The sequence below is a fragment of the Achroia grisella genome, unplaced genomic scaffold, assembly GCF_030625045.1.
Source record: "Achroia grisella isolate CSIRO2021 unplaced genomic scaffold, CSIRO_AGI_Agris_v1 utg1360, whole genome shotgun sequence".
In the NCBI taxonomy this organism is placed as follows: Eukaryota; Metazoa; Arthropoda; class Insecta; order Lepidoptera; family Pyralidae; genus Achroia; species Achroia grisella.
The window spans coordinates 1,421,909-1,540,810 of NW_026712626.1; the positions used below are offsets into that span (position 1 = coordinate 1,421,909).

General features: G+C 36.2%; 6 protein-coding genes across 7 annotated transcripts; 2 read left to right on the forward strand and 4 right to left on the reverse strand.

Annotated features, from left to right (window-relative positions):
• Positions 1–27,182: 27,182 nt before the first annotated feature.
• LOC131855267 (uncharacterized) lies at positions 27,183–28,723 on the reverse strand. The gene has a single exon (XM_059206511.1). It carries the CDS (start codon positions 28,720–28,722, stop codon positions 27,799–27,801), a length of 924 nt encoding a protein of 307 aa, XP_059062494.1. The 5' UTR covers position 28,723; the 3' UTR covers positions 27,183–27,798.
• Positions 28,724–51,542: 22,819 nt separating this feature from the next.
• On the reverse strand, positions 51,543–68,500 carry LOC131855282 (probable serine/threonine-protein kinase DDB_G0278901). The gene is made up of 12 exons (XM_059206532.1): positions 67,355–68,500; positions 66,140–66,274; positions 64,682–64,804; positions 63,920–64,120; positions 63,100–63,180; positions 62,573–62,722; positions 60,306–60,461; positions 57,496–57,644; positions 57,156–57,377; positions 55,071–55,192; positions 54,512–54,612; positions 51,543–54,400 (listed from the first exon to the last, which is right to left on the reverse strand). Exons 1-12 carry the CDS (start codon positions 68,142–68,144, stop codon positions 52,773–52,775), a joined length of 3,858 nt encoding a protein of 1,285 aa, XP_059062515.1. The 5' UTR covers positions 68,145–68,500; the 3' UTR covers positions 51,543–52,772.
• Positions 68,501–74,378: 5,878 nt separating this feature from the next.
• LOC131855262 (carnosine N-methyltransferase) lies at positions 74,379–87,279 on the forward strand. Its single transcript, XM_059206505.1, has 8 exons — positions 74,379–74,598; positions 80,978–81,266; positions 81,641–81,762; positions 82,492–82,642; positions 83,542–83,694; positions 84,590–84,741; positions 86,002–86,083; positions 86,849–87,279. The coding sequence occupies exons 1-8, from the start codon at positions 74,510–74,512 to the stop codon at positions 86,948–86,950; spliced, it is 1,140 nt and encodes a 379-aa protein (XP_059062488.1). The 5' UTR covers positions 74,379–74,509; the 3' UTR covers positions 86,951–87,279.
• Positions 87,280–93,291: 6,012 nt separating this feature from the next.
• Positions 93,292–95,675, reverse strand: LOC131855263 (protein KTI12 homolog). The gene is made up of 4 exons (XM_059206506.1): positions 95,352–95,675; positions 94,678–94,873; positions 94,153–94,291; positions 93,292–93,591 (listed from the first exon to the last, which is right to left on the reverse strand). The coding sequence occupies exons 1-4, from the start codon at positions 95,617–95,619 to the stop codon at positions 93,307–93,309; spliced, it is 888 nt and encodes a 295-aa protein (XP_059062489.1). The 5' UTR covers positions 95,620–95,675; the 3' UTR covers positions 93,292–93,306.
• A 4,683-nt stretch (positions 95,676–100,358) lies between these two features.
• Positions 100,359–106,415, forward strand: LOC131855292 (U-scoloptoxin(01)-Er1a-like). 2 transcript variants are annotated; one of them, XM_059206545.1, is made up of 5 exons: positions 100,359–101,141; positions 101,349–101,426; positions 102,802–102,965; positions 104,248–104,328; positions 105,252–106,415. In XM_059206545.1, exons 1-5 carry the CDS (start codon positions 101,135–101,137, stop codon positions 105,303–105,305), a joined length of 384 nt encoding a protein of 127 aa, XP_059062528.1. In that variant the 5' UTR covers positions 100,359–101,134; the 3' UTR covers positions 105,306–106,415. The 2 variants fall into 2 exon arrangements, with proteins under 2 accessions (XP_059062528.1, XP_059062529.1); XM_059206546.1 differs by lacking the exons at positions 100,359–101,141; positions 101,349–101,426 and adding an exon at positions 101,658–102,012.
• Positions 105,636–118,288, reverse strand: LOC131855291 (probable chitinase 2). Its single transcript, XM_059206544.1, has 9 exons — positions 118,107–118,288; positions 112,613–112,777; positions 112,006–112,195; positions 111,158–111,254; positions 110,173–110,388; positions 109,547–109,741; positions 108,736–108,869; positions 107,821–107,996; positions 105,636–106,661 (listed from the first exon to the last, which is right to left on the reverse strand). The coding sequence occupies exons 1-9, from the start codon at positions 118,177–118,179 to the stop codon at positions 106,390–106,392; spliced, it is 1,518 nt and encodes a 505-aa protein (XP_059062527.1). The 5' UTR covers positions 118,180–118,288; the 3' UTR covers positions 105,636–106,389.
• Between the last annotated feature and the right edge of the window lie 614 nt (positions 118,289–118,902).

The following is a 118,902-nucleotide window of genomic DNA, read 5'->3' on the forward strand; positions in this document are numbered from 1 at the left end:
GGAAATTGGTTTAATTTCATTAGTTATTAGTTTCGACTAGGTGTACTCTATACGACTGACTTTGTGTATAAAAGTAATGATTTATTCTTTTACTCTTCTTCTTTTTATCCCCATTGTTTTCTTTCTCACTCTCGACTCTATTTCTAACATATATGTGAGTGTTGGAGGCACACAGTTTAAAAACGGGACTGTCCCTCTCATAGCGGAATATATGGTTACGTTACTAATGAAGTGAAATGTGTATATGTCCACTAGTGCGCAGTCGGTTAGTTAAATTAAATACAATTTAAAGTCCTAAGTGTACTTTAGTTGACATTCAAAATTGAACCATTATTCCAATGCAGTAGAATTTAATGTGGAATGAATTTATATTGTAAATAGTCCGTTTTGTGTTAATAAATAAAAAATATGCAGTGCGTATCAGAGATGCCAACCGTACAAAAAGTCTTGTACAGGATTTGTGGTTTTAGATTAAAGTAAATATACCAATGACTCTGTAACTGTAATTTTGTATGAGATTTCGATATTTTTCAGCGCAGTCAGAATTTTTTATCTAGTGTCAATTATTTTTGTTGATTGTTTTCGTTAATAAAAGAAATCTTAGTGAACGCAAACATTTTTACGGTTGGCAAACCTGCTATAGATTGGGACAATAGCACATACTTATAATATCTCGCAGTGATTGCTCAAAGCCAGTGCTCACACTTGTAAGACCCTAAAGATCGTGAATTGTAATCTGGGTGTAATTTAATAACTGTATGTGAATTTATATTACTGACAGGCTCTCCGGTTTTGGAAATACGATAACAAAACCAAATTAATCCGAGAGACGCGATAGTTCCGCCCTCTGCTATGTTGATTTCAAATAAGGGCATCCGTACATTACGTCACATATTCATTCATGATCTTTTAACCCATCTCCTTGTCACATTATGTGACTCTCCCTTCCCTAGTGTAACGTCTCAATTTCATGATCTTTTGTCCCCTGCCGCCCCGTCCTCATCCCGGCTGGTCACATTGTGTGAATCTCCCTTCTCTAGTGTGATGTCAAATATTTAGTCCCTCACCCTCGTCCTTGTCACAGCTGATCACATTGTGTGACACTCCCTACCCTAGTGTGACGTCAAATATTTCTTGATATTTTGTCCCCCCGCCTACGTCCTTATCTCGGCTGGTCACATTGTGACTCTAGGGCCACCCCTAGTGTGACGTCACGTATTCTTGACCTTTTACCTACGTCCCCACCTACGTCTTTGTGACGGCTCCTCACATTGTGTGACTCTCGCCTCCTAGTGTGACGTCATATATTTATACTATTCCACAACAATACTTCATAATCAATATATACAGCATTTTCGTTGTAATTTTAAATATCGTGTTTTAATACTCGATATGTTAGATTTTGAAATGTGATATAACAAATTTAGGACATTCTTTGCCAATATTTCCCTCTCGTGTGACGTAATTTGTGGATGGCCCCTTTTAACCTGCGTAATGTGGCCATATCGTGCCTCTGACTACCACATCTGGGATTGTAGTCGTAATGGTAATTTTTTTCGTATGTATAAACGATATATTCCATTATAGCGATTTATAATGGCGATTCCATATCACAAACACCATTTCATTGTTACCTAATTTGATAATTTTAATATTTTTATACACATATTTAGATGAAATAAGTGGCAAACTATGTTATTATGTATGTTATTTTGTGATATATAGTTAATAAACAGTTACCTATATATTTGTTTTATTCTTACCTCTTTTTTGAACTGAAACTTCTACAAGGATAGGGTTCCAGTTCAAGTGGTTCGCAGACCTTTACGGGCCGTTATTCGGTACGGCATAAGCTCTTTACACGGGTATACTACTGGGGTGAAGCACGGCGGCGTCGCACAGTGGGAACTCGCCTAAGAAAGCCATCTCATAAATACTTTTTCTAAAACTCCGTGGATATGCATGTATAATACCTCAAATTGTAGCCAAAGAGTTACTCTATCATTATAAATATGATTCAAATCTCTGACTATTCTTACTTCATAGAATAGAGCCTCTAAAGTCAAGGAATGAAAAAATTACAAAAATAATTTTGTAACTTAAATTTGTTTGGTATAAGTTTATAGTATCAAAACAATATCAAGTCATATAGTGTGATACCATTTTAGAATGCTTAGAATGTGTACTTTACTATAAAATAAAAATGTATTTAGTTTAGTCGAATATTATTTAACTAAAAATCCATATATTGCTATATGTACTATTTTCTTTTCTCAGACTTTCGCTTGGAGATTTGACAGTTGCCGAAGCTTGCCGAAGTTCTAAATTTGGTTTTATTTATTAGGAAATATAATATAATTAAGTCCGCCATATGTACTTTTACCTTGGTATTTTGTGCATTGAACTTACATAAATATAAATAAATAAATAATTTGATGGCATAACATTTTTTTTGCAGTTACACTGCGTAAAATATTTAAATCGAGTATAATAATCATGGTGAGGTTTGTTTTTTCTAAGTACGTATATTAAGATTTTCTTCTTTATTTGAGATTCTCTGTCTGAATATTCAAAAAAATACTTTTTGCTCAATTATTACTATATATTTTATCTTTTGCCTTACTTTTATCACAGATAACATAATATTACATACAGATACCCCATCCCATACAAGAAAATGGTTCCTTCCTAACTCGGGCTATTTTATTTCGCCGCCGTAGCCGCTAGATGTCTCTAGATCTGAAGCAGTTCGCATTACTAGTATACTAGACAAAGCACGAAAATAGATGGCAGTCAATTCAGTCTACATGACATCTGTTTTGCAAAGATAGGTATATAATAGATATGCAGGTAACTGTATCGTGTACCTCATTAGGGACGATTCAAGATTCAATGTAAATGAGTAGGTATAATATCGTTAGTCGACACTCTGCAGATATGGCTTATGTGCCAATGTATATATTATGTTATAGTTTATTCTACATTCCATGCCTATTTTTTTCTCTCGACGAAGATATGTTGTAACGCGTCTGCGCTATACGTATAGCCCGATTTTGATACGTTTATACTCGTACGTATCAAAATCGGGCTATATGATTTTTTATTTCAATCGTTATGTGTAAGAGACTGATTTTAGCTATAATTAATTTACTGGTATATACCTCATGTATTCTACGATGTACCCATCTTTTCCCTAATGAGAATTCCGCTATATCTTATATATAAATTTCGTATCACAGTGTTAGTTGCCATATTTCTCCCACATTTTGATGAAATTTGATATGTATACTTGCTAGGTTTGAGGTAGGGTTGTTATCTATTTTTTATACCCCTAAGTCATAGCGGTGGCCTACCCTGAATTTTTTTTTTGTATAATGGACAATTTTTTGTTTATTTATAATGTTACATTAAAAATACATAATGTAACTCGAAATTCTTTGGATTTTTCGAGTTACATTATTAAATATTTATTATTTATTTGGTAAAGGTCACTATTCTACACGGACGAAGTCGCGGGTACAGCTAGATAATTTATAAGACAAAACAAGGTTTGCCGGGTCAGTTAATTTATATCTATAATGAAATGAAATTCGGTTTCAAAAGAAGGACTATTAATTAAGCTTAATAGCTTAAAACTTCAATCCTAGATGAAGTGAACAGGGTCGGTCTAGGTTTTTCATTACTATTATAGAAATGTGTAACGGGGGAACACGTTACTTAGTACGAAATTGTGTATATTACAATAAAACTTAACGAGAAAATATTATAATGTCACTGGAACACTCATTGCCTTACTACTATACCGTCCATTAGTCGCGAACTTTCTGGAAGCGCGAGAGGCGCGCTCCTATTGGTCGGTCGGTGCGGTTACCGCACAACGCACATGCGCTGTACGCTTAGATGAGTCTCACAGCGCAGGCGTAAGTACTTACTATGTAATATGTATACATATGGGTGTCACAAATGTTTTTATTACAAGTAATATTACTCTATTATCTAAGCCAGTAATGTGTGATTATTTTGAACTTGATAACATTCAGAATTACTTATATAACTTTCGATAATAATATCTTTCTATATCTTTAGCGGTGCTAAATTACCAGATTATGTACTACTACTAGTATTGTTAGTGAGTGATAAAGTTGATGAACAAAAATAAAACAATATTTGTATTAAAAATATATTTCTCTAATATTTTTGGCATTACTTATAAGTTTATTCCAAATACAAGGGGTCTGACATGGGGTGTTATGTACCTACATCAAAATATAATTTTTGAAATGTATGAAATGTATGAAAGTAATGTATGTACCTACATTAAAAGATAATTTTTGAAATGTATGAGATGTATGAAAGAAATGTATGTACGTACTTAAAAAGTTCATTTTTGACATGTATGAAATGTATGAAAGAAATGTATGTACCTACATTAAAAGATAATTTTTGAAATGTATGCACCGTACAATACATACCACAGAGTCACACGCAAGTTAAAAACAAACTGCTATGATATTAATGAGAAAGGAAAATCAACTTTATGGTGTTCTGGTTAGGGTCGATTTCTACTACTACTTCCGTTCTACTACTATATTCCGTTCTTTGAAACGGAACACTGCTATAATACAAAATAATGAAATTTTACTGTTCACAAAGACTCATTAAAAGCATTATCGAATAATGCGCTGTAATAAAATCCTGTTATCGATTATTCGAAAAAATCGATAATACATGTATGTATTTATTTTTAATATGGCAACACTTCATACATAGGTATTATTGGAAATAGTATTACTTGCTTGTTCGGCTATTTTTAATTTAATTAAACTTTTTTTATATGTTTAATTTACAATAATAATATATTAAGTGCTTATTATTGGAAAATATAAAAAAGACATTTAATTAGGCCGATTCAAATGACAAAAATGCCATCTATGAAAGCTTTTTGAAAATATTGAGCCCCGTATTAGCAATGATTAAAGTGTAACTAAATACTGGAATAAACAAAATGAGTAAATATATGAAAATTTAATATATTCCATATTATACAGCAGGATAGAAGCACAGTAATGCGTTTATTTACTTTTAGTAAATAACTTCATTAATGCATAAGCGCCTATACCGAGAATAAGAACTTTAGCAATTGTTCCTGTAATACTGCTACCACTTTCTTCACTTGGATAAGGTTTATATGTGTTGTGAAAGACGTTATTGTTCAAAAAATAGTAATGCTCGTATTCATCATCATAATAATATATTGTAGAGCTATCGGATTGGTCATCAAGGAAAGCTTGCTCATATTCATCATAATGACTATCGTGAGATTTAGTAATATTTCTCTCATTGCACGAAGCTGTTGTAGAATCAGACTGCTTCATCTGTAAGTTATACACATGAACTTTATTATTTAAATGGTTGAATATATTTTTTTCTAGCATATATTCAGTGCATAGTCTACAATACATTCTTCGTCGTCCGACTTTCGTTATATAATTTTCTACAAGTAGTTTTCCATGATTTTTATTATGTGTCTTTCCTTTAATATGTCCAATTACAATTTCTTTGTTTTTATTCATTGTTACATTACAGACACGACATTTTAATGAACATGAACTTGTTGCCTCCGTAAAATAATACTCGAAATCTTTTATTTTCGTCATGGTTCTATATACCTAATATAATCACTTTACCCTTAAATTAATTAACACATTTGTATATTATATTGTGCAATATCTACCATCATACAATTTTAAGAGTTCCCGATATTGTAACGCTGCTGCCGCTGCACTGGTCACGTGTCGACTGGAGATGACGAAAGTAAATAATTATTATTTACATTAATTACTTTCTATTCAATTTCTTCTGTTATTTCCTCCGTTTTTTTTATTAATAATGGGATTGCGCTTGGTCTTACTTCATTGGTAATTGCAGACGATGTTAAATTACTAATTTAATAATTAAAACATTTTATAATACAATTAATTAACCAGAATGGACACTGCTTTAAACGGCTACAAGTATAATATAGTTAAACTTACCTCATTCTGGTTGTATCTAAAATATATATCTAAGTAGATAGATATGTAGATAGTATATCTATAAATGCATAAAATTTTTTTGCGATAAACATATTTATCATTTATTGAGCCATACGGATAAGATACTCAGAAAAACAATCATAACTTTTTTGTTTCTAAACCGATTGGAGTAAAACAATCAGGAAATTTTTTATGAAGCTTAATATATAAGTTTCAAATTTGGAACTTGTTTTCTTAAGAATTTATGTGTATAAATTATGACGTAAAGTTACCACATAAGAAAACTATAATGCGTCGCTTACCAACTTCTCAGTTTGCGTTATGGTTGACTGGTAGAGAACCTCCTTAGGTGTCAAGTTCGCCATATGTACCTACATTTATATATTATAACTAGCTGTACCCGCGACTTCGTCCGCGTAAAATAGTGACCGTTGACCATATAATGAAAAAAATATTTAATGGCCTAACGCAATAAAATCCAAATGAAAAAGTTTCATCGTTTTAGCTTCATAAATGATGACACTGCCATACAATCTTTCATAACTCTTTCAACCCCTTATAACTGTCTTTATACGACACGTCAACAGCTGTCTTTATACCACACGCCAATAGCTGTCTTTATACGACACGTCAATAGCTGTCTTTATACGACACGTCAATAGCTGTCTTTATACGACACGTCAATAGCTGCCTTTATACGACACGTCAACAGCTACCTATATACGACACGTCAATAGCTACCTATATACGACACGTCAATAGCTACCTATATACGACACGTCAACAGCTACCTATATACGACACGTCAACAGCTACCTATATACGACACGTCAACAGCTACCTATATACGACACGTCAATAGCTACCTATATACGACACGTCAATAGCTGCCTATATACGACACGTCAATAGCTACCTATATACGACACGTCAATAGCTACCTATATACGACACGTCAATAGCTACCTATATACGACACGTCAATAGCTACCTATATACGACACGTCAATAGCTACCTATATACGACACGTCAATAGCTACCTATATACGACAACTCAATAGCTGTCTTTATACGACACGTCAATAGCTACATTTATACAACACTTCAATAGTTGCCTTTATACAACCTTGCATCTACCATTTCAACCTCCTTACAACCCTTTTTCCGCATTTAAAAGTATCCTATGTGTTTTCTCAGGGTCTAGACTAATTGTGTACCAAATTTCACTTAAATTTGTTCAGTAGTTGTGGCCTGTAAGTGAGACAGATTTACTTTCACAGTTAGAATATTAGTAAGTTAATTAATAAACTAACTCAAATAGCCAATGAAAATAGTTTTATCGTTCTAACTTCAATAATGATGAATTTTACATACAAACAAACTACAAACTTTCATCCCCTATTTTATTTAACCCCCTTAAGGGTAACTTTTTACAAAAATTCGACTGTCATATTCATTTATATTTAATCAACAGTCTCAAAAATAAGTTTCAAGCTTCTAGCTTCAAAAATGACGAATTTACATAAAACCTTTCATCCCCTATTTTATTTTACACCCTTAAGGGTAACATTTTTACAAACTTTGATGGCCTATTTATTTATATTTAATCAACAGCCTCAAAAATCAGTTTTTAGCTTCAAAAAAGACGAATTTACATAAAAACTTTCATCCCCTAATTTATTTTACCCCCTAAGGGTAAAATTTTTAAAAACTTTGTATGTCATATCTATTTATATTTAATTAGCAGCCTCACAAATAAGTTTCAAGCTTCTAGCTTCAAAAATGACGATTCTTCCATACAATATTTCATCCCCAATTTCAACCCCTTGCAACCCTTTTTCGCATTAAAAAGTAGCCTATGTCCTTTCTCAGGGTCTAGACTATATGTGTACCAAATTTCATTTAAATCGGTTTAGTCGTTTTGGCGTGAAAGCGAGACAGACAGACAGGGTTACTTTCGCATTTATAATATTAGTAAGAATGTAGTAAGGATATTGTAATTGAAATATATAAATAAATATAAGCTTAATTACATTTATGTACAATAATACATCAATTTGCATGTCACCCACCACATCCTACATAAAACTGTATCCACCTGTATACCCTATGGTTGCATTGAAAAAATTACTTTCATCAATAAGTTAAATTAATAAGTTGTATTTATATACATTTGTTTACTCATTAATTGTATCTATCTTCTATCATTTTATAATGCAAAGAGAGTATATTTTATTTGTCTATCTATATATAATATACTAGTGAAAAGTGCATCAAAATCGGTTAATCGATGTTTGAGATCAAAGCAATACAAAACACAGACAGAAATTGAAAATTAATCATCGTTTTGATTCCTTAATAAGTTGTTAATAATATGTTACGATATAAATGAGTTATGATGGTTATAACACATGAGACGGAATTTTAACTCGAACCGAAAGCCCGAACTTGGTCTTTACAGCTTTACCGGGCGATAGGGGGCGAGTACCACCTGTACTCCAAACCCGCGGAAGGACTTATGGAGCGGCTGAAGGCTAACTCCCGCCTGACGGATACAACTTTGGTCCGAGGGCACCGCTAGGGGCTCGAACCTCTGCTCAGGCCGTCGTAATTTCGATCCCCGTTTGAATTCGACGGGGGATCGATCGGAGGGCCCATTCGTATATCGATGGAAGAAAGCGAAATTGTCATAGCTTTAATTTCAATATTACAGGACAACCAAAACACTGTTTCAAAAATTCATATACTCAGCGGCCCCCTAGGGGCCCGCGTGCGGGTGTGGCTGTACCCCTTCATTTCCCGGGTAAAGATGGCCTATATTCCGTCGATATATATAACGTTATGTAGATGAATCTACTCAAATATATAAAAATACAGTAGTACTACCTGTTTTCCATCTCTGATAAAGCAATTTCATTTCATTGTATTCATATTTCCACTGAGTATTGAAGCAAAGCAGGAGTTAGTTACATGAATGAGTCATATTTAAAAATAAATAACTTACGAAATTATAATAAAATTGACTAAAGTAATAAATATTTGAAGTGTTATTAGATAAGGTGAACAAAAATGTCGACTATTAATTTATCTATATCTTGAATTATATTGATAGAGATAAAATAATTAAAAAGGTAATTCACCGTGTCATAGACAATTTACGGTGTCTGGCCTTATCTGTACACAGACTACTTATTTCTTCTTCCGACTCTTTTTATATATTCGTTTTACGGCTCTAGATACATGTCCTTGGCGACTTGTGTTAACATTAGCCATTTTCAATTGTTTTCTAAAACGGCTAAAAGAACTTGTATAAAAAAAAATTGCGATTGTAGGTTGATTGTTAGAAATGTTTGGGAAGGATACATATACAGAACTACGTGGATCTGCCAGATGTATTTAGTATTACCAACTAATTATCTATATAAAGTGTATAAGCTGCTACCAAAGTATGAAATCATTTAATGGTCACCAAGTGTATATCTACAGGCTGCTACCAAAACATACCGGCATTATAAATTTTAATGGTCATAAAGGCAATAGAGGCTGCTACCAAAGCATACCAGCATTATAATCTTTAATGGTCACCAAGGGTTTACAAGTTGCTTCTGAAATATCTAATCACTAGCATAGAAACTTTAATAGTCACCAAGGCTATACAGGTTGCTAACAAAATATCAAAATAATAGAATTATAAACTTTTAATCATCTCCACGTTATACACTTGGAGACGATTAAAGGTGTATACATGCTAAATATCCAATTAACAGTATTATAAATTTTAATAATCACCAAGGGTATACAAGTTGCTTCTAAAATATCAAATCACTAGTATTATAAACTTTAATAGTCACTAAGGGTATACAGGTTGCTAATAAAATATTTTATTAATAAAATTATAAACTTTAATAGTCACCAAGGGTATACAGGTTGCTAATAAAATATTTTATTAATAAAATTATAAACTTTAATAGTCACCAAGGGTATACAGGTTGCTAATAAAACATTTTATTAATAAAATTATAAACTTTAATAGTCACCAATGGTATACAGGTCGCTAACAAAATTTCTAATCAATAGTATTATAAACTATAATAGTCACCAAGGGTAGGTATACAATCTTCTAAAATTTCTAATCAATAATATTATAAACTTTAATAATCACCAAGGTCATACACGTTGCTAACAAAATATGTAATTATTAGAATTATAAACTTTAATAATCACTAAGGTTATACAGGTTGCTAACAAAATATCTAATTAATAGAATTATAAACTTTAATATACACTAAGGGATTACAGGTTGCTAACAAAATATGTAATTAATAGAATTATAAACTTTAATAATCACTAAGGGATTACAGGTTGTTTCTAAAATATCTAATCGCTAATATGTAGTAACTTTACTGATCACCAAATGTATACAGGTAGCTAACAAAATATCTAATCAATAGTATTATAATCTTTAATGGTCACCAAAGGTATACAGGTTGCTACCAAAACACATTAACATTATAAACTTGCATAGGATGCTAACAAAATAATATAATAATATTGTATGTGTGGTAACCACACATGCTTCGGCAATATGCCACGATAGCCCCGGACACCACTCCCTTCGACAAGTACCTTCCATCATGATGGTGGACAACATGTTGGTGGGGATCCGGATCACAAACGCTTTGAAGCTCGTGTTGTGACTCGATACCAGCTGTGTCACCCTCAGGTTTAGGTTATTCCTGGTCCGGATGTAGTCGACGATATCCTGTTCCTTACTAAGACTATACAGTAACAGAGATGAAGATAACTTGGTAGCAGCCTACATATAAATATATAAATAAATTATCATTGATCAAATTTTACATAATACTTAAACGGTACTTCATACGAACTTATACTCAAACGGAACATAAATTTAATAATCGTAAATCAGGGGCCAAACTTTAATTAAATCACAAGTTAAGGAAGGGGATCGGAAATGTGTAACATTATGTGACAATAAAACAAAATTTTTGTGACATCGTCTGAGTACAATAAACGTAAAGTTTGACCTATTAATGAAAATTTCCATCTTTACCAAGTCGCCATCGCTGTCTGTTCGCTTATATCTTAAATTACGCAACAGATTACAATGGAGTTTTCAGCAATAGATAGAATCATTCAAGAGGAAGGTATAATATATACGTGTTTTAGACTAGAACATGGCGAGAAATTCAAAGATTTTTAATTAATATGACGGCCACAGTGGCCTAGCGGTTTAGCAGACCGCCTTACTTCCGATGATCGCGGGTTCGATTCCTCGCACGGCACAAACATTTGTATTCATGAGTATGATTGTTTGTATCGTTCTGGGTATCTTCTATGTATAATATGTACGTATATACGAAAAAAAAAAATTACCTATAACACAAGCCATAGCAGCTTAATTTGGGTCTAGATGGCACTGTGTGAATTGTCCTAAGATTATTATTATTAATCAGTGCGAAGTCGGGACGTGTCGCTAGTACATAATGAAATTGAAAAATGTGACAGCACACTCTCAGGGGAAGGGGTCTCACAAATGTGATGTGACGAGGGCGGGGGAGGGGGTAAAAATCATTCAATTTGTGTAAGGTAATTTATGGTTCTACAATAGTCAAGATAACGTAAACCTAGTTTTATAATTTGTGTTCTTTGATTATTATCCAGATTAGAGAATGTGATAGTTTACTACTCGGTTTTAGACCGAAAGGTCATGAGTTCGAATCTAGTAAGCACCAAAAGATTTTACAATTTTTATATACCTAAGTTAAAATATTTATTACGAAGAAGACGGTAGATTCACTTATGCACACACATTGGAATTAAATATACTGAGCGAAATATATTGTCAATAATCGCGACTATAAACAGTATCATCACTATATTCACTGTCATCACTGTATTCACTGTCATCATTATATTCATTATCATCACTGCCACTATAATCCTCATCATCGCTATAATCATCATGGTCGTTATCATCATGATCATTATTAAATTTAAGTGCGGCAATCATAGATTTCAATGTCATATCCTGAATATTGTCTATATGTTTCTTGCCATTAATATGTTCTAGTTCGTTCTTACTAGATATAGTAGCGTGACAAACATCACAGAAGAATCTATTTTTATTTTTTCTTACTTTATTAAATGCAAGGTTGGTCTTATATATTTGCAGATGCTTCTTCTCTCTAATATGTGTATTAATCGCATTATAGGAAATGATTACATCACAAACTTTACAAACAACGTTCCTTGGGTTTCCATAGTCGCTCATTTGGTAATGAAGAGGTTCTGCATCTTTTTCCAAATTAGATTTATGGACTTCTTCGTTTATATGGTTGATAACGTTCTTTTCTTTTATAAATTTACGGCAAAGTTCGCAAAATATACGATTATTGTCTTTTATAATCATGTTATTTTTGCACAGATTGGTATAATTCTGCGTGTGGTTGTAACCATTAATATGTTCCATTACACAATGATTCTTGGCAGAAATTACTACATTGCACACGAGGCATTTAACTCTGGAGCCCATTTGCTTCATATGATGATGAACTTTACTGTTTTCTATTTGATTAAGATGGTTGGCATCATTTATATGAGTCAAATCGTCACTATCATGCATAGTAATATCACATACACTGCAATATATACCATTTTTCATGACTCTAATATGATTTTCAGATAGAAGCTTCCTGTAGTCTTCAGTGTGGAAATAACCATTGTCATGTTCCTCTATATTATATGCCGTGTTAGGCACTTGTACATTGCATACTTTACAAATTACAAGATTTTTGTTGTCATCACATAACACGTAGTGCCTGTACATTGTTAGATTTTTTTTCAAATTAAAATTTACATTTGGCTAAATAGAAAGATTTTTCTTTCACCGCTCTTTCTTTATTCTATAGTTTTACATGCATAGACTTATCTACTTTTATATATGTTTCTATATTATTACAATCGTTCACTGTATTATATAGCCAGTGTGGTTTCTTGGTTTCTGATCTGCAATAGAAAAAACAAATAAAATTAAAATATGTACTGCTGTCAGTGCAAACGCATAGAAACTAGGAACAAAAGTAAGTTGGACCAAGTCAATATCTAGACACGCGGTAGCGTGTCAAGCCGAGTTTCAAGTAAACTGGCAAGCAGCACCGTGTGTATATTTACACGAACCATTTGGACCACCACTTTTGACCCCTACATAACTCAAAAACTCTTTCACACAAACCTGTCAAATTTGGTTCATATATTGAGACTTGCGAGATAAATATGTGTTCCAAATTTCATAAACATATCTCAAACGGTTATTTAGATATTAATGTCCAAAAATCATCATTTTTATCACTGATCAACTATATATCAAAATTATAACCCACTTCCAGATGACCTACGAAGTTCAAATTTAGCATGCAGATAGGTAATTAGGAATATAAAGGAAAAAATTGGTAACTTGTTATCATTTTACTACAATTTTTCACTTTAATTGATTCTATCTCAACTTATACTGGACGAATACTAAAATTCTATGAAAACGTCGATAGCCACCAATTGACATTGATCCCTGGCGAAATATCTCATCTTGTACTGGACGGAAACTAATATTGTACGAAAACGTAGATCATTACCAATTTACGTTGACCCCTTCACATCAGTGTCGATAACTAGCAAACTTCAAATATTGCATTGAGCGGTAAACACTAGTTGCTATAATTTAGATTCTGTCTAAAATATACTCGTACTTATAACTAGGAGTATAGTCGAATTTTGTATTTATTATGTTATTAACTGAGATTTGGTATTAATTATTGTTTCAATATTTAGCGCACATCGATAGTGTAAAATCATTGTTTTTATAAATAATTATTAAATAATAGGCATTTCGGTATAGGGCGCCGCGGCGGCGCCGTGTGGGAGCGGTGCGATAAAACGTTGACGCGAACCTGTCCGAGCGAATGGCAGCCGCCCTCATATGTCTCAATGTTTTGTTTCTCGATATCTAACCTATAAGGTTGCGATTTATGCTACGAAATTCATAGTTTTCTTAAATTATACTTATATATTTGTGGTTATATTATTATTACATTATTTTAGTAAATACGTATGGTATAGACAATAGTTTAAACCAAAAATTAATAACAATTTTAGTATAGTTATAAGTAGGAATGTATAGTTAACTCATTGGTAACAAATTGTTTTCTTGAGAATTCAATAGATAACAGTCAATTTGTTACATAATCGTCTTTACGAACTATAACGTGTCAATACGAAGTTTCAGATATTAAATAATGTATATGTTGAAAGAGAACAATTCCGTATTTGCTTAACATATGCTATTACTATCCACAAATCACAAGGCCTTAGTTTTGGCAGTCCTCTTCTCAACATAGGCTCCTCTATATTTAATAAAGGGCAGGTTTACGTTAGACTCTCCAGAGTTAAAACCTTAAATGGAGTACGTCTTAACAATTTAGATCCAAGTCACGAGAGCTCTATTGTAGAGTACAACCATCTGTGGACGTTATACCGCCTCGATTTGCCCAAAAATTCCTGATACTGAATCGGCATTGCACTTGAACATTTAAAAGTTACAAGAAAATATAGAAAATAACGCAAAAAAAAAGACAATTATACCCCGTAAATATACGAAAATACAGTAATTTATGAAAAATAATTTGGTATTAATTTAGTTATAAATAAGTACCTCGTATAATTTATGTACAAAAAGTAATGATATCCCATCAAAAACATAAATGTGAAATGATAGCCGAGTTTAATATTATGATATATACCTTGATTGTTGACTTCTACGACAAAAGAGATGAGATCTAAATGGGTGCCAAGTTCAATGGTCTGTCCTGAAATGTATTTATAACAATTTAACATATCATTTCTTCTTATAACTTAGGATAATATACTGTAGCCTAAGTTCTACCTTGGCCAGTTCTCATATACCAATTATTACTTTCGATTGCTAGTTACTACTAATATTAAAATAGGAACCGACAAGTAACATGTTTAGAACTTGCGAAGGCTACAGTATATTTCGTATATGAAAATTAGCGAAAACATCATTCATTTTGGGGACACCGAGATTCGTAATTATAAAAAGGTACAGCGTTTAAAACGGGATGTCTGGTCATGTTAGGCATAAATTACATAATTTTTCTCATAGTCGCAAATTTACCAGAAATTAACGACAACGGCTTCCAAGATCACATAAGGTAGGTCGTTTATTTGCTTGTTATCAGTTGTACACAATTACACTTTTATATAAACACAGTTGCATGTTGTTGTATATTTATTTTATGTGTGTGTATGTGTGTTTATATTATGTGTACATATATGATATATTGTGATGACAGGATCGGTGGTGAGAGTAAATATACAGTAGGGTTGGAACTTGCGTATTAGCTGTTAAATCTTGAATTACTCTACCTTGCACTAGTTAGTAAGACAATTTATAGTAAAGACTACGTGACTTACGTGACGTTAGATAAAGTGACTTATCTAATGTACACTAGCACACTCTATTTCCCTACGTGCTGAATTGCAATTATTATATCACAATATTACTATTATTATTAATTACCTCGTGCCCCATCCACCACCCTCTGTATTGTCTCCTCTACCAAAAGGTAGTCTGGAAGACATCGCCTAAGCGATAAGACCTTCTGTACCTACATACTATGTATATTCTGTTTTATTTAGTTTTTTTAAAAGGTGCAAGAAAGAGTAATAAATAAATAGTTTGAATATCATAATATTAACACGTTTGTGTCATTAATTATGTGTGATCTGAATGAATACAAAAATCTCAGTGTGGAAGATTGTTCAGAGAACAAAACACTGATGTTCATCTTCAACCTATTTGAGAGTAAGAAAAATAACTATTTAAAAAAAACAGCAAAAAATGGCGATATTATATTTAATATAAATCGGAGTATAATTTAATATAACGAACTGTGTCCTGAGGAATTGTTCGACATGATGCCTACGGCTACCTTTTTCTATCGCACACCTCGCCATCGACAAGGAATTCATCCGCACATGCTAGAAGCTAAATGGTCTTGGACAATGCGAACCTAAGTGGTCTCAGACAGTGCGGTTTCAGAGGAGCTTCCTTCCGCATTCACTTAGATTGTGCAATGAATTTCCTGCCGAGGTTCTTTCACGAGACTACAGCTGGGGTTTTTCAAGAAGTTAGGGTTTCTTAACAGTGGACAACGTACGCGTGTTACCCCTGGTGTCTAAGATCTCTATAGGCTACGGTAACAATTTACCATTCTTGTAGTATTAAATTAAATAAAAAAAATATAACTTCAAATGTGCAGTAAAGATTAATCAAGTAAAAGAAAAAAAATGTGTGTATGACCAAAACAAAATTATCATTTTGCCATATTACAACCGCTACCTAACAAAAAAAACTGTGGAATACTATTATTTATTACTATTTGTAGTAAGAGTTCTTTTCCGATCGATCCCCCGTCCAATTTAAACGGGGATCAGAATTACGACGGCCTGAACCGAGTTTCGAACCCTTAGCGGTGACTTTAGACTAAAGTCGTGTCCGTCAGGCGGGAGTTGCCCTTCAGCGTGTTTGGAGTGTCATCTGCACTCGCATTCTATCGTTTGGTGAAGCTGTAAAGGTCAGCTGCGGCCAACAGCATTAGAATCACATATCAAAAGCGTGTTCTGTGATTAAAATAGTTCGGAAAAAGTGGTCTTTTTTGATATTTTTTTATAATTGTGGATATAGTTTGCACTAACTTCCATTAACAATCCCTTTCTGGGTGGAAAGGGGATCCCATGATGATCCCATTGCTAGCAATGTACCATGTCAGGTTGACCTCCACGCGGTTCCCCCTGGAAACCATCGTGACAAATTCTTGGTGAATTTGTTACGATGGGCTAACTGACCTGATCTCATACTCATTTTATCCTCCACTGGTGCCCCGCCAGCGTGCACCATTCCATTATCGAATATAAAAAAAAATCCCTTTCTCAAACAGTATTTGTTTATCGCTTGAGCGGTGTGGTCCATTGTTAATTACAAATCACACTTGGAGCACGTGTTCGATAAGAGTAGGACGGCTTGAGCCGACGACGTGCGACTGACTCTCTTATCGGCAAAGGGTCTAACAGTTGCACACAATATTAGGTTGCAACTGAAAATGTACATAATATTTCACACTAGTCAAATTTTCCTCACACAAGTCTGTATTTAGAATTAAGCGTAGTGCGAAAGGACCTACCTATACTTAGGTCAATCGTATGAATATGAACAATTCAAGATAGTATAAAAGTATGAAAAAATGTGCACAAAATTATTAATTATACATAAATATCATTTATTAAGCTATTATTTTATAAATATATAACAATAGCTTAGAGCTGAACATTAACCCATAATCTTTATATGGCATAAAAGTGGCTTCCTCTGTCTGTTTGCTTAGATCTTTTGAACTACGCATTAATCAAATAGGCATTCAGACTAATTCAAAGCAACCTGAAATGGAACGACAGAGACCAGAGCCTAAATAACCTTTGTGACATTGAAAAATAGATGGATTACTTATGTAGCGAGTGTTTGGAGTTTTTTTTTATGGATGATAATAGAATGGCGCACCCGCCTGCGCTAACGGTTTACGCTGGCGGGGCACCAGTGGAGGATGATAAGATGAGTATGAGGTCAGATCAGTTAGCCCACCGTGACAAATTCAACAGGAATTTATCACGATTGATTCGAGGGGGAACCGCGTGGAGGTCAACCTGATATGGTACATTGCTAGCAATGGGGGTTCCCCCTAGCTTGTAGCTAGTAATATTTATTTATTTATTTATTCATCCAAAACAATACAAATTGTGTAGGATAACATAATTGCAACATTACAGTAATTTTTTGTCAACAACCTAATAGCAACTTAAATATTAAATCTAGGTATGTCAGCCAGCATAGTGCAGTAGGTCCTCATAAGTCTTTATGTCCATCATTATAATAGTCATCTACGGAATAGTAACACTTATTCAATAAATATGACCTCAATCTGGACTCAAACAATGTGTAACTATAAACAGTTTTTAGATGTATTGGTAAATTATTAAACAATTTTACATATTGATATTTCATACTGTGTGTAACTATTGTGAATTTAGGAATCATTTGGGATTGCAGATCTTTTCTCCTAGTACTTTCACGAATAATTCTTTCTTCGTTAGTTTCTATCTGGGTTAAGTTTTTCATCAAATTACAAACAGTCGCGAAAATGTACAAACAAGGCACTGGCAAAATTCTTAATTCTTTGAAATAATTCTTACATGAATCCCTTTGTGGAACGCGCATTATTGTCCTAATTGCCCTTTTTGGTATCACAAAAGCAGAATTTACATTATAATAGAAACTATTACCCCATAATTGGATACTATATCGCAATTTGGACTCAACTAATGCGTAGTACATAGACTTCAGATGATTTATATTTAGTTCATCACGCAGAGTTCTAATTGCATAACAAGCGGAACTTACAGAGTTAACTATTTCTGCTAGTTCGGGTTTCCAATTTAAATGTGAGTCTATAAGTACTCCTAAGAACTTAACTGTTTCTACTAACTCTATTGGTGCACCTTCCAGTTTTATGTCCATCGTGTCTTTTTGTTTTGTTGTTGACTTAAACAAAATTACATTTGTCTTTTTAGCATTCACTTTTAGGTTGTTGGCTTTAAACCACATATTAAACAATTTTAGTGCCTGATTTGTTTTATATTCCAAGATTTGCAATGTATCTGCAGAGATTACGGCATTTGTGTTATCTGCAAATACTATTAAACTTAAATCAGACATTGAATTCTGCATGAATGTAATCAAATCATTAGTGAAAAGAAGAAACAATAATGGCCCCAATATAGAACCTTGCGGCACACCATGCTCAATTAATGTCAAATTTGATCTATACGTCATTTCGTGCACATCATCGATATACGATGAACTTATTTCAACGTATTGTGTTCTATTTTTAAAATATGATTTTAATAATTTTAATTCATTGTTACGTATACCATAATATTCTAATTTTGTAAACAATATTTGATGATCCACCAAGTCAAATGCGGAGCTTAAATCAAGAAACAGTCCACTTATTTTTTGTTTTTGATTAAGTTTTACGATTATATCATCAATTAGTTGTACGATAGCATCCGATGTACCAACATGTCTTTTGTATCCAAATTGTCTGTTATGTCACAGATAACATAATATTACATACAGATACCCCATCCCATACAAGAAAATGGTTCCTTCCTAACTCGGGCTATTCTTCGGGCTATTTTATTTCGCCGCCGTAGCCGCTAGATGTCTCTAGATCTGAAGCAGTTCGGATTACTAGTGGGTGCTTAGTAACAAAGCACGAAAATAGATGGCAGTCAATTCAGTCTACATGACATCTGTTTTGCAAAGATAGGTATATACAAGATATGTAGGTAACTGTATCGTGTACCTCATTAGGGACGATTCAAGATTCAATGTAAATGTGTAGGTATAATATCGTTAGCCGATACCCTGCAGATATGGCTTATGTGCCAATGTATATATTATGTTATAGTTTATTCTACATTCCATGCCTATTTTTTTCTCTCGACGAAGATATGTTGTAACGCGTCTGCGCTATACGTATAGCCCGATTTTGATACGTTTATACTCGTACGTATCAACATCGGGCTATATGATTTTTTATTTCAATCGTTATGTGTAAGAGACTGGTTTTAGCTACAATGAATTTACTGGTATATACCTCATGTATTCTACGATGTACCCCTCTTTTCCCTAATGAGAATTCCGCTATACCTTATATATAAACTTCGTATCACAGTGTTAGTTGCCATATTTCTCCCACATTTTGATGAAATTTGATATGTATACTTGCTAGGTCTGAGGTAGGGTTGTTATCTATTTTTTATACCCCTAAGTCATAGGGGTGGCCTGAATTTTTTTTTTTTGTATTATGGACAATTTTTTATTTATTTATAATGTTACATACACGTCTAAATTTTGGCCCGTCTTTCACCAACCCCTATTTTTAATAGCGATATTCTTACAAATATTGTAAATGCTAAAGTAACTCTGTCTGTTTGTCTCGCTTTCACGCCCGTTACACGTTAGAAATGTGTAACGGGGGAACACGTTACTTAGTACGAAATTATGTATATTACAATAAAACTTAACGAGAAAATATTATAATGATGTCACTGGAACACTCATTGCTTTACTACTATACCGTCCATTAGTCGCGAACTTTCTGGATGCGCGAGAGGCGCGCTCCTATTGGTCCGTCGGTGCGGTTACCGCACGACGCGCATGCGCTGTACGCTTAGATGAGTCTCACGGCGCCGCGGGCTTAAGTACTTACTATGTAATATGTATACATATGGGTGTCACAAATGTTTTTATTACAAGTAATATTACTCTATTATCTAAGCCAGTAATGTGTGCTTATTTTGAACTTGATAATATTCAGAATTACTTGTATACATAACTTTCGATATCTACAATAATAATATCTTTGATGTATGAAAGAAATGTATGTACCTACATTAAAATATAATTTTTGAAATGTATGCACCGTACAATAACAATACACGTAAACATCATACCACAGAGTCATACGCAAGTTAAAAACAAACTGCTATGATATTAATGAGAAAGGAAAATCAACTTTATGGTATTCGAGTTAGGGTCGATTTCTCTCTTTTTTTTAATACTATTTTAATCTTACCAGTTGCCAGTATTCGAAGACAGCTACGATTCGTACTCGATATTTTAAATTATTATGTAATCGATTTTTCAGTACAAATGTAAATAACCAACGACACTAATAATGTACTACTATATTCCGTTCTTTGAAACGGAACACTGCTATAATACAAAATAATGAGAATTTACTGTTCACAACGACTCATTAAAAGCATTATCGAATAATGCGCTGTAATAAAATCCTGTTATCGATTATTCAAAAAGATCGATAATACATGTATTTATTTTTAATATGACAACACTTCATACATAAGTATTATTGGAAATAGTATTACTTGCTTGTTCGGCTATTTTTAATTTACTTAAAAATTTTTTATATGTTTAATTTACAATAATAATATATTAAGTGCTTATTATTGGAAAATATAAAAAAGACATTTAATCAGGCCGATACAAATGACGACAATGCCATCTATGAAAGCATTTTGAAAACATTGAGCCCCGTATTAGCACTGATTAAATTAATTAAGTACTGGAAAATAACAAAATGAGTAAATATATGAAAATTACTTTTCTAAACGCATTATTTCATTTTAACATGTATATATAACTTTTTAAAAATTGATTAAACATTTTTGTAAACACAGTTTTGTTTTTTAAAACGTTTGCAAAACTATGAAGAATTCCATCGATACCAATCACGCCATCTATATGCAACTTTTAGCAATAATAATGGCTAGTTCCTCACGGATTGCCACTGGTTATGTAATACTTCGTATTTATCAAGATGTTTGTCAATCCTTTTTTTAATTAACTTCTCTAAAATTTTTGATATAGTTGTAAGTATAGATATCGGTCTGTAATTTTTTGGATCAGTATTTGTGCCTTTTTTAAATATGGGTACTATTTTTGCAGCGTTTGTTATTATCAAACAAATAAGAATGTAATTGTGAATATTGTAGCCATTGGGTCTTTGTAATACGAAAAGGGTTGTATTGAAACGGGAACCGAAAGGTTGTATGGCAGTATCGTCATTTTAAATTGTAAACCGTTAGCGCAGGTGGGTGCAACATACCACTATTATCCTCTAAAAAAAAAAATAAACAAAACACTTACCTTAATATGGTTGTAGTACTGCGAACTAATTATGTATCAATCATATCGGAATTCACAATACTAGCGTAGATTTCATATGAGCTCATATGTAACACTGAACGATAACAACAAGCATGTGTTATCGTCCGATATTATCTGAATTACGTATACTAACATATCGAATACCTACACTCAAAATAATAACCAAACAGAAAGCACACCTATTATTTATATACGTAGTATGTATAGGTTAAAATATATGTATAACATAACACATCACATCATTTTCAATCTATTTATATATTGTATAATGTTTTGTAATTGTATAATTGTTTAAGAGCTCGAAGTTTAATATATAAACATTCACGTATATATGTATGTAAGTATGTATTTAATTATAGGAGCCAACAGAATATCAGCGCTGCAGACTTATCTGTAGCTTCATGCTGAGTTGGTTGCCTCTTCATCATTGCGACATATAAAGCCACCTCCATTTTTATTTTATTTTGTAATATTATACTTCTGTATTATTTCATTTGTAAACTTTATTTCTATTTATAAAATGTATCTCATGTATGCTATGTGTTTGTAATTGTTGAATAAAGTTAAACTTATCTATCTATCACTGAATCACTGCCAGAATAAACCAGGATTAGTATCAAAAACCCCAGTAACGGGCTACTCGAATCAATATCCAAGAGACTATTGCTATTGAGTAAAAACCAGGGATGTTATGGATATGAAATTTCGGATACGGACAGGTTTCGGACATAGGAATGATTGTTATATCGGATACAGATGCGGATATGAAATTGTTTCGTATTATCCGTTAGTTTCGGATATTATTTTTTTAATAAATTTTAAAAGTAAAATACAAATAGCTAATAAAATGGTTACATAACGTGTCTCAATTAGACTCCGCCCGTATCCAATATTATAGATAGATAAACCATCGCTCCTATGAATATCCTTCAATTCTTGTCCATGACTGGCCTAGGAAGCGAGCTTTGAATAAAAGTGCGAGCGTAATATATCTAAGTAGGTCGCAGCGCTACAGATAACACCATACAATAGCCCAAAACCTTTGATAACAAATAATCTCCTCTGCCCGTACCGGCGCAGGATGGAAGCTGAGTTCGGCCCGTCGCTAGTTCGACCCAGAGCCTCTCCTTCTCGGCGGCAGACGTGGGGACCGTCACCTAAGGAGGGTGAGGCCAGGTATAGACGGATGCCACTCACGAAGGATGCTGTAAAGCCTGCATTGCTAGGTGGACGGTGGACTGCGACGTTGATCCTGTGAACCTGGCGCTAGTAGGAGTCCGGCAGTATTCGTGCGTGTCCCCCGGGGTAAGCAGATGCGGATAAAAAATAGGTCAGCTTTTGGTAACATGGTCTATCGCAGTTCGCCGCCGGGTGCTCCCCACCACAGCGAATGCATTTAACATGCCGGTGACAATTGGCCGAAGCATGGCCGAATGCCTGACGTCTGTGACACTGAGGCAACGCCGATACCGGCTTTTTTTATATACTACAATGGTGGCAAACAAGTAGACGGATACGGCCTGTCTGATGTCCGTAGCCTAAGGAAGTCTGAAACACCAGGGGTGTCACGTGCGCGTTGCTGACCCTTAAAAAAACCTTAATATACTCTTCTTGAAAAACCCCAGGCTGTTGTTTCCTGAGAAACCCTCGAAAGGAAATCCATTCCACAATCTAAATATATGCAGGAGGACGCTCCTCTGAGACTGCACTGTCCGAGACCACTTAGGTTAGGTGACCGTAGGCATCATGTTAAACAATTCCTCAGAAAACAGTCCATTGTATAATTGGTAGAACACACAAAGCGAAGCGAAGTCCCGCCTCAAGCTAAGTGGCTCGATAACGCCAGAGAGATTGGGATCATCGACAATTCTCAAAAGGACCGAGCTGGTATCCACGTGCTCCTGCCCAAAGATGAGAGCAATACTCCATGTGTAGCCGAACCTGAGACTTATATAAGAGGAGTCTCTGGTCCGCAGAGAAGTACCGCTTCGCTCTATTGAGCACATCGAGCTTTTTGGACGCCAGCTTCACCTTTTCTTCGAGGTAACTACGGAACTCAACTGTGCTAGAGATGGCGATACCGAGAATCCCAATACTCTTAGAGATGGCAGTAGACGTGTTCTGGAATTACGAAGCCACAGCACAGCAAAAGGGGTTTTCTTAGCGGTGAACATACAGGCTTGTGTCTTGGTAGGGTTGAATTGAACTTAGTTCAGTCGTCCCCAATCGGAGACTCTGGTAAGAGTACTCTGGATTTCAGACACAAGCCGTTCGCGGTTGGCTACCACATCGGAAAGAAGGATATTAGCACGGCCCGTGTATAATGCGTCCCCAGTACTGTCATCTGCATAACAATGAATGTCAAAAGTTATTAAGACATCATTAATATAAGCAGAAACAGTGTCGGGGAGAGAACAGGGCCTTGCGGGACGCCAGCGTTAATGTCCACGCTATCGGAGCAACTACCGTCAGTCAAATGCATCAAAACCGTGATGGTTTTGATGCATCTGCCAGGCAAAAAAACTAGCGACCCATTTGCATAAACTCTCTGGTATACCGTACGAGGGCAATTTCGATAGAAGACCTTGATGCCAAACCCGATCGAATGCCTTCGCCATGTCAAGGTTGACTGCCATTGCCAAAACCTTTACTCTCGATGGCAAGCGGTGTGTGAGATACACTAAAAGATCACTAGTTGAGCGATTATGGCAAAAACCATATTGACGATCGCTCAATAAATCGTGTTCCTCTAGGTATCCAAGGGGCTGTGTATTAATTACACGCTCCTTCACCTTGGAGAGTAGAGATGCGATAGCGATAGCCCTATAGTTCGATGGGTTTCACCTGTCTTGCTTTTTTGGCATGGGGTGCACAAGGGTTTCCATGAAGACGGATATTGCCCAGAGGAGTACTAAAGCGCGAAGAGGCGCGCGAGTGTTGGACACAACTCTGGAGCACACCTTCTTTAACTCCAATGCCGGTATGCCGTCTGGCCCATTCAACTTGTGGACGTCAAGAGACGGTAACTGTCGCCGGATTCGTCTTTGTGTTACAGATATTTCCGGCATAGAATTATTACACCATGGGATGGTAGTAGGTATGGTGTCCCCGGCGTCCAAAGTCGAATTTGGGGCAAAAAGAGCGTACAACAAATCGGCCTTCTCTTTTGCGCTAAGTGCCATGTTACCATCCGGCTTCCATAGCGGTGGTAAGGACGACTGACTAAAGTTACCTTCGGCTGCTTTGGCAAGCGACCAAAAGGCACGACTTCTAGAAGGATATCGTGCTAATTGCTCTCCAATTTTGCTGACGACGTCGAATTTGGCTGTAGCAATAACCTCAGTAAGAGAGTAGAGAGAAGCTGGATGCATCATTTAAATTCCGCCTCAGATCAGATATGCCAATATCACTGTTGGAAAGAGCCGTGTTCCAAGCCTGATAAGCAGTTTCTTTAGTCTGTCTGGCTTCTCTGCATGACCTTTTGTACCAAGGTCGCTTTTTCGCCCCTGATCTGCAACAAGCAGATTTGGAATAAAACATTCCATACCTGTAAGTATGACTTCAGTAAACGCGGCTGTACAGGTTTCGACGTCTTCTGATGCAAAGCAGTGCTGCTTCCATGGGTAAAATTCTCGCAATCTGTCCCAATCTGCTCCACAGTCACAGAATATGCGTCCGGACGTGTAGTCAGCATAAGGTCAAGAAAGAAGCTCGTGTGGGTCTCGATATCTGGTATTCTCGTTGGAGAATGAAACAGTTGAGAGAATCCATAGGCCAGAACAAAGCAGCACTCCACGCGTGGTCAGAGACTGGTCACGTGGTCACTCGGTGAGATGGGCATTGAAGTCTCCAAGTATCACTAACTAGAGTTGGGCGTAGAAGATATAGCTGAGAAGACCGCGATGCGCAGTGGATACCCCAGGTTGGGTCTTTCTCACTGGTATCTGGACGGCACGGAATTCGTCGTTCGTCCTAGGCCCTACTGTCGAAGGGTCTTGCGTTTGGAGTACCCCCAGGATACGCCTGAGCTGCTCAAAGTGGCGTGTCCAGTTGAAAGCATGCCGCCGCTATGGGCAAGTATTTACTCTCTTACGTCTCTCCGTTTGTCGTCGCTTGTGGGCGAGGTCGGCGAAAGCAGTGCTCACATTTTAGAGGGGCCGGGTTGTGCGAGCCTTTCCCTGGTTCCCGATTGGCGCCATCATTGCCGCTTCCCGTGAGGGCACAGGGAGAGCCCTTGGATACCGTACGAGCATGAAAGCCTTAGCTCGGTGACAGTGTGGCCTACTAATACACATATTAATAATATAGTATTAAACATACATACAAATATACATAAAGATACCATACATACACTACATAAATACATACATAAAGATACCATACACATAAAATACTTTTAATAGCAATAATATATTTTATAGTATAGCTTTCTAGCGCATTGCATTGCGGTGGAGTTCCGTCGGCCTAGACAAATTAATGTAAACAATTCAAATTTCAAATATAAACGATACGACCGCAGCAACAAGCAAGTTAGTCGGTTACGCGAAGCTCACGTCTGTGTATTGTGCCTAAACACCAGGCGCATTCCACAACAGGGACCAGTTTTGTCGGGTTCCTGAGGAACCCTATCAGAGGGTTCCCTGGGGGCTTCCTCCCATTGAAACATTACTGCGGAGTGGGAGAGCTAGTGTGGGGGCTTGAACCCCACAACGAACCTACCGAAGGGTAGGAAATACCGTCCTGAAAAAGGGTAGGTGATCGTACTGTATGAGTCGCAAGTGGATTGCAGCGAAGAACTTGCGACACCAGTTGCGCGGCTCACTCTGGAGACTCGACTGCGCGGCGGACCGGAATCTCACAGAGGATCACAGGACCAACGGTAGACTAAGCATGCAACTAATTGGAAAGCTATATTTTTTTTTGTTTTTATTTTTTCTTGTTTTTTATTTAATTTTTTTTGTTTTTTGTTAATTTTACTTCATACTTTTATTTTTGTTACTATTAATTTTTTCATTTTTATTTTTTTATTTTTTAATATTTTATTTTATTTTAGATTGATTTTCTTATTTAAACATTTTTTTTATACTTACAAAATTCTTATGTCTAATATGATCTTTACATTATTTTCTTTAAAGTCATAACAATATCCACTTAAAAATAAGTAAAAATATAGTCAACATACATGTGTTTTCATAGTTTGTGTATCAAATTTATTTGATTTGGTAATAAAAAACATATACTTACTACATATACCTACTTATATCTAATCTTATTTATTAATAACATATAATTATCTATCTATTAATCGATGTCCTTCACAATTATCAAATATGATTTTTACGAAGAGCTAATGAACTAATGGTTTACAGCTGGGTTGAACTACATTTTTAATCAACGGGCCAATTTAAATATTAATATTTTTTCGCGGGCCGCACATGAAGCCTGTTAATAATATACAAAACTTTACTCATATTATAATAATACTTATTAATAATATACAAAATTTTATTTATAGGTAATAAAGATAGAATAAAGAAATAAAAACTTAAAAAAATGAAGACTTCCTACACGAGCTTTAATCTCAAGGTTCGTATTATATATTTGAACAAGACTGATAAGTAAGTAACTCGGCATAAAAACTTGTTTAAGTTTAGTATGTACTACATTTTATTTTACAGTAAACTGGTGTCTAACACATGTCTAATCTGTTAACATATACAAAACTCACAATATTATGAGCATCCCAGCGAAATGAAGCAGATGCACCATTAAACTTTTGTTGTTTAGTCAATATTACGAAATTATTTTTTTTTACATGTGCATCTACTCATTTTCGAAAAAGGGCTTGATTTTAATCACATATTTCTATTGGTCATAGATTCGAAAATCACATTCTCAATGTTCTCTTTATGTTTTCTACCATTGATATGTGAAAATTCATTTTTATTTGACACAGAGACTTTACAGATATCACAAAAGAATCCATTATCCAAGCTTTTTAACTCGTTGAATGATAAAGTGGCCGCATATATATGCTTATGCTTATTTCCACTTATATGTGTAGTAATGTCTTCATCATCAATGGTTATATTACAAACAATACAAAGAACACTATTAGTGATATCACATTCCTTCATTTGATAATTAAGAGGTTCACCAATTGAATCATCTTCTGAACTGGTATCGCTTAAGTTTGTTTCATTATCTGTATCCTCATAATCCAGATTCAATCTATGGCAATGGTAGTCGTCGTTTATATGGTCAATTACTTTTCGGTCATTTACAAATACAAGACAAAGTTCGCAAAATTTACGGTTATTGACTTCTGTAATATTGTTGTTTTCGCATAGTTGGGAGTACTTGTCTCTATGTTGGTTACCATTAACATGTTCTGTTACACAATTATTGCTAGTAATTGTTACATCACAAACGTAACATTCCAATGTGGAACCCTCTTTTTTTAGCATATGAGGGTGGAGTTTGACACATTCCTTTTCATTTACATGGTTTTCGTCATTCATATGATCAAGATCATCTTGATTACTCAGGATGATGTCGCAGATACCGCAATATAATCCTTCATTGATTACCAAATAATTATTTAATAAAAGCTGCTTGTAGTGTTTAGTATGGACATAATCAACTTCATGATTGCATATACTCTGCTGCGTATTGAGTACTTCTACATTACAAACTTTACAGATTACTACATTTGTATCAGTGTCACTGAGTTTGTAATGGTGGAATGTTCTTGGGAGGGTTTGCTGCAGTGAATTCATTATAAGTGCATGCAGGATAAAATGTGGACACGAAGAAACTCTGAAAGGCAAACACCAAGGTCAAATTATTAGGAGCTATAATTTAAGTTATAATTAGGTCCTTACATATGAAATTGGCGTTTTGTCGTACTGACCACTTTGATCTCAAATATCTCCTCTTTGGTTAGGAATTTCAATTTCAAATTTATACAACTATTTACTAACTCATGCATTTGTTTTTCGAACACAGTAAACCATATCTTTTTAAATCCATTCATTTTTGGTTTTATTGCGTCACTCAGTTTACAAAATACAAAACTTAAAATATCGCGTTATTTACGAGTACGAGTTCCGCCGTGGTACCAGCGCTGCAGAAACGGCTCGAAGGATTAATGATGTGTGTGGCGGTGGTGTAATAAAAGAAAACACAGTGCGTTTTTGGTTCCAAAGTTTTCGTTCTAGTTCGGCAGTAACTTTCGTGGTAGACACTATATACATACACTGGATATTTCGACCTATACTGGCGGCCGTAGTTCAAGGTTGATAATAAAGAATTGAAGGCTATTGTGGAAGCGGATCCATTGCAAACCACGTCCGAGATAGCTGCAGGCTAAGGTGTTAGTGACAAAACTGTTTTAATTCACTTGAAGCAAATTGGGAAGGTGAAAAAACTTGAAAGGTGGGTCTTGATGAATTCACTGGAGCAAATCGACAAACTCGCGTAGACTGCTGCGTTACATTAGTCAACCGGCATAATAATAAAGGGATTTTAAATCGAATCATTACCTGTGATGAAAAATGGACCTTGTACGATAATCGGAAATGCTCATCGCAATGGCTGAATCCTGACGAACTAGCCAAATCCTGCCCCAAGCGAAAATTCACTTGAAAAAATTACTTATAAGCGTTTGGTGGACTAGTGCCTGTGTTGTTCACTTCAGCTATCTTAAATTTGGCCAGATGATTACGGCAGTTGTATAATGTTAGCAATTGCAAACCATGCTGGAAAAGTTAGCTGCTTAACAACCGAGGCTGGTCAATCGTCGTAAGCCACTGCTGCTTTAGGACAATGCTAGACCACACATTGCACAACAGACACTTACCAAATTAGAAGAGCTTCAATTGGAATGCCTAGGATATCCTCCGTACTCCCCGGACCTTGCTCCAACAGATCACCATTTTTTTCGAAATTTAGATAACTTCTTGCAAGGGAAAAAATTCAACTACGATGGACCTGTCCAAAGCGCCTTCAAAGATTTTATTGATTCCCGTCCGAATGGTTTTTTTAGTAAAGGAATCAATGAACTACCTATGAGATGGCAAAAGTGCATAAATAGCAATGGTACATCCATCTCATAGGTAGTTCATTGACTTTGATTAAATAAATCTATATCGACCTAAGAAAAGAGTGCTTCTCTCATGGGCAATTATATGTTGCCCTTTCTCGAGTAGGATGTCCCAAAAATCAATATATACTGTTATCATCTAATACACTGCCAGAGTAGTGTACAGTGAGGCTTTAAGATAAAAAAGGTAAGGTTGAATATATCTACCTAAAACTTTGAGGTTTTAGGTGGATATATTCAAAAGGAAAAATATAAAAAAAAAAAATTAAATAAAAAAATATAAAAAAAACTTAGTCCATTTAATTAGGTAGGATCAGATAAAAATGTAAAGTGTAGTAAAGATGTCCACCCGTGCGAAACCCGGACGCGCAGCTAGTATATTATATTTTGAAAAAAAAAAAGACTATAAAAACGCCAATTTCATATGTTAGGACCTAATATCAGTTAAGCCAAACTAGCGTAAGTCCCACATTGTGTTCATGTTTAGAGAAATAAAATATATTTCTTATATATTTTATTCATAAAATGACCCACCTGTGGTAACGGTATACCCTGGCTCAGTTATGACTTGTTTGTATTTTTTTTTGTATTAATAATTTTTCCGTACCGTTCAGTTTAGTATACAGATTCAATTGAGAAGAACTGGCAAGATACTGAACTGATTTTTTTAATAGCCATTTTTTTAACATTGTGCACTTAGGTAGGTGTTTATATTTAATATTAAGTGAAAATCCCATGCATAAAGTATTATTGCAATGAACGTTCGTCATTCAAGGAATCGTTTAGTGTCTAATAAATAGGTTTTGCTCAATAAACATAATTTAACAGATGTTTTGAATGTATTTAAAGGTAATTCCGGTATCTAATTGTAAATTTTTATACCCATTCCCATAAAAGACCCATTGACTTTTTCTAAACTATATTCAGTAACAGCAAGTTCGTCTTTAAATCTAGCATTCATGTTCTGAATATGGCTGTTTCTTGAAAGTAAGTGAAGAATATTTAAGAGGCCTATTACAAAATGATGCCGCTCAACTTTAGGTTTAATCGCATGGATTTACGCACACACACAGTAATACACGCACACAGACGCAAATAACCGTGTAGCTCAATCGGTGTGGATTTAGTATGAACCATTTTGATCCTTGTAATATTTTAATTAATAATGTGATATGTTTCTACTTAACTGAGTAACATAAACTACTTATTGGATTTTTTAAAATAACGTGATTTATCTTAATTGTCAAAGTGCTAATAATGACCATATTTTTTTATTATATTATTCCTAGAGGGTTGATGTCAGGATGCTGGCCGATTGTACAACTAAAAGCCAAAACCTTAAGTAATATGAGTAACAAATAATTGGGATAAGGACAAGAAGATGAAATTACTATAACATAAATTTACTAATTAATTCTTTTTACATATTAATTCAGTTTATTTATTAATAGATACAATATAATTTATTATAAGAGTTGGATACATTATTGCCATATTCACTTGTTCTAAATATTATACTTAGCAAATAATTATTTTATTTATATATAATAGTTGTGTTTTCAAGGCTTTGTTTTGATTTAAAGGTCCAATCCTTATATGTATATTAGGTGTATCCGCGACTTCGTCAGCGTGGTATAATGAAATTGACCAAATATAGGAAATATATTTAGATTATAACCTAAAAAAGTTTCATTGTTTCACTTAAACAATGACGATACTTTTATACAACCTTTCATCTCCGCTTTTAATCCCTTACAATACTTTTTTCGCACTATAAAGTAGTCTATGACCTTTCTCAGGGTATACTATCTGTGTATATATATATCTATCTATATAGACTACATGTGTATATATATGGTAGTGAATTTACAGGGTACAGGGGAATAACACCCGAGTTTTCAGGAATGGCAACGCAAGAGGGAAACAATATGCTGATATGAACATGTCAGGTACTGCTCATGTATATAGGCGACGGTTACCCATTCCATCAGGAGAGCCGTCAGCTTGTTTGCCATTCTAAGTTGTAAAAAAAAAGCTTTAACTGCTATCATTGCTGTCCCTGCATAATTGACGTCGCCGCATGATATTGGCTGATATTGCAGCTTCTCGTTCTTGGTTGGCCAATTCTTGATTCTTGATAAATAATTACTTGTTAATATCAAACCTATTTATAAATTATTACAAGACGCCTCATTGATTATATGTAATGAAATCACCATGAGCTATAGAGATTTTGGATAGAACCTTAAAAGACCTTAGAAACACCTCTGCTCTCATTGGCGGGATTACTTTTATACTTTTGCTGGAGATTTCTGAAAGACTCTCTGTGTCATTACCATCGTCTCCCTTATGTACTTTAATTGAAAGTTTAAAACTACTGACAAATTTGAGAGCTCATTTTTATGGAAGCACAGATAGTGATTTCCCACACTAACTGCTCAAACTTGAGGAAGGAATTTCTCAAAAGCATGATCCAATCATGAAATTTAAGCCCGCCGAACATGTGCAATGGCATCCCATTGGATATGTTGCTTACTAAAGAATTGAAAGACAATTTAATTGTAGACCATTATAACCGGTACGTTAGCTGGGCAACCAGCTTATATACCAAGAATACCGATGATTCCAACTGATCTGCCAATACCATTTTAACGGCTTCAATTTCCGGTTAAAATATCATCTACACATGTAATAGATCTATGTATGTTTTGATCTTAAAATTCTACGCAGATTTTGATTCGTTGTTATTTAATAGATAGAATAGATAGACTCAAGAGGAAGGTTTATATATAACGTCCCAATACTGTACACGGATCTTTAAACGCGCGATAACCTATATATCCCATATTCACGCGGGCGAAGCCGCGAGCTAAAAGCTAGTCACTAAATAAAAACATTTATAATGTTGTTGACTTTTCATCCAAACACGCATAATTATTTGACATAACTGTACAGTAATGAAAGTCCAACGAGTATAATAACAGAATGGCTGCAATTTAGAAATATCTGTATTGTGTAAAATAAAATAAAGTAAATTGGATAAAGTATCTCTAAACATTAAGGAATATAATTTATATATAATTTGGTAATTTATTTACAATCCACATTGCATACTAGATGATATAACACAAGACAAATGTACGTAAAAATAATAATGGTATTTTTATAAACAATAACCCTATTTTAATTTAGAAAAAAACTACAAAATAAACATAAAGTAAAATTGGTTTACATTTTCTTACATTTTTCTCTCAGATAAGCGTTATTTTAAAAAATACTAAAACGTTCTCTATTTTAATTTTAACAATTAATTGCCATTAGTGTGACGAAATACCATGCTCTTGTGCTTTTCATAGTCCAGCAGGGTAGGTAGGTTTTACTTGTAGCATAACTGTACTTTTGTTTTGGCATGCTAAAATAAATTTTATATATATATATTTAACAACAACTTTAAATTAATATTCGTAGAAATAAGTATGTATTAGCAAAATTAATTAAATATTACTTAAATTATCAAAATTGTTTAGTCGCACTATACTAATGTTCACTGACAAATGTTTACGAATGTCTTATCGTAGCGGTGTCGTAAAAAATAGCATAGGTACTACCTCGACGAGCGCTAGCGCAGCACTGAGAATTTACTTTTGGCGCAACGGAATTTATACAACTTTCAATTATTATTATTGTTTATTTTTTTCTTAGAAACTTATATATTTTTTTTATATTTCTAATTTACAAGTATATTAACTTTATTATTATGTTTTTTTTATGCAAAAATTTCGTTGTATTTATGAGAAAATTAGAAATGATTATGGCAAAGTTTTGTTGAAATTTCGGGTTTCATTATGATCAATTTTTTAGATATTTAAGTTGAAAATGAAAAAAAGGACGATGCTGTCTCAATTTATGAAGTAATTATCAAGTTTTAGTACAGATATCATATCAATTTATGTTTGTTTATTAATGAACGACGACCCCAAACTTCTGTCTCTTAGCGTTTTTGAATAAACTATTTTAGAAATTAGGAAGTCTAACAAAAAGAAAATTAACATTTCAAAGATGTAGTTTTTAAGATTAGATATCTATCTATATAATTCAGGAATCAAAATGTATATCCGACTCTTAATTTCTTAGAACCAGAACCCCAAAGACCCTGCTTTTAGGCCAAAAAATGTGAAAGGCCTCTTAAGTACAATAATAATAATAATCTCAGGACAATTAACACAGTGTCATCTAGTCCCAAGGTAAGCAGTGCTTGTGTTATGGGTACTAAATAACTGATATAAATAATAAATTCATCGATTTTTTTTGTAAATACATACATATTACACATAGAAAACAACCAGACCGATACAAACAATCATACTCATGAATACAAATGTGCGTACCATACGAGGAATCGAACCCACGACCATCAGAAGTAAGGCCGTGTGCTAAACCGCTAGACCACCGAGGCTATCGTGTATATAACAACACTACACTCACCTTAATATGGTTGTAGTACTGCGAACTAATTATGTATGAATCATATCGGAATTCACAATACTAGCGTAGATTTCATATGAGCTCATATGTAACACTGGACGATAACAACAAGCATGTGTTATCGTCCAGTGTATTTATTATCTGAATTACGTATACTAACATATCGAATACCTACACTCAAAATAATAACCAAACAGAAAGCACAGAATCACTGCCAGAATATGCCAGGATTAGTATCAAAAACCCCAGTAACGGGCTACTCGAATCAATATCCAACAGACTATTGCTATTGAGTAAAAACCAGGGATGTTATGGATATGAAATTTCGGATACCGGACAGGTTTCGGACATAGGAATGATTGTTATATCGGATACAGATGCGGATATGAAATTGTTTCGTATTATCCGTTACTTTCGGATATTATTTTTTTAAGAAATTTCAAAAGTAAAATACGAATAGCTAATAAAATGGTTACATAACGTGTCTCAATTAGGATCTGCTCCTATCCGATATTATCCGAAACTTTTAATTTGCGTTCGGTAACCGAATTTTTACCGTTTACGAATATTTTTTTTATATTGGATATCCGATAGTTTAGTTACGGTTACGGAGCTCCCTAATATTCCTGAAAGCAACATATGTGTAGCAGAACAAGTCATTTGCGCAAAGCAGCTGTGCGCCAGCTGCCGGACCAACGTGATCGTCTCAGTTATATTTTGACCTCGGTGCAAGCAGGAGAGCACTCGTATTGTCGTCTCACGCACTATGCATCATGACTAGGGCCATCAGCTCCTCACTGGACACTGCAATTTGAATAATCACATAGCGAAATTAGGCCTCAGCTTAACAATCTGCAGTTTCTGCCAAACAGAAGAGGAAACGCTACTACACATCCTATGTGGTTGTAGTCCACTTCTGCATAAGCGAAATATCTCCTTTAGAATATTATTTAGTATACTACACCCTAAGGAGATAAAACCGTCGCTCTTATGACTATCCTTCAATTCTTGTACTTGACGGGTAGCAAACTTTGAATAAAAGTGCGAGCACAATAGTATGTCGCATTACAGGTATTAACACCACGCATAACTTATTAATTAAAGTTCAACTATACATGGAACTTTAATTAATAAGTTATGCGGACGATATGGTGGTTTTGAGTTCGTCGTGCACTTCGACGGCAGCTGAAGATGTTTGAGGAATACGCAGTCTCACAGACTCCGATACAATGTGAAAGAGAGCGAAGTCATGACGTTTCATGTCAGTAACACCAAACTAAGATATATGCCAGCGGTGTCTTTGAATGGTGCACCATTGAATTGGGTGTCACGTTTTAAATACCTCCATCATGTTATCTGAGAGAAAAATGTAAGAAAATGTAAACCAATTTTACTTTATGTTTATTTTGTAGTTTTTTCTAAATTAAAATAGGGTTATTGTTTATAAAAATACCATTATTATTTTTACGTACATTTGTCTTGTGTTATATCATCTAGTATGCATTGTGGATTGTAAATAAATTACCAAATTATATATAAATTATATTCCTTAATGTTTAGAGATACTTTATCCAATTTACTTTATTTTATTTTACACAATACAGATATTTCTAAATTGCAGCCATTCTGTTATTATACTCGTTGGACTTTCATTACTGTACAGTTATATCAAATAATTATGCGTGTTTGGGTGAAATGTTTTTATTTAGAGACTAGCTTTTAGCTCGCGGCTTCGCGCGTTTAAAGATCCGTGTACAGTATTGGGTCGTTATATATAAACCTTCCTCTTGAGTCTATTTATTCTGTCTATTAAATAACAACGAATCAAAATCTGCGTAGTTTTTTAAGATCAAAAAATCGGTATTCTTGGTATATAAGCTGGTTGCCCAGCTAACGTACCGGTTATAATGGTCTACAATTAAATTGTCTTTCAATTCTTTAGTAAGCAACATATCCAATGGGACGCCATTGCACATGTTCGGCGGGCTTAAATTTCATGATTGGATCATGCTTTTGAGAAATTCCTTCCTCAAGTTTGAGCAGTTAGTGTGGGAAATCACTATCTGTGCTTCCATAAAAATGAGCTCTCAAATTTGTCAGTAGTTGTAAACTTTCAATTAAAGTACATAAGGGAGACGATGTTAATGACACAGAGAGTCTTTCAGAAATTTCCAGCAAAAGTATAAAAGTAATCCCGCCAATGAGAGCAGAGGTGTTTCTAAGGTCTTTTAAGGTTCTGTCCAAAATCTCTATAGCTCATGGTGATTTCATTACATATAATCAATGAGGCGTCTTGTAATAATTTATAAAAAGGTTTGATATTAACAAGTAATTATTTGTCAAGAATCAAGAATTGGCCAACCAAGAACGAGAAGCTGCAATATCAGCCAATATCATGCGGCGACGTCAATGATGCAGGAACAGCAATGATAGCAGTTGAAGCTTTTTTTTTACAACTTAGAATGGCAAACAAGCTGACGGCTCTCCTGATAACCGTATGGGGTAACCGTCGCCTATATACATGAGCAGTACCTGACATGTTCATATCAGCGTATTGTTTCCCTCATGCGTTGCCATTCCTGAAAACTCGGGTGTTATTCCCCTGTACCCTGTAAATTCACTACCATATATATACACAGGTAGTCTATATAGATAGTTATACATATACACAGATAGTATACCCTGAGAAAGGTCATAGACTACTTTATAGTGCGAAAAAAGTATTGTAAGGGATTAAAAGCGGAGATGAAAGGTTGTATAAAAGTATCGTCATTGTTTAAGTGAAACAATGAAACTTTTTTAGGTTATAATCTAAATATATTTCCTTTATTTGGTCAATTTCATTATACCACGCTGACGAAGTCGCGGATACACCTAATATACATATAAGGATGGGACCTTTAAATCAAAACAAAGTTTTGAAAACACAACTATTATATATAAATAAAATAATTATTTGCTAAGTATAATATTTAGAACAAGTGAATATGGCAATAATGTATCCGACTCTTATAATAAATTATATTGTATCTATTAATAAATAAACTGAATTAATATGTAAGAAGAATTAATTAGTAAATTTATGTTATAGTAATTTCATCTTCTTGTCCTTATCCCAATTATTTGTTACTCATATTACTTAAGGTTTTGGCTTTTAGTTGTACAATCGGCCAGCACCCTGACATCAACCCTCTAGGAATAATATAATAAAAAAATATGGTCATTATTAGCACTTTGACAATTAAGATAAATCACGTTATTTAAAAAAATCCAATAAGTAGTTTATGTTACTCAGTTAAGTAGAAACATATCACATTATTAATTAAAATATTACAAGGATCAAAATGGTTCATACTAAATCCACACCGATTGAGCTACACGGTTATTTGCGTCTGTTTGCGTGTATTACTGTATGTGTGCGTAAATCCATGCGATTAAACCTAAAGTTGAGCGGCATCATTTTGTAATAGGCCTCTTAATAAAAGAGGGGATAAAAATATTTTAATGTATTCACTATGAAGTTTAAATTTCCAGTCCTTTATATTTTAATGTTCAAAGATGACAAGGAATGTACAATTTTCAAATTTATATATATTATTGTACGGTTTTCCGTACACAATAAATTAGTATAAAACAAAGTCGCAGCCGTTGTCTGTTCCCTTAATTGTTTAAAAATATCCAATCCAAGACGAAGGTTTACATGTATAATACTTGCGTGGTATAGTATAGGAGGACAAGCCGAGAAATTCAAAGATTTGGAATGCATCCTGTAGGCTATAATTTAAAAAGATATTATGTAAATAAGGCAAAATATAAATGTCAAGTAAGTGTGATGCGACTAAGTTGAGCGGGTCAGCAAGCATTATTATAAATAGCAATTATTATAATAGCAATATTATAAAAAATAAAAGTCTATTATCATCCGTAATATACATCGTCTCGACCAACAACATAGTATTCATTTACCCGCAACCACTGCAAAAAAAACCATGTAGGATTATATTATATTAATTTTATTGATTAGCTGAATCAATATATATTTAAAATAATATTAATAATAAGCATTGACATCAACTAATTGTGTTTGAATATTATAGATTAATTAATAGATAGGATAATTACATGTCTGTATACTTTCCACTACAATTTAATTATTTCGCATTGTATATTTAAATATAATTATGTTCTATTCTTACTTAATTTTAAGAAGGGAGATGTCAGATATTATGAACTAATTGTAGGTAGATAAATAATAAATACAAAAGAATAAAGTATCATTCACAGCCTACACTTGTTGTTTGAATAACGTGACAAGGCATTAAACTATTGTTGTCTAGTAAAGTCAATATTACAATTTTTTTTTACATGTGCATCTACTCATTTTCGTCAGAGCTTAATTTTAATTATTTTTATTGTACATTAATTTAAAAAAATTCGAAACATGCACTCCTTATGTGCATTACCTTTGATATGTGTAAATTCATTCTTATAAGGCACAGGGGCTTGACAGATATCACAGTGAAATCTATTATCCCAGCTTTTTATTTTGTTGAATGATAAAGTATCCGCATATATTTGCTTATGTTTATTTCCACTTAAATGTGTAGCAATGTTGAAGACATTGCTACACATTTAAGTGGAAATAAACATCGCGGGCCGCACATGAAGCCTGTTAATAATATACAAAACTTTACTCATATTATAATAATACTTATTAATAATATACAAAATTTTATTTATAGGTAATAAAGATAGAATAAAGAAATAAAAACTTAAAAAAATGAAGACTTCCTACACGAGCTTTAATCTCAAGGTTCGTATTATATATTTGAACAAGACTGATAAGTAAGTAACTCGGCATAAAAACTTGTTTAAGTTTAGTATGTACTACATTTTATTTTACAGTAAACTGGTGTCTAACACATGTCTAATCTGTTAACATATACAAAACTCACAATATTATGAGCATCCCAGCGAAATGAAGCAGATGCACCATTAAACTTTTGTTGTTTAGTCAATATTACGAAATTATTTTTTTTACATGTGCATCTACTCATTTTCGAAAAAGGGCTTGATTTTAATCACATATTTCTATGGTCATAGATTCGAAAATCACATTCTCAATGTTCTCTTTATGTTTTCTACCATTGATATGTGAAAATTCATTTTTATTTGACACAGAGACTTTACAGATATCACAAAAGAATCCATTATCCAAGCTTTTTAACTCGTTGAATGATAAAGTGGCCGCATATATATGCTTATGCTTATTTCCACTTATATGTGTAGTAATGTCTTCATCATCAATGTTTATATTACAAACAATACAAAAATATCTTCCAGCGCTCCACTCCATTTGATAATTAAGAGGTTCTGTCACCTTTGAACTGGCACTGCTTAAGTTTGTTTCATTATCTGTATCCTCATAATCCAGATTCAATCTATGGCAATGGTAGTCGTCGTTTATATGGTCAATTACTTTTCGGTCATTTACAAATACAAGGCAAAGTTTGCAAAATTTACGGTTATTGACTTCTGTAATATTGTTGTTTTCGCATAGTTGGGAGTACTTGTCTCTATGTTGGTTACCATTAACATGTTCTGTTACACAATTATTGCTAGTAATTGTTACATCACAAACGTAACATTCCAATGTGGAACCCTCTTTTTTTTGCATATGAGGGTGGAGTTCAGCACATTCCTTTTCATTTACATGGTTTCCATCATTTATATGATCAAGATCGCCTTGATTACTAACTGTGATGTCGCAGATACCGCAATGTAATCCTTCATTGATTACCATATCATTATTTAATAAAAGCTGCTTGTAGTTTTTAGTATGGACATAAACAATGTCATGATCCTTTATATTCTGCTTCTTATTGAGTACTTCTACATTACAAACTTTACAGATTACTAAATTTGTATCAGTATCACTGAGTTTGTAATGGTGGTATGTCTTTGGAAGAGTTTTCTTCAGTGAATGCATTGTAAGTAGAGTATAATGAATTGCAGTGTGACAGGGTGAAATGTGAACTCTGAAAGGCAAACAAAATGGTAAAATTATTAGGAGCTATTATAGTTCGGCATAATATTATCTTAATGCGACGCCGTGATAAACTATTATTTTAAAATCGGGCACCGCACTCCGCACTCTTCATTCACCCCGGAAATTTTACGTAACCGACCACTAGCGCTCGCTAGCTCTATTTTTTAAATTTTTTTTGGTCTGCTCTAATGCTGTTGGCTGCAGCTGGACTTTACAGCTTCTTTTACAGACTTTACAGTGCAGATAGCACTCCAAACCCATGGAAGGACTTATGGAGCGGCTGAAAGCCGACTCCCGCCTGCCGGATACGACTTTAGTCTGAGAGCACCGCTAGGGGTTCGAGCCTCGGCTCAGACCGTTGTAATTTCGATCCCATATTTGTATATAATTGCACATAACTATTACGGAGTCTTCCTGTTTTTTTTTATAATTCATATTTTTTTCTCTGCTACAAAACTTAATCAATTATGTAACGAGAATAATATATGATGTCCAAGATGTGAAAAATGAAATAGGTTAAATATCAGCCCCGAATGATTTGTAATTGCTGAGAAGAATTGAGATTACTAACGTCAATATTTGCGATACGTCGTCTTAACTGAGGTTGGGTTAAACATCCACATTGTATTCCCAATTTTTGTTTAGATATTTTTTGTGCATGTCAATAAAAGAAAGACGCTATTGGGAGTGTTTGAATACATTATTAGAAGTGTGAACTCAAAGACAAAAATTGATAGTATTCTTGTCTTGTTGCTTCGTAATTAGAATAATAAGTTACTTATCGTTTTTGAATAAAAATATAAGCTAGACATATAAATCATTTACTTGCACTTTCAGCACTTAAACAATAAAATATTTATACTCATAAACATAAACAATAACTGTTATAAGTAACGGGTAACAAAATTACAACATAAATTACACTACTTACACGCCAAAACTACTAAACCGATTTAAATGAAATTTGGTACACACATAGTGTAGACTCTGCGAAAGGACATAATTTACTTTTTATATAAAAAAGGTTGTAAGGGATTGAAAGGGGAGATGCAAGATTGTATGGAAGTATTGTCCATCTTTAAAGCTAGAAACTTGAAATTTATTTTTTAGCCAATTGATTACATATAAATAAAGAAAAAGGGTTGTAAGGGGTTGAAAGGGGAGATGCAAGATTGTATGGAATTATCATTATATATATATTTTAATTATTTGGTCAAGGTCACTATTTTACGCGGACGAAGTCGTGGGTACAGCTACTTTACCATAAAATTATTCGCGTTAAAACCCGGTTAACAATATAAATAATGTAAACTAAACACGAAAGCTTAAAAAAATATTCTGTTCTTTGGTCACAGTTTGGTTTGCTATTTTACTTAAATAAAAAATAAAGGATACTTACATATTTGATGGAGCTGGTTCTGTTGTTATAAACGTTATTGCGTAATAATTATTTTAAAATTATTAGCGTACAGTGATATAGATGATTTAGAAATGAATACAAAATATACGACGACGAAATCTTATAAAGGAAACATAAATTGCGCATTTACATTTATTATCTGTATTATTAATTTAAAAAAAACTTTACGTCTTTTTATATAGTGTTGCCAGGTTTTTTCATTATTAATGTTTTTTTAAGCGAATGGTAACCAAACAGACGGTCCACCTGGTGGTAAGTCGTCTATATAGATCAGCACCATGGACATCACGTGACATCCACTCACGCATTGCCTTTCAGAAGGACTAAGATCTCATCTCTTTTTTATTTTGATATTTTTTTAAGCGAATGGTATGGTAACCAAGCTGACGGTCCACCTGGTGGTAAGTCGTCTATATAGATAAGCAACATAGGCATCACATCACTCACGCTTTGCGATTCAGAAGGACTAAGGTCTCTCTTATCCTGCAATGTTAGACCCTACAAATTATATTTATATTTTTTTTATATTATCAAAATTGGTAGGAGAGAGTACGGTTGAAATCCAGCGCCGCACAGAAGTATCCTGTCGGCATATGCTCTACCGGGTTCTTTAGCCGCCTTTAATTAAATATCCTTTAATAAATTTGAACCCGTTCCGAGGATTGTCACTTATACGCTTATAAGTGACAATCCTCGGAACGGGCAGGTACTAGAGGAACGAGATCTAGTACCTGCCCCGCTCATAATGTGATAATATAATATATAATGTCGTTGGATAATTCACACAGCGTCATTTAGTTCCAAGTAAAGCAGAGCTTGTGTTATGGGTACTAGACAACTGATATATATACACAGATACTTTTTTATAAATACATTAATGTAGTTTAATTGGCAGCCATAAATTACTCTTGTTCTTCAATTAACAGAATGACATCTTACAAAGCACAGCTTGCTTTGTATTGCTCGGCGGCAGAAATAGGTGAGATTTAGGTACACACGGAGACGATTTTTATACAATACTTTAATCGTACATTATGTATGTATGTACGTACGTAATGTAATCGTATTTATTCCAATATGGGGCGTAAATTTAAGTTAGCTGTTTACTGAAATAATGATAATAATCGCAGGACAATTCACAGAGCGTCATCTAGACCCAAGTTAAGCAACCTAAAGCTTGTGTTATGGGTACTAGACAACTAATATAAATATATAGATTTTTTTTGTAAATACATATTACATAGAAAACATCCAGACTGATACAAACAATTATACTTTTTTTTCTATTTGATTATTTAATTGAATTAGTGATAATCGGTAGTTTGTAAGAATAAAATTATTTAAAAAAGCAACACACAAGTTTCTTGCTCGTTCTTCTTGTGATGAGACAGATTTCCGAATGAGCAGTAGATTAAAAAAAAAATGTGACGAATATTCAAAAGTGCTTCAATGTAAGTTTATTTGAATAAATGATTTTCTATTCTATTCTATATTTCATCGGGGAAGGGGATGGTTTTCAGGGGTACCGCGTGGAGGTCCACCTGACTGGTACATTGTTGGGAATGGGGTATATAATCTACATTACTAACAATGCCCTCTCTCTATGCGGTATGGTAACTAGTATAACAGACCAGGCAAACCTGATTTGCTCTCCTCGTGTCAAAAACTGGATACACCCATGCCCAATAATAATGTTCTACTAAATAATTATTACTCCAAATGTAGGGTAACATATTTTAAACTGACAATACTAAAAATATGATGAATTCCCCAAAAAAGAAAATCCTTTGTTAAATAAAATATCAATCATTGCGATATTATCATATACTATATTATATAGATATGATAATTATTAATCCTTTGTCATTTTCCGGACATGTGTTAACAGGTTTAGGTAGAAACCATAGATAAGACAATATTACATAATGCAAAAGTGTCTGCTAGTTAAAAGAAAGGCTGGAGAAAATCGGATGAAAGTGTTATTAAATTATTGAACAAACTGACTGAAACTGACAGGTATTTTATGGCTTTTTAATGGATGATAATTGAATGGTGCACCCGCCTGCACTAACGGCTTACGCTGGCGGGGCACCAGTGGAGGATGATAGGATGAGTTTAGGGGCAGGTTTTATCAGGAATTTATTATGATGATTCTCCCTTCATCTGAAGGTTTTTTTATGGATGACAGAACGGTACTTCCGCTTGCGCTAACGAGTGGGCACCACGGGAGAATGATAAGATGAGCATGAGGTCAGATTTGTTAGCCCATAGCCAAATTCATCAGGAACTTATTATGATGGTTTTCAGGGGGGATGAACATGAGGTTCAGGTCGCTTCTAAACCGAAAAGCTTCAGCGTGTAGTGCGAATTTGACTTTTGTAGAATAAAATTAGGTCCAAAATTTAGATTTTTAATTTATGGCGGTGGGGTTTTGGGATTAGTCTTTATGGGGAAGAAATGGTCAGGTAGGCGTATGTCGGTCGCCGCCCGCTAGAGTTCAATTGCCAAGAGATGGATCAGCAGAATAAAATCGTTCTTAATATTATAAATGTGTAGTAACTCTGTCTGTCGCATATTCACGCATAAATTATTGCAACAATATTATGAAACTTTTTAATGCGAAAAAAGATAAGGAGCTGAAAGAGGATATGAAAGATTATATGGAAGTATCGTCATTTTTAATGCTTGAGACTTATTTTTTAGGCTGTTGATTAAATATAAATAAATATGACTTTTAAAGTTTGTACAAACTTTACCCTTAAGGGGGTAAAATAAATTAGGGGACTTTAGTTTGTATGGAATTTCATCATTTTTGAAGCTAGAACGATGAAACTTTTTTTGCATTTGATGGATACGCTTTAATTTCTATTGTACTGTATATTGTATAACTAACTGTGTCTAGCGGTTTCTCCAGCGTTACATTTCAATATAAAATATAGGCTATGTTATTCTAGTGCATAAACTATATTACTGTAAAGTTTCATAAAAATTCGTTCAGTAATTTTAGCGTGAAAGAGTAACAAACATCCATACCTACAAACTTTGGCATTTATAATATTAATATTATTTACACGAGTAGTTTTTATACTTTATCGCTTACAAACAGAAAGGGATGTTGCAATTACGAAGAAAAATTATATGCTACAAAATATTTATATTTATTTTGTTAGTCTTATGGATGATAATGGCGAGGTACCAATGGAGGTTGATTAGATGAACATCAGGTCAGGTCAGTTAGCGAGTCGTTGTAAATTCACCTTGAGTTTATCACAATGGTTACCAGGAGGGACTGACCATACATTGCTAATATTAACAATGTATTTTGTATTGTTAGCGGTTTTTAGTCCACATTACTAACAATCCCAACTCCCCATTTATGTTCAAATTGTGTTAAACAGGCTTCATTGAGTACTAGCTACTCACCCCGGCTTCGCCCGGGTGTACATGTGTATATAGGTTTATATGCATAATATCACTCTAAATCACTCTACCTATAAAAAACAACGGTTTCAAAATCCGTTGCGTAGTATTAAAGATTTAAGCATACATAGGGACAGACAGCGACAGCGACTTTGTTTTATACTATGTAATGTAATGAAGATTATTAAATATTTTTCTTCTTTTGATCAAGGTCACTATTCCACGCGAATTCGCGGGCACAGCTAGTTCGGTATGTTAAAATGAAAAACTTAATTGTGTAGTAATTATATATATTTTGAACATACAAATCACATAGTAACATAAAAATTGTCTCTGCAGCATAACAAACAAATATAACATAGCCTACGAGTTAGGAACAATATATTTACAAAATAAATCATCACAATCAGCATTATAATCTATCGCAAATTGGTGTTTTAATACACAAATACTGACTTTTGACGGCCTCGGTGGTCTAGCGGTTATTACACACTGCTTAACTTCTAGTCGCGGGTTCAATTCATCACACTGCACAAACATTTATATATGAGTATGATTGTTTATTTAAAAAAATGTAGTTCGAAGCTCTATCAGTTGTCTAGTACCCAAAACACAAGTTCTGCTTAGCTTGGTAATAGATGGCGCTGTGTGAATTGTCCAGAGTTATTATTATTATAGTAACATATATTAACTTATTTCATTATTAGAAACATTTTGAAAAATACAATGATTTTTTTATGAATCAGTTTTTTACGTAATTGGAAGCTAATGGACCACCTAATGGAAAGTGGCAACCATCTGATGGACGGTCACTAAGTACAGTTTACTTCTTGTAACTCCAATATGAGATAGGGCGTAAATTTAAATAAAACAATTAACAAACTATTCATTATATCGATAAGCGTTATCGTTATGTCGATAAAAATATACCAATATCGATAATAATACAGCACTAAACTCATGTGTACGCATATTACTTCCTTCCTTGAACGGCCCCTATATAATATACAGACAGGGCGAGGGTCGGCGAGTGGGGTCACCCCACACATGCTTCATTAGTAGTTCTTTCGGTTAGTTTGGATCCTAACTCTTGAGTTATACATAATTATGAAAAAAAAAAATATGTCTCGACTTACGTCGCATATTTCGAGAACTTAACATTCCGTAAGTGGGGGGAAGGGGATTGTTAGTAATGTCTTTTGACCCCATTACTAGCAATGCACCATGTCTGATTGACCTCTAAATGGTTCCCCCTGGAAACCATCGTGATAAATTCCTGGTGAATTTGTCACGATGGGCTAACTGACCTAACTTCATGCTCATCTTATCATCCACTGGTGCCCCGCCAGTGCAAACCGTTAGCGCTGGCGGGTGCACCATTTCATTATCTATTTTTACAATACTTGTCTGTCTGTTTGTTCCGGCTAATCTCTGAAATGGCTGGACTAATTTTGGCAGGTAGCTGATGTAATACGGGGTAGCTTAGACCACTTTTATTTTAGAAAAATTAAGTTAAATTCCACGCGAACGAAGTCGCGGGGTCAGCTAGTCCATCCATAAAAATAACATAGTCTGTAGCTCTTTTGTTATCTATACGTACGCTGTTCGTATCTTGTGACTGAAAATCAGCGCTGTGGTATAACATAGTTATAAATGTTGAGTGAGTCACATTCAGTCTTGCCAGTATGTTTTAGCTTTTAAAGTGTATAGTAGATATAATTGTGGATAACAATGCTGATGTAATGCTCAATAAATGTCTTTTTTTATTATTACTATATGTGCGATAGTTGTACAGGTTTAGTCGGAAATGGTATACTTAGCAGCAGGGATATGAAAGTAACTATGGTATCAAACAACATTAGTTCAACAATTTTCCCTGAAAACATATTTCTTAAAAAATATATACATAGTTAATTTCTTCAAAAAAAATGGCTTCAAAGTTGTTTAACAAAAATTCAACAAAAGACAGCCCTAATATTACTTTTTTTTATTACTTATCATCAAGAACATCGGCCGTTTTTGATTGGATACCAAAGAATAGGGTTGCCGATTCTTTGTAATCCTTACTAATATTATAAATGCGAAAGTAGCTCTGTCTGTCTGTCTCGCTTTTAAGACAAAACTACTGAACCGATTTAAATGAAATTTGTTACACAGTCCAGACCCTGAGAAAAGATATAGGCTACTTTTTAAAGCAAAAAAAAAGGTTGTAAAGGGTTGAACAACCTTTCATCTCCCCTAGATGAAAGGTTGTATGAAAGTAACGTCATTTTTAAAGCTAGATACTTGAAAGTTATTGTTCCGACTGCTGATTAAATATAAATGAAGAAAAAGACTTGTAAGGGGTTGAAAGAGGAGATGAAAAATCGTATGGAAGTATTGTCATTTTCAAAGCTGGAAGCCTGAAACTTATTTTTTAGGCTGTCGATTGAGTTGTACGGAATTCTGTATAGAAATTAGTCATTTTGAAGCAAAAACGATGAAACTTTATTAAATATTTTTTCATTTTTGGTCAAGGTCACGATTTTAAAAGTCACTGCTAGTAACTAATACATGTTTATTTTTGTATGAAAAACAAATTATCGCTGGATCAATTAGTTATTAGTAATATGTTACAGCGCTAGCGGTTTAGTATATACCCTTTCTGACTAACTCTTTATATATATATATCAGGGGTGGCCAACTTGATTAGACTCAAGATCTCCTGTTTAATATTGAAACTCTGTGCGATCTACCAATTACATACTTAATGATATCTTAAATGAAACAGCACATTTTATTAAGAGAGAAATCATAAATGTGAAAATTATTCTGAGCATCTTCCACTAGTTTGGCATAATCAGGTTTGTAGTTGGAAAAATCGAACCTTTTTTACGATTATGTTGCACAGTCTGGTCTGTTTTTATATTTTTTGCCACAATCTATTGGACTAACAGATCGACCTGTTGGCCAAACCTGCTGTATATACTAATGGTCGCCCAGTGGTCCAAATTCGACCATAATTAATTTAACATCCAGTAAGACTAAACTATGTGCACTGTAGCATGGTGTGGGCGACAGTTGCCTGTATAACGTTTTATTTGTAGACTAGAACATTCTGGATGCGTTAAAATTAAGTTACCACAGTTATTAATCTATACATGTATACATATTAATAAAATTGGAGTGTCTGTGTGTAATATTCAAATAACCGTTTTTACTACATGCATATGAATATAAATACGGTACATACATCAAAATAATGTTTTTTACAATTTCTGTCTGTCTGTCTGTTTCTTACGGCTAATCTTTGAAATGGCTGGACCGATTTTGATGGGACTTTTTTTTGGCAGGTAACTGTTGTAATAAGGAGTAACTCAGGCTACTTTTATTTTAGAAAAATAAAGTAATGTTGCAAAATACCACGCAGACGAAGTCGCGATTACAGCTATTGATTTAATACATTACGAATACCACATTCGTTGACATACCACAGCTGAAATACTAAGTCATAACTTGTAAATCGCGGCAACTTTCAAGAGTGAAACGAAGCGTTAATGAAACTGTCACCCGTACCATGCCATAGCGCACGTGGTATAGCCAAATAATATCAAAGACAATATTAATCTATTCCCAATTCGACCACAGACTTTAAACATAAACAAAAGAGTATATATGCGCGTGTCAAATGCATGGCAGTGTGTAATGTTTTTTTATATTATTTAATGTACCTATTATTTATATTTTTTTAAATGTATCAGTATTCTGACTTGTCTGTATAATCTATAAGTGTTCGAAATTTCATATGGAGGACTTAGTAAGTTAGAAAGTTTAAAAAGTTCTTTTCTGTGGAAACTATTTGAAAGTTAAAATTTTTTTTAATCTTCACTCGGTTATTATTTATACGTACAATTAGGAAAAATCACGAGACCTTAACTAATACACGAGTATACATGAGTATCGATCGAGTTTCAATAGTAGCAACAAAAGAAGACATGTGAAGGTAAACGAGTATGTTGGAAATAGAAATAATCTTTATTCAAATAAACTTAATATAAGCACTTTTGAATAGTCACTTTCTTTTTTATTCCACCACTTATTTAACGAAGACTCATTACAATAAGAACGAACAAAAAATGCAACACGAACCTCGTGTTGCTATTTTAAATAAATGTTGTTTGAAGCAGATACATAAATACATTAACAAGGATTAGGCATGCGACAATCAATATAGCTATCGCTACCCATAAAAGATTTTATTTACCATCTACCCACCGCTCTTTAGTTTACTTCGTTAGTGATCATGGCGGTTGAAACAAAACGTGGTAAGATCCCGTGATTTTTACTGAGTTTATCTTTCTTTATAAGTAAATAAGTGATCTAAATGTACTTTATTACTAATCCATTGAGAAATCGAAACAGAAGATAAGTTTCCTATTTCCGTTTGTTTAAAAAAAATTACTAGATTTTTTATATGGAATAGTGCACGCCTGCGCTAAAGGTATACGCTGCCGGGTCACCAGTGGAGGATGATAGGATGAGCATGAAGTCAGGTTAGTTAGCACATCGTGGCGAATTCACCAGAAGGTAACCGTAACGTAGGTAGAATGCACCATTCTATTATCATACATTACAAAAAGTTATATAAAGTGAGGAATAAATGCGAACTGGATTTTTTAAGCTCTTTTGACAATTCTCAGATTCTTAGAATGTACTCATACAACATATAATTACACATAAATGCAATAAGATGACACTTCTTTCAGTAAAAATACCTAATTAGTATTAGTAGAATATATTTTTTGAACCTTTGAACATTGTGGGACCTCCAGGCGACTGATTGTGTAACGCAGTTGCAATCGTTTCCATTGAGCGAATGAAATTGAATATTTTGTACGATTACGTATTAAGCATTCGATAGCAACAGTTGCAGGGTATCTCAATTGCAACTACAAAGTTGTTCATACATTTGTATAACTATACAGAATTAGTAATAAAGGACCAAAAGCCAAACAGAATACATACGAAACTGAATCATTTCCACTAAGAAATAAAGTGCAAATCTGAAAATACACTTTCAAAGCTATTGTACAAACTGTGCGGTCATGTGATCAATTTAGTATGAATAGTCCAAAAATTTCTAATTATTCCTTAGTACAGAACTAGGTCTTGTAACATTGTTGAAAAGCAATGAATAATTTTTTTTTTTCTTTCTTTCTTTCTTTTAGTACTAATGCTGTATCTATCCTTGGCGAGTTGAATATCTCAAGCTATGTGAAAGCAATACAATACCACTGTGCTACCATTATTCTATTACTCGACAATCCAGACAATAATTACAAATATTTATATCGGATTTAGTTGATTTGCTCCCTCATTCATTAAATCTATGACAACACAGTAAGTGTAGAACAATTCACACAGCGTCATCTAGTCTCAAAAGTGGCAGTTTCACAAACGTTAGTGGCAAAAAAATTTAAAGCAAAAAGGTAATTACCTCTTCTAGACCAGTAGCTGTATAACAAAGCTTTATATTTTACTTTCAAATAAAGACAACTTATAAGAATAAGACAAAACAATTAAAATAACGTATTAATTTAATTTAATTACTAAAACCGATATAAATATGTCGTAATGACATACAATCGTAATTAAACAACATTAATAAATTTATTTTTAAATTAAAACTTAATTATTTAATTATAACAATAAAATAAAATTAGTTTGTCCATTTCTTCACTGGATTAATGCACGAGGAATGTAAATTTGTAGAGATTCTTATGTAATATAACTATAATATATGTGTTAGTATTATTTACAATAGTAATGCAGTATATTAATTAGCTCAGCTATATAACGGGCAATCCACAAATTACGTCACATATTATGAGAGAGAGAGAGAGAGATAATTATGATGAAAAATTATTTCTTTTCATTTTATGCAATTTTTATTTCTTTTGTGACATATCATTACCCTTCGTAAGGGCCCCCAAACAAATTTTTATACGGGGACCCGCCGTGAGGTGCTAAGGCACGCTACGCTTCTGATTAAAAATGTTTTGAATTATTTATTTATGGGTGTGAAATATTCGATATCACTATGGAGATGGGTATGAAATGTGACCAACTGTTACATGGGGGAATAATTGAAAAAGGTATTAAATTCTTGTGACGCAATTTATGGATGATCCTTTAAGAGAACGATCACGTAGGACGCTAAAAAGTATTAATTGCAACACCTGACTTACCCACAGTTGTGCCCGTCAAGTTATTGTAAGAGTTGACCATATGCTTGTTTTGGTATTACTACCATTGTAGTATAAAAAATAATTTACCGCCGTATTTTGAAATAATTTGGTTTTATATCGGTGTTTCTATCACCGGATAGTCAGAAATATTATTAGATATTTTTAGTGTCTGGCTAGATTTGAACTCATGATCTCTAAAAGTCAAAACAATAAACAACCAGGCCACAACGCTCTAATAACATATATGAAATATAATATACTTTTAAATAAACTGTGTGACACATTATAAATTCCAACATATATATGAACATTACTACATAAAACTATTTTTTTGTACAGCACCTAAACATCTAATTACTATTCGAAATTAAACATGTTATCCTTTCCATAGACATTTTTTTTTCTTTTAATATCAATTCTAAATTAAAAGTTAAAATACTAATTAAAAACATTAACAAAAGCAATGAAACTGGATTAAAATGGCAACTAAACTCAATTATCACATTTTGATGTATGGATTTACCATTAACTGTAAGATGGTCATAGACAATACCATAAATGAGGGATGGCGGACATTTATGTATACTATTTATTTATTTAATAAGGCTATACGTAAAAATTAATTATCTTGTCTTTTAACGATTACCTGGAAAATAATAATCTTTACATATAATAAAAGCGTAAAATATGTGTGCTTAATTGTTAATACTCGAAGTAAAAATAGCTCGAGAAATTACTATAACCTTTTAGGATATAGAATTATTACATAAGCATTAACATATAAGCTAAAGAAAGTTCGGAAAACCACGGCCAAAAATTATGAATATTCTCTATATGCCACCTACAATTTAATTTATCAAATAATAGATGGCGCTGTATTTTGATACGTAAGAAATATCTATGTTATTTTGTATTAAAATACAAAGCGCTTTGATCGGTGGAGCGCCCTAAATGTCATGCCATTGATTCGCCATCCCTACTAAAAACTATACGCAAACGTAAATATACCATAACATGTATAATGTTTTTGCAATTTAGTATCTAACTGTTTATACAGTAGTTCGATTTTTGATTGCGTGTTAGCTTCTCCATGCATTTACATATGAAACTACTATACATGTAATTTACAAACTATTCCCAAACATCATTCTATCGTCATACAAACTTAACCTGTTACATTCGCTGGCTCTACCTTTCTGCAGCGCTCGGTCTCTTCTAGCCTTCCTTACCGCTGCTGGCAGATCACCCGGTGTCTTCACCCTACCTGCTGGATTCTGTAAAGTCACGTCACAAGACGAGGAAAATATTTCGCTGACTTGCTCTAGAGAATGTTGCCGCTTTATTGACAATGTCTTTAAAGCTGGCTTCGGAGATTTCGGACTCCTCTCAACGTTTTCCGGATTCAAATACTTCAAATCTGTCGTATCGATTTCGCCGTTGAGAGCTGCTAAATAAACAGGATTATCACCACTGTATGCATTCACTAAATTCTCCTTATCTTGTGGGTCACTGAATTCATTATCAAAATTTGTATACTTCGTCTGATATTTATTGAAACCGAAATCTTTTACTTGACTTGACTCTTTCAATACTTCGTTTTGGTATTTCTTGATATCGGGTTCTAGTTTTGATACGGTCTGCATCGTGATTTTGGAGCCTCCATTCTCTGATAGTAGCAACAAATGCTCGTCTTCACTACTCGAACAGTCCGAATTAATATCAAATGGGCTGTTATTATAATTTGGCTGAGTATTTATATATTGTAGTTCCAAATTGATGCTTGCTCTAGATGAACCACCGCTGTTGGAGTTTGTTATGATTTTATTGTCGCAACTCAGTCGTTTCTTTACTGTAGAGTCTTCGGATTCTGAATTTGCTGATTTGAATATTGATTGGGATGACGTTGAGGATCTAAACTTGTTGATACTCTCGGAACTGCCTTTGGAATTCTTGTTTCTTATCTCCACAAATTCAGATGGTTTAGATTTTGGTACTATTACCGCAAAGATCTGGTTTGGTTGTCTATTCTCATTTTCAAGTGGTATCTCTTTGAAACCGAATACTTTGTTTTCTCTGTTCAATTCAGATTCCAACATCATTGTAGGTGATAAAGTTCTATTAGGCGGTGATAGTGTACATGGTCCTTCGAAATTATAATTGTCTTGACTCAGTGTCAAATTGGAAGGTCTATCAAAGGTTATGTTACTCGGCTTTTCTATTAGAGAGGTCCTTATCCTACTGTTCTGTACGTTACACGTTTCCGGTACTAATTTTACTTCCGTTTCTAGCTTGGGGTTCTTGTTGAGGCGCTCAAAGAACCTCCTGATCCCCCACTTGGGTTTCTCCACTTTCACATCTTGTAATAGATTTGTTTGCTTCGGACCCCTATCGTCGTGTGATGTGACGTCATTCTGCACGTAATCTAAAGGTCGTTGGTAGGACCTGATTTCGTTCATTCGTTCAGAGTTTTCTTGCATTTGTTGTCTTGGAGTCGTTCTGGCCACAGATAAACAATTCTCTTCTACGTTCTGTACTCTAGCGCCATCTACAGGTGCTGTAATATCTTTAAGGCTTTTGTGTATAAGTTCGACAGTGTGTGTCTGTGTGTTTGTATGCGTGTTGCGTTCGATACATGCGTTTCTACCAATGTGTGGCTGGGGGTATAGGAGGGGTGTAGTGACGTCACAGGTCTGCGGTTGGCTCGTTGTGCAGTTGGAGTTCTTATCTGGCTCCGAATGTGGGTTGGCTGCATCTGTTTTATAAAGTAGAGATATTTTAGATGCAAAAACTCGAAACAACTATATCAAGCCGAATGGCCGGCGTGGTAAATAAAACCTAAAGTTACTTATTCCTAAAGCCTTACCGGGTTGTGGATGCAAATTGTTATCGTGCACGACGGGTCCTTGCGCTTGTAACATCTGCTTCAATTCAGCCATACGTTCTTCTACGCATACTGCTGTCAATCTGTGTAGGAAGAATAATAAGTACATTTTTTAATTGTAAATCGATTCTCCGTCCACTTCAAACAGGGATTGAAATTACGACGGCTTGAGGCGAGGTTTGAATCCCTAGCGGTACCCTCTAGCGCGGACTAAAGTCGTATCCGTCAAACTGGTGTGTCCTTCAGTCGCATCATAAGTCCTTCCGCGAGTTTGAAGTGCCATTTGCACTCGCCCCCTATTGTCCGGTGAAGCTGTAAAGGCCTGCTGCGGCCAACAGCAGTAGAGTAGTTCGAAAAAAAAGGTCGACCTGAGCTTCGACTCGGCTAGGGTCGATTGGATGACCTATGACCTATCTAAATGACATTCATCATTATATTAATAGGAAAATGGATACGGTATAGATTATTGTTGCTTGTGTGTAGGAAACTAGACTCTGTGCTATGGACATAAAGTATATAATATTAATAAGTTATAAGGTACCTGGCCTCCGCGTCATGATCCCAGCACTCATCACAAGTGTCGGTGGCGATCTTCAGAGCTCGAGCTTCGGGTACCGGTCCGCGCGGTAGTGGTGGACGTGCCTTGTTACGGGAAACTAGGCTCTAATACAAAGAAATAAAAATCTAATTAGTATTGTAATTCTAATATGTCAGCAGCACAACTTATTTAATAAAAAGGCAACACTAGTCTAGTGGAAGTTTTTTGCCAATAACATGGTGAATAGTATTTAATTCGCCTATCATATATCCTGTCTCTCAACATGGCAGCTTCAGTGTCAGTCGGGGCTCTACCTGCAGCTGGTGCAGGGCGGTGTGTACCTGCAGCTGGTGCAGGGTGGGCGCGGGGGGCAGGCCGAGCGTGTCGTAGGGCGCGCGGTGTGTACCTGCAGCTGGTGCAGGGTGGGCGCGGGGGGCAGGCCGAGCGTGTCGTAGGGCGCGCGGTGTGTACCTGCAGCTGGTGCAGGGTGGGCGCGGGGGGCAGGCCGAGCGTGTCGTAGGGCGCGCGGTGTGTACCTGCAGCTGGTGCAGGGTGGGCGCGGGGGGCAGGCCGAGCGTGTCGTAGGGCGCGCGGTGTGTACCTGCAGCTGGTGCAGGGTGGGCGCGGGGGGCAGGCCGAGCGTGTCGTAGGGCGCGCGGTGTGTACCTGCAGCTGGTGCAGGGTGGGCGCGGGGGCAGGCCGAGCGTGTCGTAGGGCGCGCGGTGTGTACCTGCAGCTGGTGCAGGGTGGGCGCGGGGGGCAGGCCGAGCGTGTCGTAGGGCGCGCGGTGTGTACCTGCAGCTGGTGCAGGGTGGGCGCGGGGGCAGGCCGAGCGTGTCGTAGGGCGCGCGGTGTGTACCTGCAGCTGGTGCAGGGTGGGCGCGGGGGGCAGGCCGAGCGTGTCGTAGGGCGCGCGGTGTGTACCTGCAGCTGGTGCAGGGTGGGCGCGGGGGCAGGCCGAGCGTGTCGTAGGGCGCGCGGTGTGTACCTGCAGCTGGTGCAGGGTGGGCGCGGGGGGCAGGCCGAGCGTGTCGTAGGGCGCGCGGTGTGTACCTGCAGCTGGTGCAGGGTGGGCGCGGGGGGCAGGCCGAGCGTGTCGTAGGGCGCGCGGTGTGTACCTGCAGCTGGTGCAGGGTGGGCGCGGGGGCAGGCCGAGCGTGTCGTAGGGCGCGCGGTGTGTACCTGCAGCTGGTGCAGGGTGGGCGCGGGGGCAGGCCGAGCGTGTCGTAGGGCGCGCGGTGTGTACCTGCAGCTGGTGCAGGGTGGGCGCGGGGGGCAGGCCGAGCGTGTCGTAGGGCGCGCGGTGTGTACCTGCAGCTGGTGCAGGGTGGGCGCGGGGGGCAGGCCGAGCGTGTCGTAGGGCGCGCGGTGTGTACCTGCAGCTGGTGCAGGGTGGGCGCGGGGGCAGGCCGAGCGTGTCGTAGGGCGCGCGGTGTGTACCTGCAGCTGGTGCAGGGTGGGCGCGGGGGGCAGGCCGAGCGTGTCGTAGGGCGCGCGGTGTGTACCTGCAGCTGGTGCAGGGTGGGCGCGGGGGGCAGGCCGAGCGTGTCGTAGGGCGCGCGGTGTGTACCTGCAGCTGGTGCAGGGTGGGCGCGGGGGCAGGCCGAGCGTGTCGTAGGGCGCGCGGTGTGTACCTGCAGCTGGTGCAGGGTGGGCGCGGGGGCAGGCCGAGCGTGTCGTAGGGCGCGCGGTGTGTACCCGCAGCTGGTGCAGGGTGGGCGCGGGGGGCAGGCCGAGCGTGTCGTAGGGCGCGCGGTGTGTACCTGCAGCTGGTGCAGGGTGGGCGCGGGGGGCAGGCCGAGCGTGTCGTAGGGCGCGCGGTGTGTACCTGCAGCTGGTGCAGGGTGGGCGCGGGGGGCAGGCCGAGCGTGTCGTAGGGCGCGCGGTGTGTACCTGCAGCTGGTGCAGGGTGGGCGCGGGGGGCAGGCCGAGCGTGTCGTAGGGCGCGCGGTGTGTACCTGCAGCTGGTGCAGGGTGGGCGCGGGGGGCAGGCCGAGCGTGTCGTAGGGCGCGCGGTGTGTACCTGCAGCTGGTGCAGGGTGGGCGCGGGGGGCAGGCCGAGCGTGTCGTAGGGCGCGCGGTGTGTACCTGCAGCTGGTGCAGGGTGGGCGCGGGGGGCAGGCCGAGCGTGTCGTAGGGCGCGCGGTAGGGCGGCGGAGGCCCGCGGTGCGCGCCCGAGCAGCGCCACACCATCTCCCACAGCACGAGCGCGAGCGCGAACACGTCCACCGCGCACAGTGCGGCTCGCGCGCCGCACAGGTCCAGCGCGCCCTCCAGCGCCTCCGGGGACAGGTAGCGCAGCGTGCCCGCCTGTCGGTCACGATGGTACACGTCCTCAGTTACGAGAGTCATTTTCATAGAATTGGTCCTTCGAGGAGGATAATTACGTTCTAATGGGTTGAAAAATTATTAATTTTGTTATACTCACCTCGGTTATTCGACTAGGGGTCGCACGATCTCTTCTTGGATGTAATACTTGAGCCAGCCCCAGGTCTGCCAGTCGTGCTTGACCATCAAAGGAGACCAGGACGTTATTGCTGTTCACGTCACGATGAACAATGCAAGGTTTCGTTGAAGCTAAAATTAGAAACAATAACATTATTATATTTTTTTAAAAAAAAAAATCTTGTGGCATTATCGTCGGCGTTAATGAATTAACAAATTCCTTTGATGAAGTTTTTTTTACATTCATTAATAACTAGCTACTCGCCCCGGCTTTGCCGGGGTGTACATGTATTATACATACAAACCTTCCTCTTGAATCACTATCTATTAAAAAAACCGCTTCAAAATCCGTTGCGTAGTTTTAAAGATTTAAGCATACATAGGGATAGACAGCGACAGCAACTTTGTTTTATACTAAGTACTGAAAATTTCTTTCATAACATCACATCCTATGTGTCATTGACAGATTGACTGGTTTAGTATCTAATTTCTAATTTCTTTTATACACTGGTCATGTTTTGCTCCAGGATTTATGAAGTAAAAACTCAAAGTGTGAAGGATGAAATATAGAAACAGCTCCAGAAGCTCCAGCAGCGGCACTAGAGGGAGTACTGTACTGTACTGTACAGTACAGTACAGTACGGTACTGACTGGGCGTGTGCAGGTGCGCGAGCGCGGCGGCGAGCCCGTGCGCGAGCGTGGCCAGCTCCGGCCACGAGAGCGGCGCGCGCTGCAGGCGGCCGCGCAGCGAGCCCGCGCACAGCTCCAGCAGCGGCACTAGAGGGAGTACTGTACTGTACTGTACTGTACAGTACAGTACGGTACTGACTGGGCGTGTGCAGGTGCGCGAGCGCGGCGGCGAGCCCGTGCGCGAGCGTGGCCAGCTCCGGCCACGAGAGCGGCGCGCGCTGCAGGCGGCCGCGCAGCGAGCCCGCGCACAGCTCCAGCAGCGGCACTAGAGGGAGTACTGTACTGTACTGTACAGTACAGTACAGTACGGTACTGACTGGGCGTGTGCAGGTGCGCGAGCGCGGCGGCGAGCCCGTGCGCGAGCGTGGCCAGCTCCGGCCACGAGAGCGGCGCGCGCTGCAGGCGGCCGCGCAGCGAGCCCGCGCACAGCTCCAGCAGCGGCACTAGAGGGAGTACTGTACTGTACTGTACTGTACAGTACAGTACGGTACTGACTGGGCGTGTGCAGGTGCGCGAGCGCGGCGGCGAGCCCGTGCGCGAGCGTGGCCAGCTCCGGCCACGAGAGCGGCGCGCGCTGCAGGCGGCCGCGCAGCGAGCCCGCGCACAGCTCCAGCAGCGGCACTAGAGGGAGTACTGTACTGTACTGTACAGTACAGTACAGTACGGTACTGACTGGGCGTGTGCAGGTGCGCGAGCGCGGCGGCGAGCCCGTGCGCGAGCGTGGCCAGGCTCCGGCCACGAGAGCGGCGCGCGCTGCAGGCGGCCGCGCAGCGAGCCCGCGCACAGCTCCAGCAGCGGCACTAGAGGGAGTACTGTACTGTACTGTACTGTACAGTACAGTACGGTACTGACTGGGCGTGTGCAGGTGCGCGAGCGCGGCGGCGAGCCCGTGCGCGAGCGTGGCCAGCTCCGGCCACGAGAGCGGCGCGCGCTGCAGGCGGCCGCGCAGCGAGCCCGCGCACAGCTCCAGCAGCGGCACTAGAGGGAGTACTGTACTGTACTGTACTGTACAGTACAGTACGGTACTGACTGGGCGTGTGCAGGTGCGCGAGCGCGGCGGCGAGCCCGTGCGCGAGCGTGGCCAGCTCCGGCCACGAGAGCGGCGCGCGCTGCAGGCGGCCGCGCAGCGAGCCCGCGCACAGCTCCAGCAGCGGCACTAGAGGGAGTACTGTACTGTACTGTACAGTACAGTACAGTACGGTACTGACTGGGCGTGTGCAGGTGCGCGAGCGCGGCGGCGAGCCCGTGCGCGAGCGTGGCCAGCTCCGGCCACGAGAGCGGCGCGCGCTGCAGGCGGCCGCGCAGCGAGCCCGCGCACAGCTCCAGCAGCGGCACTAGAGGGAGTACTGTACTGTACTGTACTGTACAGTACAGTACGGTACTGACTGGGCGTGTGCAGGTGCGCGAGCGCGGCGGCGAGCCCGTGCGCGAGCGTGGCCAGCTCCGGCCACGAGAGCGGCGCGCGCTGCAGGCGGCCGCGCAGCGAGCCCGCGCACAGCTCCAGCAGCGGCACTAGAGGGAGTACTGTACTGTACTGTACTGTACAGTACAGTACGGTACTGACTGGGCGTGTGCAGGTGCGCGAGCGCGGCGGCGAGCCCGTGCGCGAGCGTGGCCAGCTCCGGCCACGAGAGCGGCGCGCGCTGCAGGCGGCCGCGCAGCGAGCCCGCGCACAGCTCCAGCAGCGGCACTAGAGGGAGTACTGTACTGTACTGTACTGTACAGTACAGTACAGTACGGTACTGACTGGGCGTGTGCAGGTGCGCGAGCGCGGCGGCGAGCCCGTGCGCGAGCGTGGCCAGCTCCGGCCACGAGAGCGGCGCGCGCTGCAGGCGGCCGCGCAGCGAGCCCGCGCACAGCTCCAGCAGCGGCACTAGAGGGAGTACTGTACTGTACTGTACTGTACAGTACAGTACGGTACTGACTGGGCGTGTGCAGGTGCGCGAGCGCGGCGGCGAGCCCGTGCGCGAGCGTGGCCAGCTCCGGCCACGAGAGCGGCGCGCGCTGCAGGCGGCCGCGCAGCGAGCCCGCGCACAGCTCCAGCAGCGGCACTAGAGGGAGTACTGTACTGTACTGTACTGTACAGTACAGTACGGTACTGACTGGGCGTGTGCAGGTGCGCGAGCGCGGCGGCGAGCCCGTGCGCGAGCGTGGCCAGCTCCGGCCACGAGAGCGGCGCGCGCTGCAGGCGGCCGCGCAGCGAGCCCGCGCACAGCTCCAGCACCACGAGCCGCGACCGCGTGCTGCGGCTCTCGCTGCCTGCGGACGCACGCATACATTCAGTACGAGGGCATTTTCGTTCTTGTACAAAGTCGTGTCTACGAAATTCTGACGGACAATATTCTATTCTGTACGAGCTGAGAGATGACATATATGAGTTTCTTGTTCTTCGTTCGCATGACGTTTTAAGATTATATACACCTTACATACGATTTTTAATTTTTCTGTTCTACGACTGATTGCAAACATCTAATAGTAAACGGTTACCGTAGCCTATGGATGTCTGAAACACAAACGTCACGTGCGCATTGCCGACCCTTAAGAAAGTTCAATATTTTCTTGTACATTCCGACAGTTCACTCTCACATGTAATATACATCATCTCAGTCGACTACATCGTATTATTACTCCGCAACACCCAGTATCCCTTTCAATTAGTTTCACCGCATGTATACTTTCTATGACGTTTAACAGATTGGATTCCATGTTACCAATTTCCGCCAGAATATTACGAATTTATGACGTAAATGGAAAATAAGTCATAATTAAAGTGTATATGGGTTTGTTTCCAATGTTCTGTAAAACTATTAAATAGTTTGAGACTTAGAAGCGAGTTCTTGTTGTCGAGCATTTTAACCAAACTGAATCACTGTCCAATCCATACATCACAACGGTAAGGAAATATTTTTAAAAGTATCAATGACATAAGATAGTATATCTTCCTTCAACTAGTTTAATAATTTATAATAGTATAATATGTATGTATTTACGAAAAAAATATCTATGTATTTGTATCAGTTGTCTACTATCCATAACACAAGCTTTGGCTAGCTTAATTTTGGCCCCGCCTGAGATTATTATTATTTTTGCCTTTTCTTTCTTTTCTTTTATAAATTTAAAAGAAGGTAGTACTCACCCACACGGGCCTTAGCCAAGTGTGGGAGAGGTTGCGCTGTTTGAAGATAATATTGAAAAAGTCAAGAATTTTCCAGTTATTCGACAGGCATTCAATATTGTAGCATTTTGTAAGAGATGTTTTACTAGGGTGAATATTTAATGTTTGCAGACTATTTTATTATTACTATTGTTATATTGATAAATAGTAATAGACAACCATATGCTTTACAAAAAAATATCGGCCTCACTAAAACCTGAATAAAGTCTTCGTGGGGCCGATATTTTTTTGTGTAACTAGACTAGCAAACAAGCCAGCGGTTTTTCTGGTGGTTAAGTAACAATCGTCATCCATATAAATGGACAAAAATAAATATTCATGCGAAGCCAGTTATTAACGTAATTTTTGTTAACCGCATTTTATTCTTGGTGCGTTTAGTAGTTTGAGCGCAAAAAATATTGACCATAAATAACAGCAAATTAACTTTATAATATAAGGCTCAACTAGAAACTTCAAATTCTTAATTCTAGGACACCTGACTGGACTATTTCAATGGACACGGTATGAAAAACATTATAAAGTCCCAGAGGATGTAGGTGTTTCCAGGATTCATCTAGACCACATCAGGTATCTAAATATATATAACTCAAAGGTGACTGACATAGTGATCTATCAACGCACAGCCCAAACCACTGGACAGATCGGACTGAAATTTGGCATGCAAGTAGATGTTATGATGTAGGCATCCGTTAAGAAAGGATTTTGATTAATTCCACCCCCAAGGGGATAAAATAGGGGATGAAAGTTTGTATGAAACTTTGTCAATTTTAAACCAATCGGGCTCTTTGCATGCATAAAGCTACTATGATGGAGGCATCCCCTAAGAAAGGATTTTGATAAATTCCTCCCCTAAAGGGATAAATTAACGCGAGCGCAGACGCGGGCAAAAGCTAGTATTCCTATATTTCAAAAACAAATACTACACTAAACTAAAAAGACAGGTTTTTATCCTTTTTTCTTTGTCGCTGATGTATAACTAACTGTTCATAACAGCATTTTATCCGTAGCTAACGATATATTTGGTTAAATAACGGTAGCTAACGGGTTTCTAACAATTATAAACATGATATATTACATAACATGTGACACTCTCAGTACCCTTACAGACTACTACTCAGACTACTCAGACAGTTTTGTGCAAAGTTTTAAGGTTAATACTACAATCTTAATGTTTATAACAAGACAGTGAACTTACCGTAGTACCGAAGTATGTTAGAGTGAGCGAGATGAGGTAATGCGTATATAGCCGCCTCTTTCTGCCAGGCATTGGCATTAGAGTACAGTTTCACGGCCACAGGTGAGGAACCGAGGGTGCCTCGCCACACAGAGCCGAATTTTCCTTGTCCTAAAACGTAAACGTTACGATTCAAGAGGAAGGTTTATATGTAGAATCCATGCGAGTTATAGTATATGAGAACAAGCCGAGAATTCAAAGATTTGTAATGCATCCATGCAAAGCAAGGACAGACCCCTAGTTATATAATAAAGAAAGTATATTTTTTATTGGCATTTTTGGGCTATTGTCAGGTGCATGGACCTGTAGAACTGCGACCTACATACATCTATCGCTCGCTCTTCGCCTCGTCCCCAAAGCTCGCTACCTAGACCCGTCAGGGAAAATAATTGAAGGATATTCTTAAGAGACATGGTTTTTATCTCCTCCGAAAATAGTGTAAACTTTGCAAAGGAGATATTAGAGGAGAGATAAAGAAAGTAACATACCAATATGTTCAACGAGTGTCAGGTTGTCCACACAAAGCAATCCCGTTGCTAAAGCGTCCGGACCGGTACCCATCACATCTCCTAAAAAATTAATAGAAATAGAAATAATCTTCATTAAAATAAATTTACTACCACTCATTCGGAACGTAGACTCGGGCTGTACATATAGTAACTCTTAGTACTAATTTACAAACCTATATTCATAATAATAAAAATGTGAATTTAAAATATAATTTTTTTAAAGATGTCTCGATTTTATATATAAATTTTAATGCAATAAAAAAACAAACAAAAGAGCAGAATAACGAATTTACTTGAAATATTTAATGAGAAATTACCTACTAATTACCCACCATTTTATTACAATTAATTTTATAACAATATATGATTAATGTTCAAAAATGCTTGTGGGGCCGCATAAACATATTTAACGGCCCGCGTGTTGCTCATCCCTGATTTAACACGTTACAGAGCGCACCGATGTCCACTTCGCGAAAGTAAATTTACACGTTGGGACCAGGTGATCACCCGTGGGTGTCACCACGAGTAAATAAATAAATAATAATTAATAAAATTAAAATAAATCTAGGGTTAAATAATGTCTACTTCAAATTATTGTACACTAAACTTATTAAAAAAATAATATACGTAACTAATAATAAAAAAAATTATGGTCCCTATGCGAGAAATAAGATCTTTCAATGTGATCTTCAACGTGTTAAATAAATGTTGTTGAAAAGCGCTTTGTTCAACGGCTAAATTACCGACGCCAATGAAGATATTGTTGCTTGTTATTTGATATGAATGTAGCGTGGCATACCTTTCTCTACATCCGTTCCCTCACTCATCTCGTGTTTCTCAAGTTGTACCCTTCTACAGCACTTGTTGATGACCACTCCTATTACAAGTATAGCACCGAGTCCTAATATTCCGGAGGCAGCCACATTGGAATAGTTCGGATGTTGTGCTGTATCCATCGTCGACTCAGCTTTCATTGTTACAGTTTCTTCTTTTAGTGATACTGTAATATTTATTTCCCTTTTAGTCGATTAAATTTCAAATTACGTTAAATTATACTAAGATTTATATATACATATATTTTTATTGAAGATAATTAAAAAAAATTTTTTTTATAAATCGTAATGGGAGAATGTGTTTCTTAGTAATTAATTCAAATATCATTTATTAATGTAGGACATTTTAGCCGCTTATGAACGTCAAATTTTTTATATTATATTTTTTTCCCTACCATCCAGTTCAGTATTATCTATTAGTAATAAGCCCAATTTACCATGTCAGGTTCACCTCCACATCATTATGGTTTCCAGGAAAACTATAATGGTGATAGGATGAGCAGAAGAAGAAGAGAGGAATTGACCAGAATTTATCTGGTCAATTTTCCACAATGGGTCACCTGACCGGACCTTATGCTCATCTTATTATTCTCCACTAGTGCCCTGCATAAACGTCAGGACAGACAGGCACCATTCCATTATAATCCATTGAGAAAAATTTCTATCTGTCCAAAACTCGAATATACCAAAATCGGACACTATTTTAACTAAAATTCTGTGACACTTACAGAAATCGGCATTACAGAAGCTCCTGGTGCAACAGCAGAACTTGGAGCCGGGCATGAGACCGGTGACAGCTGTACACTTGTCACACGAGTTCTTGCCTTGCATCTGTGAGGAGTGCCAGCAGCCTGGATAGAAAAAAAAAGACGACTAGATCAACAAACAAATAAATAATGTAGATAGATGGTAGATGAATTAGTGCTAGTTGATTGTTTGTATTCACACACTTCAACTTAAACATGTAAAATAACAATAAAATTATTTAAAAGAGTAACACAAGTTTCTTTCTCCTTCTTCTTGTGAAGAAGATGAGACAGTGTATATTAAGGTTTTTAAAAGGGAGATAAACCATTACATTGGTCAGTTAACAAAATCTATACTACTTATAATGCTGTAGAGTTTGTTTGTTTAAACGAGCTTTTATTAGTGCTAGGTTGAATTTAAAAAATCTTTTTGTGTTGGATAGTTCATTTATCAACGAAGGCTTTAAGATATATAACATTATACTACGGCCAATAAAAGCGAAGCCTCAGTGAAAAATGTTGCAAAAACGGGGAAAAGTATTCATATTTGGGCGCTTCCGTTTGCGCGAAGTCGCGGGCACAGCTAGTACAATATAGGTACAAAAAATCTGTGAGTAACGTAGTGTGTTTGTGCATCGCCCATACACAAAAAAACAGCCCCTCAGTGTACTCTTTGCTACAGGCAGCAAACCACTGATTTTCAGGTATTGCCCAAGAACATACGCGAGGACGTATGTACCAAGACCGCGGCATCTAACCAGCCCTATTACTGTACACTATTATTAATAGTAATAACAATAAAAATGTACATTCCAATATACTTTGTACTAGGTGGAAGGGGATTGTTGGAATGTGGACTAATAACACCATTGCTAGCAATGTACAATGTCAGGTTGATTTTCCATGCAGTTCTCCTGGAAACTATCATGGTGATCAACATCATACTCATACCAAAGTTTATCTGTTCTATATCTTCTTAAGTCTGTTCTATACGTCGCAACTTCTATATCTTCTTTATCTTTAATGGCTGCCATCAATTTTGATCAGTGATTTTGCCAAGCGCATGGTTTAAGAGACAGTGTAATATTGTAGCTGTGGCTTAATTTCTATATTACTGGTACAACTTTCATACTGCCTCATATACATTATGTTATTGTACTTGCCGTTAAATCACATAAAAGAAATAGGCAGTTTAATATGCTCACCTGGGGGAAGAGGATTGGGGGTAATAGGGTCTAGTGTCCTCTGTAATGTACCATACCATTTGAACTCCATGTGTTTCCCCCTGGAAACCATTGTGGTTAAATCTTTATTTAATCACAATGGGCAAACTAACCTGACCTCAGCCTCATTTTATCATCCTACACTGGCCCCCACCAGCGGAAACCGTTAGCGCAGGCGGGAGCAATATTCCATTATCATCCTTAAAAATACACTCACCCTGGCCTAGTATAGTGATGTTCCCTTCTTGGCCCCTGTACCACAGAGTGTAGCATGATGGTCGTGGATGCATACACTGCTCCACTTGTACTGTGTCCCCATTAGGTAGTGTAGTTTCTGATATTGGTCCGTTCACTGTTAAAAAAAAAAAAAAACTTTGTACACATCTTCCATAGAAATCCACAAACAAGCAAAATATAAAGTCTTATTAATATTATAAATGTGAAAGTTTGTTACTCTTTCATGCAAAATAGTGACTGAACAGATTTTGATGAAACTACAGTAATATAGCTTATACACATAGGCTAAATTATGAAGTGACGAGTGAAGCCGCGGGCACAGAGAAAAATATATTTTGAAACATTCCCATAAACTGCGCTATCAAATGGTACTAAATGTTTACATAGTATATGAAGTCGCTCCCACAGTCTGTTAGGTTAGTTATTTTAGATTACCCAACAGATCTTATTGCTATTTTTAGCAATAGATAAGTGAGAGACTTATGAGACAAGTGGGAGATTTATATTTATCCAGAAGACTTATATTTATACACCTGTTTGAAGCCAGGGCAGGTAGCTAGTAATATAATATCTCAGGACAATTCAGGTTCATATCAGTTTGCGAACACTGATTACATTTTATGATTTTTTTTATATAGCATATGCTGGTGGTCACTCTTTTCTCTCAAATTTGAATTTAAATGAAATAGTATTATTCTAAATATGTACAACATTAAAAAAAAATATGAGCTGAGTGACTGACAAGAAGTCAGTTCTTCTCATCTCATAATCATTCCGAAATGATGGTAGATTTGACATATCATAAGAGTGTGTAATAGACCTACAGGAATAAAGATATTTTGAATTTGAATTCACACATCATACATTTAGTCTCAAGCTAAGAGTTTGTGATATAATATGTATTAGACGGCATGAAAAATAAATGAGGATGTGTACATAAGAGACAGTTATAGCATTGGAATAAAAATAATCATCTCAAGCAATAGAATATTAAAAAAAATTAATAGGCATATTAGTACAATATGCACACATAGACAAAAACGATGTAACACCTACACCACATCTGTTCATAGTCTCCGACTGATTGCAGGATAGACTCAGAAAAAAAAAAAAACATAGACAAAAAAATAATGCTAACAAAATGAATAACTATTTTAAAATCAGAATAAAAGCTTATTATTATTATTATACTTACTATAACTATCATTTTCAACCATGGGCTGAGCATTTCTTTCATCAATGTAAGATGGAGTGACACTTTTAGAAATACTGCGGATTTTGAACAAACAAGATATAGATGGGCCTATGGTCACTGGAGGGTCAGGAATCACAATGGCCGCTTTCACTTTTGTCCTTTTCACTTCATTTGGTAAAACATTCCTTTTACTATGTTCATCTTTACTAGTTCCAATAGCAGTTTTATCAAAAGACCCAACAAGTTCCAGTGTATTAGAAGGGAATTTATTTGAATTTATTACAGCAGCAGAATCACTTATAAACTCATTAGATTTCAATTCCGTACTCCTTTTTCTTACTACTGAATCTGGCCATTCTATCTCTGAATCACTTACAATATTTGAATTTGGAATATCCACACTTCTTTTTCTTATATTTTTTTCTTGGTGTTCAAATGGCCAAGGACCTATCTTTGAAGTTTCATCAATGAATATTTTTTTTTGTGGCCAGTAGTGACTAATGAAATCACTTGAATTTGGAATGTCTAAACTTCTCTTTCCAACAGTTTTAGAATGGTCCTGTGTTGGCCAGTAATTTAAGTCATTATTATTATTCCATTGTATAGTTCTTCTGTGATGGTATTTTGTGAATGTTCGAACATAATGAGATGGTTTTAATTGGTGAATACTGTTTCTAGTGTCTTGGGATTCTTGAGGCCGCGTAGTAAGCACTTTTGCGGTAAATATAAAAAGAAATAGTACAATACATTTTAATATAGGCGTCATTCGTTGAGATAAAATGTCCTCCATAATATTACGCTATCATTCTACATTCAAACGAATGTTTACTGCAATAGGTGAAAAAACCTAGCAACAGATTGCGGAGCACTATCGATTTTTCATTTCACTACCTACATCTTACTGGCGACCACGTCGTGGTTAACTTTTTAAAGTCCGGCGACTTGTAAAACAGTTATTTTATTAATTAAAAGATCTTTTCACACTATTTAGCCAATTTAATAAACTTTAACAGTGAATATTTCGGTAAAAGCTACGATGCAAACGAAATTAAATAAATATTACTAAAACAAAAAGGATCTCAATTACTATTCATAAAGTGAAAATAGTAGTTATTAACTAAGGGTAAAACAAGTAGTATTTATATTTGTAAATTCAGTAATAGGAAAATCGATACAATGTTGACAAACACATATGAATACACATTTCGGACATTTTGGATTAGACCATAGAGTACACATTTTAGAAAATTTCCACAGATATGAAATGTAATGTCGAAAAAAAAGCGCGGGAAACGTTCGAAACGCCGGGAGTGTTTTTTGGATTTCTTTTTGTTTAATTTAATTTTACTATATATAAGGATTAGTTTTATTTATATATTGTAGACTAGATTAATTGTTTAATTATATATTTATTAATAGTAGTAGCAGTTGCTGCAAATATTGGTAAGTAACTTTAATATATAATATCTATTGAGAATGGACCCGCCTATAGACCCTGGGGGAACAGTCCCCCAGGTGTCTGCAAATATAAGTATTCCATTTAACAATTCTTTTGATATTTTATGTGAATCTAGTATGGATACTGATGGGTCTAATATTACAACCACAAAACGTAAGCGAGTAAGGGGCGAACGCCGCATTTGCAAACACTGCAATAAAAAGCGTAGGAGACATCAAAAAGGTACCGAGACAAAATTAAAAGACAGTGACTGTCAATGTGTCGAAGAGGAAAAAAATAATTTAGATATAATACCTGTAATTGACAATCAAAATTCAGATGTAATACCAGTAGTTGAAAATAATAATACATCCAAAAAAGCCACTCCTTCACCCACTTCTGTAAATAGGACTTTGTACAATACTGAAGATGTAGCACCTTTTGTAGTTCATGTTAAAAAAAATGAAACAAATCCTACAGATAATGTAACATTACACCCCATCGCATTTGGTCGGTTTTTACATACAAATAAGATTTATAATGTTGTGAATGGCAGCCTCAAAAGAATAGGAAGAAACAGATTGGCTCTTGCTTTTTCAAACTTTTTAGATGCTAACTCTTTTTTAAACCACAGTAGTTTAATTGCCTATAATTATAATGCATTTATTCCTTCTTTTAATGTGACCCGCATGGGTATTGTAAGAGGTATTCCTAAAGACTGGACAGATGATGAAGTAATTAGCAATATTTCAGTACCTATAGGTTGTGGAAAAATTTTAAAAATACGTAGAATAAAAAAAAAGACTATAAATGAGGGAGAAACGAACTTTATTAACACTGAAACAGTCGTTATAACATTTGATGGGCAAATTTTGCCAAAAAGAGTATTTATGTTTTATACATCATTAACTGTAGATCTATACATTTATCCAACCATACAGTGCTACAATTGTTGTAGATTTGGACATGTTAAGATGCAGTGTCGTTCAAATCCAAGGTGTTATAAGTGCAAACAAAGTCATACTGGTGATAAATGTGAAGCAGATGAAGACAGAATATGCTGTATTCTATGTAATGGTTCTCATTTCGCTATTAGTAAGAAGTGTCCTGAATATTCCCGCCAAAAAGCTATTAAAGAAACCATGGCTCACAGCTGTGTTTCATATGCTGAAGCTATGAAATTTCATCCTCCAACCAGTAAATTATACTCAGATGTATTAACATCGCCACCACCTTCATCTATTAAACCACATATCCAATCTTCTCCACAAAAAGACAAATCAGGCCATATTCAATCTTCTTATAAAAAAACTGTTACACTTAAACCACGTTCTCCACAGAAACCACAACGAGGATATGATCGTTCTGCTCATGAGGCCTTAATTAATGAATATAACATTCCTGCGCCCTCAAATGGCTGTGCACTAAGTAATAATAATAATACTAATAATCAATCTGTTGCTGATATTATATTTATGTTAATTAAATTCTTGACGCAATCTAATATGACACAAACCAATTTTTCACCGTCCAACGCTGCCAACCTGAATGTTATATCTCAAATTTTATCAACTCACAATGGACAACAAAGCCCACATTATTCAGTGGAACTGTCGTAGCATAACAAATAAGAAATCTGATCTATTTTATTTGATAAACAATTTCTCCCCTTTCATTATAGCTCTTCAGGAGACATGGTTAAAACCTGGATATTCATTTAAGATTCCAGGTTACTCATGTTTTCGTGATGATAGAGCTGACGGATATGGCGGTGTTGCCATATTGGTCAAAAACTCCCTTTCATATTTATTATTTTCCCTTCCTTCATTTAATGGAATTAATGCTATTGCATTAATAGTAAATAGTATTTGTTTTGTTAGTTTATATATTCCTACCCCCTCTTCTCAATTATATTCAGAATTAGAAAAAATTATATCTATTTTACCTAAACCTTTTCTTATTATGGGTGATTTTAATGCCCAACATCAATCGTGGGGCAGTACCACCTCTAATTATTACGGTGAGAAAATTATAAGTATAATCGACAGTCATAACTTATGTATAGTTAACTCGGGTGTACCAACACGTAGAACTGGCCCAAATGAAGGTGTTAGCGTCCCTGATATTTCTCTGTGTTCTTCTGATTTAGCTTCTTCGTTTTCGTGGTCTCCTCACTACTCATCATTCGGAAGTGATCACTTTCCCCTTATTTTATCTTTACCTCATTCCATTCCTCCAAATCGGAAAACCGGTCCTCGTCTTAAATATAACTTAATGAATGCAGATTGGGTGACGTTTAAACAATATGTAGGCAATAGGATTTCAAAACTACCTTCTGTTTCTCACGGAAATGAGCACCAATGTTCGAATAGTTTAGTAATGGTTATGAAGGAAGTTGCTGATATGCTATTTACTATAAAAAATAGTGCTTCAGGAAAAATTCCATCCCCTCCTTGGTGGGATAAAGAATGTACAGACGTCATTAAACAGCGTAAAGAAGCTGAAAAGAATTATAACAAGTATATGACATCAGAAAACTATGAAATTTATTGTGAAATATCTCGTTCCACCCGGAAACTACTAAAAAAGAAGAAGTTGGAAGGTTGGAGAAAGTTTTGTTCCTCAATCTGTCCCGAAGTTAACCTCTCTGTCGTTTGGAATAATATTAAAAGATTTAGATCTGTATATACCGGACACACATCGCTTTCCATAATGGATTCAAAATTAGCAGACGAATTTTTAGACCGCCTTGCACCTAGTTACGTTCCAGAATATCATAATCAGCTTTCTCCACCAACCCAATTATCGAAACTCGATTCCCCTTTTAGTCTTATTGAATTTAAAGGGGTATTATCACATATTAAAGATTCTGCACCGGGAGAGGATGGTATACCGTACTCATTTTTTAAAAATTCTAATGATACAACACTAGATTACTTTTTAGATTTAATTAATTCAGTAATGATATCCGGTAAGATACCTCCGTCATGGAAATCACAAATTATTATACCTTTTCTGAAACCTAATAAACCACCTTCGGAGCCCTCTTCTTATCGCCCTATAGCACTTTCATCGGTATTACTGAAATTGGCTGAACACTTGGTGAAAAATCGTCTGGAGTGGTTTGTAGAAAGTAATAACTTACTTTCACCAAACCAGTTTGGATTTAGGAAGGGTAGAGGTACGTTAGATAACGTTAGTATTTTAACCTCAGATATTCACATAGCATTTTCGCAAAATGTGTCGATTTTATCAGCTTTCTTGGATATTAGTTCTGCCTATGACAACGTCCTAATTACAATTCTTAGAACTAAATTGATAGCCTTGAATATTCCATTTATGCTTGCTAATTTTATTATTAATATTTTGTCAGAGAGAACAATAAAATTGGATTTAGGTGATGATAACAAACTATCCAGATCAGTATGGAAAGGTCTGCCTCAGGGATCAGTACTTAGTCCAATTTTATTTAATATATATACATATGACCTTGAAACATCTCTTAGCAAATCCGTTAAAGTATTGCAATACGCGGATGACCTATTAATTTATTTAATAGATCATTCAATTCAATCTGCCTGTCAAAAATTGTCTGATAATCTTGACTTGTTGAAATTATGGTTAGACGCAAATGGTCTCGAACTTTCTGTATCGAAAAGTAGTGTAGTACTATTTACAAGAATGCGATCACCACCGCAAGTGAAGGTTTTCTATGATAGTTGTTACATCCCGGTTAAAACAGAGATTAAATTTTTAGGCATCGTCTTAGATAATAAATTAACTGGTTTATCCCACTGTAATTATATTTCTGCTAAATGCGAACGAAATCTAAATATTCTTAGATGTCTAGCAGGTGTATGGTGGGGAGCACATCCGTATTCTTTAAAACTAGCGTATAATGGCCTTATAAGGAGCGTCCTTGATTATGGAACTTTTTTGTTAGCGCCGGGAAGTTCTTTTGCCTTTAAGAAACTGGACCTAATACAATCCAAAGCTTTGAGAATTATATCCGGAGCAATGAAATCAAGCCCAATCAATGCTTTACAGGTTGAAATTGTAGATCCACCTCTAGATTTAAGAAGACAATATCTAGCTGATCGTTTTCATGTTCGCTGCTTACAGTTGTCTAACCATCCACTTATCTTAAAACTTCCACAAATACATCAGTATGTTACCTCATCTTCTTATTGGATACACAAAAAACCTCCATGTTTAATAAAAAGCTTTGAAAAATATAAAGGAATATCTGCACCAATGTTTACTTCCTCTTGTTCTCCAGTCTATAAATACTCATATGAATCTCTGAATTTATGCCCTAACATTTATTATGACATAGGAATTTACAAAAATGATACGGAACAGGCAGCTAAATTCAAATTTATAATAGACACACAATGGAATGGATGGCATTGCATTTTCACAGACGCCTCAAAATCAAATAATTGTAGTTGTGTAGGTGTTGGTGTATTTCACATGCAGTATAATATTGTTCAAAAAATTAAACTTCCACCAGAGTCATCAGTGTTTACTGGGGAATGTATGGGTATTTTAAAAGCAATAGAATATGTACATATAATGAAATTACAAAAAGCAATCATTTTTACTGACTCAATGTCTTCACTACAAGCGTTAGACAAATATCCTTTAAAATCGAAATCACTTCATTCTATTATTTACGATATACGAGAAAAACTTCAACTGTGTACATTAAAAGAATATTCCGTTTCTTTTGCTTGGCTACCGGGACATTCTGGTATTCCAGGAAATAATAGGGCAGACCAAATTGCGAAGGAAGCTGTGCTTTGTGGAGATATGTTTCCTTATAAAAACTATTACAATGACCTAGCGTGTCTTCCAAAGTTGTATCTTAATAAATCTTGGAAGGAATATTGGCAGAACAGTAGTAAAACGAAAGGAAACCTTTACTATCAGGTACAACCCGACATTCCTATAAAGCCCTGGTTTTGTGGGATAAAGCTCGGGAAGACCGCGACAACTATATTAACTCGTATGCGTCTTGGTCACGTGTGCACACCGTCTCACCTTTATAAACTTGGTATTGTAGAAAGTTCCTGTTGTAGCTGCGGTACTGAAGTGGCTGATCTAAATCACATTTTTTTCTCATGTCCGGATCTTGATCACTCCTCCTTGTTAAAACATCTCAGATTCATCCGTATCCCTTTCCCTACCTCTATTACAACTCTTCTTTTTTCCAATGATCCTATTATTTATAAAATTTTAGCTGAATTTATATATTTAAATAGTATTAAAATTTAATATAATGTGTTCCGTATTGTATGTATATTATTTGTAAATATCGTATCCTATATAATTTCCTAACCTAATCCTTATCCCTATGCTACAAAATTTTCGTTGCTAGATATAAATTAATGACGTTTCCCCGTTTTGTTTTTGGCGAAATACCCTAAAATCGGGGTGAATGCCATACCACAAGAGAAAAAAAAAAAAAAAAAAAAATGTAATGTCACAATTTGACTAGACTGGAGTGATCAGCAATAGATGTCATTAAACGTCAATCAGAATACAAGTCATTCCATTAATCAAATCTTAAGTCCGAACCAATTTCCCTAGTATTCCCTACCTACTTCTTGATCGTTCATATAATTTCAATAAAATCTTTATATTTCTTCCTGCTTGAACCCCTGTCTATCTTAATTAATAATCGCTATTATTTAATATATAGTATAATACACAAAATGACATCCGCATCTGCAACAGAAGAGATAGATGAAGCAAAAGAGCGGGCTCACTTCCGCGCGGTTGTAAACGCTTTTAAATATTACAAGTGAGTAAATCTATTATTAAATACGACATAAATACCTTCAGAAGAGTCCCTAGATCGTCCTACATTAAAAACATGTGGAGGTTTTATTCTAAAACTGGATAAAATCTTGCATAGCAACAGGTATTAGCTGTACATTGTTGACTGATTCAATTAACCTATTTAGATTTATCAATACTCTTTGTTTACGTCCTATACACGTGTAGTCATGTAGCTCTAATATCAAATGCGATTAGGTTGATTTTCCATGTGATATTTTTGCTTCATTTTATTTGATTTACTTGTTTTTCTCAGTACAAATGTTGTCATTAGCCTATATATAGGTAGTAAGTATATTAGATTGATGTATTAATTACGTAGGGTGTGTTCTGTATTGTTACAAATAACAAAGGAATTTGTGTAACCTTTAGTAATTATATTTATTCTGTTTACTGTATGTATATACAGAGAATATGTTATATATGCACATTTCAAATTAGAATGTACTAATGAATTAATTAATGGCCAACATATCTACATGAATAGTACCACAGTGATCTTGTCATCCTGTGATGCCTATGTAAAGCATCAGAAGTAACCCTCATGGGGTTGGAGGAGACACATACTTCTGTAAAAGAAAATTATGACATCTAGAACCCATCCCACTCTCATTGTTAATATCTTACGTTTTTTTGAGACTGATATGTAAATTGATATATTAAAACGACACTGGTCATCTGCACCCCCTTGGGGAGTGAAGGTTAAAGCTTTGGGGCAAACCCATTTATTCCGGCAACAAAGCTCTGGAGCCCAAAAACCCCCTCAACAACCCCCTAGCTGGGTGTGTCAAGTGTCTTGGGGCAGGAATTACCATACCATAACCATGCATGGGGACTAATTATTATTTACTAGCTGTGTCCGCAGTTTCATCCGTGTTAAATTTCTATAAAAAGTATAGCCTGATGCATAAGCTATGTTACTGTATAGTCTCATCAAAATTGTCCCATTTAGTAGTTTTTGCATGAAAGAGTAACAAACATCCATACTTTCACGTTTATAACATTAGTAAGGATTAAGATATTGAAAATAGAAAAATTTTACTATTGCAACATGAAGCAGTGATTGTGGATGTGAGGAGTAGGGGGGACTGAAATTGGTGTTTACGTAATTAATAGAGAGCAACTTATACTTGTTAATGTTTATATAGATTTATGTAAACATGACATAAATGAGTTAATTGTGATAATAATTACATGTTTACACATTTATCACGAATTGTATGATGCAATAGTTTCACAACTTTCAATTATATGTCTGAGCTTACATGCTTACAAAACTCCAATAATGAGAAGTAACTAGATTGTTTCATCATATAACTTAATGAACCATCTCAAGAGAGGGCTCATTAAGTTTAAGTTCTTCTTAATTTAAGACTAGCTTCTCAGTGGAGCTCTTACCATTTCCCATGCTTAACAATACAAGAAATAGTTCAAATATTTAAAAATATTGACATTCCCATCAATGTATATGCATGAAGTAGCAGTATTAGCTAAATCCAATTTAAATTTCTGCAGAAATCTGTCCTTTTGCCTCTTACCTCCTATTTTTCCTTCAATATTGATGTATGTAATTCATTATTATGTATTCATGGATGTAAAGGGTGGGGACACCCTAAGAAAAGATGGATGGATTGTGTGAAAGATGATATGAATAAAAGAAGAGTATGTTTATATATGATGACCGATAGAGAGCAGTGGAAGAGAATGACATACTGCGCCAACCACAAATAATGGGATAAAGGCAAGGCAATTTTTTTTTTTTTTAGGTAGGTAGGTATCTGCAATCAGTACTGGTACTATAAGCAGGTGAGTTGTTGGTAGTAGGCGTGGGAGGATCTCTATCCTTTGACAAGGTCCCCATGTTTCAGCTAGCTAGAAATCTTTCATCCAGCTCAAGGATATTTGATCTTTTCAATCTTTTTGCTGGGTTATTAGCTAGAAGTTTCTGAGCTAATTCGTTTGGGTGAATAGCAAGGCGGGCCTTATATTTGATACTTGATTTCCCAATTTCTTCCCTGACTGTGGCGATGCTGGCAAAGTGGTGAACCTCAGAGTTGGTGATGAACCATGGAGCTTTTAAGATGCACTTTAGGATGCAGTTTTGACATCTTTGGAGAATTTCGATATTCGAGTGACAGGCGCTTCCCCATAACTGAATGCCGTATGTCCAGATTGGTTTGAGTGCAACCTTGTATATAAGAAGTTTGTTCTCCATGGCCAGAGATGATCTCCTGCCAAGTAGGAACTCGAGATTTCTGAATTTTATATTTGTTTCATCTCGTTTTGCCTTTATGTGTTTCTTCCAGGTGAGTCGACGATCTAGATGAAGTCCAAGATACTTGACAGAGTCAACGTGTTGGAGAGGTTCGTGGCCCAGGGTGACAGCTGGACAGTTGCCTTGCCGCAGAGAGAAAGTTATCTGTAGTGACTTTGAGACACTAGGCTTGATTCTCCATACTTTAAGCCAACTGTCAATCTTGTCTAGGTGATTTTGTAGGATAGCGGAGGCGGCTTCTGGTTTGGTGTGACTGGCCAATATAGCGGTGTCGTCCGCGTAAGTGGCTGTGGTTACTTGACAATTTGTTGGCAGATCGGCGGTAAACAGTGTGTAAAGGTAAGGACCCAGTACTGATCCTTGGGGAACTCCTGCTGTTATGTCATAAAAGGTAGATCTAGCCTCTTCTTCTTTGACTTGGAAAATCCTGTCAGTAAGGTAGGATTGGAGTATTCCGAAGAATGCATGTGGAAGTAGGGTTTTTATTTTGCAGAGAAGTCCCTTATGCCACACTCTGTCAAACGCTTGCTGAATATCAAGGAACGCAGATGCACAATATTCTTTATGCTCCAGTGATGAGCGGATTTTATCGCAGACTCTATGTACCTGTTCTATGGTGGAGTGGCGCTGCCTGAAGCCAAACTGATGGTCCGGAATGGTCTTAAGGTCATCTAAGACAGGGATTAGTCTGCTCAGAAAAACCCTCTCCCAAACCTTCGACAGAACCGGAAGAAGACTTATTGGACGATATGATGGCGCAATATTAGCTGGTTTCCCTTGCTTGTGGATCATAACTATTTGAGAGACTTTCCAGTGATTAGGAAAGTAGGATATTCTGAGAGTGGCATTTATTAGAATCGTTAGAAAAACAATCGCTTTTCTAGGAAGTTCTTTAAGAATTCGTGAAGTAATGAGGTCGTAGCCAGGGGCAGATTTATCTTTGAGTTTTGATATTACTCGTCGAATTTCTCTGGGTGTAGCAAGTTTCAGAGGGGAATCTTGCTGAAGAGGTTGGCTCATTATTTGATCTATTACCGATTCATCAGATCCAGGAACTGCATCGTTAGGTGTAAACACTGTGTTTAGATGGACAGCGAACGTTTCTGCTTTCTCTTGGTTGGATCTAGCCCACTTGTTATCCAAGGTTTTAATGGGTGGCTTCGGTTGTCGGGGTCGATCGAGATGCTTTGCTGCTCTCCACAGAGAGTAATTCGATATTTTACAAGCCCTTAGAGATTCTATATGTTCTCTAATTTGGTCATTTTGCCAGCTTTTAATATGTTTGTGCAGTTCTGAGGCCACTTTATTGAAATTCGTTTTATCAGCTGGATGTCTGCTAGTATGCCAAACGCGCCGAAGTCTTCTTTTTTCTTCAATCAGAGACTTTAATGCAGACGTGGGTATGTTTACTGCTACATTTGGGTTCAGGATAGAAGGGGTACACCTCCATGCCGCTTCTTGAATGAGATGCGAAATGTGCTTCGTCGCATCCTCAACATCCTCTGGGGATTTGAGTGGAATTTGCAGCTCGATGTTCTCATTTAGAAAGTCTCTAAATGCGGCCCAATCGGTTTTGTGATTGGTTAGTGACTCATTCTGTTTAAGAAAGATTGATGTAGAGATTGACAATAACACTGCAGTATGATCCGATGTACCCTCTAGACATGACCTGACGTTCAGGTAATTTGTGCCAATGCCCTTTACCACAAAAAAGTCCAACAAGTCTGGAATTTTATTTGGGTCGGTTGGCCAATATGTCGGTTCGCCAGTAGAGACAGTCGAGAGATGTGATGAATCCAAGCACTTCTTTAGTTCTCTGCCTCTGGTAGTGATGAGTCTAGAGCCCCAGTAGGTATGCTTGGCATTCCAATCACCGCCCGATACAAAACGGCTCCCCAGTGTGTCAAGGTATGCCGAGAATTTATCCTCCGTAATTTTGTGTTTGGGTGGACAGTATACAGCTGAGATGGTAATGTTTCCCGTTTTATCCGTCACTGTTATTGATGTGGCTTGAAGGTAGTCGGATACAAAGGAAGGTTCTTGAAAGTGCTGTATTGATTTTTTTAAAATAATCGCTGTTCCTCCGTGGGCAGTCCCGTCTGGATGGTTGGTCGAGTAGATGATATATCCAGGAATATTAACTTGACTACGTTCTGTAAAATGTGTTTCGGATACAAGCAAGATATCCAATTTATGCAGATGTATTAGCAGTTCTACTTCGTGTTTGTTAGCAGATAGGCCATTAGTGTTCCAGGTAGCCAGGCGCAGTTCTATGAAGAGGACAATCGGTCGATTAGTTTAACTATAAGGTTCATCATTGAACTTATTTGTTGAAGGAGTGCGTCAATTTTTTCTGACTGTTTTATCAGTAGCTCTTCCATTGCATTAGGAGCAGATGACTGTTGAGGGTAAGTTCTTGCTAGAACATCCGCGTAAGTATTTCCACGATTTTTAGTTGTCTTTTCGCGGCTATGGTTGTCATTCTTTATATCATTAACAGCGGGTTCAGAAGTCTTCTTCAGTTCAGTGGTTGGATATCTGGACGAGTTTTTGTTGCCTCTTTTAAACTTTCTTTCGTGGATCTCTTTGTAGACCTGACATCCCTTGAAGTTTGCTGGGTGATTTCCTTGACAGAGAGCACAAGTAGCTGGAGTGTTACGATCCTTTTTAGGACAGTCGCTTGTTTTGTGTGAAAGGGCACACTTGACGCATCGGTAGGGTCTGGTGCAGTTGTTTTTTGTATGGCCATACTGCTGGCACCTATTACATTGTGGTATAGTGTTGCGTTTTTTTGGGTCTTCGATGATCACTGATGTATGGTAAATCGTTTTGATATCTTTAGCCTTCTTGTTGTTTGGGCTAGGTTCCAGGTTGACAAAGAATGTAGACGTTGGTAATTTTTCAGGACCGTAGCGGGCGTTGATAATTTCACCTACGACTTTGTTCCCAGTGGCAGCGATAGCATCTTCTATCGCAGCAAGAGGTGTTGTGTGATGTAGATTACGTATCACAATCCTGCAGCACTTGTCCTCTTTACGGGTGAAAGTATGTCCAATGAGGCCTTTTTCACGAACTAGGGACATGAGGTTTTTGTAAGCTTCTGTATCTTTGCAGTTTATTCTTAGTTGACTTTTTGCCATTAATTTGAATGTATAGTCATAAGGCTTCAAAACTGTTTCAACTGTGTCTTTCAGTTTAGTGACATCTTCTATCCCATATAATATTAGAGGTGGGGGCTTGTTAGGATTCTTTACCAGAGCAGTTGTTGCTGGGGTGTCTAGTGGAAGTACTGCAAATCTGTTGCTGGTTGAGGTTCCGATAACATCAGAGGTGGGAGACACAGAGGTTCGTGGTCTCTTGTTGTTCCTATTTACAGGCACTCTCTGCCATTCCTGTACGGATGGGTTTGATGACGAATCCTTCTGACGAGTGAGAGGGAGTGAGTCGCTATACGAGGAGCTCCTTGGTCTGTTCAGGAACATACTTTTGTGGAAAGCTTGTTGGACGAGCTTAGCTTTCGGTTTTTCCCCAGTAGCATTAACAGTCGCAGAAGCCTGGACAGCCACTTCTACGATGTCTTCGGTAGCAGATTTCACACTCGGAGGCCCGGGTACCTCTGAGCGCCGGGGGTTGGCCGAGCAAGGCAAGGCAATGATGATGAATGATGATGATTCATAATTTAATATAGTTTATATATTAACTGGAGACTATGTTTCCAGCATTATTCTGAGTTGTGCTCCGCATTGAGGCTGTTTTGTAATGTGTATTAATTATAAAAAATAACAAATTGCAAAAAAAATACTAACATTTTTTTTCTCATTATAGTTGTGTCAGGATGAGTCAATAGAAATAGAAATAATCTTTATTAAAATAAACTCAATACAAGCACTTTTGAACAATCTTGTAGAGTGACTACAAGCATATGCTATTGCAATTTTGTCAAAAGGAAATAGTCTAATCAATGGATGTAATCAGAACAGACTACTTCCCACAAGCAGCAACCATTCACGAGTATGACGGATGATATTGTGAATTACGTGTACAAAACCCTTTGTCTTTCTGCTTTCAGACTGTGCAGCTTAGACCGTATACATAAATCGGAAAAAATCATCTCAATGCTGCCATCAAACCACCAAAGACGACTGGAAAAGTACAAAACTTATTTGAGCAAATTCAAAAAGTGTCTGGACGTCAATAACAGCATCGTACACATGATAATAACGGACGTGGACACAATGTTTGAGAACGTCGACCACACTGCCAAGTCCACGAATGGCACTGAATGTTTTGGATTTGATTATAATAACTGTGAGATTGTATCCGAGAAACAACATAAGATGCATCATGATGTTGAAAAGGTAGGTTGGTTTTTTATTTAGCTAGAATGAGATGGGCGAATATTAGAAAACCCCTTTTGCTGTGGCTCCGCAATTCCAGAACACGTCCATTACCATCTCTAAGAGTATTGGGATTCTTGGTATCGACATCTCTAGCACAGTTGATTTCCATAGTTACCTCGAAGAAAAGGTCAAGCTGGCGTCCAAAAAACTCTGTGTGCTTAATATAGCGAAGCAGTACTTCACCAGAGACTCCACTTATATAAGTCTCAAGTTCGGCCGCACATGGAATACTGCTCTCACCATTACCATAAGTGCAACAGAGACGGATATACTTACACAGCTTGTACGTTATGACATCTGTGGTTGTAACAGTAGGTTATGTCATTTTCCAGGTGCAGTCTGTATTGAAGAATATAGTCAGGGATTGGAGTGACATGGGTGCAGCGGAAAGAGAGCAGTGCTACAAGCCTATACTTGACGAAATCGAGGAACGGTTTCCTCCTGAAGAATGCGGGTATGTTCATGTGCCTACACTTGTAATATTTCTGTCAACATTTTAGACCCTTCCATTAGTTTATCTCTTCAGATAATATAGGTTAAGTTCAGTGCAAAGCTAGTCTACGATCTTACTCCGCGTCACATGTACTCGTTATTTACACACACTATCCAACTTACTAATGTAAAATAAATAGTACAATTATATCACCGGTGGGTATTGTAATATGTGGGTAGTATAACCTACATATTACAATAAACAACACTACCCATATATTATGTAGCGACACCTCATCACATCATACATAAGTCTACAGTAGTGAGGTGATAAACACTGAGCTACATATATATTTATTATATTTGATTCAAAGTCGAAAACTGTCCGTTCGTCGAGTCTGTCTGTCTGTTCATACTTTACAGTGGAAGTATCTATTATATATAGGTTACAATTGTAATGACGACCTCGCTTTAAAGACTGCCTTACTTCCGATGGTCGCGACTTCGATCCTCGCTTGGTACAAACATTTGTATTCCTAATTATGCCTGTTTATATTGGTCTGCGTATTTTCTATGTACATATATTATGTATGTCTCTCACACGTCGATCACAAGTTAATGCCCGCATGACTTCAGCTGTGTGCGCTAGAGACAACATAATGCTTCCTTCTCTTTCAGACTGACTATGATATAAAATGTCAACAATTAATATTTCTCAAATTAAAATATTTTATGTGTCCATTTGTTACAGAGACCGCAGCCATGTCAAAGTGCTGGTACCTGGTGCAGGCTTGGGCAGGCTGGCGTGGGAAGTGGCCGCGCGAGGTTTCACCTGCCAGGGGAATGAGTTCTCACTCTTCATGTTGTTTGCCAGTAACTTCATTCTCAACAGGTGTCCACAGGTTAGTACCAGATTAGAACAGTTCTTTAAATTTTTGTTAAAGGCTATTACTTGGTGCTAAAGAGAAACCGTAGCATGGCAACCGGCATAGATCTATTTTGCTCACCTTTTTTATTGATGGGTTTGTGCTATTGTCAGGTGCTTTAGATCTGTAGTATTGAGACCTTCATAGATCTATTATGCTCACCTTTTTTCAAAGTATGCTACCCTGACCTGACCTCACGCTCATCTTTTTGTCTACTAGTGCGCCGTCAGCGTAAACCGTTAGCGCAGGCGCATCGTTACATTTTTTTTATTAAGTAGATTTACGGCCCTGGATCTCAGCATTCCAATATCATACATAAAAATACGCGAATTTATTCCTACTTGTTGATATTGAATATATGTACTTTACAACTGGGATGTTATGGATATGAAATTTCGGATAGGTTTTGGATATAGGAATGATTATTATACCGGATACGGATACGGATGCGGATATGAAATTATTTCGGATTATCCGTTACTTACGGATAATTTCGGTTACGTATAATATTTTTTAAGGAATTACAAAAGTAAAATACCAACAGCTACTAAAATGGTTACATAACGTGTCTAAATTAGGCTCCGCTCCTATCCGATACTGTCCGAAACTTATTTCGGATTCGGTTACGGTTACGGATATTTTTTATATCGGATATCCGATAGTTTCGGTTACGGTTACGGATCTTCTTAATATCCCTGCTTTACAAGTAAACAATCATCGTTCCATTTTTTTTATTAACTAGTTGTAGGTCCCTGGAAATTGTAATTCAATAAATGTTACGTTTCATTAATAATTCAATAATAATTCAATAAAAAATAAGTGTTTTTGTGCGAATTTGTCCCGGGTTGTTGATATAGTATATATGTCTTTTGCAGGTAAACAAATACACAGTCCATCCGTGGGTGCACCAGTATGTGAACAATGTGACGTGTGAACACCAGCTCCTTGCTGCTATGTTCCCCGACGTCAACCCCAGTGGGGACCGGCCTAATCATAATTTCTCCATGACTGCTGGTGACTTCCTCAAGGTAAGATTATATAGTATAGATGTAAAAACCCGGTATTTAGCCAAATTTATGGTTAGCTACGGATAAAATGCGGTTATTAACAGTTAGTTCTGACTGTGAAAAAGAAACAGTAAAAATATGTCTTTTTATAGTGCAGTTTTTTTTTTCAATATAGAAATATATTCCATATATCTATTTTATAATGCTTTCTATATGTGTTCATTAACTTAGTCCAGTCATGAGTAATACATAGAAATAAGAAGGACTTGTATTTAGAGTTTCCAGTTGATCCTTTTTTTATAAAGTTAAATTGTCTTTATTTTGTGGTCAATTCTTTTTGGGTTCTAGTACCAAGCATAAAATGTGGTTAATTGGGGAAGTACATTTGGATTGTTAGTTGTTATGTGGAAGGATGACCCCGTCGCTAGCAATGTGCCATGTCAGGTTGATCTCCATACACATCCCCCTGGAAACCATCATTCCTGGTGAATTTGCCACGATAGGCTGATTGACATGATCTCCAAATCCATCCTGGTTAATACGTGGTGAACTCGCCTCCGTTGGTGCCCCGGCAGCGCATACGCGCGTATACGCCCCGCCTGGTACACCATTCCATCATCATCATCATCATCATCATCATCATCATCTGCTACTTCTTTATCCCATCAATTTGGGGTCGACGTAATATATTTTTCTTTTCCATTTATCCCTGTTCGCAGTTATCTCGTTATTTACTCCCTTTCGTACCATATCATTTTTCACACAGTCTATCCATCTCTTTTTCCTTCCTCTGCCATTATAACCATCCATTTCATGTATAACACCTTCCTTCAAATATTATCTTCATTTCTAAGTATTACAGGAACATGCACCATTAAAAAAAACATTGGAATGCTAAGAAGTTCATCTCTTGCAGGTATATATGGAAGGCGAGGAATGGAACTGCGTAGCGACCTGCTTCTTCATAGACTGCGCGCCAAATGTGATAGAATTCATAGAGAGGATATACAGCATATTGGAGCCAGGTGGCTACTGGGTGAATTTGGGTCCCCTGTTGTATCATTACAGGTCAGAGGAGTGATTGTTTACTTCCTAGTTTATTAATCCCTGGTGTTGAGACACGTACATAGGCTTTGCTTTTTTTTTTCATTTACCATCATAACGTAAACTAAAAAAAATTACATAGTTTAAAAAAAAAAATCTCCGGACAATTCACACAGCGCCATTTAGTCCCAAGCTAAGCAGAGCTTGTGTTATGGGTACTAGACAACTGATATAAATACTTAGATACATTTTTTTTGTAAATAAATAAATATTATACATCGAAAACATCCAGACCGATACAAACAATCGTACTCAAGAATACAAATGTTTGTACCGTGCGAGGAATCGAACCCACGACCATCGGATAGTAAAGCGGTGTGCTAAACCTCTAGACCACCGAGGCTGTCAGTTATGACGACCTCGGTGGTCTAGCGCACCGCTTGTTAGAATTTAAAATAGATAGTTATCAATAAAATATTGTTTGCATGCAACACCAATAGATGGCGCTGTCACAAAATTAAATATCGTTTTATAAAACTCCATATGTATTTTATATTATATAATTTTTCTCCCCCTCCGATTGATCCCCCGTCCGATTCAAACGGAGATTGATATTACGACGGCCTGAGCCGAGGTTCGAACTAGTCCCTAGCGGTACCCTCAGACTAAAGTCATACGACTTTAGTCGCTCCATAAGTCCTTCCTTTGGTTTTGAGTGCCATCTGCACTCGCCCTCTATCGTCCGGTGAAGCTATAAACAGCTGCGGCCAACAGCGTTATTATATTAGTAGTCCGAAATAAAAACATTTTTTTTATTTGAAACCGATCAATAAACCTTATATACACGAGTGTAGTATTTGGTTTATAGTTAAGACCTTGTGGTTTTAACGCTGATGGTTGCGAGCTAGATTCGAATTGGTGGTTTGTATTCACACACTTAAACTTAAAAATGTAAAGTAATAATAAAATTATTTAAAAGAGCAACACGCAAGTTTCTTGCTCGTTCTTCTTGTGATGAGACAGCTTTCCGAACGAGCGGTAGATTAAAAAAATGTAATGACTATTCAAAAGTGCTTCAATGTAAGTTTATTTGAATAAATGATTTTCTATTCTATTCTATTCTATTCCTCGCATTTTTTTTATATTAATCGGCGATCAGTCACAAGACTATAAGCAAATGTGTTGTGTACTGCTCGATTTGCAGTCAAGAGGTCAGCACCACTTCTGCCTTTGTGTGTATATGTTCTAACTTTATTTTTTATATATAATCTGTATTGTCGACAGTGATACACCGACAGAAAACAGCATCGAGCCGCCGTACGACATACTATTAGAGATTATAAGGGACATAGGATTTGATATACTGGTCAGTATATGCTTTATAAAACCTACTTCTACCTCTGGTAATACAGTGAAACCTGGTTAATGGGGATCTCATGGGAACAAGACTTATGTATCAACTAGCTGACCCGAGCGACTTCACCTGCATCACACTTATTATTATATATCACCTAATTTACAGAATATTTTTTTAAATTATAACCTATGTGTTATACTTATGTATAAGGTATGTAACTGTAAAGTTTCATCAAAATCCGTTCAGTAGTTTTAGTGCGAAAGAGTAACAAACATCCATACGTATAAACTTTCGCGTTTATAATATTATTAAGATTACGATATGGCGGACTTTAACACCTTGAGGTATTTTCTCCCAGTCAACCACAGAGCTTTATCTGGACAGTACAATAAAAAAAATGTATAAAATTTAAAATAACAATGTAAAAAAACTATGACTCAGATTTAACATGCCCATAATTATATATAAACTAGCTGCACCCGCGACTTTGTCCGCGTGGAATTTAACTATATTTTTCTAAAATAAAAGTAGCCTAAGTTACCTGCCAAAAAAGTCCCGTCAGAATCGATCCAGCCATTTCAGAGATTAGCCGTATTAACAAACAGACAGGCAAAAACTGTAAAAAATGTTATTTTTATGTATGTACCGTATCGATATCCATATACATATAGTAAAAAACGGTTATTTCAATATTATATTTATAATTTATACATATAACTACATACATATATTTACACGTACATTTACAAAATACATTTTTTTTTACTTTTACAGAAAGAACAGACTGGCGTCAAAACGAAATACGCACAGAATCCCAACTCCATGATGCAGCATGAGTATGACTCCGTTTTCTTCGTATGCAGAAAGCCTTACTGAATAAAAGCTATGTGTATATATTCTTCAGGAATTGTCGGCATTACTCTGTGTAAATGTACAATATATATATTTTTTGTTATGAATGAATGGTGCACCCGCCTGCGCTAATGGTATATGTTGGCGGGGCACCAGTGGAGGATGATAAGATGTGCATGAGGTCAGGTCAGTTAGCCCATCGTGACAGATTCCCCTGAAATTAACCCATCATGGTTAATTTCAAGTGAATCTACCATCTTTCCAGGAAGAACCGCGTGGAGGTCGACCTAATATGGTACGATGCTAGCAATGGGGTTATAATCCCCGTTTTACGTTTCCAATTTCAGAAAAAAGCATAAATAAGTGTTATTTAACTATCGACGCAAAAGGCGGCTATCTATTTACCAAAAGTAATAATAAAAAATAAAAAAAACTAATTTTGACTCAAATCTGGTAACATCTCAGTAACAGGTTTTTGTATTACAAAAATAAGCAACTGAAAAACGTGAATATACAATAGTAATATGTGAAATACAATGTTAATCTAATTTGTACTGTAAGTCTTAGTATTTTGGTCAGTATTTGTTTGTAGGATATTCTAAGTTATTTTTATATATTTTTTTAAATGGATGGTAATGGAATGGTGCACCCGACTGTATTGACGGTATACGCTGGCGGGGCACCAGTAGAGGATGATAGGATGAACATGAGGTCAGGTGGCGAGTTCACCAGGAATTCACCTGGATGGTTTTCAGGGGGACCGCGTGGAGTTTTGTTTTTTTATGGATAATAGTGGAATGGTGCACCCTGGAGGATGACAAGATGAGTATGAGGTTAGGTCAGTTAGGTCAACGTGGTGAATTCACCATGAATCACGATGGTTTCCAGGGGCACCACTTGGAGATCTACCTGACATGGTACATTGTTATGGGACATTACTAACAAATGCCTTCTCCCCAATCTAAAACATGCCTAGTACGAAGAACAAAATTATTATTAATCTCGTATATTGCATCTTTCACCTCGTACATCGTATTTTGACCGATTTCCGTTAGCCAAAATTTCGTACACACGGTTCAGTACGAGGACGAAAATGTCCTCGTTCTCAAGGTCAATAATCTCGTATCTGTACGAAGATTGTTGTGCGGTTGGCATGCCTGCCTTGGCTAATTTTCGTAGATCATGATTTCGTACACACGACCTTGTACGGGTACGAAAATATGCTCGTATTCAAGATCAATAATCGCGTATCTGTACGAAGATTCTTGTGCAATTGGCATCCCTGCTTTGGCCAATTTTTGTAGGTCTTAATTTCGTACACATGTACTTGTACGAGGATGAAAATATCCTCGTATTTCAAGGTCAATAATTTCGTATCTGTACGAAGATTCTTGTGTTGTTGGCATCCCTGCTTTGGCTAATTTTTGTAGGTCAAAATTTCGTACACAAGACCTTGTACGAAGACGAAAATGTCGTCGTACTGAAGGAAAAATCTCGTATCTGTACGAAGTTTCTCGTACCGTTGGTATCCCGGTTTGTATGAAAAATGATGATGATTTCGCCACTCGGTACGAACTGAAGTGTCTTATTTTTGTAATACATACTGAAATATCCACATGAAAATAAACTGTAATAACTCAAAATTATAATTTTTGGAAAATCTACTTTCATAGTTTATATTAAGGTAGATTTTTCATAATTTGTAACTTATGACTTAATGCAAATTAATATGAAGAGTGGCCTATATAGATATAAATAGATATAGTATATAATTTGCGGCAAAGAACTTGAACCCTTTGATTAGTCCTCTAGAATGGTAACAAGAGTGGTACTATGGGTGATAACGTGATGACGTGATGTTACCTCTAACCATCAGGACCTTGATTGATATCACATGATTGATCTTAGTCCTCTAGAATGATAATGCATGAGTTGTACGTATGATGACGTGATGACGTGATGTTACCGCTAACGATCAGATTTTTTATTTATATTATATGATTGATCTTAGTCCTTTGGAATGGACACGCATGAGTGGTACCACGGCTGATAAAGTACTGTTACCACTTACCATCAGGTGAGCCGTTACTGTGTTAAGCTATTGATGCAAATTAAAAAAAAAACTACATTGATTAAAATGTACAAGGAAGTGTTAGAGATGACGCAATAGTCTTAATAATTTGCGGTGTTTGCACCACACTTCATTGTTTTGGATTCTATTAATTAAATCGTGAATAGTTTTTTCAGGCATCTTACATGTTATTTTTTTATTATATTTTCAATGAACAATGTTAGAATTTGTATCAAAGTCATGTTTTTTTTGTGACAATTAACTGTAATTTTTTATATCGCTAATGCGACCAACCGACTGAAGGTATGCTTAGTTTTACCCTATTGTGACAGTAAATGTTAATGATGTTTGTAAGTATTGGAATATTTAGTGTTAGATATATTTTGTTACACTAACAGTACAAGCGGCCGCAACGCCGAAATCTATGAGAACAAACAAACGAAAACTTATTAATCAACAACTGCATATTTAATATTTTGGTCTTCAATATATATATGTATGTATAATTAGTTAATTACATATCTATACATATATAAATAACTCATACATACAATAATATATACATATAAAGAGAACTGCTTGGCGATTGATATTGTATTAGCCAAGCGGAGTCCACCGGAAAGTCGCATCCCCTACAACCTGACGATTGACCGCCTGTATATTACCAGCCTAAGTTGTGATTTCGGCGTTGTGACACGCATGTTCGTTTATGTTTAAATTGTTTTTGTTAAATGATTGTGTTATTTCAAAATAATTTAGATCATTGTGAAACGTGCATAAGATTTTTGGATTTTATATAAACCTTAAAGTGACGATCGAAACCGTAGCATAGCTCACTATGAGTTAACACTTTAACTGCTGAGTAAATTCGTAAAAAAAAACTATCAGTGCTCACTCATACAGTATGTATGGACTCACTGTTGTACTAGCATGTAAGGTGCGAATTTCTAACTAGGTCACCAGTCGAGTAAAGGGCCATAAATTGCGTCACACGAATTCCTCATTCAATCATATTTTGATTTATTTGTCCCACTTTGTCACAGTTGTCACAGCTTGTCACATTTGTGAAATAACAGAAACGATAATCAAACACGTCGTGTAACGTGCGACGACTTCGTTATTTAATTAAATATTATGGTTTTTTTTAAATATAAAGTTAAGAGTACAAATTTTGTGTTTTAAATAGTTAATTTTAAACTTTCGTGTTTAATATACATTATTTAAATTATTAACCGGGTCTTAACACGAATAATTTTATGGCAATAAAGGTATTTACCTCTCTCGACGTTTCGACTAGGTTGCACTAGCCGTGGTCGTGGCCGTACCTTTATTTGCCATAAAATTATTCGTGTTAAGACCCGGTTAATAATTTAAATAATGTATTTGTGTTTTAAGATATGAAGTCATGAAATTTAGAACCCCGTCCATCCCCTTGTCATACAATGTCAATTCCCTCACCCCCTGTGACGTGTGACGTAATTTAGGATCACGCTTAAGGATGCGCGAGATGTCTCAACCCATTCCACGCGAGATCTCTGTAGTTGAAAGTGTTATCAGAGATCGTCAATTTTGTCTTATGTATTTACATGTCCCATGGTTAGTTAGTGCGTAGTTTATTTTAGTTAGTTCAAAACCAAGGTCTCACAATTAAGTATTAATATTAGTATAACTCGAGGTCGTAATTTGAACGTTTCTAATTATATATTTTAACCTAATCTATACCTGTCACAAACCCATCAATTTTTATCCGTTACAATTTTGAGAGTTATTAATAACATCGTTATATAGCTCCCCCTTAATCAGATATATAAATATTTTATAGGAAAAAAGTCAGTTTGAGGATAAGTGGCGCCATCTAGCGAATTACGTGAAATAGTAAGTAGTTGGCGTTAGTTATCCTAAAATAGGTATCGAATAAAGCAATGGTTTTATGAAAAGTTATTGTTAAGTGGAAGAGAGTTGTTAATTATCTAAATGTACGGTGTCCTTGCGGGTTTGTGTTGTTTTTTTAAATTAAGTACATTTTTAAACTTTATGTTAGTCCTCTCGCAGGACACGTACGTTAGTAGAACCAGAGATAAGAGGCGAAGCTTTAATATTAATAACTTTTACTAAATTTTCGACGAAAAAGTTTTAAATTTATTTTTCAGATTACCACTTTCATGAAAGTGTACCAATGTCACACACACACATATGTACATACATATATACAAACTAAGTCTGTATATAAAGACTTGTCTCATAATATTTGACCTATGAATATTTTGTACACAACTTTGGTTATATTTAACGAATTTGTTAAAATTGGTGTTTATGTTATTTGCCATAGAGTTCAATATTATTTGATGACTTAGTTAATAGTTTTTTTTTATATGTGATAAATGTTCATTGTAATTACATATGTTTTTCTGCCAATTATATCTGCAGTGAGTCGAGATTTTTTTTTAAGAAATTCGCATTAGTTGTTCTCGATTCACTGCAAATAGGGCGATTTTTTAATTACGTCATACGATGTCATGATTTTTTATTTTCTACCTTCCTTGTCACAGTTCTGTAGCCACGTAGCATGATGGGGCGCTTTCTCCACCCTGGTTCTAACCTGTAAGGTACCTAACCAAACCTAAAAAAAATATATCTAAGTACTACCTACGGTACTTAACATCTATAAGAAAGTTCATACTCGACAGTCGACACAAAACCCCCTCCGGTCGATCCCCTGTCCAAATCAAACGGGGATCGAAATCGGCCCGAACCGAGGTTCGAACCCCCTAGTCAGCCTACAGCCGCTCCATAAATCCTTCCGTGGGTTTGGAGTGCCATCTGCACTCGTCCCCTATCGTCTAGTGAAGCTGTAAAGACCAGCTGTGGCCAACAATATTACAGTAGTCAAAAAAAAAACACATACAGGGTGCTAGGGTGTAGGTACCCGTTTTGTATGGAAAAAATAATCGGGGTAAAACCGCGGGTATAGTTTGCTAGTTACATAATATTTTAGATTACTGCCCCGCCCTGAGCCCATAGCTGGCTGGGCCCATGTGTTGGTCACATTTATGAGACGCCCTCTTCCAATGTGGCGTCACATATTTTGAAATTTGAACTATTTTAATAAATAGGTCCAATTACGTGTTTTAATACTTAGTATAGATTTTATAATGACGTCATGAAATTTAGCACCTCCTCCCATCCCCATGTCACCCGTTACAGACTCCCTCCTATTTTTGTCAATAGTTCAAATTTCGGGATTGAATACTTACATACGTTACATTTTGTAATGACGTCACGAAATTAAGTCCTCCCGCCCCCTTGTGACACATTGTCGACTCCCCTCCTCCTCCCTTTGAGTGACGTAATTTATAAATGGCCCCATACATTGTGCGGTAGTTTTATGAAAATGTGAGGAACTGTTATATAATGATATATAAAGTATCTACATTGTAAAAGAGATTATATTAAATGTTTATTGGCTAATTTTCTTTGATTTGTGTCCTAACTTTAGATTATACTACCTTTTACATTTATTATAGATATTGCAATTCATGATTGGTTAACCCTTAATTTTTTTATGCATCTGGAATGATAAACACGTGACGGGTTTGATGACAAGTGGTAACGGTTTATATAAATGTTTAGTATGTGAGAAAGAGACGGAAGCATAATGTCTTCTCTAACGCATACTGCTGGCGTCATATCATACGGACGATACGGACATTAAGCTGTGAATGGCGAGTGAGAATAGTGGTGTCTGAGAGCCGATAATTATGACGACTAATAGTACAACATGAATAGAATCACGGACATCACATCAACCGCCTGTGGTATTCCTCATGCGTTGTGATTTATGAGGATTAAGGTCTCAGTATTATGTGTTATGTTCCATATCTCACCAATTGGCCGACAACTTTGTAAGCACGCTACTTGGCTGCTGTAATAGCTGAGACAGAGGTATCAACGCAGACGATTTTTTTTACATTACGACGGTGGCAAACAAGCATACGATCTATCTGATGGTAAATGTTACCGTAGCCTAGTGACACCTGAAACACCAGGGTTGACTGAATGTGCGCGTTGTCGACCCGTAAGAAACCTTAACATATCCTTCTTGAAATACAGTTTCTACAGAAAACCTCGGCAGGTAGTTCATTCCACAATGTAAGTGTGAGCAAGCTCCTCTGAAAACGCACTGTCCGATACCACTTTGGTTCTAGCGTGTGGTGATAACCTGTCGACTTTATAAAAGGTATGTAAACAGAAACAGCAAAGCAATAATTATAGTTTACCGTTTTTTTAAGACAGGAATGAAAGTAATATATTAATCAGTTAAAGTTTTATTCAAATATTGCACGAAATATCTACCTATCTTATTCACATCTTCATTCGAATGGTTGGCTTTTGCATACGTGAGGAACTGTCTTCTGAGTACCAGTAGCTTCTGAGGATTCACACATTGTACGAAACTGGAGTCCAACTCGCAGCCGGGGTACTCCGGGAACCTCACTTCATCCTGGTCCAGCTGTTTCGCGTCGAGTATACATTTTGATATTGATTGTGTTACTTTGTCTAATTCGTATAGGAAATTCGTTGAGGTCAGTGGAGGCTGAAAAAGAATATTAATAATATATCCATGGATAATTCATACAGCGCCGTTTAGTCTCAAGCTAAGCAAAGCAGAGCTTGTGTTATGGGATGCACTAAATAACAGATGAATATATACTTATTTTGTTTTGAAAATACACACAATAGATATTGAATTTTTTTGGGGAGAAAGGGATTGTTAATAATGTCGACTTATAATTCCCTTACTAACGATGCACCATATCAGGTTGACCTCCACGTGGTTCCCCCTGAAAACCATCGTAATAAATTCTTTGTGAATTTCCCATGATGTGCATTGACCTGACCTTATTATCATTTTATCATCCTCCACTGGTGCCCCGCCAGCATAAACTGATAGTGGAGGTGGGTGAACCATTCCATTATCACCCATAAGCATAAAAAAATATACATAGAAATGAACCAGACCAATACAAACAGTCATACAATCAATAGAAATGTATGTACCATGAGAGGAATCGAACATGTCACCATCAGAGGTAAAGCACACCGCCTTACCACCGATGGTAAACCACTAGATCACTAAGGACTGTCTGTAACTTACGTTCTGAGTACTCATGTTAGGAGGAGGTGGTTTCCTCTCAAATAGAACCTGGTATACACTCTCCAAGTCTAATGTGTCCGTTGGTTGCACCGTGAACAGTGGACTGTCCCATCTATTATTGGAATTTGGTTCTTCAAATCTAAAACATGAATCATTTTTAAATATTATTGTTTATTACTTGCTTGGTTAATTAGTCATATATGTTTAGTATTAAATGGTATTATACAGTTACTGCTAAACCTGTATATTTGGCTGACTCTAAAATTATAGAAAAAATTTCTTATAATGTGGCATTAAAAATACACCTATAATTTCACCTTTCTACCCTCAATCCCTAATTTTTAATAGCAATTTTAATTTATATGGCAAAACGATGTTTGTGGGATCAGCTAGTAACATATATATAAATAATACTTACTGCATCTATTTAAACTTCTTCTGTTAGATTGTGTAATGATGTGTCAATTAATAAAAACTTTGTATTCAAATTTGAATATTGTAAAAAGAATGATAGATCTTACTCACCTAAGTCTTGACAATGCATTGAACACTTCTTCTGTATATGGTACCATATCTATATTTCCTTCTCCTTCACTGTTTTCTGTCTCACTCACTCTTTTCTTGTTATCTTGCCATGCTTCCTCATGATTCCTGATAGTGTATAGTGTACATTGAGTGCATTTTGATGCCTTTGAAGCACAATACAGTTCGTAACGGTAACCTGCACAAGAAGTGGTTATGTAAATTTAAATTATCGATGGCAACACTACTGTTTTATCCAGGATCTGCTAGTGAGGGATCGGTGGCGGATTATATGAAATCAACACAGCATTAAGTCAACTCAGTTTTTCCTTTCATCTGCGAAGGAACCAATTATTGGACTCAGACACTACAGCCCAATCTGTGAGATCTCTTGTGTCTCACAGATGGCGCATTAATGTCATTTGGACAGCTAACAGTTAAAATAAGGTATTCGCTAACGAGGCACTGGTGGATGATAGGATCAGCGTAAGATAAGAATAATTAGGCATATGTTTCAAATTTAAAAAAATAAAATTTATCAGAAACTAACTACAAATATTTGTAGGAAAGACAGCAATGATTTAATAGCTTAGTAATGGGACCATGAGTTCCCTTGGGATCCCACGAACTGTAGGGCTGTTTTCTGTATTTTGTTATTTATTTGTATCTGGTTTTACCTTTTATATAGTTACTGCCATCCAATATAACAACACTGTCTTTTCCTATTAGCTTGAGCACCTCTGATTTTAGGTAACCGCGTATTCTTTTTTCTTTTTGCGAGTCCAAATAAGCACCGTTTTTCTCATAACCTAACTTAATTATAGCCTCGTCTTCTGATATAATTTCTACACGTTTCCCATATTTGTTCTCAAAGAAATCCTTTAATTCTTTAGCACGAGTTGTTTTACCACTGACTGGTGTGCCACATATAATTATTAAAGGCATGTTTATTAGTAATTTCTAAATAAACATAAGTAGAAAGCAGCTGTTAGCCAAATTCTGCTAAATTTAATTAGTCTGTGACTAAGACATTTACTAATAGTGACAGTCTGATTGACAGCTAAATACTGAGATTACACAGTTTTCTTTATACATATACTACATCTGTAAACACATTAGAAACGTAGTGATTAGTTACTCATTGGCACAAATGTTTTGAAATCAACCAAGCGAGTCGAACATTACCGAATGGTATGTTCATATATAATTTTTTTTTTTCACATATCCCAAATGTAATCCATATCCTTTCGTTCAATCATTCTATTTATCTATTGTTTATAGTGCATAATCCTCTATTGTACATTTGTAGGATTACAACTTAACTTTAACATTTTTACAGTAGATTTTTGAAAATTTGCAATTTATAAGTTAATACAGTTTTTTTTAAATGGCCGATATGTATAGTTGAGGACCATTATGGATCAACCACACGACTATAAATAACATAATCATAGTCAATATTTCGTTAGATGTAATTTTAAAATAACTGTGTATAAAAGTTTGTAATAGTATATTTTATATTCATCAACCCGATTAATGTATTTCAGCGACAGCTACCACGTTCCATACCATCATGTGGGCAGTCAGCTCTTTTGTCAATCTAATAGTGCAAAGACGACCTCTACACGTCTTACTGAGGTCGCCAATTGATCAATCGGTTAACTGATAAGATTTAGGATTCCGACTCAAAATAAGTTCAGTAACATAGCGTCGTAGTCGGCTGATTATTACCCTGATTTACGCCTAATAGTCGTGAGTTCAAATCTGGTCATAAAAAAAAAACTATGTGTCTTTCTGGTTTTTTATGCAATTGTGATGGCAAATAAGCTTACGGCACGCCTAATGGTAATCGTTCTCCTTCTTCTACTGCCCCATACTGGGACGTTCTGGTGTTGATTTTCATCAACTAGATGTACTATAGATAGATTTGTAATAATAATAATAATAATCCCTGAACATTTTTTTAAATTTCAGTGCAATTCACACAGCGCCATCTAGACACAAGTTAAGCTAGCTAAAGCTTGTGTTATGTGTACTAGATGACTGGTACAAATACATATATTTTATTTTTGTAAATAAATACACAGAAAACACCTAGACCGATACAAACAATGATACTCATGAAAACGAATGTTGGTACCGTGCGAGGAATCGAACTCGCGACTATCGGAAGTAAGACGGTGTGCTAAACCGCTAGACCACCGTATATATCATTTTAAAGTGTTCTATTACATTAAATCTCTATTTATTCTACTTCAATGTACAGTACATTTTGCGAATTTAACACCATACGGCATTTTCTGCCAATCAACCATAGGTGGTTTTCTTTTGAATTACTCTAATGCTGTTGGCCGCAGCTGGCCATTACAGGTTCACCGAACAATAGGGAGCGAGTGCAGATAGCACTCCAAACCCGCCGAAGGACTTCTGGAGCGGCTGAAGGCCAACGCCTGACGGATACGACTTTAATCTGAGGCCACCGCTAAGGGTTCGAACCTCGGCTTAGGCTGTCGTAATTTCGATTCCCGTTTGAATTGGGCGGGGGATTGATCTAAGAGGGCCATAGGTGGTGCAGAGAATAATTTACAATATGTTACGGAGGGGGGAAGGGGATTGTCAGTAATGTGGATTCATGACCCCATTGCTAGCAATGTACCATGTCAGGTCGACCTCCACGCGGTTCCCCCTGGAGACCATCGTGATAAATTCCTGGCGAATTTGTCACGATTGCCTAACTGACCTGACCTCATGCTCATCTTATCATCCTCAACTGGTGCTCCGCCAGCGTAAACCGTTAGCACAGGCGGACGCTCCATTCCATTATCGTCCATAAAAAAATATATATGTTACGGAACCGTAATTGACAGCAATACAACCAGTTGTCTCGATATAATCAAGCTGACGTTTAATTGATTACTGCATTTAGGCGACAGTGTCGATTGCTTCAGAGATAGCGCAGTAATTATCTAGTTTGATGCATAGAAGGCTGTAAGGTTAAATATGTAATTTGTCAATATGAAATGAAATTGTATTTATTAGGATCTATCTAATTAAATAAACGACACTCACAATTACAATCAACGTAATATAAAATGATCTTATACAATAAGACAGAAAACAAAACAAAAAGTGTATACCTAATGTTATAATCTATATAAAAATAATGAAAAGAGTATAGAAAAATATTTTTACCATATTGTTTAAAAATTTTCTTGTGTGTGTCCGTATGTATGTGTCAAAGCATATGAATAGGTCCGTGCTCAGTATCATCTTGGAAAAGATAATATTATATAGTATGATGCTGCAGCGGGTGTATCGCTGCAGCGCTGTTTTTCAGCAGAAGACAAGACCTGGGGTCGTGTGTAGCTGTGCTATACTAATAATAAGTTATTTAAAAGAGGAACACGCAAGTTTCTTGCTCATTCTTCTTGTGATGAGACAGCGTTACGAATAATTGGTAGAATGAAAAAATATGACTATTCGAAAGTGCTTGAATGAAAGGCGGTCCTCCACAGTGCGGTATTCTAGAAACTTTTCGCCACGCACCACCACATTGTGGAATCACCTTCCAGCAATGGTATTTCCGAAATGAGAGGGCTTATTCCTTCTTAAAAGGCAACGCACTTGCAATTCCCCTAGTATTGCGGATACTCATGGGTGGCGGTAATCACTTACCATCCGGTGAGCCACAAGTGCATTTGTCCCCTGTGCTATATAAAAACATTGACAATGATCGTGTAGTGACGCTTCAATGAATAGAATGCGCCACTAATGATGAATTATCTATTCAAATGACAACACGGACAGTTCAATTTCCTTTGTATTAGTGAGTGGCGCCTGCGAGCACATGCCCGCTGTCAGCCATAATTTCTCGAGGTCGGTACGCATTCCAAATTCGATTTTTGAAAGATGTTTTAAACAATTGAATTTGGTAATATTTCTTTTTTTTTTTAGTAATTAGTAACTTGTTTTTTGGCATTAGTATAATGTCAAAGAAATGCAATTCGGCCTATAAATAATTACGGGCATGCACATATGGACAAACCTTCAAAATGATACTATGTAGACAATTGCCAGCAAATATGGCGTTGCATATAAAAGTTATTCTGCAAGCACATGGCCGCTGTCAACCGTGATTAGTCGAGGTCGGGAGGCATTCCAAATTCGATTATATATTTTTTTTATTTTTGTAATTTGCAACCAGTTTGTTTTTATTACTCTGTTCAGACTATTGAGTAAGTAATCACTTGGGTTAGGCTTGTCATGTCGAATAAAATAACATTGGTTTGAACCGGTGTAGGTATCTAACCAATTTTTTTAGTACTAAACAAGTTGTTTTACTATATTTACATGCAAATATTCGCTTATATTAATTTCGAAATATTTTGTAATCATTTGTGCAAGTTTCAGGACAAAAAAATTGCATGTAGTTGTGCAAGATTTTCATTTATACAATATTAACGAGAAAAAGATTGCAAAGATTTGATTTGTATCAATATCGACAAACTGCCTCCTATTGTCACGGGTTCGATTTTTCGCACAGTACAAACATTTGTATTCATGAGTATGATTGTTTGTATTGGTCTGGATGTTTTCTATGTATATCTATTATGTGTGTATTAAAAAAATATATATTTCTATAAGTTTTTTCTATAGCTAGATACCCATAACACAAGCTTAGCATAATTGTAAGCTATGAGAGCTTATGTTATTAATTTGAATATATTTTTAATCTCTTTAATAGAGTTTAAAAAAAAGTTACAAATCGTAAAGTTAAAAATCAAAATAAATTCCAGAAATACTCAATAGTCGTATTAGAATAGTCATATTTTTTATCCCATCACTCATTCGGAACGCAGATTCATCACAAGAAGAATGAGCAAGAAACTTGTTTGTTGCTCTTTGCAATAGATTTTTTTTAATAAAAATAATTAATAATCTATTCCTGGAGAAACAGTCAAAATATAGTTATAACAATTGACATGGACATATAAAAGACAGTCCTTCGAGCGTACATCGTATTTATATTGGAACTTAGAAAATTTTTCAAATCGTAATTGCAAATAACAAAAACCAGTTCTAATTATTACTTATTGCTTAATTAATTCATGAGAATATTACGAAAATCGTATATAGCCGAAAATGAATTTGAATTAATATAACGTTCTAAAAAAATAAGTGAGCATTAAAAAAATGCACGACTTAGCAATGATTTCGATAAGGAACCGTTATTGCATTATACGGGTCAAGGATTCAGGAACTACGACTGAATGTCAAGGTTTTTCAAGTATTTGCCTTTAAAAAGATATATATTAAAGGATATCAGGTTGCGAACACTGATTAGATTTTTTGATTTTTTTAAATTTTTTTTTATATAGCATATGCTGGTGGTTACTCTATTCTCCCAAATTTGAATTTAAATGAAATAGTATTATTGTAAATATGTACAACATTAAAAAAAAATACGAGCAGAGTTTCTTGTCAGTTCTTCTCATCTCGAAATCATTCCGAACTGACGGTAGATTTGACATATCATAAGAGTCTGTAATAGACCTACATGAATAAAGATATTTTGAATTTGAATTTGAATTTGATATACTGAAATTATCTTTGAGCAAATTTAAAACATCTGTTGTATTGTAATTATTGGGCAAAGCCTATTACATACTGAACGATTACTTGAATGACAAAACGTACATGGAAATAGTTTTCATTTCATAGACAACTATATGTCTATGTCTAACATTCAATGAAAATCCCGTGCATGATAAACGTATACAGGTATACAATGTAAATACTGGATAAAAAAAAAGGAATTTAGTCGAGTTCCTCAGACTTCTCAATTGAATCTGTATAATCTACAAGCTCGTCTGCCAAATAATCGTCTACAGAATAATACATATGTATATACAACACTAAATATTAGAGAAACAGAGCGTTATAAAATCGATTCCCGTTTGAATGTGACAATCAGAGGGGTTACCGAGGGTAGCTGTGAGTAGCGGCCCAGACGTTTCATTGCGCTGGATGGCGTTATTGGGTTCGTCGTCTTCATCGGCGAGGACGGTGTCGTGTGTTGACCTATGAACAACACCTTAAATAGTACAGTGACTGAAATAGGCTGACTAAACAGAAACAGAATTTAGTACAAAGTCGTTTCATCAGTAATTAGAGCTACATATATTAATATTACAAATTCGAAAAAGTCTATCAGTTTGTATCTTTTCATAATAAAAACGCTGTACGGATGTTAATGATTTTTTTTGCAGGTAGAGCTATCACGACGACGAATATATCTTTTATTTTAAAAATGCAGACGAAGTCGCGGCATACTGTTAGTAATAACATATGGAGAGACTAGTTTGTTAATCTGATATCTATCCCACACCTGGTCAGCTGTGGACAATGCGATGGTATGCCACCAAGGTTCTGACCTGACCTTCGCAAGGAACGGAAACATATGTGTGGTAAGTTGTTGAGAATAGGACGGCGTTATGCCACAATGTAATTGTGTCTTTATCTTATTATTATAACAAGAGGTTCGAAAGCTTCTGTATGAATAAATGATACTTTTATTATTTATTTCATTCAGGCTACATGGCCCTTATTATAACCTTATAGACTAACATATATAAGAAATAATAATAAAATATAAAATCAAATTGTGTCTATAGTCACGGCACTGAAGACGGCAATCTGCCACAGTAGCGCCGTACAACATATCCTTCGGCCAGTAGTTCTCCTTCATGAAGGTAAGCAGCATATTGGTGATGACCCGGGCCGCGAACGCTTTGTTTGAAAGAAGTTCGCGTTGTGATTCGATTCCAGCTGCGTCACTCTCATTACATTCGTTTGAGTACGAATTTAAGTTAAATTGAATTTGGGTTTGAATTTTAGCTTGTGTTTTAATTTCAGTTTCAATTTGACTTTGATTTTGAATCGTCTGAAGGCCAATTCCCGCCTGACGGATACGACTTTAGTCTGAGGGCACCGCTAGGGATTCGAACTTCGGCTCAGGCCATCGTAATGTTGATGCTCATTTGAATAAGACGCAAAATTAGAGGGGTAGGTATTGTAGATTGTTTTCATAGTAGCATGTTTTGTATGGAGAAGGGTAAGGACATACAGCCTCAAATCAATATATCTTACATAATCCGATCCACAGATCAATATGAGATTACATTCTAAATTCAATCCGGATTACTGTAAGCTTTTTAGTGTGTTTAATCACTTCGCAGGCGCCGGCCATCGACCTGCTTTTGTGCATGTATTATTTATTTATTTATTTAGATTACAATCCGTTAGTCATGTATAGATGTACTGTCGTGTTATTGTTGGGTAAGTAATAAATTAGAATTTATTTATTTATTATTTATTTATAAATATGCCAGTGTTATGGTTACCTTTGGACTGGGTATTTATTTATTTATTTAGATTACAATCTGTTAGTAATGTATAGATGTACTATCGTGTTATTTTTAGGTAAGTAATAAATTAAAATTATTTATTTATAAATTATTTAATATGCCAGCGTTATGGGGATTCTTGGGTATTTATTAATTTATTTAGAAATTATAAGTTTAATAACTTATTAATTAAAATAATACTTTAAGAAATAAGTATGAGTATTCAAAAGTGCTTATCATTTTTTAAAAATGCTTATCACTTTGGAATACTCATAATGTATTAAGCGGGAATCGACTCTGTATTTCTCTATTAGCATCAATGTGTAGTGTTAGTATTGTAATATGGTTGAGTGCAATGATGGCTGGCTCATTTGTCACACTCGTGAACGGGTGCCACTTGCGGGATTGGTCTATTCTGATTAAGGCAACTTTTGACAAATATGCTATAGGATACGCTGGTAACTCTATTACTCCCCAATTTTAATTTAAAAATGAATTTATATTTTTGTAAATATGTACGAGGACATTTGAAATAAGAATAAGAGCTGAGTTTCTTGTCAGTTTATTTGAATATTATGAAATATATAATTGAAGAGGTTACAATACTTATTTTACTTTGATATTGGCAAATGCACCATAGTGCCAATCCATTACAAAAGAAAATAAATACTTATTTTTGTTGGAGTTTCCAACAACTATATGTATAAAAAATTCTTTTCAGCATTTGCCACAGCCCTTTGCCAGTTACCTTATGATTACTACCACGTGTTACACTTGCCCCACGATCCGCCACTACATCCGGTGCTGCACAAAGCGCCACGGACCGACTTCAGCTGTGCCAGTCGAACTAGGGGATATTATGCAGATGTACACACCGGATGTCAGGTATTTTTTTTTATGGATGATTATGGATTGGTTTCAAATTTATCACGATACTTTTTAGCGAGAACCACGTAGACAACCTGACAATGTACAAATGTACTATATGGCTAGCGGAAGGGTTGTTAGTCCACTTTAGCTCATTTGAAAGGAATAAGAGCTAAATTTCTTGTTAATTCTTTTCAGCTCGAAAGCATTCCGATCTGACGGTAGATTTGACATATCATAAGTCTGTAATAGAAATATTTTGATTAGATTTGATTACTAACAATCCCCTTCTTTGGATGATAATGGAATGGTGCACACGCCTGCTATAATGGATTACGCCGGGGCACCAGTGGAGAATGTTAAAAGGAGTATGAGATCAGGTCGATTACCCTATTGTGACTATTCATCAGGAATTTATCAGGATTGTTTCCAAGTGAGCCAGTAATCACAACGTTAGGAGTTCTCCAAAAAGACGTCGTTCTCGTTAAGGTGTGACGGATGTCAAAGTGTTCGAGGGTTACTAGATATCTAATTATGAAAATATGAAATTTCGAGTATTAACAAATCTAGTGTTTTTTTTTTACCACTGAGCTGGATATCGATTAGAACATGTGACGTCACACTATTACCACGTGTCAAAAAGGGAGTAAGGGGAGGGGGTTCTGATGTTTGTTGTTGTCGTGGGCTGCAATAATTGGGTTTCATTTTCTCGAAATTTTTAATGTTGGCTGCATTTGATCTGAAAAAAATTCTGTGTAAAAGTTACAACAAATACAACAATTGGCTTGTGACGCTTACAGAACAGAACCTATTGGATACCACACCATTTGATATTTTTCTTCTGTATAAAGTAGGTTTGTTTTGAATCTTAAAGATAAATAAAAACGCCATGATGATATTTTCACGTCTCTGTAATAATAGTTTATTTATAAAACAAATTAATGCTACGCATTCCACAATCAAGATATGACACAAAATATCCGACTCGAAGGACCAAAATACATATAATATACAATATATAAAACAGTATATGTCCTTTTTTTATATTACTATGGTGGCAAACAAGCATACGGCCCATCTGATGGTAAATGGTTACCGCAGCCTATGGACGCCTGAAGCACAAGCACTGTCTTGTACAAAAGCTCCGGAACAAACAAAATATCTGGCTCGAAGGACCAAAGCTATATGTAAATGATCTTATTAAATCCTTTAATAATAATTTATTCATATATTAAATGAATGTTACGTATTTTACATATGAAAGAGGTTTTTATTAGCTTATCTTGTTACATTTTTATAGGCGTACCATTTCTGTTGGAGACATCGACTAGTGAGCACAGACCTCTGCGCCAATGGAACACTCTTCAATGAACAGTTCCAAGTAAGTTGGTAATTTTAAGGTCCTCTTTGTATAACCTTAGAATCACCTGTATCAAGTTTACTTAGTAAGCTGTCTTTCAGTTGAATCTTTGATATTAACGGTAAAGTAGTCTTTATCCGCGGCTTCGTCTGTTTTAGTTTTAGGTTTAGTTTAGGGTTAGGTAACTAAACCCTATGTCCCTCTACTTGATATTGCTCTATCTATTATATATGTTGAATTTTATTAAGTTTTGTTGAGCAACATGATAGGGAAATCAAACGTCTGTTTGTTTACAGATAGACAAACACACTTTCTCGTATATATTGGCTATTAGTAATAATACTACTAAACGATTCACACAGCGTCATCTAGTCCCAAGCTAACCAGAGCTTGTGTTATGGGTACTAGACACCTGATACAAACACCTATATATTTTATTTTTATTAGACCTCTCTTCTTGATATTGATCTATTTTCATGTAGAATTTTATTAAGATTCGTTCAGCTACATGATGGTGATAACAAACGTCTGTTTGTTTCAGGTAGACAAACTTTCTCGTTTCTATTAAATATTAGTAATAATAATAATATCCCTAAACAATTCACACAGCGCCATCTAGTTCCAAGCTAATTAGAGCTTATGTTATGGGTACTAGACAACTGATACAAACACTTATATATTTTATTTTTAATACATACATAATATATACAGAAAACATCCAAATTAACACAAACAATCGTACGTATGAATACAAATGTTTGCTCTGTACGGTGTGTCGAATTCGCGATCATTTAAAATAAGGCGGGGTGCTATACCGCTAAACTACTGGGGCCGTCATATGATGTGAAAAAAATTGAAAACAAAAGGATTTTGAAAAGTATTTGGTGTTTATTTCAAAGGCAATAAGGTTTACTTTGAATAAATAAAAAAATGTTTTATTTCAGGTATGCGATCATTTCTACAACGTGAGATGCGGCTCGCCGTATATTGACTTATAAAATAAAACGCATATTTTATTTTAAACTTATTTATTAAATCGTAGAAAAAGTAAAAACAATAGTTTTATTATCACTTAGTATATGGGGCGTTAAACTAATGAGTATTTGTATTAAGAGAGAAATTATTCTCAAAAGAGGCAAATATTCTCACCATTGCTTCAATTTATGTACTCAAACTAGCTTTTGCCCGCGACTTCGCTCGCGTTAATTTATCCCCTTAGGGGTGGAATTAATCAAAATCCTTTCTTAGGGGATGCCTACGTCATGGTAGCTTTATGCATGCAAAGTCTCAGACCGATCGGTTTATAATTGACAAAGTTTCATCTCCTATTTTATCCACTTGGGGGTGGAATTAATCAAAATCCTTTCTTAGCGGATGCCTACGTCATAACATCTACCTGCATGCCAAGTTTCAGCCGATCCGTCTAGTGGTTTGGGCTGTGCGTGCTATATTTAGATATTCTATATGTTCACAAAAACCTATTTCCAAAAAAAAGCAATATTCATAATATTAATACTAGATTTAAAGACAAACTTTCTGTCCCCAAGTATCGTTTAAAAAAGTCAATAGGTCTTTTATGGGAATAGGTATAAAAATTATGTGAGTAGGCTTTTCTCATTGGATAAATTAAAATATATTTATATTAAGTTTAATTTAATAAAGATCATTATCACTATTACTTATAAAGCATGTATCTTTCCGAATTTAATTTCATAAAGATTAAAGACTTGAGTAAAGACTTCATTTTTGTTTGCAATGATTAAAATTTGCTTATATTAACTTTATTTGAATAAACATTATTTAAATTTCTGTGATTTCCTCCCAATTCAAATTGCTATCGAATGATAGTTAAAACTATATATTAAGATAAAAAATAGTCAACTGGCTGTAGCGTGAAGCACTAAGTGACTTTACAACATAGTCTAATTAGGAAAATCAAGGGATTTTACCATGTTTTATTTATTTATATTTTAAATAGTATATCTGTACAAAATGTAGTACACTCAGAACTATGCCCCTCCACTCTCCACGCTACGCGTCTATAAAACCGTAACTATATACTACATTTGGTCCAATTTATTACTATACAAATATATATACAATACATAGAGGGATATATAACAAAGAAGCTTGAATTGAGGACGCCGCACCAGGCGGAGGTGTATCGCCATGTACTATTTCATTCTCCTTCGTTATCCTCTCGATCTCTTCTGTTATACGCTGTTCTTCTAATGCTAGATTGGCCGCTTGATTGATGGTTTCCATTATGGGGTAGTTTGCGTGCATGGGCTCAGGTAATCGGAGTTGAAGTTTACCATCAGATATGACATAGGAGGTGTCGGTGTTGTCACGGGCTGGAAGTAATAGAGAATTATTTATTTCATTGCTGAAAGGAATTATCAAACTAAAATGTCTTCATTCGTCTGATATGGCAACTCTACTCTACTACTCTACTCATTGATTTGTAATAGTTATTAATAATCTGGCACTTTTTTTGTGGAGACCAATGTATAATATTTGTATGTTTGGAAATAAATAAATTATTCATCCTTACTTCCTTATTAATATATATAATCGCGAAAGTAACGTGTGTGTGTGTCTCTCTTACGCCAAAATTACTGAACCGATTTAAATGAAATTTGGTATACAGATAATCTAGAGCCTAAAAAAGGACAAAAAGGTAGTAACGGGTTAAAAGGTTGTATGGATGGATCTTCATTTTTAAAGCTAGAAGCCTCAAACTTATTTTTTGAGCTGTTGATTAAATATAAATAAATATGACATTTAAAGTTTATAAAATTTGTATCGTTAAGACCTAAAGGGGGTAAAATAAAATAGAGAATGACAGTCTATATGGAAATAGCCGTTTTTGAAGCTAGAACGATGATTTTTTTGGGGTAGATTATCAAATCATCATCATCATCATCGCAGCCCGGAAGACGTCCACTGCTGGACATAGGCCTCCCCCAAAGATCTCCACGACGATCGGTCCTGCGCTGCTCGCATCCAATGCCTTCCCGCGATCTTGACCAGATCGTCGGTCCACCTTGCTGGAGGCCTTCCCACGCTGCGTCTTCCGATCCGTGGTCGCCACTCGAGGACTTTACTGCCCCAATGATGATGATGATGATGAAGGTCACTATGCCACGTGGATGAAGTCGCGGTCATTGCTATTTTTTATATACGTAGACTTTGTTAAAAGTCTGCGTAAGTAATACATTATCATTCCAGTATAAAACAAAGTCGCTGTCGCTGTCTGTCCCTATGTATGCTTAAATCTTGAAAACTACGCAATGGATTTTGAAGCGGTTTTTTTAATAGATAGAGTGATTCAAGAGAAAGGTTTATATGTATAATACATGTACAGTCGTGCGAAGTCGGGGCGAGTAGCCAGTAGGCTATAATTTTCTCGTGGGTGAACCGGGCAAATAAATTACAATATAAAATATTACAAATGACAATTTCAAATTCCCTAATCCGTTAATCATTACTCTGATAACAAGTACAACTTACCATCACGCAGTTTTAGAGTCTTCAACGCCTCATCAAGGACCGGATCGTTGACGATTTTCTTGTGTCTTTCGACGAAGTCCATAAAGATGTCGGTGTCTCTGGTGCAGTGCCCGCGGAAATCATCCGTGTCTATGCTCCACACCATGAGTCCGCCCAGTTTGTAATCCATGGCCATTCTAAACAACAAACATTGACGTATTACTTAACATGTTTATATTATTTTGTTTAATTCCGCTACAATAAGAGCTAGACAACAAATATTCAATGTTTTCCGCTTTCTTTAAAATTACTACGTTACCCTTAGCATGTCAATAATAATGATGATGAGCAATTCACATAGTGCCATCTAGTAACGGTAAGCAGAGCTTGTGTTATGGGTACAAGACAACTGATATAAATACATAGATATTTTGTTTTTGTAAATACATATACAGTATACATAGAAAACATGCAGACAAACAATCTTACTCATTTATACGCTGGCGGGGCACTAGTGTAGAATAATATGATGAATATGAAGTCAGGTCCATGATGGTGGATTTAATTGGAATTAACTGTGAAGATTTCAAGGGGAAACTGGTTTAAGGTCAGCCTGACAAGGTATATTTCTAGTCCCCATTACTAACCATCCCTTCCCCTTATATAGTTAATAAAATATATAATGACTATATATTACAACTAGCTGAACCGGCCACGCATTGCTGTAGCTAAGATTAAATAGTATTGCGACTATAAATTGAGTATAAGCTATCCTATCCTTCAAGTTGTATCAAATTGCAAACAATGTGCTAATCAAATTTGTAATAAATTCAGTTACAGTTCACAAGTCCACCGCGGACAAACAACGCGGCAGGTAATTTTTATATATAAAGATATGTAATTACCATAGAGGATATGTTAATTAAAATAACATACTTCACTTTAATAGCTATGGAGCGTCCGTTGTCATACGATATGATCTTGTCACCATTACGTAGGTACGGTGTGGATGAAGACTCATCCCATAATCTGTCCCAGGGTGATGTCTTATTGTCCAACTCTAGGCATATCTGTCGAAATAATAATAACATTACTGGAGTATTCACACAGAGCCATCTAGTTCAAAGCTAAGCAGATCTATATAATATAATATTAGATACACTATTGTATTGGGTTTAAGACTGTAAGAATAGTTGTGTAAATAAATAAGTAATTAAAGTAATATTATTTTGTTCAATTCCGCTGCCATTAGTATGTGTGAGACCACAAATATTTTACGCGGCAACCTCATAATTACTAATAAATACTCTCTAATAATTATAATAATAATAACATACCTGAAGAATTACACAGCGCCATCTAGTCGCATATTAAGCAGAGCTTGTGCTATGGGTACTAGACAACTGATATAAATACATAGATACATTTTATATGTAAATACCTACATCGAAAATAACCAGAACAAAAATAAAAGTGCGGAAATTCATATCAATGAATTAATATATTTATTTATTGAAATGAATTTCCGCAATATAACACCGAATGTTATAAAATAGAAATAATCTTCTTATTGGAATGAAGATTTTTACTCAATACCAGCATTTTGAATAGTCATATTATTTTATTCTACCACTCATTCGGAACGTAGACTCTTCACAAGAAGAATGAGCAAGAAATTTGTGTGTTGCTGTTTTGAATAGATGTTTTATAAAAACAAATAAATATGTATCTCAATATTCATTCTCACCTCATTGTACCCCATGAATCCATCTTCGCCTGTAAACCGTCCCTTGAAGCTGACATTTTTGGCTTTAGTTCTTCCAAACTCAACCTGCTTGGTCTCAGGGTCGGTTAGGACGAATGTCCGTCCGTACATGGGCAGACCTAGTACCAACTTGTAAGGACTGACACCGTGGGAGAGCATATACTTTATTGTGAATTCCTGCAAAAAAAAAAAACAATTATTTATTTAATCCATAATTAGATGTCCATCAATTTTCAATGAATAATTAATTATTACAAAAGAAACTAAAGTACGCACGATTTAAGGACGCAGGAATGCACGATCTGGCGGAACGCGTGGACTTTCTCGATCTTTTGTCTACATTTAAATACTCAGATTTCCTGTGTGAACGGCGATTTGCGGGTGAAAGAACATACGTGTAACAGCACATATTCAGACTCAAAGTCATTCAAATAGGACTTTGCGGTTTCTTACGCACGTCATATTTTTTATCACTATACCTGCCGTCCAAATCGCCGTCGTGATTTTGATCTCTGCTGATATGAAATCGGAGTCAAGTTGTGCCCCAATACAGTAGCTATGTGATCTATGATATATTAAAAGAAACTAGGATAAATATATATACTGACCAGACTTAAAACATCTTCATCACTTCCACCTCTAAGAGGAGCATTGGCACCAATCATTCCGTCCCATTTGCCATGGTAATCGTAGCACATCATGTGTATCAGATCCAAATACCGACTCAGTTTGGGAAGGTCGTAAGCAACCTCCATAGTGTCCCTTCCAGCTCCCAAAGCCGCTGTTAGAATGTAACCTTTATCTTGGAAAGCTTCTTTCAGTTCCTGAAATTTCGTATTAGATAACATTAATAGAAGAGAACTATACGTATACGTAGGCAGTCTGAAAAGTTTTTGACCTTAAACCAAAGATGGCGGGACTCTTTTGATAGTTTGATACTCTATAAAGTTTCGGCTAGTTTGGATATGCGTTTTTAGTTCGTTTTTATATTTTTGAAAGATATTCATGTTATTGAAAGGTAATACGCCTACGTATAACAAAAATTAGTTAGACTCTATGTATTGGGACTCTGCACCATCATTTACCACAGTGAAATTTTGGGCAGCTAAATTTAAACGTCGCCTAAAGAGCTTAGGAGACATAGAACGTTTGAAGACGTCCAAAAATTGGAACTACTGACGATTACAATACTAAAGTTTGCCAAATAGTGTTAGACGATTGTCGAATTAAAGTGTGAGAGATAGCAGAGGTCCAAAGAACATGCAAATGTCCAAGGGACGTGTCTGTCACATATATGAAACTTGGATACACCATTATACGGCCGGAACAAAATACAGTCAAAAAAAGAAATCGGCTCCAAACTGTTTTTTCGGCTGGGAAAGTGCTGGCAACTGTATTTTGGGACAATCCTGGAGTTATCTTAATTGATTATCTTTAAAAAGGAAAAATCTTTACAGGAGCACAACTACGCTCATTAGCTTTTATTGATGACTTCCGCCATCATTGGGTTGAGGTCGGATACATTTCAGAGCACCCAGGTATAACATAAGGCTACAGCTAACCAGCTGTGAAAATATAATAAATGATTGTTACCTTCACAAGGGTGACGTAGTTATCTTTGTCCTCAGGTTTTCCTCCTCTCTTAGATGGGTATTCCCAGTCAAGGTCCAAACCATCGAATTTATATTTCCTGGAAATAGAAAATAGGTAGATACGTTAATTTTTTATACATCAATTACATACATTGAGTAAATGGAAGTTATAGAAAGGATAAATATAGAAATAGGAGAAATAGGGGTAGTTTATGTGCGCAACGGTGAAAAGGCAACCAATTCAGATAAACCTATAACGCTGGTATTATTATTGACTTTATAGTATACTAGCTGTACCGGCAAATGTTGTTTTGCCTTAAAATAAAAAATAATTAGGGGTGGACTACCCCTAACATTTAGGGGGATGAAAAATAGATGTTGGCCGATTCTCAGACCTACTCAATACGCTCACAAAATTTCATGAGAATCGGCCAAGCCGTTTCGGAGGAGTATGGGAACGAAAACTGTGACACGAGAATTTTATATATAAGATAAGGTAATTTAAGGTAATATAACTCAAAATATTGTTGGTGTTGTTCTATAATTTTGGTTGCATCGTAATTCCCTTTAGTTTTATCTATATCCCTGGACAATTCACACAGGACCGTATAGTCCCAAGCTGAGTCGAGCTTGGGTTACGCATATTAGATAACTGATAGATACACTTAGATTTTTGTAAGTACAGAAAAAACACCCAGATCAATACAAACAATTATACTCATGAATACAAATGTTTGTACCGTCGAGGAATCGAATCCACCATTGGAAGTAAAGCAGCGTGCAAAACCGTTACACTACTGAGGAAGTCAACGTTTGCCACTTCAACTAGTAATATAACAAAATAATTACTCCAAAAACGCCATCACGCTGCCAATAAATGCCTCTCTGCTTTCCTTCTTGGAGGCCATTGCGGAGTACTTTTCTGATCCCTCGTTCCATCCTCCAATCGCTATGGTCACCTTCAAGTGGGGATACCTGTTCTTCAGGCCCACCATTTGGTTGTAAGCGCCTGATTCCTTTTCTATATCTAACCAAGGATCTGTAATTTAAAGAATAAATTTCAGGTAAGATGTACAATAAAAGAAACAACGTAAACATTATTATCATCATCTCAGCCCAGAAGACGTCCACTGCTGGACAAAGGCCTCCCCCAAACATTCACCAATATATATTTATTGAATTAGGTGTTATTTTGCAGAAATTAATTTCATTCCTCAATGGATTTATATGATATTGTTTAACTCCGCAACCATTAGAATGTATGAGATCATAAATATTCAGTGCGGAAACCTGACCACCTCTACTGGAAGTGGTACTACACGCTCCTAAACAAATTCTTGTACTGATTGTAAACTGATTTTGAGTACTAATAAAGAAATAAAAGTCAGCATAGGGCTTTCAAGCTATAACCGCTGGAATTTACTATAACAAACATATATTTTGAGAAAAATCCTACCCATTATTTTAATTCCATTAGTGTCTGGGTTCAGGCCCGCAAAGGAGTACACCAGATGGGTACAGAGTTGCGGGTTCAGTTGGTTCACGTTGAAGGAACCATCGCCTTTCCTGTAAGCTGCCCATGTCGCTACATAGCACACTACAGCTTTACCATGCGTTGGTCCTGAAATAGAAATAAAAAAATAACAATACCACGCTGATCGATCCCCCATCCAATTCAAACGGATCGAAATTACGACGGCCTGATCCGGGATTCGATACCCAGCGGTGCCCTCAGACTAAAGTGGTATCCGTCAGGCGGAAGTTGGCCTTTAGCCGCTCCATAAGTCCTTCCGCGGGTTAGGAGTGCCATCTGCACTGGCCTTGTACCGTCCGGAAAAGCTGTAAAGGCCAGCTGAGGACAACAGCGTTAGAGTAATCCGAAAAAAAATTGATATAATTTCACAAACTCATCTGTGATGAAAGTCGTGAAGGTATGTAAGTATGTCTGTATAGTAGAACAGGGCCACTCCAGATCCACTTGTGAATCTAAATCATCAAGAAGCCTACAAAAAGTTAATTTTCGCCTAAATTATGTTTAACAGACGAATATAAATCTTATTATGTAATACATAAAGTACTGTATTCTATTTACATCGGCCACGTATATGAGAGACGCTCATAGGTATTTGTTATGCCAAAGTGAATCTTCTGTAAATGCTAATAAGTTACATTACAACCACCCAAGTTACACTTGGTAGATAAAAATGAACTTTATTGGTTAATATATAAAATATTTTATTGTATCTACATCGTCAAAATATCAATGTATTTTGTTACGCCAAAGTGAACCTTGTTGCGAAGGTAATAAGAAACATTGCAACTGGTCAGAACTGAATGCCAATTACCCTTGCAGTAATGTCAAACGCGCTATTAAAAAACCTCGTCCAATATTAGTGCAAACTAGAGAGACCGGTTTGTTTCATAATTTGAAACTTTTTAATATCATATTGACCGATTCCGAGTCTATGTAAATTCCATTATCATCTATTTATATTTATATATAAATATAAATATAGATATATACAATACTAGCTACTCGCCCCGGCTTCGCACAGGCGTACATGGCGAATTTTGAAGCGGTTTTTTTAATAAATAGAGTGATTCAAGAGGATGGTTATATATAATGTATGCCTGATACATTATATATAACCACTCTAATCTTGAATCACTCTATCTATTAAAAAAACCGCTTCAAAATTCGTAGAGGTGTTAAAGATTTAAGCCTAAATACATAAGGATGGACAGACAGCGACAGCGACTTTGTTTTATACTACATATGTAATGATAATACTATACAAATAAATAACATCAAAATGTCTGTTTGTAATTTCAAACGACTCTCTCTCGAAGATAGCTAATGTTATAAGCAATAATTTAGACTACTGTTATTTTAGAAATGTTACTTATTTTAGTTCTACGTGAACGAAGTTTTGGTAGTAGCTAGTTTTAAATAACATTGATAACTAAATGTTGGCACAACCTTCAAAATTAATTCAAACTTACAATATGTAAATGGTTTGCACAGTCTTAAGAAAATGGCGGGATGAAATCATTATATTAAAAATAATACCTATTTATAATCTATATTATTAATTATTAATATTATAAAGTTGAAGAGTTTGTTTGTTTGTTTAAACGCGCTAATCTCAGGAAGTACTGGTTAGAATTGAAAAGTTCTTTTTGTGTTGGATAGTCCATTTGTCAGGCAGGTTTTAAGCTATATAACATTACGCTGCGACCTATAGAAGAGAAGCAGCAGTGAAAAATGTTGAAAAAAACGGGGAAAATTATTCATATTTGCGGGCTTCCGTTGCGTGCGCTGCGTAAACAGTTCAAGGATACCCAAAAAATATATATGATGTGTCTGATAACCACGCGAACGAAGTCGCGGGCACAGCTAGTAATATAGATATATGTTGATTGATATAAGACATGCCTATGTAATTAATATCTATATATAACATTCACTAAGTTATGAACAACCGGACGAAGACAGGGCGGGCAACTAGTCATGTAAACTATTATCAATATTAAACTAAATAAAAATGTTGTTGACAAAATTAGTTTTTAGAATATTCCAGTATAATCTTACTAATATTATAAAAATGATTTTTTGCGAGTATGGTTGGATGGATTTTGTTACAATTTCACGCAAAAACTACTGGACTGATTTTGAGGAAACTTTACAATATAGCTTATACAACGGAATAACACAAAGTTAGTACGTAAATTGGGCGAATCATAATAATAAATGTCAAGTATATACATGTGTAATGCAGACGAAGTTGTGCGGGTTAGCTAGTTTATTATGTATTAGCTACGTTCTTCGCACTGGTGTACATATATTATATATATAAACTTTCTTCTTGAATCACTCTGTTCACTGCTAAAAACTGCATTAAAATCCGTTGCGTAATTTAAAAGATCTAAACAAACAGACGGCACCAGCGACTTAATTTTATACTATGTATATAGATTGAAACCAGTTTAATACGTGCTCTGAATTGATACCATTTATTATGCGTCACTCTTGGTGACTAACCCAGTAACGAATCTAAAAGGAAAAGGAAAAAATATGACATTCCACAACTCCTCAGAGCCATTCAAAGTTGACTATACTTAAGACAAATGCCCTTATAAGAAAGAAACATTCAAATTAATCTGTGCTTGCTAAAAAAAGATTTTTTTTTACTACGCGTCTGTTACGATTTTTTTTTCTTAAATTGTACAAGCATAGTCATTTTGTTCATTCATACAAGATATCCCTGTAAAATAATAAATAAAAAAAAATCAGAATGTCTTTTTTTCGTTTAGTTTGTAATACAACAATTAATGCCAACATTTGTTTGTAAAAATACACTATTTTCATTTGTATTTATTTTGGATAAAATTAATTCTAATCTATTATTATAATAATAATAATTAGTAAACACTGAAATATACGTAATTTGAATATATATTCATATTATAAATTGTGTATATTTTAATGTAAGTATATTACACAAATTTGGTTTCACTTTATTACATTGTTATAAGTTACGACCACGGAAAATTTCCACACAGTTTTAAATTCCCGCGCCTATGACGTAACATCCACAGAGCACTAAACTACTTTTTATAAGAATGAGCACTGCAGTCAGAATCGAATCGAAATTGCATATATGGAATCTGTAATGGTTCTAAAAAACAACACCTTGTACAATTTTATATATATTTTTATTTCGCGAGATTATACAAAAAAAGTTTTAAAATTAAGTCGACGCATCGTAAATATTGACGTTAGTAATCTCAATTTTTCTCAGCAAATACAAATCATTTGGAGCTGATATTTAGCTATTTCATTTTTTACATCTTTGACATCATATTCATTGTTTTTGTTACATAATTGATTACCTTTTGTAGCAGAGAAAAAAATCTCAAAGAATGGTCTTATTAAATATAGATTTACATGGTACAAGAAAACGGGTTTATTTAGGACATATTTTCCACAAAATTGCTTCTAAATATCTATGTTAAACGTAATGATCATATATCATCATAGTTTCATAAAAATATTTTATGCCAATTGAATTAAGCCTGGTAAAATCAACTATTTATGTTATAAAGATTCTTTTTTAATTACGTACCAAAGAGTTTTTCATTGAGTTTTTATTATGCAGAGAATTCTGAGATAAATTAGTAATGTTTTCACTGTCATTTGATTTGAGAATGATATTATGGAACAGGGTCTATTATATTGTTTCGGATAACAGATTTTAAAGTTAATATGAGACGAACTTCTTAGCATTCCACTATACGGATTCACTATACGGTTGCTTGGTCCATCATGTAGCATTGAGGGAAACTCCGAACAGTTCCCGGGACTCGTAACCCGCGTGTAGGTAAGGGGCACCTTGCCAACGTATGTCAAATCTCACCTTCGCCGCGTGTTTCTCTCACTGCCCGGACAAATCCGGTAGGAGCCTGCTATTGCAGCTCTAGATACAAGTTCTAATATAGAACCCATTACAGTTCTGAATAGGCCAAGATCTTTTAGATGATTGTAGAGAGATTTCCCAAGTACCATGAGATACTTGCGAAATCTCTCGGTAATGAGCGGTAGATAAAAAAAAATTGTTATGACTATTCAAAAGTGCTTAAATTAAGTTTATTTTAATAAATGATTTTCTATTTTATTCTCTACAAGTAGATTTCGCTAGTACCCCATGCGTAATAATTTATAATTTATATGCAGTATTATACGCACCACATAGCTATTTTTCGTTTTTGTTAATTAGTTCCTAATAATTATTTATTTTATTGTTATTATATAGGGCGCATTGAGCTCTACCAGTGTTTAACGTTTTTTTTTAAATATAAAACAACCTATTACCTGTAAATTTAGCGTAAGTGTACTAAGTAGATTTGTTTGTTTATGGTGTCGTATAAAATAAACTATTATGACATGGCGGAATGCGAATCTTCAGCTATTTCTTAGATTAATAGTTTGTTAATAATAATAATATAATAATAATATGTTTTATTTATTATTAGTTAATGGAGTATACAATGCTATAAATACTAGAGACTAAGTCTGTGTTGAGTTCTGCTAATATCAACTCTAGAAGAGAAATTTTAATTAAATCTTTTATTATTAATTAAATGAATCGTTAATGTTGGTTGAGTATTGTTGAGTAGTGCGAAAATATTACGTATAAATACAATCAAATATTCATCAAGCAAAATAATTAAGGGCCTTATAAACATTTGAACCGGTCCTACAGTGTATTTTATATCCATTAATACCTGTTTGAAATATCAAACATCCATTTTGTACCTACTAGCAGATAAATAAAATTTTCCTACAGAATTTTAGGTTTCAATAATAGTAAATTAACAATATGTAATATTATTCTAAATTTGAAATCGTAAAAACATGTCCAAATATTTCAAGTTTGAATTCATGTTCAGACAATGTGGTAACTATTCTAAATTTGAAATCGTATAAACATGTTCAAATATACCAAATTTGAATTTATATTCAGATAATGTGGTATTCTATTCTAAATTTGAAATCGTATAAACATGTTTAAATATATCAAATTTGAATTTATATTCAGATAATGTGGTATCCATTACAAATTTGAAATCGTAAAAACATGTATAAATATACCAAATTTGAATTCATGTTAAGACAATGTGGTAACTATTTTAAATTTGAAATCGTATTCGGTCGACTTAATAAACTATTCGATAATTGAAATCGGTTTCAGAAACCATTAATACTATCATTAGGTTTATGAAACAAGTTAATTTATGACAAGTCGCACCATAAACATTCCATATGCCACGGGACCTTTAAAATTTGGCTAAATTGCTACTGATATATATATGTTTCCGCTATATATGTTGTCGAATACCATTTCGGGAACGGCTTAACAAAGAAAACTGTAACATCGCATTCTACTCACCTCCATAAGACTGTGAGTCCACAGAAATCCCAAACAACAATATTATAGCACACACATATAAATGTTTATACATTTTTTATACGAAATAAATATAATAATAGGTTGTTTTGAAACTTTCTAAACGTTTTTGCGTAAACCGGCGACGCGGCGCGTTTATCGTTTGGCAATGAACTGGAGTCAGTGTTGCTATTTCGCCTTTCACTTCTGTTGCCATGATGCTAATAAAAATGTACACAAAACGAGTTACACCTGTTTTGTTTCGATCGACTATAATTATATGTTTTTTCTAGAGACTGCAGCATGGATATACAACGTTGAGAGCGTTGTGGCCTCATGTTTACTACCCCGTCTTACAACCATAAGGGTTTGAGTTCAAATCTGATTGACACAGAAAAATACATTTTTCGATGAAAATTATCCATAATTAAACCAGAAATCAGAGTAATTATAGAAAAAGGGTAAAACTCACTAATCAGTGATATGACATTAGGATTGCCCCCTGACATGTTAATAATAATATTTCAGGAGAATTCGCACAGATAACCAGACTTGTGTTCTGGGTACTAGACAACTTTTTTTTTAATTTTCTGTGCCTATCCTGCAATCAGTCGGAGATTATGAACAGATGTGGTGTATGTGTTACGTCGCGGGTAGAGAGTGATTCCCAGCAGAATCATCGTCTCTTTTGGTGGTCCTGGCTAATCATCGGGTTCCAGTAGCCTACGCCTTTTAAGACGACGTATGTTGTCAGGGACTATCAGTTGGTTGGCCAGCGCATTAGGATGGTTTACTAGCC

Excerpts from the sequence above, each read along its gene's own strand:
- LOC131855267 (XM_059206511.1), bottom strand. The coding sequence starts at position 28,722 with ATGAATTCACTGCAGCAAACCCTCCCAAGAACATTCCACCATTACAAA.
- LOC131855282 (XM_059206532.1), bottom strand. The coding sequence starts at position 68,144 with ATGGAGGACATTTTATCTCAACGAATGACGCCTATATTAAAATGTATT. Across the intron at positions 66,275-67,354 it reads GGTTGAAAATGATAGTTATA|TGAACGGACCAATATCAGAA; the intron begins GTAAGTATAATA and ends TTTTTTTAACAG. Across the intron at positions 64,121-64,681 it reads CTTCTGTAATGCCGATTTCT|TATCACTAAAAGAAGAAACT; the intron begins GTAAGTGTCACA and ends TAAATATTACAG.
- LOC131855262 (XM_059206505.1), top strand. The coding sequence starts at position 74,510 with ATGACATCCGCATCTGCAACAGAAGAGATAGATGAAGCAAAAGAGCGG. Across the intron at positions 81,267-81,640 it reads TGCATCATGATGTTGAAAAG|GTGCAGTCTGTATTGAAGAA; the intron begins GTAGGTTGGTTT and ends GTCATTTTCCAG. Across the intron at positions 83,695-84,589 it reads CTGCTGGTGACTTCCTCAAG|GTATATATGGAAGGCGAGGA; the intron begins GTAAGATTATAT and ends CATCTCTTGCAG.
- LOC131855263 (XM_059206506.1), bottom strand. The coding sequence starts at position 95,619 with ATGCCTTTAATAATTATATGTGGCACACCAGTCAGTGGTAAAACAACT. Across the intron at positions 94,874-95,351 it reads TGGCAGTAACTATATAAAAG|GTTACCGTTACGAACTGTAT; the intron begins GTAAAACCAGAT and ends CTTCTTGTGCAG. Across the intron at positions 93,592-94,152 it reads CTAACATGAGTACTCAGAAC|CCTCCACTGACCTCAACGAA; the intron begins GTAAGTTACAGA and ends ATTCTTTTTCAG.
- LOC131855292 (XM_059206545.1), top strand. Across the intron at positions 101,427-102,801 it reads AGTAGTTCTCCTTCATGAAG|CATTTGCCACAGCCCTTTGC; the intron begins GTAAGCAGCATA and ends AATTCTTTTCAG. Across the intron at positions 102,966-104,247 it reads ATGTACACACCGGATGTCAG|GCGTACCATTTCTGTTGGAG; the intron begins GTATTTTTTTTT and ends ACATTTTTATAG.
- LOC131855291 (XM_059206544.1), bottom strand. The coding sequence starts at position 118,179 with ATGTATAAACATTTATATGTGTGTGCTATAATATTGTTGTTTGGGATT. Across the intron at positions 109,742-110,172 it reads ATGAAGATGTTTTAAGTCTG|GAATTCACAATAAAGTATAT; the intron begins GTCAGTATATAT and ends TTTTTTTTGCAG. Across the intron at positions 108,870-109,546 it reads GATTCATGGGGTACAATGAG|ATATGCCTAGAGTTGGACAA; the intron begins GTGAGAATGAAT and ends TTATTTCGACAG.